This window comes from Prosopis cineraria, unplaced genomic scaffold (assembly GCF_029017545.1).
Source record: "Prosopis cineraria cultivar Desert tree isolate PC_DT_omini unplaced genomic scaffold, ASM2901754v1 PC7, whole genome shotgun sequence".
Taxonomy (NCBI): Eukaryota; Viridiplantae; Streptophyta; class Magnoliopsida; order Fabales; family Fabaceae; genus Prosopis; species Prosopis cineraria.
The window spans coordinates 27,143,071-27,265,513 of record NW_026555338.1 but is presented as its reverse complement, the minus strand read 5'-3'; the positions used below and the strand labels follow the sequence as shown (position 1 = coordinate 27,265,513).

The 122,443-nt window shown below is 29.8% G+C and overlaps 5 protein-coding genes, 1 long non-coding RNA gene and 3 pseudogenes across 13 annotated transcripts; all 9 read right to left on the bottom strand.

Annotated features, from left to right (window-relative positions):
* Nucleotides 1–1,154: 1,154 nt before the first annotated feature.
* On the bottom strand, nt 1,155–5,782 carry LOC129314852 (protein NRT1/ PTR FAMILY 5.4-like). The gene is given in 6 exon segments (XM_054958294.1): nt 1,155–1,452; nt 1,455–2,176; nt 3,772–4,049; nt 4,159–4,401; nt 5,252–5,469; nt 5,602–5,782. Coding segments are annotated over 6 exon segments (1,677 nt in total). The 5' UTR covers nt 5,690–5,782; the 3' UTR covers nt 1,155–1,324.
* Nucleotides 5,783–20,950: 15,168 nt separating this feature from the next.
* Nucleotides 20,951–31,857, bottom strand: LOC129314983 (uncharacterized). 7 transcript variants are annotated; one of them, XR_008594352.1, is made up of 9 exons: nt 31,447–31,857; nt 31,039–31,189; nt 28,678–30,685; nt 28,276–28,385; nt 27,482–27,609; nt 25,897–25,966; nt 25,627–25,767; nt 24,218–24,272; nt 20,951–21,885 (listed from the first exon to the last, which is right to left on the bottom strand). It is a non-coding gene; the product is annotated as an uncharacterized LOC129314983 (long non-coding RNA). The 7 variants fall into 7 exon arrangements; XR_008594351.1 differs by having other exon boundaries at nt 28,276–29,057; nt 29,188–30,685; XR_008594354.1 differs by having other exon boundaries at nt 29,188–30,685.
* Nucleotides 31,858–36,585: 4,728 nt separating this feature from the next.
* LOC129316665 (protein NRT1/ PTR FAMILY 5.4-like) lies at nt 36,586–40,499 on the bottom strand (annotated as a pseudogene).
* Nucleotides 40,500–41,917: 1,418 nt separating this feature from the next.
* LOC129316663 (protein NRT1/ PTR FAMILY 5.4-like) lies at nt 41,918–46,077 on the bottom strand (annotated as a pseudogene).
* A 2,895-nt stretch (nt 46,078–48,972) lies between these two features.
* Nucleotides 48,973–53,730, bottom strand: LOC129316662 (protein NRT1/ PTR FAMILY 5.4-like). The gene is made up of 5 exons (XM_054961064.1): nt 53,664–53,730; nt 52,216–52,433; nt 51,810–52,064; nt 50,617–50,888; nt 48,973–49,819 (listed from the first exon to the last, which is right to left on the bottom strand). Exons 2-5 carry the CDS (start codon nt 52,423–52,425, stop codon nt 48,973–48,975), a joined length of 1,584 nt encoding a protein of 527 aa, XP_054817039.1. The 5' UTR covers nt 52,426–52,433; nt 53,664–53,730.
* A 2,154-nt stretch (nt 53,731–55,884) lies between these two features.
* On the bottom strand, nt 55,885–60,854 carry LOC129316321 (protein NRT1/ PTR FAMILY 5.4-like). Of its 2 annotated transcripts, none has more exons than XM_054960677.1 (5): nt 60,688–60,854; nt 60,316–60,431; nt 59,277–59,528; nt 57,652–57,923; nt 55,885–56,951 (listed from the first exon to the last, which is right to left on the bottom strand). In XM_054960677.1, the coding sequence occupies exons 1-5, from the start codon at nt 60,779–60,781 to the stop codon at nt 56,054–56,056; spliced, it is 1,632 nt and encodes a 543-aa protein (XP_054816652.1). In that variant the 5' UTR covers nt 60,782–60,854; the 3' UTR covers nt 55,885–56,053. The 2 variants fall into 2 exon arrangements, with proteins under 2 accessions (XP_054816652.1, XP_054816651.1); XM_054960676.1 differs by having other exon boundaries at nt 60,214–60,431; nt 60,688–60,853.
* A 16,242-nt stretch (nt 60,855–77,096) lies between these two features.
* LOC129316661 (la-related protein 1B-like) lies at nt 77,097–92,356 on the bottom strand. The gene is made up of 8 exons (XM_054961063.1): nt 92,123–92,356; nt 91,561–92,032; nt 91,267–91,384; nt 91,033–91,123; nt 90,465–90,536; nt 80,021–80,030; nt 79,661–79,875; nt 77,097–77,117 (listed from the first exon to the last, which is right to left on the bottom strand). Exons 1-8 carry the CDS (start codon nt 92,354–92,356, stop codon nt 77,097–77,099), a joined length of 1,233 nt encoding a protein of 410 aa, XP_054817038.1.
* An 8,501-nt stretch (nt 92,357–100,857) lies between these two features.
* LOC129316660 (protein NRT1/ PTR FAMILY 5.4-like) lies at nt 100,858–105,956 on the bottom strand. Its single transcript, XM_054961062.1, has 5 exons — nt 105,863–105,956; nt 105,234–105,451; nt 102,959–103,213; nt 102,365–102,636; nt 100,858–101,686 (listed from the first exon to the last, which is right to left on the bottom strand). Exons 1-5 carry the CDS (start codon nt 105,954–105,956, stop codon nt 100,858–100,860), a joined length of 1,668 nt encoding a protein of 555 aa, XP_054817037.1.
* A 5,251-nt stretch (nt 105,957–111,207) lies between these two features.
* On the bottom strand, nt 111,208–117,705 carry LOC129316659 (protein NRT1/ PTR FAMILY 5.4-like; annotated as a pseudogene).
* Nucleotides 117,706–122,443: the final 4,738 nt, after the last annotated feature.

Here is a 122,443-nt window from a genome sequence, read left to right as displayed (position 1 = left end):
AAGGGATATACTCTCCCTCCAGTTTTTATTATACAGAATCTTCTAGGAAGATTCTTTGATTCTTATTAATATAAAATACTGGATTATATTTTTTTCAATATTACTCACATATAAACTCATTAACTAAGAGTGATTAATGTAATGCAAATTTAACACTTTTTTATTAAATTAGGAGTAGAATTGAAAGTTTATTCTATTTTAAGACAAAACTATTAACTTAACAATGGCTACTTAACTTTGGTGAAGTAATTAGAAGTGCCTTGAAATTTATATGTAAAAATGATGATTCTTTTTATAAGTTACTTTACACATAATTTTTCTCTCAAACTACTCATTTGGGTTTTAAATACAAGTCATATTTTTTTAAAAAAATGATGATTCTTTTTATAAGTCATTTTGCATGTATAAAAGATGGATCATTAATTACTTTATTTCAATTTTATCATTTTTACAATTTTCTATAAGTAGGGTAAGCGGTTACGCATGAGAACAATTTTAAAGATGATGTATTTAATAAAGAGCTAGATAAATTAAGAAATTCTCTTTTTAGACAATATCAATGATTTAATTATGGGTAGTTAGTTGAAACCGTACTAGCATGGATTTAAATTTGGCGACTATATTTAATACAGGTACTGAGTGTCTGTAGTATCTTAATAGTTAAAATTCAAATCAATTGTTCTGTAAAGTTACTTATTTATTAATTTTAAGTGGGGTATAAATTCAGAATCGTTGATTTGAATTTCAATATTTTTGATACTTCATGCATTAATGCTTGTATTAAGTACAGCTATTGAATTTAAATCCTATTGGCATAGTTACATCTGCCACGCTATGTGGTTACAAAAATACGCGTGCATGTTTCGCATTCCAAATGAAAAATTAGTCAGGCGGCTTGACACACATGTTCATTTGAATGAAGTCTAGCTCAATTTTGTGTTTTAATTTGTAAGTTAAAAAACTTATTGTTGGAAGAATTTTATGTCTATAATCTATATATTTATGGATCTGCAGCCAGATCAATTCAAATTAGTCATAACCCAAATGTAATTTTTAAAAATATGTTGATATATCAAAAGAAAAAAAAATTGAAACAAAGCTCCAAGATATAGTCAACCTCACATATACAAATTTTATTTATAAAGACAAAATAGTTAAATACAACCCTCAGGTGTTTATTATAAGTTTTTTCATCAAAAGCGTAGTAGTAACACATCTTTCATATATATTATGTAGGATGCTACATGCATGGTCTTTCAAAAATCTCCATCCTCAGACACACCCACACACACACATATATCAAGCACCACCTCCTAGCTAGATCTTAAACTTTCTGGTTTCTAGTATCATCAGTTACATCAATTTTTTTGTACACGAACCTCGTAGCCAACCAAATATAAATACAAAAACTCACAACACCTAAACCTGCCAAAACCCAATAGAAATAATCCAATGTGCCCTATTCAGATTGTTCCCTAACCATTTCTCACCAGTTCTTGAACTAATCTCTTCCACAACACTTATAACAACGTTACTCGCAAAGCTTCCAATCCCTATCAAGCTTATATACGCCGCAGCTCCGAGACTTCTCATCGTCTCCGGCACTTGATCGTAGAACAGTTCTTGAAACCCTACAACAGCCAGTGCATCAGAAAAACCATAGATGATATACTGAGGAAGCATCCACCATATGCTCATCGGTAATACAGCTTTGGGATTGTCCAGAAGATGATTCTCCGTAGCAACACTAATCCTTTTGGTTTCTATTAAAGCTGCTACGATCATGTTGAGGACAGATAAGAACAGGCCTGTTCCGATTCTCTGCAACACCGTGATACCAGATGGGTGGCCGGTGAGTTTTCTCGCGAAGGGGACAAAAAGGCGGTCGTAGATCGGGACGACGATGAGGATGATGAGCCCGACGAGGCCCTGAAGTGATGCAGGAGGGATTTGGAAGTGTGGTCCGATTGAACGAGCCATAGTGCTGCTTTGCTTGATGAGGAATGTGTGGAGCTGAGCTTGGACGACGAAGAACATTAAGAAAGTTAGCCAGATAGGGATGAGACGAAGAACTAGCTTGACTTCTTCGACTTGTGTTACTGAACTTAGTCTCCATGGGTTTTTGGTTTTGCTTGAAGCATCCAAATCGTCGATGATCATTGCCTTGTCTAGAAATCTGCAACAATACATAGTTTACTTGCTTTATACCATGGCGATTGGTAACTAATTGGATCTCTCCATTTACAAAACCCATCAGCATGAAGAGGGCATTTTGCTGGCTCGGTTTCATTTTCATTTTTTTTGTTTTTAAAAATTATTTTGTAAACTAATTTTTAAAAATTATTTTTTAAAATAAAATAAAATAAAAAGTTGTTTGATCATGTTAATTTCGGAAAAAAATGAGTTAAAAAATATTGATAGTGGTCGTCGTTCATGGTTAATGGTGATGATTTATCACAGTGATTGATTATAGTTGAATTAATGTTTGACAATAGTGGTATGTAGTATGTTTTAAAAATTAAAAAAGAAAAAAATAAAAATAGCCCTAAGATGTTTTTATTTTATAAAAAAATAAAAGATGAAAACAATTTTAAAAACATTTAAATAAAAAATACTTATCCAAAATATTTTTATTTTTATTTTTAAAATTAAAAAATAATATTTAAAAACAGAAATCAAACATGTCCTTAATTATTTATTTTATAATTTTGATTCAATTATAACTTTACATCTAAATTTTAACTTGATATAATTTAATTCTTATAATTTTAAATGAATTGAAATTTTAAATCAATTCAAAATCTTCTTAAAGTTTAATTCAATATTTAAAAATTGAATAATTAATTTTTTCAATAATATAGTTATATAAGAGGCCCACAGGCCACAACTCATAATTAAGTGTATGACTATGGTCACCACTTTATTTTTTCTCTCTCTTTCTCAAAAAGCACCTTCTAGTTGCTGTGACAGTATTGGCATTTGAACATTGATACAACTCATGCCATTGTCTCTATCATGGTAATCAAAATGTAGCTTCTATATTTATTTCTAAAAAATTATTTATTTATTTATTATAATTTTAACTAAATTATAAATAACTAAGTTTTTAAAATTTCACTCATTATCCAATACAATCCCTCAAGTTTCAACCACCCAATACTTTCGAAAAATCATTTGATCTCTCATAAATTGAGCTTTAATCAAATAAGAAAATGTAGAGACTACCAACAAATTAAATAACTAAAATTTAAAAAAATTGAGACTACAATAACTTAAACTTTAGAAATTAAATTGTAATCAAATCTAAATTATAGAAACTAAATGACTAATAGATGGAAAAATGACAGTAGAGTCTCATAATATTAAATTAATAACAATTAGATTCCTAATAAGATTTTTTTTAAAATAAGTTTAAAATATCAATTCAAATAATTGGAAATTCAAGAGTTTTAATTATAAATAAGTATTTAAGTATCAAATATAATTCTTATATTGTAAAAAAAAAATTTAACTGTTTGAATTGATATTTATAATTTATTTTTAAAATTTTTTTATTAAAATTTAACTATCATTAATTCAATATTTTGAGCTCTAACTATCATTTATTCATTTTTTTATAATAGTTATGTTATTTTATGATGGTAGAAAATTTGGTTAGACAATTGATAAAATAAAAAGTATACATGACAACCAACACAAATGAACATAATAATAAACTCCTTTTTACTTTTATATGATGGAAATGAAGCTTTTGTAAGAAATGAGAAGCACCTGAGTTGATTGGTGTGGGCCAAAGAATGAGACTTGGGTTGAATTTGGAGATGGGATATATGATCCTCTTCCTCGCCATACCAATATGTGCGAGGATCACGCGTGTTCGCCACACGCCATTTCCGAACTGAAGCCACGAAGACTTGGGCCATCCTCGTAAATGGGCTACCCAATGGGCCTTCCTTCCTGTACCTTTTTATACCCAACAAGAACAATGCTAATGCTAATGCCAACACAGCAACTAGTACTCCCAGGCCCGTGGCCCATCCAATATTATCCTATATTTTTAGCACATAATAATTATTACATGGATCATATTATACTATGTCTCCCCATAAGTTGGGAAAAAAAAATTTAAAAAAAATATGAACTCAATTAATTGATTACCTGAAGGTATATTACTAGGAAAGTGGCTATAGTTGAACCAGCCACTATCCCCAAGTACCACCAGTTGAAGAATGAGCTCTTGGCATTCTTTTCCTCCGGCGAGTCGTCATCGAACTGATCCGCCGCGAAAGTCTGGACACACGGCTTGTGACCACCGTCGCCGATGGACAGTATATAAAGGGAGACGAAGAATAAGGTGGTATTCTTCAGTCCTGAGACTGAGAGTGTCAAAAGTATCATGCCCTACATTTTTTTTGCAACGTGAAAATTTTTTCCCATCATACATGGTATACAAAATTCAGTTTAGAGTTTAGGGTTGAAAAGCATTAAAAAAAAAATTATGAGGTAGGTGTGATCAAGGTATTGAAAACTAACCTGATAGATATTGTATCAATCAAGACATTAATTCAAAAGCTAATAATTAAAATTAATATTAAATTGTGATCAAATCAATTATAAATAAAATATTTTATTAAATTGAATAAAATATTAATTTATTAATTTATTGGTTCAACTTGACTCAACTTTCCATAGCAAGAGTGTGTTATACTGTGGATGTTTCTGTAGAAAATGTGGCACTGGACGTCACGAAATGTTCGTACAAGGTTCTCTTAAAGTGAAAAATAGTAGACACAGTAGTGTGGGGTCCCTTATGTTCAGTGGGACTCACTGCTGGGTCTATTTCGAACTCATCTGACAAAGAGTTACAAATTAATTAATTGATTAATCAACTTATCAAGTACATGAAACAAAGCTATAATATAAGAGAGGAAAAACCTTATATCTCCCTCCTTTTTTGGAAAAAATGATAAAATTATAAATACATGGTGGTAGGCCCCACGTCTAAAATGGGATCCGCCGTTGATTTTTTTTTGTTGTTTAAAAAATTTTAAAAATAAACACACCTTCAAACAAAAATAGTTCCATAGATTTTTCTTGTGTTCAAAGTTGTGGGACCCAAAATATGCCGCCACTAAAATGCAAAACAAACTGTTGACCACAACGCAGGCATCGATCGCAAGATTGGATTCGAAGGCGAAATCTATCAACAACAAGAAGAATGCAGATGATAGCAGGAGAAAAAGTTACAGACCAAAAGATAGATGAGAGACGAGACGACTATGGTGTTGAAACGACCGAGATACGAGTCGGCGACGAACCCACCGATCAGAGGAAACAAAGACGAAACGCCGACCCAAGTGTTGACGTTTTTGGCCGCCGTCGTAATAGGCTCGTGAAGAGCATTCGTGAGGTACGTTATCAGGTTCCCCGACAATCCATAGTATGCGAATCTCTCTGCAAACTCCACACCTGTCAAGAGAATATTATCAAACCCATCACCAGGTTATCGAATCTATTCTAAATCTAATCGTCTTCTTCGAGATATATATATATATATAATAATATGTGTATATGTGAGTTGGATGGAACTGAAAGACGTACAGATGATGAAGATGGCGGCGTGCCAGCCACCCTTGTGGGAGGAAGGTTGGTTGAATAAGAAGGGGTTGCCGTGGCGGTTTTCGGCCATGGAAGACGGTGAAGGAATTAGAGAGAGAGAGAGAGAGGTGTTGAGAAGCGAAGGAGTAAGCGTTGGGTTGGAGGGACGGAGTGCGTTTGGAGGGTATTTATATGCAGAGATGGGTGACTATGAAAGTGAGAGAGTGTGTCACAGAATAAATAGATGAAGCTGGTCATCTTCAATATAGCAGTGGCTATATCAATTTCATAATATATAATATAAAATCTAATCAGATCATTCTTAGGGGAAGTGTGACTTTGTCACCAAATATATATATATATATATATAAACTAGTGGCACCTTAGTAAGACAAAGGCTCCTTTAATTGCTACCAATGAAAATGGAATGAATTTAAAAAATAAATAAATGATCAAAATATGAAGAACAAATAGCTCAATCATATGTTATGAGAGGGAATGACAATTTAATTTATAACGCTGACAGTCATAATTCATAAAGTATCCGAAGAATATAATAATTTTTACATTTATAATATATAGTATTAAATTTTATTATGCTTATATATTATGAGGGGGGTAATTTTTTTCATTTGTATTGATTCTTTAATCCATTACATTTCCATTATATTTTCTAGCAACAAAACTTACCCTTGAAATTGAATCATTAGTGAGATTCAGTTCCATAAATTTGCAAACGTGAGTGAATTCTATCCTTATCAATTAGACCATTTCAATGGGGCAAGCTCTTTCTTTCTTACTTTCTTCTTGGTTGGGTAAAATGGGCGGACTCTTGTTTAATTGAGAAAATTAACAAATCGTTTCTATAATTTTGAATCATTTAAAAGTCAAAGCACAATTACTAAATTTTGACTTAATGTAACTCATTACTTATAGTTTTGGTTGAAACCCATTCTTTGACCTTTCATTCAATGTAATTCAATTCCTATATTTCTAATTATTTAAAATATTAATCCTTATATTTTCAAAAAAAAAATTATAAGAATTGAAGTTATTTCTTGAAGTTTGGTAACTAATATTTTACATAGTTAAAATTATGAAGATTAAGTTATACTGTATTAGAATTTATGAATAAAGTTTCAATTAAGTCTAAAATATAATAAGTGAGTTGCATGAGATAAAGTTTCATGATTATTTCTTCCATCCTTATATATAAAGTATTTTTAACTAAATTATGCATACAAATAACAGTTTTTTATTTAATTGAAATCCCATTAAATCATAGTAATTAATCCAATTTTGCCTCACATAATGTCAATTAATATCATGCTGGTGGTGGATAAAGCATACAATTAATATCTTTTCTTTTTTCAAAACAAGGGTAAAATTATTTGATTACTCAAAAATATCATGACATCTTTTATATTTAAGGATAAAATAATTTTCTAGAAAATACTCTATATATAAAGACAAAGGGGATAAGTTATAATTAAATCAAAAGTATAGACACTAAATCTTTATTTTTTTTATTTTGCTAGGTTGAATATTATATGGAAAAAGTCTCCCTTTTTAGTGTTTTTATTAACTTTTTGCATAACAAAACAATTTGATTTTATTCTTACAATCAAAATAACTAAGTTGACATGAAATTTTAAAAAGGAACCAAAAATTACTTTTTCTCATAGAATATAATGCACATAATAATTAGTTAAACAATTGGAAGAAATTTATGTAGTTTAATATATCATACAGCACAACATTATGGATGTTTTTTCAATTATTAATCACTGTTTTATCTTTGAGAATTGCAATTTTGTCTTGAATCTTCTTTCCTGTCAAACTCAATGTTTCTTCTTTTTCTTTCGGCAAATAATGTTTCTTCTTTATTCATAGTACTGAGACACATAGTCCATACAAAATTGGAAAAAAGAGCAGGGATAGGAGACACTAAATCTATCTATGCTGATTTTTTAGAAATTGCATATCTCACTTTTTCTTGCCTTTATTTTTTGTTAATTATTTAACAAAGGATGAGACGATCAAGGATAAAAATTATAGGAAATCAATTCATAAACAAATTATTAATTCTTGATTGTGGTACTACAAGCCCCTAATCCCACTCAGTAATTAAAATGTCGTTATTCTTACTCCTTTTGGTCTTTACAAGGAAGAGGAAGAAGATTTATTTTGATCCTATTTATATATCACTTTATTAAATTTTTATCATAATTTTTTCTTTTCACCTTCACTAAATGTTGAAGAGAAAAAAAATATGTCGTTAAAGTATGTATATTTAATAAGAGTAAAGTTGATAACTTATTAAATTTTTAGACAGAAATAATGATTTTTAATATTTTCATTTGTTATGGTAAAATATGTTGAAAGTAATTTATAAATAGAGTTAAAAAATTTTTGTTTTGGATGAAAATAGAGGGCAAAGCCTAAGTCATGTTAATTTATTAACTACTCCATGACTCGTAAATGTGAGAGTTATTAAAGAAATTTGTTTTTTATAAGATTAAAGAAGTTTGTTTTCATCATACATATAAGATGTCTTCTTCGAACAAATAAAAAATGTCCATTTTCTGTCTTCCACATTGATTATTTTTTCTTCTAAACTTTCCCTGTTGATTGCACATGTATGCATGCATTTAAAAAGGGTAATCTCCAATAATGTAAATCATTTAAGAGAGGGATATTTTAGAACAATCAACAAACATTTTTATAAATTAATTACTAATTTAATTAAATTTATAATCGATTTAGTTATCTAGCTCTCCCAAATCAAGGAAGGATGTGTAGGAGTAACAATTCACTAAAATGGGGGGGGGGGGGCATTAATATCCGCACTATTCAACCAAGAATTAAGCACTCTGGGAGTATGTAAAACTGGATCGAACCAGTTGGTTGAACTGGCTATGTGACTTGGCACTAACTTGAATTAACATGCCTAACCCCACAGGTCAAGGAGGTTAAGAATGGAATGGAGAAAGACAAGTGAAAAAGAATTAGATCCCAAAATGAAAAGATAGAAGAAGAAGAAGAATGAAAACGAAAGGGAAAAAGAAAAGGAAAACAATAAATACCATGAAGAAGAGGATGATCATTGAACAAAGGTGCTGGAAAGTTAGAAAAAATGAAGATGAAGGGGAAGAAGCTCATTGCCTGAACGTTAACATTATTCTCTCGCGTTTTAAACCCAACCCGCAAACACTTATTGCCTTTGCTGCTGATTCTCTCCTCTTTCTCTACAACTTTTGACCTAAAGCTATTCCATTTTCCCATACCTCATGCTAACCTATACCACACTAACGTCTACCTTAGCCACTTTTACATCTTTTCACCGCCAATACGAGATTTTTTTTTTTTTTAAATAAGAGCTACATGCTTAAGCCTATTAGCCTATATCCTCATCCTGTTACAAATATAATTAACTTTTGGAATTATATTATTATTTCTTTACGTGGGTTGACATTAGAAAATTAAATAATATGTAAGATTTTATTTTTATCTCATTCTTAATTATATATTTATATTTATATTTTTAAATATTTAAATTTTATTATTTTTGTTCATAAACTAATTTATTATTGTTTTTAACTTTACCCTTATTATTATTTGAATTTTTATATTATTTTTATTTGAGATCATCTATATAAAACTAAAAATATATTAATTTATTTAAATATATTTTTAGTATTGATTATTATTAGTTTTAAACTTTTTGACTATGGCAGGATTGTAACAAAGAATATTTGGAATGCTATTGTGTTTTATTATTATTAGAATTATCATTGTGCTTTAACTTCAGTTTGATCCTTGTTTCAAACCTTAACCCCTGACCCTTCATTTTCAGCCGATTCATAGACAGATTTGATTTTTAGTACCTTGTCTAGGAGTCTCATTCATAATAATAAAAATTAATCTAGGCTTGCACGATATGTAAGAGTCCTATTGATTATTGAGCAGCTAGATTTAACATTTAGTATATGCATAATTAATAGAGAGAAGACAATTACGTTCTAAAATATTGAATTAATGACAAGTAGGTTCCAAACAAAATTAAAAAAAATAAATTATAAATATCAATTTAAATAGTTACAAATAGAAATTCCTATTATAATTTAAGAGTTATATCTAATATTTTAATACTTATTTGCAATTGAAATCCTTAAATTTATAATTATTCAGACCAATATTTTCAACTTGTTTTTCCAAAAAAAAAATGTTGGAAACTTAACTATTATTAATTCAATATTCTAGGACCTAACTATCATTCTTCCTAATTAATACTTGTGTTTTTTAAAATGAGTTAAAGTTTGTTTTTCTCCTAAATTTTTTTAAGAGCACTAAATATTTTGTACTGAAAGATGAGACGATATCCTTTGAAAAAAATTTTTGTATGAGCAAAATTGCTTTTCGATTAAAAACTTATTATCTTTTTCATTATCTGTTTATATAAAATAGTTGTGGGGAGCTCACACATAGTCAACAAAATACTCTAACTCATTTTGTTATTGTTTTATTGCTAAAATCAAGCTCTGTTCCAATCATTTTTAGCCCACTTGATCCATGTTAGATAGTCCAAATGAGTTATAATTTCTTGTTGTAGCATATGGGCTCTACAGCTATTCTATGATAATAAATAACAAAATGATGAGTCTTAAAAAATGATTTTATTCTTGAAAAAATTATTTAAACTCCCAAAAAAAAGTTTAGGAAAAAAATAATAATCTTTCGCCCTTTTAAAATAGGACCGTCGGCCGATCAAACTGCTAAACATACACCCAACGATTCAGTTTAATTCAAAGACTTGTTCTGATGGTGAAATCAAACCAGATTAAGCTAAGCTATTGAGCCAGAAACTGCTATTGGGTCATTAACCAGATCGGACGGGTTTTGGCTTCAAAAAACAAGAAGGCAGCGTCCAATACAGTTAATTTCATACTTCATTTTAATTCAGAACACTCGATGCCAGTCCTCTTATAGTGCTCGTAGTCAAAGGCGTGGCAACAAGAATCTAAGGGCTTCTCCTTCCTCTCGTCTTTTCTATGGGTTTGAAGGTAAAGAAGAGAGAAGCTTTTTCGCTTTCGTCTCGATTTCAGAAGGAGATGCAAGGAGAGATAAAGTGATGCGTTTTTTTTTTTTTTTGTGGGGGAGGCAACGACAGCAAAAAAAGTACAGATATTAAAAATATTCATTCAATTTTATTTATAAAGGAAATTGATAAAATTAACCTAATTGAAACCAAAATTGTGCCCAAGGACAAAGTAGCTCGAAGGATCAAACTTATTATTTTATTTATAAAATAATTTGATTAAATAATCAAAATGTCCCTTTATGTTAACTAAAAAGAAATTTAAAAAAATGCATAAAATTTGATAGCCAAAACTCCAGCGACCTTCGGCTACTCCTCCAATAGTTGACAGTGCACTTACTAGAGCTCCAACCGGTAGGTGAAGGGTCGCCGAAAAAATTCAACACCCCATGATTACATATAATCATCAAGGATTACATGTAAACTTAACAAACAAAGGGTATAAGACTTTTGGCTTGGAGTGCACGTGTTCTAACTCAGGGTGTAAGGTTTTTGACTTAGGATGTAAGGCTTTTGACTTAGACAATTACATGTAAATATATAATATCTTGTAGACAACTATGACAATTGAGATCGAATTGCTGGTATTGACAGGGATTGGACAACTACAACAATTGGGATTGAAGTGCTAGTGCTAACCAGGGCCCAACGATCAATGCTAACAAGGACTGAGATCAAATAGCCAACTTTCATTGGGATTGCACAGACGGCACGGACTGAGACTAGATGATTGGTGTAGTTAGGATCGAAGGTTTGGTGATCAAGATTTGACAATTGGCACCAATCGGGCCCAGAGGGTTGGCTTTGAGTTGGACTAAAGGGCCAAAGTTGATTAAGATAGGATTGTCGGTGCTAATTGGAACTCGATTGTTGGTGATGACTAGGATTGGACAATCAATTATGATTGGGACCAAATGGCTGGCTTTGACTAGTATTGGATCACCAGCTTTGATTGAGAGTAGAGGACCAGAGCCAATCAATACTAGACCATCGACCGTGACTGGGATCGTACAACTGACTTTGACTAGGATTGAATCACCCCTGTTATTAGGACTAAATTGCACAACTGTTGCAATTTGGGAATGGTTTATGATCATCATTTTTGATTTGTCCTCCTTCGTTGTTTAAGCCAAATGGTGCTGTTAATAGGGAATTGTATGGTGTCATCTCATCCAAGTCCAATCTACAGCCCTCATACTATTTTAATCATCACGTGCTAATTCTTAAGCATTGTTTGGGATAGAGCCACCAATGTCAATCGGGACTGGGCTGCCACTGTTGATCAAGTCTGGACTATTATAGTCATTCAAGTTTAGACAGTCGAAGTTGATTGAGATCAGGCTACCACCCTAATTTGGGTCGAACTATTGACGTTGTCCAAGTTGTCTTTAAATTTAAATATAGAATTTAAAATTTAAAATTTTATTTAAGAATCAAACGAAAGATTTTAATATTATAATTTAAAATTTTTTTTATTATCCAAATAAAGAATTTAAAATCTATGAATTTCATATATGAGATTTTAAATTTAAATTTTCAATTCAAATTCACTCATCCAAACCCAACTTCAATTTATTCAACACATAAATTAGCAGCAACCTTAAAAATATGATCAATTTTTTAATGTATTAATTGTATTTCTTAATTTGTGTGTCTAAATCTTAAAGATTTATATTTTGAATTGGAGAAGGAGTACGTAACTAGCTAAGTGCATTGAATTTAGATGAGATTCAAACATTTTATATTTAATCAATTTTCTCATTTTAATAATTTTTTAATTTAAAATATTTTAAAATTTTATTTGAGCAGCATAATTAAATTATTTAGTATTGGATGCACAAAATTGTAGATCCATAATAATTAATCGATTAATTATACACTTAGGTACTTATTTTTATATATCTAATAACTTTTTATCCAATTAAATTAAGATAAGTAGATTTTACTATATTAATAATATTAATAATAAAATTTTATTATAGAATAAATAATTTATAAAAAATTTACATTTCTTGATTTAACTAAAAATAAGTATTGTAAACAAATTAAGTTATGTATATAAATTTTTTCCATACATAAATATCAATAATATTAAATATTAAGGGATGGTGATAATAATAGAGTCTAGTGTTCATGAGTCATGACAATGAGTCTGCCCGTAATGATTTAAAAAAGTCGTTACCTTTTTGGAAATGGGACGTCGAGTTAATGCCTCATAGTTGAATTTGATTCGCTCATTTCCTTCGGTGAAACCTACCTAGTGCTTCACTAATCATAATTTATTTTAATATTTCACTAACTCGTGCTCACTTAATTAATTATTTTTAGATTTAATTGATTAAAAAATATGAAAATTAATAAATTAAAGTTAACATGAGTGGTAAGAGTTTTCATCACTTAAATAAATGATTGATATTTGAATTACAACTTTTGTATATGTAATAATTTAGATGAGAGAAGTCTATCATTTATTTTCAACATTGTCGGCAAAAGAACTATTTGTGCTTACAAATAAAATACCTAAACTATGGAGTTAACCTAAATAAAAGTAATCCATTATCTATTTTAATATGTGGATTAAGAATAGTAAAAAAAAAGCAGGCTAAAACAGTATTTCCCTTTTAGGTGGACCCGACTTGACTTGAAGAATGGCGATTAGACCTTTTGAAAATTAACTCAATGATGTTTGAGATTAATGGATGACAATATGATATGAGATAACAGTGATTGGAATTTTAAGCTAAATATTGCTTATGATTTTGATCTGTATTATGGTGATTTTAACTTTAATTTGGCCCACTTTTACATCGGTGTGATTTAGGGTTTTGCCGACGATCACTATGTGCATGAATGTGTAGAATTACTATGATGGTTTGTTTACTTTGTTATATATGGTATAGAGAATGACACTAAAAGAGAAAAGCAGCATTAAGCTAAGAAGATAACTATAATAAGATTGTTCCTAGATTTGCTGTCTTGTCAAACCTATTTTCATGAGTTTGGCCGACTGTCTCCATCCGCCTACATTTAGTGCTTCCCCGCGGAGCAAGGTGGAGCCGGCCGGCCGGCCACTTGATCACCACGGTTCTTTAATAGTAATATTAGAATAAGAGCTTTTAATTAATGAGAATTAGGTCTAAAAATAAAAAAGATTAGCTTCTTATAATATTTTGAATGAAATTTAATATTTAATTAATTAAAAAAACACTTGTGGAGAATCAAAAGAAATATTAAAAACTTCTGATCTAATGATAAAAAAAAGAAAATAATATATATTTTTATAAAAATAAAGATTTAATTAGTGCATATATTATTGTTAAAAGATGTTTATATTTTGAGTCCAAAGGAATAAATAGTTAGATGAAGAATACACACACCAAACTATTAAGGGAGAATTGCATTCAAGGCCCTTAAGAGTGAAATAATCACACTACAAGCCTTTTCAATTCTGAAATAATTGTCCAAACTTAAGGGTTCTCTTTGGAAATAAGTTTTTTGCTGAAAAATAGGAATGCCCCGATTTTCAAGGATGTATGTGTTCTCATATTTTCTACTAGACATTCACTTATTTAGAAGTAGAGGTTAACATATTTGCTAGCATGGGTTCACATTTTCACAATTATAGGTTCATATATTCACAATATGTTCACAATTACAAGTTTATATATTTACAATTATATATTCATATACTCATAAGTCAAGATTCACAATTATTTAACTTGTAAACTTGTTGTAAATATGTAAATATATACATGCTTTGTGAATTAATGAACGTTTGGTAGTAAATAAGCAAACATATACTTGTAGCAGGGGCATTTTTGTCTTTTCAGTGAAAATCTTAATTGCAAGTAGAGCTCTTGGGCATAAACAATTATTTAATAATTGAAAGGGATTGTAATGTAATTATTCTTCTTTTGAGGGTCCCAAAATGTGATTATCCCAACTATTAAAACAATAACGCCACACAAATTAATTATATTCATAACAAATAATGAAAAAGAATGATTACGAAGAACTTGAGGATGATATGTCTCCATCAAACTTTGTCAACTCCCACTGGTACATTGTGACCATCATCTCTCTGTGATACTGCCGTCTCTTTGTTGCCTGCTTGCCCATTCATGTTCTTCCCCTACAGGCACAAAATAAGATGGTGTTTCGGAGCCAATACCGCAATCCTGCTTAGCACATGATAAGAATTAATTAGAACACTCACAGGTAACTATCAAGGTGTCATGAATTTTATATAGGAGAGCCTTATAAATAGTGTGAGATTTATAAATTTAAGGGCTCTCTTACTTAATAGGCTAGTCTATTAGGTGGTGGTACTGCTTCCTTTAGACTTGTGGTCTTGAAAAAGATCTCCCATGGAGGGTTTCGATTGACAAAAGATCGAATGAAGTATGGTGAAATGAAGCTGCCTGGGACGTTAGCTCTTAATGGAGTGGCTGTAATATCTCAGTTTTTAATTCTCTAATTTATTAAGCTTAATCAGGATAATTAAGTAAATTGATATGATATGTGGTCAAAGGGAAATAATAAGTGTTTTTAGTTGGAATTTCATGTTAAATTAGGTCCAAAGTAAAATTGGGTCACTTAAGGACCAAAATGTGGAGAAAATAAGTTGAAAAGCCTCTATCTTCTCTATATCACATGCTGCGGCATGTAGAGATAGGCGTCGCGGCACATAATGTGAATTCTGCATAAATAAGTCACAAACTAATGCAAAAAAATAGAAAGGAAAGGAAAGAAAAATGGAGGAGCTCACATTTACTCTGATAGGGCACGACCTAAGCGAGCATTTGAGAAGGTTTGAAACTCCAAATCATCTAAGGTAAGATTCTTAAATCATTTTTTTCCTTTTCTCTTTAATTTTTTCAAGGATTTGAGTTAGGGTTTGATACTAGAAGTAGATTTTTGGTCCATATATATTATGGATCTGAATCTATTAGCTTAAATAGAGTTAATGAGAGTTGTTTAGAATATTTAAACCTAGTATTAATGATTTTGATGGTTGTTGGATGATGTGCTCTATTAATGTCCAAAAATGAACATTAAGTTTGTTGTTATTGTGGTTGTTGAGGTATTAATAACAATGTGGGTATTCAATGAAGCTATATGATGTTAAAGATAGTTAATAAATCCAGTGGGTAGGCCTAAATGTAGGTAATGTGGGTATTGGGTAATCTAAAAAGGAAAAATTAGAGTTGAAATTTGTGAGATTGCCAATATTAATGAAAGTTAACTTGGTAAATTGTAGATTGAGCTCTTGATCACCCATTTGACTTGAAAATTCAAGCTTGGAAACTATAACATTAAGGGGTAAACCTTTAACCTCTCAAAAGTTTGAGGTAATCGGATGAAACCTACTTTGGATAGTTATATGTTAATTGATTGTAAATTAATTTATAATTGTGAATGTCACATGCATGGATTGATTTTTCAATATAAAAGCATGTATTAGTTTCAATAAGTGTATGAAAATTTGAATATGCATAATGTTATTTTTGGTTTAAAATGAAAAATGTGAAATCAATATGGTTTTTGAGCTATGAACATGCATATGTCTTTGAAAAAATGAATGTGATGTTGTGTTAAGGTAAATGTGCGTTGATGAAGAAATGGATTAGTGTGGTAAGTAAGGAGAATATGGTGAAATATTATTAGATACTCATTTGGGTAGCGTATGATCATGAACTCAACGTGTGAATGTGTTAAACGATAAAGGAAAATGTGAAAAAGAGTGAGTATCGTTTACAGCATGATCAGTAGGTAAGAGTTTGTTGAGGGATTGGGAGTAGAGAAAAATTTATATGGTATTTAGGCTGCTCTCCGGTGCACAAGGGTATAGCCTTGTTCTACAGTTTGTTGAGGGACTATCCCATAATTTGTTGAGGAATTAGAACCTATCTTTCTTTATCAATTTAATGAGGAGAATAGTTTAGGGTATGAGATACCCCAAAGATTTGAGAATGGGGGAAGCCGTGGTTTGAGACTGACTCATATGATCTTTGGCCAGGTCACACCTCATGATCAGTGAGCTTGGATGGTCCAGTCACACAAACGAAGCCCTATTTAATGTTATAACCCACGGTTTCAGTATGAAAAAATAAGAAGGGTATAAGGTTGGTTGATCATTACCTATGTAAACTTATGACATGTCACATGCTTTGAATTGTGGCAAGTTATGTGATAAATCGAGTTATGATCACATGTGTGAGTGGATTGTGATTATGTACCTAGCACATATGAGATGAAAACATGTTAGTTGGATTTATAATTGATATATGTTAAAGTATGTTTTACGTACTTGGTTTCATATGTATGTATTTGGTTTATAATTGATATATAACTGCATGGTAAGTTTTTTTTTATTTACTGAGTGGTTAGACTCACCCCATTCATTTAATACTTTTTAGGCTCTAGCTCTGGTGTAAAGAGGAAAAAGGCTCAAGAGATTAGGAATTAATGCATTCATATTGTTTGCCTCTAGTTTAAATTTATTTTGTGTAATATTATATAATTGCTAATTCTAGTTTGCATGCTATCACACTTGCACTATTTTGTTGTTACAAATATCTGAGTTATATTTTAGGGCCCTAAATATTTTTGTATGATTATATATATATATATATATGTTGATAGGGTCAAAATACTAGTACAAGTATAGAAATGATAATTTAAACATATTATAATGATTTTTGATGCAATGCAATGGAAATTTTCCCCCCTCTGTTTTTGGTAAAAAGGGGTTGAGAAGTGAATCTATATTATACTGTTGTTTAAGTGTATGTGACGTGTTGTTCTGATAGTCCTAAGTCCAATAAATATGGTTCAGATATTAGGAAAGGCTTGTGGCATTTGTTGAGGGTTTTAGACACCCTTTTTGTGTGAAAATTGTGAAAAATGGTTAAAATGTGTTTGGATATTTAATTTCTTGGTGTGACTTATTTTTTTGGAAGTGAAACCCATGCCATTAGCTAGTTCATGTAAAAAGCTTTTCGTAAACACTTAGATCACGTCATTCAAACATCGGACAGATAATCGGGATGTGTTAGAAGTTCCCTAATTTTGCTATTAAATGACAGTAGAATTTGTTGATATTTTCATGCAACACGTTGTGGTGTATGGTGCCTGAGTCGTGGCATGTGGCACAAAGAGCAACGCGCTGCGGCGTAGCATGAATGATCTGTACTGTATTGCCCTGTTTCACAACACATGAATTATTTTTCTACTATTTTTGATTTCTTTCACTCCTTAGATGTATCCCATACTTTTTTAACTTATTTATACTTTGATATAAGAGTTTATAATTGTTTTAAACTCATTTTGATTATGAAAATTTGAGATCCCTTGACTTTGAACTAAAATTTGGTAATCACTTTTTTGTGTTAATCCCTTGATTACCATAAGTTTTATTAGTTAATTATGATTAGTAAAGTGAGATATTACAGTGGCATTGTCACAAGTTCCATATGAAGGAGTTTCATAATTGGTGTGGGGTTTATAAGTTTAAGAAGCTCTCCCATCTAACAGGCTAGTTTGTTGGGTGGTGGTATCACTCTCTTTGAGCTTGTGGTCTTAAAAAGGGTTGAGTGAAGTGTCGTGGAGCAGGAGTCACCGAGATTATAGATTGATTGTCACAAGTCCTATATTGAGGAGCCTCGCAAGTGGTGTGGGGTTTAGTTTATATGATTCTTACTCTTTAATGGGTTATCTTTTGAGATAAACTTTTTTTTTAAGCTTGTACTCATCACATTAAGGTAGACTATAGTAGAATAAACTAGTATGATGAATTAAAGTTTGAATCCGTATAATCATTCCCTGATAAGAAAAAACTCAAACACGAAAAAAGACACAGGAAAAAAAATCGTTATATTAGACTCTTGATTAATGCAAAATGAGTTAGATAAGACCAAAAACGTGGTCAATGAATTTTCAGCAGAATTATATATCCAGAACTTGAAACCGACATTACCATTAGGTCACTCTTTTGCCATGCCTAGAGCTTCTTGAATAACCATATAGCTTCAGCCGATAATCAGTGCAGATCATCAAAATTGTTTGAAGTTTGTTTGCAATTCAATCTGGGCATTACACTCCAGGCTTAATTGGTGGATATACAAAATTAACCTAGAGGGCTAGAGATATACTCCCTTCAATTTTATTTGTAAGACAAATTTTTTGATCTCATTTATGAGTTATGGTGTGACTATTTATGTAATGTTTAAAAAGTATTTTTAAAATTATCCTTAATGAAAGAAAAAAAATAACATGACATTATTTTTTAAATTTATTATATAAGAGTATATTTAAAATTCTACACACTTTTATTCTTTATATTTTTTTATATTGATATTGATGAGGTTGATAGAAATAATTTATAAAAAAAATTGAAATAATATTTTTTAAAAAATTGAATAATTAAAAAAAATTGTCTTACAGAGGAGGGGCATGATGACGATGAGTTAGGTGGATCTTTTAGTGGATATGGTGGGTCGACCCACTTGTCGATTTTACCATCATTAAAGAGTTAAAGAAATAGTCATTATCTATTTTGTTAAGTCTACACGTTTATAGGGTTGTAATTAAAAGTCATAATATTTTTTTTCAAAGGTAGAACCTTTTTTTTTTAAATTAGGTGAATTGAGTCCTGAGAATTTACTAGAATTAAGATATGTCTCTATAATTAAAAAAAGTATTTATAAAAATACTTACAAACTATTTGCCCGCAAAATTCTCACACCAACAACGATATTTAATTTCACAGCCTTACATATGAAGCCAAATCTGCATCAGTTGAACCGAATTTTGTTAACAGGGTTAGAACTTCTTAATAGCATGTGAAGAGTCCAAATATTTACGTGTACATATCCACACCCTTAAGTTTCTTATATATTTTGTCATGCTCGTTTATGAGGATTTGCAATAATAACCACCTTAAACAAAATAATCAATATCGGCAAGTAAAGTTAAAATTTATATTAAGAAAAACTATTCACAAATTATAAATAATGCAATTTACTTTAGACTCTGTAAATATATGGGAAAACATGTCCATATATTCACTTGACTTCAAATGATAAAATTTAATTTCAGATAAATTGATGTTTTAAGACATTAGAATGAGGTTCATGCTTGACACGAGATGTAATATAATTTGTATCAATCATGATTAGAATATTAGGTGCCTATAGTAGACCAAGAATATGAGGTGCCTATATGAATAATGGTATTTTTATAGATTATACACACACACACATATTATATAAGTCAATATTCCACCAAACCTAACCCAAAAAGCAGGTGATAGCACATTTCAGTGGTCATTCACAGAGATATTGAATTGAATTATCATAAAAAGCTATCAATTAAAATGTAGGATAGGTTGCTTGTTGGGCATGTTGATCTGAATTCTTAAGAGAGTTCTTACATATGAAAGAGAGCATCATAATTTTTCAATTCAATAGAATATCTTAGTGGCCTCGTGAATCAATCCACTCGTAAATATACTCCCTCCATTATCTATCATTCCAGCTATCTGTAATTTAAACCGTGTCTTAAAAAATTATAATTAATATCTCACAATTTATTTTATCTAGTCTAATATTATCATAATTATTTTTATATTTCATAATTAAATTTAATTAGTGGAAACATTTAGGGATGTAATTGAAATTATATAAATTAATATTATCTTGGAACTTTTAAAATTATAGATAAATAAAAAAATTCAAAAGTGACCATTAAAAAGAAATAAAGCAAGTAATTAAGTTACCTAGAAAATGAAAGTTGAGGTGAGTTGCATTGTTTATATATTTTATACATAATGATCCACTCCCTCTATATCTACTTACTATACTCCCATTTAAAAGAATTATTACTTTGAGGTTTTGATACAGATAAACATAATTAGTAAAATACATAGATTATGTATTGTTTTGTTAACATGCCTTGGAATATTGAGATATTAATTAAGGTTGAAACAATACGAAAATGATTAATGCTTCCTTTGAAATTCTAAAGCAACAAATATTTACGACATACAAAATCTCTAAAGTGACAAATTGACTTTTTTTATTATTTAATTATTTAATTATTAGTCATATTTCCCATGTGTTACAATCTGATGTGAGTCACACGTACTATCCATAACTTACCATATTTGATTTTTTTTTTATATAACGCATATAGTATAATGATCACAAGTTCGACTAAAAACATATCAATAAAATTATTATGAATCAATATGTGTACAATATTGAAAGAGAGAAAAGAAGGAACAATGTCCAACGCTAAAAAAAGTGCTTCATTCTAAATTATAAATTTTGCATGCTAAAGTATACTTAACCACATATTTAGATATAAATTCATTTATATTTAGTGGCGGGATTTATATTTGCCGTAAATAAAGGGACTGCATGGTTGCACGAAGCCTCACCACAGCCACAAGAACCCTACCAAATGGTGAAAGTGGCAAGTAATTAAGTAGCGAGGGAGCACATGACATGAACCAATTATATCTGCAGCAAAGGGTCCATCTTTCACATCATGCTGTGTCAACAACACACTCACAACACCAATTACATCACATGATGCATTTCACACACACACGCTCGTGTTAAACCCTTCAAATGAAATTCAACTTTGTTGCTTTCTTTCATAAGATCTAAGTGGTAAAATTAAATAGCACTATGAAATCTATGAGATATTGAGTTGATGCTATTTGTTCAGCATTAAAAAAAAAAGTGAGTTGGGCCTCGAGATTCACCAAAAATCAAGATATGTTTTTAGGTTTAATAAACATTTACAAAAATATTTACAAATTATCTATTAATAAATTTTCATATCAATAACAAAATTTAATCTCAACCTTATATATTATAAATTAAATTTTTATTAATTAGACTAACTTTATTGATAGTTAATGCTACTTGTTTGGCCGGCAAGGAATGCTTATTTGACTAAAATGGCATCTGAAAGTGGAAAAGCAGAGGCACTGCCAATAAGGAGGGAACTTTCTAGGCATCTCTACTGTTCCTGAAAATTGTGTCTTCTACATTCAATGACTCCACCCATAAATTTGGTGCTGGACAAATACATGATCTTCTTGTAGCACTATCAACACAGTGGAGCTTCCCTTCTTATAGCACTATCACCACAGACGATCTGAAATGTTTGTATGGAATCTAGAATTTGAGATGAGTCAGTATTGTTGATATGATCATGATTAATAAGTAACACTACTCATTGCATATATCAATTGATTTTTTTTTTGAAACTACATTAAACTGTAATTTGGATCGAGTCAAGATATAGCACACACGTAAAACTTTCGAAACAGCAAGAATTAAAACCTACGTCTTGCTTAAAAGGTACAAATACTGAACCACTTGAATTAATTGTTGGTTCCATACGTTTCTATATATGATGTGTCTGTCATGAATTGATATAGTTAATTATTTGAAATAACGATTAATCAAAATATATCTCAATATCAATATCTAACAATCAATGTAATTAAATGAACAGAATAAAATACAAATTTTATTACCTGCTATACTATACTATTGATTAAAATAGTGAACAATTCAGTTTATTCCTCATATTACATGCTAGAGTAATTGGTCCAATATATATTACAAAGCATTTACTTGCATAATTAATTGTTTGTCACTATCCTGACGAATAGTTTTGCTATAGAGTGGTTTCAAAGAAGCTACTTATTTGAAAATAGCGATTAGGTGGTGATATATAATAGTGGCTACAAGAGCTGCAGGTAAGGCTGCACGGTTGATGTCAAAAACTTTAAAAGAGCGAGCATGAATGAATCATATCTGGCAGGGAAGCAAGTTGAAAAGGATTTGAATTGAAATCAACAGTGTCTCACAGCTTCAATGGGCAGGGCCGCGGACACACAAATCTGCAGCTCTTTAGACGCTCACGAAAAAGCAAAAAATAGATTTCTCGTCAGCTCGTTGTTTTGAAACCGTGAGCGTTAGACAACAATTATATTGTCACTTCCCTCCTTTCAGCTTATCGTTATCACTGGGATGACATCTACACCATATAAACCTAATTAAAATTTAAAAGGTTTAAATTTTAAGTTTTCTAGCTAGTTATATTTTCTGAATAATATTTTTATACCAAATGATAATTAGAATGTCATTTTATTTTGAATTATGTACCTATTTAAATGAAAAACTATTAAAAATAAGGGACAATTATATTGAAGTCCTATATAAGAGAATTAACTACTATAAGATTTATTGACACCTAATTCTTCCTAGAAATAATAATAAATCTAAACCATCAGCATCCATTTTCTTTTGAGAACAAAGGGCAAGCTAAAAGCCTAAAACCATGCTATTCTTTAAAAGCTAGCTCTAACATGCTGGAATCATCCTAATTCCACTAGGCTATGGGTTGAGGTTCAGTGCTAGTGATAAGTATCACGGCATTCATCATTGTGAAAAAATGTGAGCCATTCAAAATTAATTTTAGTAGTTGAATAATTTTTTATTTAAAAATGTTTTTTGACAGAATGACAGTTATAAGATTATCATTATTTTAAATTATATATCTATTAAAATAATAATTTATCAAAAATATAAGAAATTATATTAAATGTGTCATTTTCAAATTAGTGCTCATCACTTAACTTGTTCGCCAGGCCGTAGGGCATTGGCATCCAAATTTGATACACCCAATCTTACTCTATCTTTAGTTCTTTACTTTTCTGCTGCTTTGATTTTTTTTTTCTTTTTTAAAACATTCTAGAGTCGACCTAGAAATAGGATGGCTTGTCGATTATTTTTCCTTTTTTTTTTTCCTAATCGTCAGTCATCTTTTGTTGGCTTAGCAAAGGAGCTAAGGAACAAAGAAGCAAAGCAAACAATTTGCTTCTCTACATGTCGCAGTTTTACATATAATCTAAATAAAACTAAAATGTTCTAATTTTATGTTATATATTTTAAAACTAGAATTTCATATCTCTATTTATATAGATGGACCATGTCCCCTTATTTCTCACACAGAGAGAGAGAGAGAGAGAGAGAGAGAGAGCGCAGCCATGTAGACCCAACTTCAGGCATGGGGCTCACATGGCTACATCTTTCATGTGTTTCTCTCGAAGTAGAAGAACCATATCTGCTAAAGAAGAAGTCAACCATTTAACACATAACCAGCGAAGAACAAATTGGAGGAATCTCACCAATATGATGGAAAAGAAGTGAACCTTATCCCCAAATGTTTATGCCTTTGATCTCTCGTATTTTCTAGACGTGACATGTTTTGTCAAAGTACTTTCCACTAACACTAAGAAAATTTATAGCTCATGAACATCAATAACATTTATATCATGCATAAATGTTGGCCCTCAAATCATATCTTTTTCTTTTCGAGAAAGAAAAAGGTAAATTGGAGAATAAAATCCTCACCAGCAAAGAAATAAAGAAATAGAGTATCTATTTACTGAAGTATAGTTCTTTTGAGAAAAAGAAATATTGAAAATTGAAGTACCTGGAAGCTGACAATAACACTGAAAAAGTTGCATTTATATTGTCTGTATGTTTAGCTGCAAAGGTAACAGGAATTCTACTATCAATGAAAGGGGGTGAGCGAGATTAATTACCACTAGACAATGGAAAGCAACCAAGCAAGGCTATACTTAAAAAAATAATCACACCGTTGCATTAAGTTCAGGTAATTTCATCACAATATAAACTGTAAACTAAATAAATCTAAGAAGGAAATTCAGGAGGCCCTTTATAAAAATCACAACATGGAATAGATGGTCTACGTGTTTTGAAAAGAGGATAAGAATTTAATTCTGTTATATTTTAACAGAGTCCTAAGTTTATAGATAAACTTTAGTGCAAATCCGACGTGAATGAGAATAAGCCTAACATTTCAGCAAAATACGAAAGGAGTGGCGTGTAAAAGAAAATCACGTCTCAACTTTCAAAAAATGATGCGTATGACACTGAAAATGCTTGTAACGTCAACTTGCTTTCTGGCAAGGCCAAGGAAACAGTTTTTTGGGCAGGCCTGCACTACTAATATATAAATTATTACTTTTTGTCGCTTAAAAATATAAAAAAAAAAAAAATACTTCACTCACGGGGACTAATCCATGTGTTGCTTGAAAATGATCCATCCAACAAACATCTTTTACCAGTTGGTCCAAAAGATTTTCCAAATCCCTAGCCATTGCATATCCCTTCCTTTAATTTTGGCAATATAAACATTCTCTCAAATTCTGGTTTCATTGTACTGTTTTCTAAACTAAACTAGCATGAATCTGGAATTCAAATTGAAATTCTAAATTTGCACATTTGTAATATTTGATAGTAATGTGCCCCACTTTTTTTTTGTTTATTTACCTTCCTCAATTGATTGTGATTAGTCAATAAAAACATTGCTATAAGATGATCTAAGTATCAATTATGGTATGTTTGGATAAATTTTAATTAAAATTTAAAATTTTAATATAAGAATTACATTGATAGCATATACTTATAGACGAATATCCTTTTAAAATAATTGTAATTTGAAATTATCTACACAAATTTAAACAAATATTATAAAACCTAGATTACAGCAAAATGTAGTCATTTTTAACTACATTGCTTTTATATTAGCATACTAAAATAAAATACTACAATATTTAAGCTTGACCTACTATATAGTTTTTTGTTAATAAAGGGTAACATAAGACTAAAAAAAAATTAATGCTTTATTAAAATCTTAAAACCACAATTTTTTTTTTGGTGAAAGTAAAACCACAATTATTTTGATATGCTAATGAAATTTACATTGTGCCTTAAAATTCATAATTTTTTTAAAAAAAATCCCTAAAAAATTATAGATTTAGCTTATGAATATAAAAGATCATATATTCATACCGAGTCGTGTAAAAAGGCACATACCATTTTAACTCGGAAAAAGTTGACTTGGACCATGAAAGCCAGCTCTTAGCCTCTCACATCATTCAGATTCGGAGTGATTCAAAGCGCAAAGTCTCCTTCTCTTGAGATAACAATTGCTTGCCCCACTCAACAGTGCCGAGTCTGACACACAAGACATAAGCCTCATAAGGCCCCAGTAAGTATCAAAAGCTATACTTCTGGATCATCCATTCGGCATATAATCATTCTCCTCATAATTAGAAAGAAGAACAAGCATGCATGAACAGGAACCTGAATATATACAGCCCCTGCAGGCATTGTTAGATGTGCATAATTCCATGTGGCTGCAAACAAATTCCTGCTGATATTCAAATTCAAAATGAATCCAATGGCAGTTAATTTGGTTGATTCAGCTTCTCTTTTAAGCAACAACTAAAAATCTGGGTTCTGGAAATGAAATATATTTACGTATATATATATATATTACCAAAGTTTCTATATCAACATGACTCAATTCAATTTGAATTAGTTAGTGTTCAATAAAATTTTTAGCAATTGATACATCAGAAAAGGAACCAAAGCTTCGAATCAACCACACCAGTTTTTTTTTTTTTTTTAACGGACATAAACATAAATACAGTTTTTAGGTCTTTGTTATCAGGCTTTTCAATAAAAAGACAAGATGTTTTTCATGGAGTAGAACTACATGGCCCTTGCTTTAAAAAATAAAAAACAACGAAGAAGAATTACATGGTCTTTCAAAAATTTAAATCTACATTACGGTTTTGCTTATAACAAACATCTAAAGAACTTTACCAAATTCCTACATTATTTATTTATTTATTTATTTATCAACAGGCAATTTTGCAGGCTAAACTAATCCTCTCAATTTTATGAATACAAGCAACAATACACATATGATATAGCGTCTACTTCAATGTTGCAGTTTGGGCAAAAATACAAACCAGTGACTTCATTTCCCCGTTTTCTTGTGAGGCACATTCTTATTCCGAAACTCCAAATTTTGATGGGAATGATGCATGATAATTTAATTGGCCAACAATTTATATGGTTTATGCAGATATTGGAACCCTAACTATGTGGGCGAGCTGGTAACTGACACATGCGTCTGTGTGTGAGAGAGATGGTCCGTTGGCTGGGTACATATTGGAGAGTGAGGTTCAATGACGGTTTAGGTAATAATTTGGTGTTGTGAGGAGAGTCTCTAGCCTCTTGGATGCTAGGAGAGTAATTTCAGATTTCATTTCGTAGGCAAAGGAAAGGGAAAGGCTTTCAGAAATTGAAGCACTTATGACTGAAACCCTTATTAACTATTATCTTATGCTTTGCTCTTGTTTGCTATTTTGTAATCACCAGAGTTGTATTTCTGTATTTCATAGAGAATTAGAGGGTGTAGCGCTGTTTTCTTCATATGAATAATACTAGATTTCAGAGGTTTCAATCAACAAAAAATTAGCTCCAATTACAAGATAAATGTTTAATTGGGTATATGGGATCATTGATCTGCTGGCAAACAATTTAAAATTCTTTGGCAAAGCTGAAAGCCAATCTACAGAATGGCATCAAGCAGTATGAAAAATTATACTAAAATGAAGGATTTATAGATAGCCGCATCTGAATACTTCAACAGTCTGCTCCTTCCACTTCATAAGAAACTGGTTCTTTTCTAAAATTCACATTCTCACATATACTAACTAGTAACAGCCGCAACATGCATGATGGCCCCAAAAAATTACGGCATTGTGTGTCAAGTGTAATTTGTTTATAAACCCAGGGGAAATAAAACCACTTCACTTTTAGCACTCTTTCATTGATTTCTAAGCAATTTCTTCAGCATAATGCATATGATACTCACCAGTGATCATGCAAAACTCCAGTTTCATTTGTTGCCTTCCCTCCCAAATGTTTGCTGATTTAATATCTTCATAAACATCTTCCAGAGGAGAATAACATCCAACCAAAGTCAATCCCAGCAGCGGCATGCTGCATTTATAAAGTGACAAAATATCAATTCACACCAAATCAAGAAGCAACAAATCTAAAAAACTCAGCACTTGAGCCATCCACAGCAGCACCACTGCGTTGCAGTATCAACAGCAAATCTAGATGGTCCAAACTCTCTATAATTTTTTGTTTTTTAAAATTTTAATTTTAAAATAAGCAAAACACAATAAAAATGATCTCTTCATTGCCTTTTTTTAAAAAAAAAAAAACAATGGTTAATAATAAAAATATAACAAAGCAGGACAGCCAGGATCTTTTGCCGTAAAACTGCTCCAGCGACGAAGAAACCAAGTCCAAGCCAGTGAGTGTGGACTGATGGTACACTGTCAATAGTTAGTAGGAAATCAAGGTTCCAGACCTTTTTTGCCCCAGTTATTTATCACCAAAAGAAGTCAGAAATGCCTGTATCTAAAACCTGGATTCTCAGCCGCTTCATCTCTCTCACCGAAGCCAGCAATTTGTTTAACCATTGTCGTATCAAGTTCAAAGTACAAGGCAGAGAACAGTGTCTAGATTAAGCAAAATTCAAGTTTTGGACCTAAACAACTGTTAGTTCTCACGAATTTGAAAAGCACAACTTTCATAGTTGAAAATTTCAAGACCAAAACAGCAAAAATGGCCAAGGAAACTAGAATTGAGGCAAACCAGTTTAAGATTTCAGCGCTCTCTATCGTGGTTCCATTCCCAAGCATTTATTATCAAGTTGTACTCCCATTCTAATCATGAGTGTCCCAGAAGAAAATGAGTTCAGAATCCTGAAAAGAACATAAAAACGATTAGAAAAACAGTTGTCAAATGGCAATACCAAGTTTATATTTTCAAATCCTGAGTTGGAAATTGTATCAAATCCTCAAACTTATAAACAAAGTGAAAATACCTTGCACAATATATAACATGTGCATGTGTGCAAAAACAAACTATAAGTCTAATGTTAAGTTACTTTGCAAGCAACATCCCAACCAATAATCTTTTGGCTTTCAATTTAGAAGGGGCATGATAAGTGATAGCAGCTGAAACACTCCAATGGAAAAAATTAAAAAATGTGACCTGCTGCACAAGCCCAAGACGAGAGAAGAATGAATTCCAAAATTGCACAATTCTTTGATTCTATCTGAAATTGCACCAATTTGTGCAGTTTCAACAATTCAAGCACAAGAAAGATTTGGCCATCTGTTTGTACCAGCTGTTGTATGCATCAGACCATATCATATGATTATTTCACAATACTGATCGCCATGATTAAAACATCTAAAAGAATTTATCCAACATAATGATAAGCTTCTGGACAGAGTCTTCAGCAAAAGGGCTGAAATGGTGACAAGGCTGATTCATCAAATAGAAGCATATTGTACAAATGGTCTGCAGAGATACATACCTAGAGCATCGGTCACTCATATGAACCAAAACCTGAGGTGTGCATTTTAAGTCTAACACAAAAACAAAAAACAAAGACTTTCATTCAAGCACCACTGCCCTTTTCAAAACTTGTAACTTCACAATTTCTAAAGCTATTAGCATAATACAGTAATAGTACAGATGACTGTATAATTTACTCACCACATAGTCCTGATAAAAGTTAAACACCATGACTGTTTCTTCTAGTTTGTGGTACTTGTAGAATCTGAACTGGAACATGATCACTCAATAAACTAGATTTCTGTATTTTGGCAAAGTCCTCTTTTGTTTCTTTTATTTTACTTCTCATGCAATGCCATCTAAGTAGTTGCTTAAATTGCAAGCAGCACCTATTAAAAAACTGAAAAAATCACATCAGGACAGAGTCCATTTAGAACCATCTCTTCTTCAGAGAGTAAGCATCATAAAAGTTTCCAAACTTCACTTGTGAATTAATTTATACATTCTAATTTCACTTGTGAATTAATTTATACATTCTAAGTAAAACATTGAGCCGAACGCCCGAAAACAAAGAGCCTGAATCATAGCTCCATTCTGAATGATAGTCCATGTAGTAGAGGCAATTAAAGTGGTATTCCTTCATCATCATCATCATTTAATATTTTTTCAAGGAGCATTTTAGCTTCCTTCAAAAAAAATTTATCCCATCCAATGAATGTACCACTGTGTCACATGTAACCCTGCTGGCTGAATACTAGCATGAGCCATGGTAGAAAACAGGTAGAGAGCTTTACCTACATTATCAACAAGGCAATAACCCTTTATAAAATATGTTGTAGGTGACACATTAAGGAGAGGAGCCCAGTTCTGACAACTGTTTAATAAGCCAGTCTGCCGTCTCCATTACACCCATTTTACACTGGCCATCAACAAGATTGTTGTGGGCAAATACGTCAGGAAGAAAACGTCCTGCACTATTTTGTCCCAATCCATTAATCTGCTCCCAACTTACCTCCTAAGCTCAAAAAGCTCATGATGGTTCTTTCATTGCCGTCATATTTGTATATCCTGCAAGATCTATCTATGCCAAAGATGTGCTTTTCCCGCAAAAATTCATGTAAGAAACAAGCAAGTAATTTATTTTGGCACTTACACCATCTTCTATCTAAATACTCACGCATACAGAGAATATGGGTATGATTATATACACGCCAGTATCCAATCAAGACGGTTGTCAGAAAACACTCCCTATTCTGTGGACCAAGGTGCACAACAGAGAAAAATCTAATAGGTACAAACCTTTGAAAAATAGTTACAGAAATGACACTCCTTAGATTGATATAAATTTATACTTCAATGTAAAAGCAAAAATGAGATTATGAAGTTCCAGGCAAAAAACAAAAAAAAAAAAAAAAAATCCACACAATATTCTTAGCACAAACCGCGAAACTACTGTGAAATTGACTAAGACCCATATCTATCAAATTCTTCAGAGTTTGCGATATCAAAGCTCACCTCATCATCTGCACATGCTCTAAACTGTCCTTTAGCATATCATCCAATGCAATGAAATCATCTTGACGGCGTTCTTATGACCAAAATTCCACCTTGACCATTCAGTATCTAAGTGACACTCTTTTCTCGTATTTGACATAAAATCTTTGCAGATGATGAAAGTATATCCGCTTCATAGAAAGTGCTACATGCAAAAAACGAAAACACCATGACAATATTGAGCCAGAAGTTGCATCTAAGATCGAAGTGTATGTAGTGTAAGAGGAGATAAATTTAAAAAGAAAAGGAAGGTCACAGGTGAGACAAATATACTTATATTTATTTCTATATTCTCTAGGTAATAAATCTATAGTTTAAATCTCTAGCCCATCCCCTTTTCTTCACTTATTAAGAAATCAGCTAGGAAAAATTGAATTCCAGGGCGAGTTTTTTTTTTTTTTTTGCATAAATTTTTCTGCAGCTAGAACCCTGTCCTTAACCTTACTTTCATTGGCAAGAAAACACCGTAAAAGAAAGAGTATAGGATTGATGAGATACCTGCCATGTCTATCCATTTTTGGTCGGGAGCAGAAAACGCTAGCCAAGATTAGACCAACATCACACTTGATGCAGTCAAAGCTCCGATTAAAAAATCTTCAGAAAGCAGTACGGACTAGCAAGATAGGGATTCTCCAAAGGCAACAAACAACTGAGACACGCAAAACAAATCAATGACAAAGCTATGCAAAATCAACTTGCAGGGGATACGGCATCCAAATATAAATTCAGGTTAAACGGCTGGTAAACAATAAATATAAACTTGATGAGCTAAATAAACAAATAATAGATAAAGAAAAATATATAAGAATATTCTATGCTTGTTGAATGAAAGATGCATAATGTTGTCCACACTCCACAAGGAAGGAAAAAAGAGTTGAGGGGAGCCAAACACGTTGTCATCTTCACCTTAATATATTGGATGTCAAGGGATGTTTCTGTTTGATACACGAAGATCCAAGATGCCTAGTGGCATTCAAAATACCGATTGGCATAGTTGAGAGGTGGTCTCACAAGCCACTTTAAAACCAATAATGTATCACATGCTTAAACAGCGAATCGTTAACCTTAATCGAGAAATGAAACCAAAAATCGCCATGGAGTTGAATTCATGGTTTTAAAAGCTTAATATGCAACGAGACTAAGCTACAACCCAGACAGCCTCCGGTTATTGGGCCTCTAGCCGGCTTTTCATACGTTACACCGTAGCAGGGGATATTTGGGATAGAAAACTGGAGAAGTTCATGTCTAACGTCTGAAATATTTGGAATGTAACGACTAACGAGGGAGATGAGAGGGGGCAAAAAACGAGGGAGATGAAAAAATTTTGAACAGAGAGGCGCGGTTTACGCAGCGTTTCATCCACGCTACAGGATACTGTCCGAGTTGGGTTCGGATTTACTTGGGTCCGGATCGGTTTTCTTTTTCAAAAACCAATTTCTTTAAGATAAGAAATTTTTTTGGATAGACCTGCAATATATCATTCATAGTTTTTTCAATAAAAAAATATAATATTCAACACTAGTTCAATTAAATAAAATTTTATATATTATTATTTTTAATGATTTTATTTTTATAATAAAATGTTTATTTGATTTCTTACATTTTTCCTCTCGTATAATATATAATCTTAATATCATATTTTATTAGATAAATCATAAATGAAACCGAATTCATATAATAATTTCTCTTAAAATAAAACGAATAGAATATATTCAAGACTCGTATTTAATATTTTAAAAGTGGATCTAATTAGTTGAATAAAGAAAGAAAAAATAATAATCCATGATCTCTGTATAAAATTTATATTATTTAAGAATTAATTGTTATTAAAATTTAAAAAATAAATATTTATTAATTTAAATTAATTTTTTATTAATAAGTATTTATTCAAATTTTAATAACAACTCATTTTAAATTAATAATAATTTATTTGAGTTATTGCTCATTTAAATTTTAACAATTATTAATTTTTAATTTATATAAATTTTATATAAAGCCATTTTTTCATAAGGAAGGTTGTAGGTTTTATCTCAAATAGATTGAGGAAAAATATTATTTGTTGTGTCCATTAGTGGTGTGATTGTGTACGGTGTGGATCGATGTGCAGCTTGTATGTGTGACTTGTGGACCTCCTTTTTATGGAGAGTGATTCTTTTTCTTTTCTTTTTTATCCAAATTGAATGGAGTCCATTCAAAACACGTATTCAATGTTGAGTTTGGGTATATAATATAAAATTTATAATGCATGACTGTTGCTTATCTGAACTTATCTAATCTAGTCTAATCTAATTGTTGTGCGTATTTAGATTAAAAAATTTGCAATTGGTATTAGAATTTAACTAAGATTAAAAAAATGTCTTTGACTTTAATGTGATTTTTGTTTGGATGCATTTTTTTAAAAAAAATTAATTAAATAAACTAAAATTATTTAGATAATTTGATTCAAAAATCAATTTAGAAGTATAATGATAAAAAAGAATATAAATTTTATTATATACTTTTTGTGATAATTTGATTTTTTAAAAAATATTAAACTTTGTGATTAACCAACATTCTATTTTAAAAAATTAAACTTTAAGTTATAATTTTATTTTAAAAAATAGAGTTAAGAAATATAAAATAAATTAATATATATTAAAAAGGTTAATTAATTAAAGATTATTCTTCAACCTCTCTCCTGCTTTTGTTAGTGAAAAACAAGAAAAAGCTCTTCCTCTCACGCTGAAGCTGAAGCAGAAATAAATAATAATAATAAATTTAAATGAATTAAATGCTCCCAACGCTCAACGCTAGAAGCCATGAAAATGAGCTTTGGAAAAAATTCATTTAAACCCTAACTGCAGTTAGAATTTTTTTCTCAATCCAAACCTGATTTTTATTTTATAATGAACTTTTAATCCTTCAACTGAAGTTTGGGTCATCCCAACCTCAGTTTGAAGCTAATCCAAACATAGTCGTAAATCTATTGTAACTACAATTTTTAGGAGATAAAGTATGTGTTTGGATTAAAAAATTTACAATTAAGGTTATGATTCAACTGAAGTTAGCAAACTGAGATTGGAAAAAAAAGTCAGTAATTTAACATGATTTATATTTGAATTTTTTTTAAAGTCAATTAGATAAATTGAAATTCGTGTGAATGATTTCATTTAAAAGTAAAATGAGATGTTTAATGGCAAAAATAAATATAAAAAATCTTAAGTATTCAAGATAGAAGAGAAGAGAGATAAAGCATAAACCAACGGATCAATGCAGAAGTCAATGTAAATACAAAAGCTAGAAATTATGACTTTAGTGAAAAAAGCTCATTCAAACCCTAATTGGAGTTGAAAAGTAATCCAAAAATTATCTTAATATATAGGAGAGCAAATACTTATGAGATGGATGTACGTAAAAATTTAGTTTAGTATACTCATTGTAATGTAATTATGTGGCCAAATTAAAAAAGCACTGTTTGATCACAGTTGTATTAAAAAAAGAAGAAGAGAGAACTCACTACCAAGTCCAATCCAATAAATTCCATTACACCAAAGTCCCATTAAATGTGAAAATAACCACCAAGTCCCAATGCTTGTGAAATTACAAAAATACGCCTACATTAATTACTTTCAAAAAAATATGTAATTCACCCATACCATCACCAGAGCTCCAGTTGGCCTCTATTGGAGCTCTATTGACCAGTGGTGGAATTTTTTTGGGAAGAGGTGGTCTTGGGATCGGATTATTAAAACTCAATATCAGATGGATCCCAAAAGCATATGAACCCAAAAATCCCACCATTTTCACTGGAGCTCCAATAAGCAGTGAAGGCTGATCGGGAGGTCTCTACCGGAGGCCGGCCAAAAATTCAGTGGCGATGGTGGATGAATTACATATTTTTTAAAAATATGTAATATAAGGGTATTCTTGTAATTGTATAAGCATTTGGAATTGGGTAGTTATTTGGGCATTTTATGAGACTTCGGTGTAATTGAATTTGTTGGGTGAGATTAGATGATGATTTTCCCTTAACACAAAATCATGATTAATTGCATGTAAAAAGTAGAAAATGTCAGGTGCTTATTTATATTAGGCTAAAATATATATTTAGTTATTTAAATTTACATAACAATATTTCTTTTAGTATTTTAACTTTATAAAGTGTTTTTTTAATCCCTTAATCATAATATTGTAGTTTTATTCTAAAAAATTTTTATATTAAACTTTCAAATGCTAACAAAACATTCTCAAATGTTGACATATTAAGTTTAATTTTTTAAAATAATAATGATCCACATAAAAAAAATATCATTTAAACTAACAATATAAGATTTAACGACTAAAAGATATTTTATAAAATTAAAAGACTAAATTAAAACCTTATATAAAGTTAGAGGATTAAAAATATACTTTAACCTTTGTATTAATATCTACTTCTTATGTGACCAATTTTTTCTTAAAATCAAAATTTATTTCAAGCGTTACTCAACGATGCATTTTCTTAATAATTTCCATTAGACTAGATTTTTTTTTGGAAAACAATTATTTTTGTAGTTTGAAAACTCTAAACAAATCTTGAGACAGAATTTCTCTCTTAGCTAGCTTTTGGATGAAGAAAAAAAGTTGTGCATGCTATCTTTAAGGTGGGGCAGCACTTTTCTCTAGACCTAATATACCCCCACCTATTTCAATCTTCAAAAGTTGGGTTGATGATAAATTTTCTTTAAAAAATAATGAAGACTCTTAAGTATAGTTTTCACTATGATCAAGACTCGAGCTAAGACAATAATATTTTTTCAAAGTGATAAATTTAATTTTATCTTTGGTGCAATTAAAGAATAAAAGCAATGAGTTTCAATAGATAGATATGTAAAATGAGTGATGGTAATAGATATTTATACCTTTTAAATAATAAAACTCTCTTTAAGAATTATAATTGATTCATAACCTTTACATTGTTCATGAAAATCTTATATTAATTCATGAATATTTTTATGTTAGTCTATGAACCTACATAGTTTAATAATTAATATTAACCAAGTGTGATTTGTAATAACTTTTTATGAAAAGAATAACATCCTTTTAATATATATTCTCTTCGTTAAAAAATATAAGGCATTTCTTGAGGAGTTGGATATTTAAAAATATAAAGCATTTTTAGTCTTTCAAGTGTAATCATTATCTTTTTTTTAAAAGTGTCCTATTGATAATGACTTTATATTTATTGTAAGGTTTTAATAGGGATAAAATAGAAAGATAGGGTTAGTTGAAAGTAGGTAACTACTTTATTGGAGGTGAGATTGGTTAAAAATACTTTACATTTTTGAACGGAATGAGTAAAATTTTTTTCTTTCACCAAGTGACACCTTTTAGTTTTATAACCATCCAAAGATATAGTATGTTAGAAATTAGAGAGACAAGACCTTGGTGACTATAACTCTCTATATAACTTTTCATAAAAAAATTTTAATTTATAAGTACATAACTTTCTAAAAGGACATGATTTTTCAAAAAAAAAATATCTCCATTTTGAAAATATTCTGACAAATCTCAATTTTAAATCCATGTATTTAAAATCATTTGTTTTAATAGTTTAAAAATTTTCACAGGAAAAAGAAATATGGTTATGATTCAAAGCAAAAAGGAAAAAATGAGAGTGATACATGAGCTTGCCTCTATTTTTCGGTCAACGAGAAATAAAAACAAGAGATGAGAGAAGACGGAGAATGATAAAGGCATTAGCAATAAAAACATGAAGATAACAACAGGTTTAATTGAAACTTCAAATGACTTGATTCTAGATAAAACATGATACACAAATTTATAATAAGAAATGAACTTGGATTTGAATTAAATCCATATCCTTAGAATTGTGTGTATACAAATGGGGGATTTGTAAATTCAAATCCAAATCCCCATTTTTCCAAACACAATAGTAAACATTAAACCCCATTTTTCCATAGAATTGTATGTATTATTAAATTAATGTTAAAATATTTGTGGAAAAAAAAACAAGAACATACAACCCCACCACATACTATATATGAGCACAATTGTGCTTTTCCGTTACACAGTTTGGCTGTGCCTGTGGCTTTGATGTCCATTAAAACCCCTCATCTTTTCCTCTTCATTCATTTCATAATTCCCTTCAACTTTTTTTGTAAACATATCTCTTAGCAACAACCACATAAGCCACCAAATTCAAACCCCAATTCCTGCAAGCAGAAAATAGTAGTAATCAAGATGTGACCTATTCAGATTATTCCCAAGCCACCTCCCTTTGCTTGCTCCTTCCACAATAGATATAAGGCCACTACTAATAAAGTTTGAAACCCCAGCATTTGCAAGATGAAATGCAGCCCCTATGCTTCTCATAGCCTCTGGCATCTGATCATAGAACAATTGTTGAAGCCCTACAATACAAAGAGCATCCACAAACCCAAGCAGAATATACTGAGGAATCAGCCACCAAACCCTAATTGGCACTATTGCTTTTGGACTGTCCAACAGGTTGTGATCACTTGCTGCTTTAATCCTTTTGACTTCTACTAGGGCAGCCACAAACATGGTCAGGACAGATATGAATATGCCTATTCCTAGTCTTTGAAGCATTGTGATTCCTGTGGATTTGCCAGTGAATTTTCTTATCAGAGGCACAAAGATTCTGTCATAGATTGGGAGGAAGGTAATGACGACGAAGCCAGCGACGCATTGGAGTGATGCTGGTGGGACAGTAAAGTTGTTATTAGGTCCTATGGATCTCACCATTGTACTGCCTTGTTTTGTGAAGAAGGTTGTCATTTGAGCATGAACTAAACCAAAGTACAAGCTTGCCAGCCACACTGGTACGAGGCCCATCACTAGCTTCATTTCCTTCCACTTGGTTTATTGGGCATAGCCTCCAAGGATTCTAGAGTTGCTTGATGCATCAATGTCATCAATTATCGTTGCTTGTCCAGAAATCTGAAACATGTGCCAAAAGTTTAAATTCATATGTTCTTCTCTACATGTTTCTGATAGAGAAATACAAGATTTAAATCCTCTAAAATTAAGAATATGTGAATTTCATGAAGTTTGTCTTTTAAGAAAGAGAAAGAAGATTTTATATTTTATAAAAAATAATAAAATGATTAAAAAAATACTAAAAAAGAAAAACTTCACATTAATTCATGAATCCTAACTTTAGATGATTTAAATTCTAAAATGCATTTCATATATATCACCTAAATTGCTGGGTGCGACCTAGGGTTTTTGATTGAGTCTCCACAACCATAGTTCCATTCATTACTTGATCTCCATAGAAAACACCTCTTCCATCACGCGCCTCATCAACGTGCCTCTTTCGAGCCGCAGCTACTAACACCTGCGCCACCATGGTGAAAGGACTTCCTAGTGGCCCTTGTTTTCTGTACTTGTTTATGCCAATCAGAAAAATACCAAATGCCACAGCCAAAGCTGCTGCTAATATTACAAACCCTGCAGCCCATCCAACATTATCCTGAATTCATCATATAAAATTAATCCAAATATCAGAAGATAATAAGTAAAGATTCAAACAAATAAAATTAACATAGATTTAAAGAGAAGAAATAAATAAAATCAAGGTTGAATTATATTACCTGGACATAAATAACAACCAAAAGGGAGGACACTGCCCCAACCATAATTCCAAGGTACCACCAGTTGAAGAAAGAGTTCTTAGCCATTCTCTCTTGTGGTGATCCTTCGTCAAACTGATCTGCAGCGAATGTTTGAACGCAAGGCTTGTGTCCTGCTTCTCCTATCACTAATATGTAAAGTGCTATGAAGAAGAATATCTCTCGACTGTGCGATGGAATCACTGACACTGATAGTGTCAGCAAAACCATCCCCTGTATGTGCATACACGTTTCATCGACCTCATTATCAAGAGGTACACACAGCTTCAAATTATGGCCAACTAAAGAGAAGGTATTGTCTCTAAACAAAGTGTAAGTATAAGTTCTTTCGAAAATAAATCATACCATCTTCCACTTATTCTCCTGTCCTAATTAGGTAACTTTCCATTTTATTCATCAATATTGGTTAGGTTAGTTACTTCTTTGCTACCTTATATGTTTGGTGCATTACCCGAAAAGGTTTAATTTCTAATATCTAACAATTATAGAGATATTTATAAATCACCCACTAATAAGATTCTCATATTGGTAATAGAATTTGAACTCGTAATCTTATGGGTTATGAGTCAAATTCTTATTAACTGAATTAATTTTGATAATTCCGATTCATATTTGTTTGAACATATTTGTAATTTTCTTTACCTGCAACTATAATTTGCGGGGATTCATTTGTTTTAATGACTATTTGAACATTCTCCTAAATTGGTCCATGAAAATGCCGAAAGTTATCCACGAGAGATTTCTTACAGATATTTCAGTGGTCGCATAAAAATCTGTGGGAAATGTTTAATTTGTTTTCCTTGGACAAAATCATTTTCTCAAAGTCTGCAAGAAAAACAGTCTCTTTATTTGTCTTATATTAAAAAATAATAATATAATACAAAGGGATTGTTTTTGTATTATATAATATCTCTATGTTTCAGCGGCAGAATCAAATAGGATGAAAGTGATGAGTGGTACGTTGTTAGGAAAATACCAAGAAATAGATGATGGAAGAGAAAATGATGGTGATGAAGCGACCAAGGTAGGAATCAGCAATGAAGGCTCCAAACAAAGGGAACAAGAAGGAGAGGCCAACCCATATATTGACATTTCTTGCAGCTGTGGCTGTCGGCTGTTGCAGAACGTTGGTGAGGTAAGTTATCAAATTCCCACTTAATCCATAAAACGCAAATCTCTCTGCCACCTCCACAACTGCATCGTCAATCAATTAATCAACTTATATTATAAAGTACAATAGACAATTACTCTAGTTCAACAGGTTTTTCAACAGTGTATTTACATTAACATCCTTTTCTATTGTATTTTCATAAATTGATATCCCTAAAAAATTTGTGAATTTTTAACAGTAGTAAAATTTTTATTTATATTTGTTTAAGAAAGCAATAATAAAAAATTTTGTCAGAAAAATGGTAGAAGTGAGACCCATAGTAAAGAAAAGTAGGTGTGAAACCTACCGTTAAAAAAATGTGAGATCAATCCGAGGTCTGTAATTTAATTAGACAAGGTTTAAAAGAAATAGAATTTTTTATATTTTGAAAATTCATGTCGAATTCATAATAAAAATTGGCATGGAAATTAAATTTTTAGTAAAAATAATAGATATTAGATATGCAGTGAAATTACAAATTTTATTTAGACAAAGTATAAAAAGTACAGAGGTGGCTTGGTGAATTTTATTTCAAAATTTAATTTACTCAAAATAATAAATTTTAAATAAAATAGTTTGTTACTTTTAAATTATATGTATAAGATAATAAATTATAGAATAAAATATAAAGCTAAGTGTTTTAAAAATAATTTAAAATATTTTATGAAAATTATAAAATTCAAATAAAAATAAGGTTAAAATTATATTGATTAATCAATCTCTTATTATATTAAATTCATGTTTCATTAATTTTTTGTATATACATCTTTGAAAAATTATTTTGGAAAACTTGTATATTTAATTTTTTAAAAAAATTAATACATAAATAATTTTGTATAAATATTAAATTTAAAATAAGAATAAAAATTTAATATTTATTTGTTTGCCAGGTTATGAGGAACTAGTTTTTTTCAACTAGACCCAACCCCTTTACATTGATGCCTTTTGTAAATTTTAATTATGTAGAAATTGGATTTCATGTCAATTTCATAACCAAAATGAAAATACGTAATTATACATTATTTATTTCTATGTCTTACATTAACAGACATGAAAATTTGGCCGATGTGAGAATTAGCATTTTGCACTGAAGAGGGATAAGAGGTTAGAAAGAGCTTACAAATGATGAAGATGGCAGCATTCCAGCCACCTCTAGAGGGTTTTTGATCCATGGCTGCTTATTAATTAGCTATGAAGAGCCACTGAGAATTAGAAGAAACTTGGTGGTGTTGTGTTTATATTACTCGAATATAATATAATATATGCAATAAATGTAAATACATGCAATAAATGTTAATGGGGAGAATGATAAAGAGGTCCTAAAATGATCAACTAATTTAAATTAGGTCCCAAGAGTTAAATTTCAAAAATTTACAACTCAATCTTTCAATTTTGCAATTGCATTGTGATGAATTTGTAACTTATTTTTTAAATTTTAACATGATTGAAGAATAAAAAATTATTGTTATGTTAAAATTTAAAATATAAGTTGCAAATTTATCATAATGAAGTTGTAAAATTGAAATATTAAATTGTAAATTTTTTAAATTTAACACTTGTAACCTTATTTAAATTAATTGGTCTTCTTGAGACCTTTCTATCATTCTCCCAATGTTAATGGCATTACTTTATTTGTTATTTCTGGTAACTCCAGAGCCAAATCAAGTAGAATATCAGTGTGAGAAAAAGAATTTGGAAAAGTTAATAGTTCATGAATATATCCTATATATATATAGGTAATAGAAATATAATTTGTTGGCGAACAAATAAAACGAATCTGAATTTTTTAGATTGAATTTTTAATAAAAAATGAAGTATTAAAATAAGAAAAAAATAACAAAATTGAATTATCTAAACTTTGATGATTTTAGCAAATGAACTTAGCTGTATTATGAATGTACATAAAATTCAAATGGGCCAAAAGTAATTATGCTAAATATATAAATGCAATTTCCTCATGGAAGTTTTTCATTCATGTATTTTTGTTTTGGTTTTTTTTTTATAGATTAGATAGGTTAATGATATACGGATGTATCTTATATGATGCATGTACCATACCTTTTTTTTTTAACCAACATGCATGTATCATACTCTTTTTTTTTTTTTGGCCGATGCATGTACCATATATACTTCACAGTACACATCTTAATGTTTGCATTATTTGTTTTGTTTTCTTTAAAATGTCCAAGATAATATATACTCATTCCGATCCGTTGGGCAATTCGAGAAGTCAAGTCAGAAAATCTTATCAAGATAAATACGCTACTACCTACTGGGCTACTATTTTTTCATATTTTATAAAGAAGCTAGCCCCACATATGATTGCACCATTATTAACAAATCATGAAAAATTATTTACGATTCGTAAATGATATAGCTTATTGAAAGAAATATACGAGTTGCAACTTGCAAATGTCATCTGGATGAGTCTTAATTTTATAAATATTTAAAATTTATTTTAAAAAAAAAATCACTCTTGGTGGGGAATCTTCTAAAGATCATCAATTGCACAATTTTAAAAACCAAAAAACTTTGTTTCTTCATTTGGGAAATAAGTCAATACCTAATTACCTTAAAATTGGAAAACATATTATTTCAAAATAATGGAATCTAATATCTCTTTCTGGTTTGCATCATCATGTTCTTCAACTTTCTTGTAAACATACCTCTTAGCAGCAGCAACATAAACAACCAAATTCAAAACCCCAATCCCTGCAAGCAAAAAGTAATAGTAATGAAGATGTGACCTATTCATATTATTCCCAAGCCATTTCTTTCTGCTTGCTCCTTCCACAATAGATATCATTGCACTACTGATAAAGTTTGCAACTCCAGCATTACTTATATATAATGCAGCTCCCAAGCTCCTCATTGTCTCTGGCATTTGATCATAGAACAAATGTTGAATCCCTACAATAGCAAAAACATCCACGAACCCTAGCAAAATGTACTGAGGAAGCAACCACCAAACACTAATTGGCACTATTATGTTCTTTGGATTGTCCAAGAGATTGTGATCACGTGCCACTTTAACCCTTTTGGACTCTACTAGGGCAGCCACAAGCGCGGCTACAAGAGATAGGACTTGGCCCAAGCCTATTCTTTGAAGTTTTGATATGCCTGTGGGTTTGCCTGTGAATTTTCTTGCTGTTGGCACGAAGAGTCTGTCATAGATCGGATGAAGACGATGACGACGAAGCCAGAGATGCATTGGAGTGAAGCCGGTGGGATAGTGAAGTGAAGTCCTAGTGATCTAACCATTGTGCTACCTTGTTTGGTGAAGAAAGTTGAGATTTGAGAGAATACTAAGTTAACATACAAGCTTGCTAGCCATATGGGAATGAGGCCAAGCACTAACTTCATTTCTTCCACTTGGTTCAATGAGCATAGCCTCCAAGGATCTCTAGTTTTGCTTGATGCATCAATTTCATCAATCATCATTGCCTTGTCCAAAAATCTGAACAAGAGTTCAAATCAAACGTGCAAAATAACTCACACATTTGTTGGGTGATAATTAATAAATAAATTGATGAATAATTAAGTTTAATTCATGTAAACAAAATAATTCTCCACAATTCACCTAAAATGCTGGGTGTGAACTAGAGTCCTGGTTCCAGTCTCTATAAAAATATCACTTCCATTTTTCATTTTCCACTTTCGAGCCGCCGCTACCAGAACTTGCGCTGCCGCAGTGTAAGGACTTCCAAGTGGCCCTTGTTTTATATACTTCTTTATGCCTAACAGGAAAATACCAAATGCAGCAGCCAAAGCTGCGGCTAATATGCCAAAGCCTACGGTCCACCCAATGTTCTCCTATATGAAAAATAAAATGTCCATACAAAGATGTAATTAAAGATTCTGTAATTGGTTAAAATATGGTAATACACATTTTAAATCATGAGATCAACAGGTTTCAAGACAGTTTATTGCCAAGCAAACAACTTCATTGGAATAATATTGTCGTTTGTGATTACATGCATTGATTTATCAACAAATTTATGATAAATAAGCAGCAAGAAGTAACTTTATTTAGTCAAAGGAAAAAGAAAACAAAACAATTTAATGACTCTTCAAAGAAATTTTTGTGCTTAGGAACATGTCAAGAATGGATAATGGACTCTCTAAACAAATGACTCTCTCAGTGATTTGAAACTTACAGTTTACTATTTAAATTGAAATTTGCAACTCATCTTTTAACAATTTTTTTGATCTATCTATCATTAACTTGATTTTTTTACCAAGCAATGTTAGTTTAATTGGTAAGAATTTGAAACATAACACTCAAGATCATGGATTCAAATTCTGCTATCAATATAATAACTTTGTTGGTAGGCAATAAGTAAGTACTTCTCTTTAAGCGATCTTTGAACGGTAAAAAAATTGAACTTTTTTGAACTCATTGAATCACTGTCATTCTTGCAATAAATAAATAAATAAAGGAAGTCTGTAATTTCAACAACCTCAGTTGCGTGTAATTTACTCAAAAACATGTCTAATGACTCAATTAGATTTTTTTTAAAAAAAAAAAGAAAAGGTAAGAATTTAGGATTTAAATTGAAACTGACAAAAAAGAAGAAGAAGAAAACAAACGCTTAATATTATAATTACCTGAACATAAGTACCAACCAACGTGGCAGAGATAACACCAGTTACTATTCCTAGGTTCCACCAATTGAAGAAAGAGATCTTGGCCATTCTCTCATGTGGTGAATCTTCATCAAACTGATCAGCTGCAAATGTTTGAACGCTTGGCTTGTGTCCTCCTTCTCCAATCGCCAATATGTAAAGTGCAATGAAAAACGCTGACTTTCTGCTACGCATAGGAATCACTGACACTGATAGTGTCAACAGAATCATTCCCTGCAGTCACTACTACAGAATTAGACATATATGACGGTCTATATATGACAATTAATTGAAGAACTGCTAAATGTGCATGTGCGAGATTACATATATTTGGCGGTTGCAATTTAAAACCGTCAAATTCAACATTTTTAAAAGCAATTTGTTGCTTTGGTCTGCAAACCGTGAAACTTATGGTCCTTGATGTAAGAATTTTTTCTCATGGTCCTTGACATATAACACTCCTGTTATTTTAAGCATAAAATTTTTCTTTGAATACGTTATTCGCTTTGATATTATTTAATTAACTAACTACAACCTCCTAAGTAAATAACATTTCCTTCTAATTAATTAATTTTAAATAAAATCTTTAATATATATATATATATATATAAGGGAAAGTGACAGTAAAGTCCCCAAAAATTATATTGATGATAGTTCTGTCCTAGATATATATATATATATATATAATTTTCTAAAAAATAAATTGCATATATTTATATAAACAACTAAAAATAAGAATCTGATCAGTTATAAATTCAGAGTCACATTTAAAATTATGTCATTTCAATTATTTAAATCAATATTTATAACTTTTTTTTAATTTTGTTAGCAACTTAACTGTTTTTTTTCTACTCTTTTTTGAGACTTAATTGTCATTCTCCTTATAGATAAAGTTATTAGTAGGTTAGGGAGTAATTAATTACCAAGAAATAGATGATGGAAGAGATGATGATGGTGTTGAAACGACCAAGGTATGAATCAGCTATGAAGGCTCCGACCAAAGGAAAGACAAAGGAGACACCTACCCAGATGTTCACATTCTTAGCTGCTGCTGATGTTGTCTCTTCTAGAACATCAGTGAGGTAAGTTATTAAATTCCCAGTTAATCCATAGAATGTAAATCTCTCTGCCATCTCCACAACTGCGTGGTCGTGAAAAAAAAAAAAAGATAGTCTCAAATGATGATGTTGATTTAAATTTGGGAATTTATGAGAAATTAATGAATATAATATTAGATTTGTGGATGAATATAATTCAATGTTTGAGCTGGTTATTTCCACAACCAAACGCTGAGATGCTTGAGGGAAGGTTAAATAATAACATGAGCATGTGTATGTGTATTTACAAAATGATAAGCATGACTATAATTTTTTTTTCTCTGCTTCTTATATAATGGGATTTGGATTGTCACAAATTCATTCATTCAAGAAGTGTCTCATCATGCACATGACATGATAATAATTGTTATTTTAAGTGAACGGTTGTTAGAGATTTTGTCATATAATACTTAAAAATATCAAACCTTAAATTTTTGAAGGGAATAATGTATGCTAAAGGTGTTTTAATCGTGAGGATTGTTTTAAAATTTTTGAAAGGAAATGTATTTTGATAGCTGTCAAGTAGTGTTTGATGAAATCCAAGTTACTACATTCATTGAATAAGAGAATTTAAATCGTACATAATATTACATGGGAACTTGAGCCAACATGCTGGAAAATGGATGACCAAGTCTCTTTCAATTTTGTCCTATTGAAAACTGTAGCTATCCATTTTATACGAGTAGTGCTTCATCACACTCCTTTGAGTTATATAAAATGGACAAATGAAATTTATATTTCTATATATAGACCTAACATAAAAAGTATAACAAGGCTTGTTTTTCAAACTCCGTACATGAAGGGGATTCATAGTTGTTGCAGACAAGACTGAAATGTTGTGCGATGGATTGTATAGGATTTAAAAGCAATTGTTAAAACTTAAAACCCAATTTGCAAAGTGAAATCAATTGAGGTTGAAATCTAGAAGGGGAGGATAATAGGGCAACTTACAGATGACGAAGATGGCAGCATTCCAACCTCCACTAGAGGCTTTGTGGTCACTTGAAGGATCAGTGGTGGAATCCATGGCTGACTCAGTTATAAGAGAAGAAGCAGAAGAAGAAGAAGAAGAAGCAGCTTGTGATGTTGTGTGGTGTGTGGTGAGCTAGGTATATATATATATACATATGCTAATACAAATATGTTAGCGTTTTGATCTTTGACTGTTATTATTAGATTTCAATGCATATGTGTGGACATGAAATGTCATGAATACTTGATATAATCAATAAATTTAAATAATATAAATTTCATGACAAATTACTCTATTTATATTAGTTATAAACAATTAATAGATATGTGGCCAAAAAACAATTAATAGATATAATGCAAGAAAACTACTCCCTCCATCCCTATATATAAGGTGTTTTTAACTGAATCACTTATGTCAATAAAGATTTGTTATTTAGTTGAACTCATATAAAAATACAATGTTTTTCAGTTTTATTCCTAATAATATCATAATAATGATAAGGAAACATACAGTTAATAATCTATTTTATTTTTTAAAATAAGGGTAAAATTGTCTAATTACTTTAAAATATCTTTATCACCTTTTATAATTAGGGATAAAATAAATTTCTAAAAAAATACTTAATATTTAGTGATGGAGGGAGTATTCTCCAAGGATGTATTGCGGATAAGTATTTAAACAGATGTAAATGTTTTTGTCGATAGATGCGTCTCATATTTACTTAGTGTTATAAATGAGTCTCATAAATGTTTTTGTCGAAAGATGTGTATTGTATGTCTGCTTTTATGACTGAGGCTCTTGCTATTAAAAGAGCTTCTGCTTGTCAATTGCATTGCCTCTTATTGTCCTGATCAGTTTGATTGGAGGTGCTGTGAGATTATACTGGAAACCCTCAACCTTATATATGGCTTCTATGATGGGAGTCTCTCTTGTCTTTTCTCCATGTAGGGGAAATCATGACCCCCCCCCCCCAAAAAAAAACAAAGAAGAAGCAATGAATGGAAAGTGACCATTCAGAAATGAGGGGTGAGAATAAATTTGGTAAGAACATTTGAATGACATCATATCTTAATTCAAACTACTTCAAAGATAAATTTTATTTGATATTAATTATTAAATTTAACTTTACTTAATGTGAGACTTTCACATCAGTTGAAATTAATTTATACCTGAACATTCTAACAATCTTTTTCTCATGTGTGAACTCACAAGTTCCTCATATTAAAGATGTTAAAAACACCAACTTCTACTCCTACAATTAGGGCAACCCAATTTTCGAGTTTCAAATGATGTGGAACACATAAATCTTTGCTACAATTGTGATCAGTTTCATTTTGAGCTTTAAACATATGCGCAAAATGAATTTCTAGATCTTGGGTAGAACCTTGTTCTATACCCCTTGTTAATAATTGTGTGAGTGACCACCTATAAATGGAGGAGAAAACAGGTGGACATGCATAAGTAGTGAAAGGTTGTCATCTTAACTCACAAAACTGAAATTTATTGATCATTTATCTTTATTTTATATTTATTATTAAACCTATCATTTTATCCAACGAGAGACTTCCATATCAATTCAAATCCATCCATGTTTCGACATCCTAACATTTACAAATATCTAAATCAATATTTTCAATTCACTGTTTCACAATATTGTCATTGACTTATCTTTTATCTCATTAGACTTTGGGACCTAATTCAAAAAAAAAAAAGCAAATTAAAGTACCAGCAGCTTGATATTGATGGGTAACATGTCAGACAATGTAAGGCAGTAGGATAATGTTTACCAAAGTGTCAGGCACAGTGTTAGTGTTTTTATAGGTATAAATAGTACTTACAATTGTTATGTACGTATTTCCCTAATATTTGAATGATAAGTTATTCATTCAATGATTCCATAAACATTTTTTTTGGCAATATTTAACCATGAAACCTTAAATCTAAATTGAATATCCATATGTTTATATATAATATAAGATCTACAAAACTCATCATTACGGTTCATTTTAAACTTTTCCAAGCATGAGCGCACGTTTTAAATGGTAATTATATATATATATATATATATATTTTGATTCTTGATATGTTGGCCAAAAAAATTTATATTGATTGTTAATTGAGAAGAAACGTGACGTACCTTTTTTTCGTTTAAATGGCACACTATTCAAAAGGATGAGACATATACCCGTGCGACACCGATTAACAAAAATTGGATTTTTTCTTTTTCTTTTTACTGATAAATTGGATTTTTTCTAAGTCGGTTTTTCTTGTCCATGAGTTCTGTATATATGCCACCGAAACATTAAGGAATCACACCGAAGTACAAATAGTTTGGCTCACTAGGCAGGACATGGTTTCAGAGTCAGAGCGCGCTCAGCAGCAAAATTTGATTCCCGACTTTAGTGAACCAAATCTTTAATAATTAGACTAATCTTTGTTGGACTAACATGACAAGTTTTTTTTTTTTTTGTGTAACACAAATATAGGGAATGAACTTCATAATTTATAACTGATCATTGATGTGGCTTGCTATAAAGTTTATATTAATGCACATTTTTGTGTACTACTTGAATATAAGGAAAAAATGAATTATTTATACTTTTATGAATATTGTAATTTTCTATGAATTTTACATTTATATATGATATATTAACTAGCATATTTAATTTTGCGTGTGTTTTCATGTGTGAGAATGTCTTATTATTTTATGTCACGATTTATAAATAATATGACTTAATTACTAGTTTTTGTGCAATACTAAGAAAAATGTGCCTACTTCTTTATATACGAATATTTATGCGATAATCAGATCAATTTTTTATTAAAATTAAAACAAAAAATAAAATAGTTTATAAAAATTTTTAAAATATTAACTTTGTAATTTTCAATAAGTTACACAAAAGGTGACCTTATACACTCACACATATATAAAAAAAAAGATTATATATATCATGAGAACGAGTTAGTGGAAATTTGGGGGGCTTTTCGATACACATACTGCTTAGCAACAACAACAAAAAGACCTAAATCCAAAAGCCCTAATCCTGCAAGAAGAAAATAGAACAAATCAAGATGTGACCTATTTAGGTAATTATCTCCAAGCCATCTTCCTTTGCTTGCAACCTCTACAACATATATAAGCCCATTACTAATAAAATTCCCAATCCCCACATTACAAATAAAAAACACTGCCCCCAAGCTTCTCTTAGCCTCTGGCAATTGATCATACAAAAAATGTTGTAGCCCCACAATCCCAAATGCTTCAGAAACCCCACAAAAAACATATTGAGCCACCAGCCACCAAACCCTAATTGGCACTATTGCCTTCGGATCGTCCATGACATAATGATCTCTCGCTACTCTTACCCTTTTGTTCTCTACTAGGGCAGACACAAGCATGGTTACAAGAGATAAGAACAAACCTACACCTATTCTTTGAAGCATCGTGATGCCAGTGATCGGCGTGCCAATGAATTTTCTGGCAAGAGGGACAAGGAGTAAGTCATAGATCGGGATTATGAGGATGATGGTGAAACCAGTGATGCATTGGAGTGATGCTGGTGGGATGGTGAAGTGTTGGGGACCGATGGTTCGGACCATTGTGCTGCCTTGTTTGGTGAAGAAGGTTGAGAGCTGAGCCAGGATTATACTATTGTACAAGCAGGTTAACCATATTGGGGTCAAGCCAAGGACTTGCTTCGTTTCTTCCACTTGGTTTAATGGGCATAGCCTCCAAGGATCTCTAGTGTTTCTTAATGCATCAATCTCGTCAATTATCATTGCTTTGTCCAGAAATCTGAATCAAGTTAGAAGTTGTAAGGTCACTTTTAATATATTTTTCAAGACGTGATATATAGATCAATTAATTAGTTAACGTGGAGATTTACTCTAAGGAAATTTTTTAATGAAATTTAGTAATACACATGCAAAAGATGCGGATGCGTATGTGGCGGATTACTGAAGAATGAGTATATTTTTAATGTTGGGATATATAATACTCATTATTTTTTCTCTATTAGGAGATGGTGAGCTTTTGATAAAGTATTTAATTTTTTTTGTTACTCAAAAAATAAATTAATTTGACCCCTACAATATAATGTATTGTATTCTTGTTGCTTGTTAGCCATATGAGGCTCTTGTAGTCAATCAGATAGACCAATATGGAGAGTGACCCAAAACAAGGTTTAAATCCTCAATTCTATAGAAGAAAACAATTATGTAGGAATAGTTAATAAATGTTTTGTTTTTTGTAAGACTCACAAGTATACCGTATGTAAATTAATAAAATGAATGATCTTATCATACCAGCTAAATGCATATTTTTTATGCATGACGAGATTTTGGGTTAGGCTTACAATTGAAGTCAGCTTTGGATAACCAAGTTAAAACTATATTTAATACTTATAATTAACAGATAAGTAACAATTGATAGATATATTATTAGAGTATTGTAGCTAAATACTTAAATGAAATATTATGCCTATCTCAATATATGTTTACTTTTATTATTGAAGAAAAGGTAGTATGCATTTCAAAAGAAATAGTTAAAATAAAATAATCGTTTCACAAAAGATAAGAATATTATATAAATACCTAAATTTTTTGGTCCGAGCTAAAGTCATACATTGAGGCTCCAAAAGCAAATGGCCATTGACAGTATCTCCATGACAAACACCTCTTCCAGGGAGCGTCTCATCCACGCGCCACTTGCGAGCCGCCGCTACGACCACCTGAGCCAGCGAAGTGAAAGGACTTCCCAGAGGCAGTTGTGGACGATACTTGTTCATGCCGCTCAGGAAAATAGCAAATGCAACCGCCGAAGCTCCTGCCAATATGCTGAACCCTGTTGCCCACCCCACGTTATCCTATTTGCATAAAAAAAGAAAATAAATTCTAACGAAAGGAGTAAAAAAATTCTATATATTATAATTAGTATATATGTGTGTGTCATTTAACTAAATATATACTAGTACTTTTTTTAGTTTTATTTATAAGTCACTTACAGCATTTTCATTAAAGTTAAGGAAAATTATAAACTCTATTAGCTGTGTCAAAAAATTCAACCAGTTTTTAAAATTATCCTTATTAAATATACATATTTTAAAACTAAAATACTCTAACATGGTTTAATAACCTTTCTAACATTTAATAGGAATAAAAAAGTAAAGATAAAAATAGTATAATAATCATTGAGGTGCCTTAATAGGGCAAAATAAATACTCTCTCTACTTCATAAATAGGACTAAATTGAAGCATCCTATTTGCCAAATGAGTGTTGATTGAATTGAGAAGAACATGACTCTTCCCACATGAACATAAGTTCAAAACCCACTAATAAGGGCTTCTAATTATATCCCACCTTCCTAATGTCCCAATCTCTCAATTTTTTCTCTTTTTTTTTCTTTTGATAATTAGATTCTAGAAAAAATAAGAAACATTTTGATTCTAATATCGTTCTAGGTTTTTTCCCCACATTTTTTCATAGAAAGTAAAACAAATCAAATCTACACAATTTGAGGATATTTTTCTTTAAAAAATCACAAAAAGTTGCATCATTTCATCATTAGATAATATTAAAATGTCTCTCATTTTATATAAAATCTAATAATTCCAAATGAAAAAAAAAAATTGGAAGGTTGGAGTATTACAAGAGACATCGTGCCCATCCACTCTTGAGAAATAAATAAGTATTATAAGTGGGTCTTGTTAATTAAACTCCATGATGTTGTGTAGTTAAGACTGTATGTCCTGAGAGAATATGATGTACGAAGGAGGAGGAAATATACCTGGACATAGATAACAATGGAAAGAGCAGACACTTGACCAATTACAGTTGCAAAGTACCACCAATTGAAGAAGGAGCTCTTATCCATTCTCTCTTGCATCGATGAAGAATCTTCAAATTGATTCACTGCAAATGTTTGAATGATTGGCTTTTGTCCTCCTTCTCCTATCGCCAGTACGTAAAGTGCTACCAAAAACACTGCCTTTCGACTGTTCAAAGGAATAACTGATACTGATACTGTCAACAAAAGCATTCCCTGCGTTTACATGTCAAAATTAATTAACACTGTTGAGGATCAGCTGGGGAAAATCATCAATCTATAAGTCATGAAGAGTAGTGTAGCTTATTTCTCAGACTTTGTGTAAAGTAGAGTCGATCATCGGTTCTAAGAAGGTGCATGGGTGTACCGAGAAATAGATGATGGAAGAGAAGATGATGGCCTTGGAACGACCAAGGTAGGAATCAGCTATGAAAGCTCCAAGCAGAGGAAACATGAAGGAGACACCAGCCCAAGTGTTGACGATCTTAGCAGCTGACGATGTTGTCTCTTCCAAAACATCGGTGAGGAAACTTATCAAGTTTCCAGTTAAGCCATAGAACGCAAATCTCCCTGCCATCTCCACAACTGCGTTTCATGATTTATGTAGGTTTTAAGATTTGGACTGGTACAAGACTATAATATGAGATAAATACGAGGAAGCCATGTTCAAGCATTATTATGTTTTAAAAGTAAGTAGGCTCCGTCGACAACAAATGATATCTCCTTGTAATTAAGGCAAATGATAGACTTCTCTAAACTAAATTATTACATATACAAGAGTTAAGATTTAAACTTTCAACCACTTACACAAGTAACGAGGGTATTTAAGTATCGGTTTTACTTTGTTCATGTTTAATATTCAAGTATCACATGCCAAATTAAATATGTGTGGAGAGGCATTTAAGTTTTTTTTTTAAACTCAAGCATTGATTCACTCAAAATTAAATTTATTCCTTGAATTTTCTAGTCTCACAATACACACAGATTTTTTTTTTGTGGGAAAATATAAGAAAAACATACAGCTGTGTAAATTAGCATAGCAAAATTTATGCAAAAAAATGTATAATTCACTCAAAAAAATATAAACATGCTTTTAAATTTTTTTGTCAATTTGTATTCCTTATTATCGAGCTTTCAACTTAATTAGGCCAAACAAAGAACAAAGAAAGAAAAAGATAAAAGCATCAAGTATGATGATATATATATATATATATATATATGTATTTGAGAAAAGGGTGGAAAGAGAGGTTACATATGAGAAAGAAGAAGAAAAAAATTGTAGAATTCCTCAAAAAAAAATGTAAACATGCCTTCAATTTCTTTCTTAATAGATATTCCTTAAATCTCAGTAGAATAAATTTTAATAGGCACTACTCTCTCCGTTAAAAAATGTAAGGCATTTTTAATCGAATCTCACCCCCCAATAAAGTAGTTACCTACTTTTTAACTAATCCTATCTTTTTATATTTACCCCTATTAAACACCCTACAGTAAATATAAATTCATTATCAATAAGGGTACTTTTGGAAAAAAAAAAAGCAATGATTATACCTTAAAAGGCTAAAAATGTCTTATATTTTTGAACATCTAATTTTTTAACAAATGTCTTACATTTTTGAAAGAGAGTATATATTAATAGAATAAATCTCTATCTCAACACTTTTTATTTTTATTTTTTAACCTTTTCAACTTATAAGGAAAAAAAGAAAAGAACAGAGAAAGAAAAAGATAAAAGCATACATTAAGTATGATGATATTGATACGTGCGTGCGTGAGAGAGAGAGAGAGAGATAGAGAGAGAGAGAGAGAGGTTACATATGAGAAAGATGACAGCATTCCAGCCACCTCTTGGGGGTCTGTGATCATCACTTGAAGAGTTGGCTTTCCTTGAAGCTGCATTTGTTGTATCCATTGATGCATCTATATGAAGTTGCTTAATTAGCTCTGAGAATGGGAAAGAACTCGTTGTCAACATGTCATCTATATATATTAAAGTAAGTCATATCATGATATATATATATATATATATATGTATATATATAAGTTGATGGCTTTAATTCAACGTTATGTACTACTGTCTAGCTGTTAATTACTTAGCTTGTATTCATGGCTACGTCTGCTTGGATATATGAGAATTAGAAGAAACTTGCTTCCTTAATGTTGTGCTATCGTTTTTTTCTCTAATTTGCCAAACAAAATCATCCATTATCCGGTATTACTAAATAATAATCACTCCTTTAATTTACTCTTATCATAACAACAGTTCTCATGATATATTCATATAAAACCTTTTGTATGAAAGTATTAATTTTTTTTCCTTAAATGTCTTGTGATTCGATATTTCGGCACTTCTAACTAGCTAAACAACTCTATTGGAGGAGTAATTTTCTATCTCTTCATGCTTGATTGAGCAGGAGAAAATAAAGAGAATAGAAAAGTGATTAATTTCATACGAATAACAAAAATAACCTGACTATTTTTAGAAAAAACATTTATATATAATAAAATTTAGGGAGAATTAATGTACAAGTCTTTATAGTTTACTTCAATGTTGAATTAAATTCTTACAGTTTATTTTGTTTTAATCACTTATAATATGAGCAGTCTAATTTATTAATCTCTCAAGATTAAAATTGTTAATTTTTTTATTTTTAAAAATATTAAATTTTCATTAAAAGATTATATAATTTTAGAATTAATTACATAATTTTCATAAATCAAAATTTATATAATTTTCATAAAAAATTAACATGCCTTTCGTGAAAAATTAATAATAACAGTGGCCAAAATAATAATAATAATAACAATAATAACTTTAACATTGTATTAAATTAAATTTTCTTTTTCCTTTTTTTGAAAAAAATATTAAATTAAATTTTCATCAAAAGTAATCAATATTCCTTTCCCATTCCCCCCCCTTTTTCCCCATTATATTTATTATTTCAATTTTTTCTTTGAACTGTTAAATGTATATTAATATATACTAGAATAATGCCACAAACAATAATTGGATCGAGTAGAAAAAATGTCTGTGTTCTTTAAGCAAGGTTGGTAATTTAAGCCATATGAATAAAAAATTAAATAAAAATTAGTAGTTGCAGAAATCAAGTAGAAAAAAAGAAAAGAAAGAAAATCTCTTCACAAATCACAACCCAATTGGAGAAGAAGGTGATGCCTTTGCGTCTAAGTTGTTTAAACAAGACGCAATCCGCGAGTAGCCTAAGCCGGCACGTATCAATACAATTAGAGCTCTTTAAGCGAACAATTTGATTAAATTAATAAGACATTTGACCAAAGTTTAGAATTTATTTGTACTTACAATGAAAATACGTGATTTTCTTAATAATACAAAATTAGAGCAGACTCATTAATTCTTTAGAGATAAAGATGACTGACACTTTTTTTAAGACTTGGGAAATATATTAACGTTGCACTATGGCAGAGGACGACGACATTTTTTAATATATGGAAAATTAGTATTTCATTGAAAATGTCTTAGTATTTGCAACTAATTAAATGTGTCAAAATAATCCTTTAAAAAAAGAACATTTCTTCAACGCAACGTGATCTTGATTATGTGTTATTGCCTTATGAACCATCTTTGGATCTTCTACTATGTACTTGTTTGATTTTAATTTTCATATAATTAGTAACAATTAAATAATTTTTATAACTTTAATTTTATATAATTCGGTTATGTCTTCTAAATAATTTTTTATACACACAAAATTTTCATGAAAAATTGAATAAAAATGTAAGCATTGTATTAAATCAAATTTTATTTTTTAAATTTTGGCCCAAATATTAAATCCAATTTTTTATAAATTTTCAAAATGTTTTGTTTTTGGAAAAGTTAGTCATTCATTGTTAATTTTAATATTCAAAGATTAATATATTTAATCAATTAAATTATAAAAGCTTGATTAAAACAAAATAAATTATAAGAATCTAATTTAAAATTAAAAAAATTAGAAGAACCTACATATTAATTTTTTCTATATTAATATATAAAACAATAAAACTTATTGGACACCCACCTAGCTAATTTTCATATTCATATAGCGTGCCTTGCAATCTGGACTCTAAGTAACGAGCAGAGCCCGATACCTTAATTAACCAAAAATACAAAATTTATAACAAATAATACTATTTGTTGCACTAATTATTTTTAGAAACAATCAATGCCTAATCCATTAGAAAAAAACTTAACCACGAGCATTTTCTTCATCATGCTCATTGTGACGTTCATTAGAACCCCTTATAATCATTTCCTCTTTCCTTTCATCATATTCTTCAACTTTCTCGTAAACATACCTCTTAGCAACAACAACATAAACACTCAAATTCAAAACCCCAATTCCTGCAAGCAAAAAATAATAGTAATGAAGGTGTGATCTATTCAGATTATTCCCAAGCCATTTCTTTCTGCTTGCTCCTTCCACAATAGATATCATAGCACTACTTATGAAGTTTGCAACACCAGCATTACTGATATAAAATGCAGCTCCCAAGCTTCTCAATGCCTCGGGCATTTGATCATAGCACAAGTGTTGAAGCCCTACAATGGATAAAGCATCCACAAACCCTAGCAACATGTACTGAGGAAGCATCCACCAAACCCTAATTGGCACTATTGCCTTTGGACTGTCCAAGAGAGTATGATCACTTGCTACTTTAAGCCTTTTGAACTCTGCTAGGGCAGCCACAAACATGGTTAGAGCAGATAGGAACAAGCCAATGCCAATTCTTTGAAGCATTGTGATGCCTGTGGGTTTGCCTGTGAATTTTCTTGCTATGGGCACAAGGAATCGGTCGTAGATTGGGATGAAGATGATGACAACGAAGCCGGAGATGCACTGGAGCGAAGCCGGTGGGATAGTGAAGTGAGGTCCTAGAGATCTAATCATTGTGCTACCTTGTTTGGTGAAGAAGGTTGATGATTGAGCTTGCACTAAATTGAAGTACAAGCATGTTAGCCATATGGGTATGAGGCCTAGAACTAGCTTCATTTCTTCCACTTGGTTTAATGAGCATAGCCTCCAAGGATTTGTTGTGTTGCTTGATGCATCAACTTCATCAATTATCATTGCCTTGTCCAAAAATCTGAAACTCGTCAAAAAGTGTAAATTTTATAATTTAGTATTCACATAGAGTAGAGGATTAAATCTAATAATCATATTTTTTTGAAAGAGAAGATAACTTATGATAGGAAAAATATTGCATAAAACCAAATGGGTGAAAATTTTGTAATGAAGTACCAAATATGAAATATCCTTCTTCAAGAATTATTAATGTAGATACTGGAGGAGCCAAGACCAAAACATTAAGAGGTGCAAGATAAATTAATTTAAAAATTAATATTTTTTTAAAAATAATTACACTAGGATTACAATTTATAAGTAAATTTATTATCATTTTTTAAAATTATAGTGAAAAATTTAATATGATCTTTCTTGTAAATATGTTTTTCATAGTTTATATTTGATTGTTAAAATATGACACACATAACTAACTTTCGAGCCCAAATATATTTTATTTAGTCAAGAAAATGTAAAATATTATAAGTAGGAGATAGAAAATTGCAAAATTTACATACCTTACTTATAATTTTTTTTTAAAGATTGGGATACATTTATATACCGTCATTCTAACGTGGCTCCACCACTAAATGTAGATTCTTAAAGACCTTTTTAAAATTCGATAGCAAATAATAGAATCTGTAATGTTCTTCAAGTATTGGTCGACTTTCCTCCCAAATTTTTCACCCATCTAATGCACAATTTCGCCTTTATAATTAACATACCTGAAATGTTTGGTACGAGCCAAAACTCTAGTTTTTGTGTCCACAATAACACCATGCATTGTGAGTTTTCCATGATAGACACCTCTTCCGGTGCGCGTCTCATCCACGTGCCGCTTCTGAAAAGCTGCTACTAACACTTGAGCCACCATAGTGAAGGGACTTCCTAGTGGCCCTTGTTTTCTGTACTTGTTTATACCAAGCAAGAAAATACCAAAAGCCACCGCTATAGCCGCCGCCAATATGCCAAACCCAACGGTCCACCCAACATTATCCTAAATTCATAAATTGTCAACAAAGGAAAAAAGAGCAAAATGAGGGTCAAAGAAAAATTAGAACTCATATTTTTCAAAGGATTAGATTTAATGATTTTAAAAATCCTAAATATTTTTAAAGAATAAAATTATTATAATTTTTAAAAAAATGATAGAAAAATTATTTCTAAATTTTAAAACGGTAAACTTACTAATATTTAGTGGTAATTTTCTAGTTAAATTTTATATTAAATTTAGTCCTTAAAAATAATTACCATGTCTAAAATTATTTTACTTAATTTTATGTATGTCCTTAAATATATGTTGAATAGGCTCGTCCGCAAGGGTGGGTTACGTTAACTAGGCTTAATGTTGGGCCCTACCAAATGCTACTTCCATGCCTGCTGGGCTAGGTAGACTTATACTGGGCCCAACAGAGGATTTAAGAATAAGTCTGGCCCAATTTTGATGAGCCAGTCCACTTGATTGGGCCACTATTTACCCATATTCATAAGACCAAAGGAATTCAGGCCCGGGGGGGGGGTGGGGAGGACAAGGATCTTTTCTTGTTCTGGGATACTAGATGTCTGTGCTTTAAACGATAACCCTATATTTATTGATGAAAACAAGATTTGTATAATTAAAAAAAATTAAAACTTGATATAGATCCGATATAAGTTCTAGATTAGGTCATATATCTTACTCAATCTTGATCACAATATAAGACTTTTTCTAAAAGTCTCACTTGGTCAAAAACATTGGACATTAGGTGGGTTACATACATACATACATATTATTTATACTTTTATTATATTCTACTCAAGTGATTAATTAAATTATTTTAAATAAATTAAATATTATATTTATTATATTTAAATATATATATATATATATATTCACACACACACAATTAGAAACATACAAAAATTTTCAAAAAAAAAATTAACGTTTTAACCAATTTTTTTTTTTAAAAAAATATGAATTAGGTAACAATGACTTACATGGTAGGGAAAGAGTATATATATATTTTTTTAACTTGTCTCCGCTAAAGCTATTTCTTGTTTGCCTTCCTAGCTTAAGTAATGATGCTGGTCATGTAGCATTCCTAGCCTTTGCGTGTTATCGTTATGCTTACGATAATATTTGACTTTTATGTCAAAAAAAAAAAAATTGAAACAAGGTCCATCAACGTAATTTATTTAAAAAAGAAAATGTAAACACATGGTTAAGTATGTGGAAAGTATGAAGTCTGGAACTCATGTAAGTGCAAGAAATATTTTTGGAAAGCTGCTTTGAATTGAGTGTAATAATACTTGAATCTGAGACAGTCAAATAACCATATAAAAAAGAGATATTAAATGTAAAATGAATTACCTGAAGATAAACAACAACCAAAATGGCAGAAACAGCACCAGTGATAAGTCCAAAGTACCACCAATTGAAGAAAGAGATCTTGGCCATTCTCTCATGTGGCGAGTCTTCGTCAAACTGATCAGCTGCAAATGTCTGAACGCTTGGCTTGTGTCCTCCTTCTCCTATAGCCAATATGTAAAGTGCCATGAAGAACACTAATTTTCTGCTATGCATTGGAATCACTGCTACTGATAGTGTCAACAAAATCATTCCCTGCATCGTCCATCAATTTTACCAAACTCAAACTTGTTGTCAAGAAAAGGCTCCTCTCAAGTTTAATAATATTACTTATATAGTTCTTAAACTTTTTTTAATTATTGACTTAGTACTTAAACTTTGATTCAATATAACCTAGTCCTTGCAATTTATTGGGTCAAAGAATCATAGGGATTGGTTTTCATCAAGTCAAAAAACTATAAGGAACGAGCGGTTTCAAATAAAAAAACTATAGGTATTGAATCAATAATTGAAAAAAAACTGGGGCAAAAATTTTATATTTTCTTTATTTATATACTTTCTCCATATTTCCAATAAAGAATGCCCAATAAAATCTGCCCAGCGTTTAGCAGAAGTTCAGGACCAAATTCACTACCATTTCTCTCTGTTCTTTTTTAAAATAAGGGATAATATACCTTTTGGTTCATAAACTTTGCTTTAATTATGGATTTATTTTTTAAAATTTGACTTACTACAACTCAATCCTTGTTATTTATTGATTTAAAAAATTATAGGGAGTGAGTTCTACTTAATAAAAAAACTATAAGGATTGAATTATTTTAAGTCAATTAAGTATTGAATCAATATAATTGCAAAAAAAAAAAAACAAAAGTTCAAGCACGAAAGTTATATTTTTCAAATAATAATAACAAGAAATGATTTGGGAAAGTAGGTGAAATACCAAGAAATAGATGATGGAAGAGAAGATGATAGTCTTGAAACGACCAAGATATGAATCAGCAACAAAAGCTCCGATCAAAGGGAAGATGAAGGAGACACCAACCCAAGTGTTGACATTCTTAGCAGCTTCTGGTGTTGTCTCTCCCAAAACATTCGTCAGGTAACTCACCAAGTTTCCGCTCAATCCATAAAATGCAAATCTCTCTGCCATCTCCACAACTGTACACACACATCATCAATATATATATAATATATTCCTCATGTCATTATCATTCAAATTAAAGTGTTCATAGACAAGGTATATTACAGAGCCTAGATCAGATCATCAACTCAGAACAACTCATTTGCTTGTAATAATTTCAGAAGAGAAACTCAGTTTATCCAAATTCAACTTTCTGTGAAGTGTCTATGAAAAAATAGATGATGATGATGATGAGATAAAGGAGATCTCGAAGAAGATTGAAAGAGAGCTTACAGATGATGAACATGGCAGCATGCCAGCCACCTCTAGAGGGTCTATCATGATCACTTGAAGAGCTTTGGATTGGAGCTGAAGTGGTCTCAACCATGGCTCTGTTAAATTAGATATGGAACAACATTTGAATGATGATGATGAAGGGAAAAATATATATTAATATTGGATTTAGTCAACTCTATTTGGTAGCTTTGGTTCATGAATTGAATACCTGTTAGGTGTATATAAATTCTTTTCTTTAATTTTCATTTATGAATTTATTGGGAGTAACATGACAAAATATGCTTCTATATACATTGGGACCACTAAAATAAGAAAATGACATTAAAGCACCATGAATTTTGGAAGCTTTTTGAAAAGCTTAGTTACAAATATTGGAAAAAGTTGTAGAAGATTAATTAATTGTAAATGGGTTATAAATCGCATGCATCGAACTTTTGGAATTCGCAGCTAAACTTTTAGAGTTTGCAAATGAAATTCTGAGATTCACAAACTTCAACAATTTACAGTTCGTTTACAAGCATATTTATATAATCCCTCCAATCCTATTTATAAAATATTTTTTATTAAATTACAAGAATTAAGAAAAGGAGTTAAAATTAGTTAAGAGTCTTGATTTTTTTAAAAAATATATAAAAATCCCAAATTACCTTTAATCAAAATTATTAGCACTTTTAAATCTTAAAGTCAAACATGTCACTCAAATGAACCAATTATATTTGTGGGCATTTTTGGAAATAATTCATTAATTATCATCAAGTATTACAAGATGTCTTGTATTAAGAACTAAGCAGAACTTCTAAAAAGTGTTTTATATGAAGGACTGGAGGAACTAAATTATTATAACTGAACTTTTTTGAAGATCGCAATTAAACTTTTGGAATTTGCTTCTTCTTTTTAATTAAAGGGTCAATTTATATTAAAAGGAGATTAAAAAAATTACAGTCTAAAAGTTCCCAGAAATAAATCGCAAACAGGACGGGAAAAGAAATATTTACTTTTACATTTTTAGAATTTACATATGACCTGTATAACTGCCGTATGAATAAGGGCTTTTTCATATATTTACTTCTTTTTTTTTTTTTGTTACCTTGGTCTTTCTATGACGTTTCACAAGTTCATGGGCTTTCACTGCTATTTATTCTATCTGTAGGTGGTCATATTTTGGCATTTTGGCTTTTTCTGGAAAATGATATTTTTATACATTCAAAATTATATTCATGCATTTTTCCCTGTTTCTCTGGATATATGTACTATGTATAATACATATGAATATAGAGGATTCGGACAGTATATGTAGATCAATATAAATACATCTGGATCTGCTATAAATGCCAACGACTTTATGATTTATGAATTATTATGGGTGAAGAATCAAAGTGAATCTGAAACAATAATCAAGCATGAAATATCAACCAACATGTTAAAAATCAGAAGTCGATGAAAGTCAATATATGATGGCTGTAAATAGAAAAAACTCCAAAATCATTATGCAAAAGTATCTATCTAGAATACATAAGATATATTTTTGTAACGAAAGTGACTCACCCACATGATTATAATAATATTTGAGGATCTTGAAATCAAAATTTCTTTAAAGGATATGCTTTTCACAGTTAGTTTACTGCTTGCGTTTTCAAAATGATTAAGTTTATGTATATTATTGTTACATTTAGAATTAAGTACTACCATAATCTTAAAAGTATAAGTTGGGCTATCCACATCACCCAAAAATTTGGTCAACCCAAACTTGCTTGAGCTATTCAGATACATCAGATTGAGAACCGGGTAAGATTCAAACCCTCCCTTGCCTGGCCTAAACATATGTTTTTTTAATAACATTTTTTGTAAATAATATTTAATTTATGATATTTTTTTTGTTTTGAGAGTTATATTATTTTTATGATCTTTTTATATTTCTTATCGTTATAATTTTTTAACCCCTTTCAAAATTTAAAAGGTGTTATTAGTTAATATTATGTAAAAATAATAGGCAACTATTGATCATATATAATTTTAAAAAAATACTTTTAATTCTATTATTAGTTTTATAAAAAATATATTCAATGAGGCCAACCTCAACCTAATACACTCGACCACAAAACGGGCCCAAACTACACGCCAGGCTGGACACGAATAGGGGTAATGCCCTGCCGTGACCCTATCCATGTTACACGTAGCATATTTCAATCTATTTAAAAAAATAATTTTTATAGGTCAAACTCATGTGATTGGTTTCAAATTAAATATTCTATATTTTAGCTGTGTTGAAATTAAAGGATTTATAGTCAATAGGATGGAAGGCTCTGTCACGAGTATTATATAATATATATATATATATATATATATTCCCTGGTTGAAAAATGGGAGAATTCCAAAAATCAGTTTTAAAATATTTGGCCAAAAATACTTAAAACATTATGATATATTCCTTGATCTGATTCTATTTATAAGTTAAAAAGAGAAAAAAAAATTAATCATATTTATAGAGTATTTGCCAATTTTAAATGCTCATCTTTACATTTTTGCCTTTATTAAATATTTTAAATAAAAATATCAGTAAAAAATTAAAATATTTATTAGAGGTAAAGGTGAAAACTTGTTAAATTTTAAAATAAAATTAATGAGGTTTAAAATTTTTTTTAATTCTGATGAAACATGCTAAAAGTAACTTATAAATAAGATCAAAAAGAGTATTGCATATCAAAATTAGATGTGAGAAAATGGGATGATCTAGTCCTATCTAAAAAGCTCATTTATAAAAAATGCATCATATGCTAACAAAGCTCGACCATTGAAGTTGCTCGGGCTTTATGTCCCTTTGGCATATTTTCAATATTTTTTAATTTTAAAAATATACACAACATTAATTGCTTATTTTGGCACTAATAGGCTCCAACAAACTAATATAATTACAAATGACATTTTTTTTTAGCAACTGAATTCATAAATTATTTTGGCTTCAATAGTGCAATACTTGATATTGAAAGAAGCTACGAGCTCCGAGACTAGAGTGGGAGAAAGAACAAGAGGCTGATAGTTGCGTGAGCTGAGGGAAGCCCTCCTCGCACCCCCCTAGCGCATATATAGGTCATTCAGATTTAATTTAGACAGTTAAGATTTATTAATTTTATATAAAAATGTATATGAATTATAAAAAAATTTAATAAATTTATTTAAAAATCTGGACAATTTAATTTTAATATGAACAGTTCTGTAAATTTTTTATTTTAATAAATTTAAAATAAAAAATATTAAATTTAAACATTTAGATTTAATCCTATCAGTTTAGATCGGTATGGGAGAGGTGCAGAGGTGGGGGAAGCCAGCTCCATAGCTGTGACACTGAGATCTAACATTAAGAGCCAGAGCTAACCACTATTCTGTATTCCCTCCATTTAAAAATGTAAGACATTTTTAATTGAATCTTACCTCAATAAAATAGTTATTTATTTTTTAACTAATTTTATTTTTTCATATTTACCCATATTAAATAACTTATAATAAATATAAAGTCATTATCAATAGGGTACTTTTAAAAAAAGGTAATGATGACACCTTAAAAGATTAAAAATATATTACATTTTTAAATAACACCTCAAAAAATGCCTTACATTTTTGAACAGAGAGAATATCAAATCAAGTAAGATTTTTTAAAAATGTCTTACATCATACACAGTTGAGGGTGAAAGATAAGGATTTTGGTAGGGAATTAATAAGTACCCTTCTCAAAATTAAAAACTTCCAGATACTAGTAGAACATATAGTCTTAGCATGTGAAGCATGAGAATCTTTTTTAAATTAATTCACAACCCTTTCTAATTGATCGATTTTGTTAGAGTGAATTAACACACAAAGAAAGAAAAAGAAAAAGAAACTGATGCGGAAATAGAAATTAGAAATGCATCACTTTTGAAGAGTCCTTTAGGTCGGTACTGACTGTGACGCTATGACGTGATCAGCATCACGATACTTATTGTTATGAAAAAAATTTGAACTAGTCAATTTTATTTTAAATAATTTAAATTTGAAGTTACAAATCTGGATAATTATAAGATTATTTTTATTAAAAATTATATATCTATTAAGATAATTTTTTTAAAAATAAAAAGTAAAAAAAGTTAAATCTGGATTATAATTAAAAATTTAACCTGAAGGGTTCATACTTTAGTGTTGAAATAGGAGTGTTCTTTGGATGAGATATGATTGGTCATCACTATCCACTATCTCATCTTAAAAAAATAAAAATTAAATTAAATTTTTATCTCATGTTCCATTTCATATTTTTTGGAATTGAGATGGGATAAGACGAGACGAGGATATCCCAACAAAACAAAATAAAATGTAAAAGAGAGGCCTATATAATGATATTTATTAAATTAAATAATGAAAAATTATAATTTTTGATCTCTGTACTTTACTTACATTTTTCTATTAGTCCCTATACTTTTTTAGACGTTTTAGGTATTTGTATTTTATTTTTTATTATTGTTTTAGGGAGGAACCTAAAATAATAAAAAATAAAAGTATAAGAACCTAAAATATTAAAAAAAATGCATAGGCCTAAAGCAAAACACAAGTAAAGTGTACGAACCTAAAGTTATATTTTTCCTTATATAATTTACTAAGTTCAAAACCAAAACAATATAAATACATGAATTCAATAATTAAGTCACAATAACTATGATTTAAAGTAAAAGAACACAATTATAACAATCATAATTTAAAATCAATTACACAATAACTGCAAAGGACCTGCATGCTATAGATACTATAACAGTATAATCATTGACTAACGTAAGTGATTAGACATAATATGTAAAAAGAAAAGAAAATAAACAAACAAAAATATATACTCAAAAATAAATATTAAATATTAATAAAAGAAAACAAAAAAAATATAATAATATATCCAGGACGAAACAAGACATCTCAATGATGACTCCATGTCCTCTCTCATTTTGAACATATTTTTGTTATATCCCATAAAGTCTGGTCCCAACATCATTAAAAATGAATCGAGACGATTAGGGCAAAGGACAATCGTGAACACTTCTAGCTGAAACCAAATCCGTGACGGGTTAGGTGATGGATTGTGATTGTGTCGTGAGACACAAAACGCAACACATTCATTCAATTCAGCTCATGATGCCTCTCTGAGTCTCTGGCTTAGGTTTTGGAACTGTGAATGAGACGCCTCTAAAATTAAGATTTATCATGTAATAAATACACTGACCAAGCAAGTCCGACATGCAGTGATCATCACCATGTGAAATCAAAAAATACGTCTCAACTTCAATACCTATAGAGGATCAATTCCCTCTATATATCTTTTCAACGTGTGTGTGTCTCCTCGACGTGTTTGTAAACGAAACATAGCAAAAAAAATATTATTTTTCTGTTTAGATGTTTATTTGTTTTTCGAAAAATTAATCTACAATTCTTTATAGTTTTTTTTAATTTTAAATTAAAATCTGTAGTTTATTTTATTTTAATTGAACATTTCTAGTTTAATCCATTAAATTTATTCATCCTTAGAGATTAAAATTCTTGAATTTTCTCACTTAGACAATGAAATTAAGAATTTTTATGTTTTTATTAATAGATTAAATAATTAAATATTTTTGTAACTTAAAATTTGTATAATTCGATTATGTCTTTTTTTTTTTATAGTGTACAAGTATCTTCCTATAAAAGACAATCCTATTTAAAGTACTATTGCGCACATCTCCTAATATAATTTTTAACATTGATTCACTATATTATGAAAGACTAGTCTCCTTGGTTAACCCCAAGCCTGTTGATATAATTATATTACTGTGTCTTCTAAATAATTTTTATACATTTATAATTTTCATTAAAAAATAAAAATGTAAGCATTGTTTTAAAATAAAATTTAATTTTTTTTACTGATAGTAAAAAGTTTAGTTAAGTCATGTCGTCAGAGCTCAACAAGTCATTAGGATCAGAGCATGCTTCTAAATTCAAAGAGCGCTAACAAGGGTACATACTCATAGACTGTCCACTAATAAGAGTTTCACATTTGTAGTGAGATTGAGTAATGGGTCAAATCCTTCCTAGCTGGATCAACATTTATTATTTGACCAAAAGTATTAAATCAAATTTTCTATAAACTTCAAAACTTACTTTGCTTTGGAAATGTTAATCATTTATTAATAATTTTAATATTTAAGGATTAATATATCTAATAGATTAAAATATAATGACTTGATTAAAACAAAATAAAATATAAGAACCGAATTTAAAATTAATTAAGAAAAACTAAAAGCTGTGAATTAATTTTCGCTTTGTCTTTTACAAGTTTGCTGGGCGTGGCTTAATTTTCTGTTATTATGAGGCTTTTATTATTATTATTATTATTATTATTATTATTATTATTATTTTGTCGTTATATTAGGATTTAATGTTTCACTTTTTCATAGGTAACATCTACTTGAGCACATGGAAAAATCGGTGCTTTGAGGGACCACCACTCGTGATGTCTTTATCCTAAATAATCTCATGTATTGTATGTTTAATTTGATCTCATCAAATATAATAAAATATGCAAGTCAATTAAATAATTAACGCAACAATAAAGTAATATTCAAATATAGAGGTTATAAGGTTATATATATAAAAGAAAACACAATTATTGATCATATTGTTTTAATGTGTTTTGATATAAGTCCTTGTAGTTGTTTCATTGTTTCATATCTATCTAGTTCAACCCATGCACAATATTAGTCCCTCTATTTTTGTAATACGTCCAAAAGAATGAGAGGTAGCATTAATAATGTTAAATATGCAAACATGTGATTGACGTCATCAATCTTTGTACTGAGATAGAACTATACTTTAACATATTGAAATTTGAAACATGAAAGAAAACAGGGTATTGATGCTGTTAATTTGCTAAATCATAATTTCATCATTCAGTTCAGCTTAATAGTATTAGTCATGAGTCAATTTATTTAACACTATTAATGTCATCTCATCTTCTTTTTGGACATATTCAAAAAAATAAATGGGCTAAGATTGCAAATGGGATAGACTAGAGCGAACTAGCTAGAGCAACTAAAAAAAATTATAAGAACCTATACCAAAACATGTTAAAACTATAAAAGATTAATAGTTATATATATATATATATATATATCAAATATACAATGCTCAAAGAAGCAACGGTATTCATTAATATCAAACTAGTTCAGAAAGTGTTCCTTGACAATGGCCAACACACGCTCATTAAAAGCACACAAAAAGGAAAAATAGTGCGTCCAAAACAGACCAGTGCCCACAAACACGGGCTTGGAGCTTCTAATGTATAAATATTCCTTGTTAATTATACTTCGCCTTCTCAATTTTAGTTTTCTTTTTTTATTATTAGCTTAATATAAAATGATAAATATTTTGACATCGTGCAATCATGAAATAATGCAATTTTTTGTACTTTTTTTAAAGGTATTACGTTTTTAAGATATTTTAAAAAAATCATAAAAAATACAAAAAGTATACCACCATTTCACGATTATTATATATCAATATGTTTTTTTATTTTATATAAAATTTATTAATAAAAAGAGAAAATTGAGAAAATAAAGCATTACAAAGAGTAGTAGAGATTGATTAAATTCTTCAAGCCGATCAGATTTTACGTCAAGGATAGTGACTGATGTTTCCATGCACCACTCAATAATAATAGAGCACAGGCATATATAAATCTCCCCAAACTATTATTTCTTTGAAACCACTTGTTTAATTTGAAGAAGCTATATTGTTTGAAAGCAATTGCCATTTTCTTTAAAAAATATATAAATAATGTCTTCTTGCTATTCAACATTCATCTTCATATATTTATCTTTAGGACCTCTTTGATTACTTGCTACACACACAGATACACGAAGAGGCCTTTATTGTTCACTTTCAACCGTATGAGCAATAATAAGATCTTGGCTTCCAGCTCGATAACTTTTCCTCGGTCAACTTCGAAATTTTTTTAGACCAAGGTTGACATTTGGCTTTTTGTTAAATGTTTATTTTTAATTTACTTTTGGGATGATAAAATTTTTAGTCCCTCAAATTTATTTTAATTATCAATTTAATCCCTTAAGTTTAATTTTTATCAATTTGATCCCATATGTTTTCTTAAATTATCATGTGAGTCTTTTAAGTTCTAAAATACAAATTGATTATTAAAAAAAATCTAATGTGTAGTAAAGTATATTAATGATTTGGTGTGTGTATATATAGCTAAATGAGAACAAAATAAACACTCAAGTGAGTTTATTTTTTATCAATATAATTCCTTATAATGTGTTTTGTTATCTTATTTTTCTTTTAAAATTTTAGTATATGCTTTTTTCCTACCTAAATAATTATACTCATTTTCATTAATCTATATGATTACCATCAATATTCTATTATTAAAATAAAAATTTTTTAACAATGTAATCTCTTTTGTAAACAATAAGAATTAAATTGATAATTGAAATAAACTTAAAGGATTAAATTGATAGAAATAAAATTTAAGGAGCTAAATTAATAATTGAAATAAATTTGAGAGGTTAAAAGTTTCGTTACTCTTTTACTTTTTATTTTTATCCTTTTTCATGTCTACTGTACGGACTTTTTGCTTGATCCTTTAATATAAATCATTCTATTTTTAATAACGAAGACTAGAGAGATAATAACTTAATATCAATCAATAAGAAAAATATTTTAATAAACAAATAAATTATGTATTCTATTTCTATTTATATATATATAGATTTGGCAGTCGGATGGGTGATAATAAAGAGCCTTCGTTATCGTGTGTATATATATTGCCAATCAATTTTTTGATATGATATAAGCAGAATATCATCGTGAGCTGGTGAATGATCGACGCAAAAATATGCCACATCTATGAGTTATTACTATCAAGATATTTAGATTATCTTTTTAAATAAATTTAGTTGGATTAAGCTTTATAAAGATTCATTCTATATCTCATGCAATCGTCTTGTCTCATCTAGAATGCAGTTTACTTTAAGATTTGCAATCTGACTTAGAGATTTCCACCTTATTCCTAAAACAAAAAGTATGAATAAACATTATTAATTCTCATTTTTATTTTTAAAAATTGAGCTTTAAATTAAATTTTAAAAATTATTTTCTGAAACGAAACAGAATGAAAAAATATTACTTATGGATGTGTGTAATCATGAACCTCATTTAACTAAACTGATTGGGGCGGGGGGAGCGAGGAGCGTAATCATATTAATATTAATACTATCACAATCAAGCCTAGCAAAAGCTCATTGATGAAAAAAGAACATATCATGTATTTTATATGGATGTGTGCCTATGACTGTGCCCATTAGACCTTCACATACATCACGCAACAGGATGACATGAAGCTTGATGAACAAGCCCATATGCATCATGCACGCATGATATTTCTTAGGGAAATTGATGATTAAGAACCCCATGAGATTACTAACTATAATTAGGGACTTTGAATTATTGAAATCCCAATAATGGATCATAGCATTTGTTTGGGATTAAAAAAGGAGAATGACAAATAAAGACCTTGTAAGTATATAATGTCAAATTAGGATTTTTCAACATTGATGTTCTCAAATTTCCATATTCCTTTTACCATGTTTTAGTATTAAAGTTTCTAATTTAGCATTAATGTTCTTACAAGATATTTACTTGTCATTCTCCCAATTAAAAACATATATAAGTTTACAAAATTGTCTTGAGCATTGAAATTACTATTATGCATTAAGAATATTGTTAATCTCAATTGAAAAAAGTTAGAATCCACACTTAGGAAAGATATTAACAATAGTCCCAACTCATAATAGTAATTTCAGTAATCCCAACCCATAACATTTGGTATTCAGGATTTTTCAACTAACATTAACAATAATCTTAACCATGATAGTAATTTTAGTAATGTCTTTAATTTCTTGATATTTTCAAGTGGTTTACCTCTATATTGACAAGCATAAAAATTTAAAGGTAATTGGTTTTATATTTATAAATGATTTTGATAAATTTTCAAGTGATTATCTTATATTGACAAGTGCCTTTTGAAAGTTTCATAAGTGAGTTTTAGTTTCATACAAGGAAACAACCTATTCCTAAATATGGATCTTAGTTTTTTCGGTTGAAATTAACAATAATCCCAATTTATCATAATAATTTTAGTGGTGCCTTTTGGGATAATTTTGTAAACTCATATTTGATTTTAATCTCAAGTAAGGACCATGATTCATTATTAGAACTTTAATAATTTAAGGTCCCTAATTGTAGTTATTGATCTTATGAAGTCCTTAATTGTCATTTTCCCTATTTCTTATATTATATATAAGAATAATATAACTTCTAATCTCTAAAATTTCTTTTCATTATTGATTTAGCTATTAAACTTTACTCAGTACAATTCAATCCTTATAATTTATTGAGTTAATTAAGGAATTATAGAGACTTAGTAATATTGAATTAAAAAAAAACCTATTGAATTGAGTTAAAAAATTATACGAACTGAGAGAACCTTAATTGTTTAGTTAATAAAGCATGCTCAAAAGAATTGTGACAAGTAGTTTTGTTAATATGCTTAGTAAGTGAGAAATGATGAAAATGACCAATTAGAGGACTCCTATATGATATAATCTCTTTTGATTTCTATGATCTTTTTTAATAAAAAAAGAAAAATATGCTCGTTAAGTGAGAAATGAATACAAGCAATAATTTAAATTATGGCTTTATGCATGAAGTGACCTTGACTAAAGAAAACTAATTATTAGATACAAATTTCTCCTTTAATTAATATATCTTGCAACAAAGAAGCGAATATGAATTTAATTTTGACGAAAAACAAGCATTGCTATAATACTAAAAAAAGATTACAAGGAAAAAACAAAAAAAAATCATAGTTACCCTTCATCACGTCAGAACCAATTTTTCTCCCTGAATAAGAAAGGATTTTAATACTAACTTCACTCATATCTCACTACGTACACTTATCACCTGATAACCTTCATGGCTTTGCAGTACCAAATTTAACTACAATAGCTCAAACCATCTAGTACATGTGAAATTCTCAAAAATAATTTCAAATTGACACTCTTATTTCCCCACAATCAAAAAACAAGTTTTTTTGGCACTTGACGGGTTTCGTTAATTTTCTTTTGGAAAATTACATATAAGTCAACACAATATAATTAAATACCACAAGATATCCATTGACAACTTAACATAATAAAGTGACAATTAAAATATTTTTAATGACAAATTTTTATGTTAAGTTATTGATGGACCTTGTGGTATATTTAATTGTGTTGTAGAGAACCTCAATGTAATTCTCCTTTTTTTTCAAAAAAAAAATTCCCTAAAAATGATAATTTTTTTTGACCAAACTAAAAATGATAATTAAGAACATAAAAAATAAAAGAAACAACTAAAGTCCATCTTCAACTAATTCTTCCATATTCTAAAGTAGAGTGATGATTTGAGCCTCTGTAATCAGCAATTTTTTTTTTTGTGTGCAAATGAATGCTTTGAAAGATTAGGAAAGTTGAAATGAGTGAGGCAGGATCCATCTTTCCTAATTTGAACGTAGCCTTATTTTGTCACCCTATATAAGAGGAGAAAATAATTCGTTAATTAACAAAATTATAATATAGGTAATTATAATGATGGAAAGTTGAAACACATGTTTAATCACATGTTAATTCTATAAGCTAATTATTAATTATATAAACAATTACTTTTTACTATTTTTAATATATATGAAGAATGCTATTTGATCATCTTTCCAGCTAATGTAAAATGTATAATGTGAGCATTGACCTAATGTAACCTACAGCTTAGAGGGGTTTTTATAGATTTGTATAATTAAAGTGGAAATGATGTGGGTTTGGGATTGAGCCAAATGGAGTTGGCTGATATTGCCAAGTATTTAATTTGGCCTTTATTAAAAAGAATTCTCTTGCGGACGATATTACAAAAAGTCGAGAGATTATTATGAGGCAAATGGAGCAGGCTGACATTGCCAAGTGTCTAATTTAGCCTTTATCAAAAGAAAAATTAAGCTATTAGAAAGAATGACATTGAAATCTTAAACTGAAAATTTATGATAGTTAAGTCCTCAATAAAAATTTTTAAGAAATAAATTATGAATATTGATTTAAATAATTGTAAACAGTCATCTCAACTACAAACAAAGAGTTATGCTTAAAATTTAAGTTTCTTATGTGTAGTTAAAACTTGTTAATTTATGACTATCTGAATCAAAATTTGCAACCCATTTTTTTAAAAAATTTGTCAAAAACCTCACTGTCATAAATTTATTATTTTGAGACTTTAATGTTATTCTCCCTTTTTATTTAGAACTCAGTCATTTTTTTAATAATATAGGAAATAATGTTGTAGATGAATGAAACTACAACGATTGAGAACAATGAAAAAAATTACAGGGATTAATATCAAAACAGATTAGATGGATAGGGATCAACGGCTATACTTTCTCATGCAAAATTATAGCTAATGACTTGCGAATTTTAAAAATATTATTTTGAATCGGTTATGATGAATTTTGAATTCTAATATGGTAGCTGTAAAATTCATTCACAATTATCTTATTAAAATTCATATATATTATTTTGGAACTTTCTAGTGATTTGAAAAATTGAAGATAATTTTTTATGAAAATAATTAATCCTTTTTTGAAAAAGTAATCGTAACTTCATTATGATGAAATCGTGAATTTTAATAGGGTAATTGTAAGTGAGGTTATGAATTTTAATAAATGGATCTTCATTTACAACTATCCTGTTAAAATCCACAATTTTAATTAATATAAGGCTAAAATATATATATTTAATCTTTTAATTTTACACAAGTTTTATTTTTAACCCCTTAACTTTATAAAGTATTTTTTTAATTTTTTAATTCTAACACTGTTAATTTTATTCCAATAAATTTTTATATTAAACTTTCAAATATTAAAAAAATATTCTTAAATATTGGTATATTAAGTTTAATTTTTTTAAAATAACAATGATTGACACAAAAATAATCATTTAAAATTAATGATGTTAGGGTTAAATGATTAAAAATATATTTTACAAAATCAAAGGACCAAATTAAAATCTTATATAAAATTAAAGGACTAAAAATATATTTTAGCTTTAATATAATAAATTTGTAACTCTCTTTTTGAAATTTAGAATTTTTTCCAAAAAATTTACAATTTGTTGAATAATTTAGATTTTACAAATTAGATATTTATATAAATGAGAACAAAATTTTGGATTTGGATTAATGTTCTCCTACTTGGAGATCAGAGAGTGGATGAAACTATAGTAGATCTGCAGAAATTTCTACACACACACATTTTTTACATTGATCACACTAATAAGTTGGACAACAAATTAAATATAAGAATTTAAATTGTCAAATAAAACTTTGATATTTATTTTTTAAGAAAGGACCAAAGTTATACATTTTTAATTTTTTTTTGGATTTATATCCCCACAGGTTAAAATTGTTTTTTTAATTTATTATAGAAAAGCTTCATCCCAAAATAGAAAAGAGTATGATTAAATTATATCTTACAAAAGTAAAAGAGATTAATAAATTGTATTAAATCAAAAAGGGTTAAAGTGCAATCCCATCTTGAATTTTTTTTTTTGTCTAGAGCAATATTATCTTTAAGATTTAAAAAGTGCAATGTTTTCTTTATATTTTTAAAAGCAGTGCAATATCGCTTAAAATTGATAGTTCTCCAATGTTGACTGTTAATGGGCATTCTTTTTTTTTTTTTAACCATCCTATGCTTTTTTGGCCGGCCTTGTGGGATTGAATAATGCTTAGGTGGTCATCTATGTAACATTTTCTATTTATTAAAACACATTCATAACCAAAAAACAAATTTCTACAAAAATGATAGGACGAACATCGAACACCATGGACAAATCCGCAAGAAATAAATACCCACCGAAGCAAATACTTGACTCACAAGGATCTGGTTCTCAAAATCCTCTTTCCAACCTTCACAATTTTTCATAATCAAAGCTCACACTACAGCTAGGTGTTAATGACGAAGTTCATTATTCAACTAGGGTCACCCTCCCTCCGTCCCTCAAATTTGACAAAATTGCAGAAGAAAATAAGCATAACTTGATCTCTCTGCACCAGGGCCCTCTCTAATGTGCCCTTTTCTAAGGTCTCAACTTCCCAATTTTATTTTTTTATTTTTTAATCATTAGCTTCTACATAAAATAAGAGACATTCTAATATCCTAATGTTTCAAAAAGGTGAAAATTTATTTTTTAATGATTTTTCTAAAATAAAAGGGTGTATTTGTGATTTTAAAATAATTGTAAAAAATACAAAGTGATCGACATCCTTCTAAAGACGTTATCGAACAAGCCCACTGGCTTCTTTATAGGAATTGTAATGTTTCAATTAATCTTATGTTTAGAGGCACATTTCTGTGCCCATTTTCTTGCTCAGTATGCTGCTAATTGGTGGGGTTATTTTAATAATTTTGATCAACCGGCCTCACCCTTGTGTTTTTGAGGTGGTGAATGATGAGAGGAATGCCTCTCCTTGAATCTCCCTGTCATTAGTGTCTGTACTGTGTAATTTGTACTTTGTTTCATCTTATTAATCCCAACAAAAAGGAAAAAAAAAAAAAAAGAAAAGCAAGCTGATGAAGCTGTAAGAAAAACTTGCAATTATTTGGACTTGGCAATGTATTTTGTAAATTAGATTTAGATGGCCTGAACTTTCAGACGTCAGTTTAATTGCATATGTTTTTCTGCTGCAGCCCGACACAATTGTAGGAGACATTGTTTTCATCTTACAAATCTTAATGTATATGGATGGGAGGCAACTCCCGATCAAATCAAACCAAGGGGAAGTCGTTAAGCCAGGTACTAATCAATTGATCTTATGAATATGGTTTGCTGTACTTTATTCACGTAATATATTCTTTACTGGTCAATGTTACATTTATTTATTAGATTTATTGGTCACTGTCTTTATTTAAATTTTCTGTTATAATCTAAATTAAAATATGCATGATTTATTTGGTATTTTTTTATTTCTTAGAAAATTTCTTGTGTTTATATTTATATATCTAATGTCAAATAATTCATCCTCATTGTTCTAATTGAAATTGTTGCTGATTTATGAAATTATTTATCATCCGCACAATGCGCGTAATTTGAATTTTTTTTAAGTTTTGAATAATGTCAAAATTGATGAAGAACTACTTATTACCAATGTCTTCTTTTTTAATAAATACAAATAATTTAAAATTAAAGACAAATTCTCGTGTTATTTACCATCTTACTATATGGCATTATTATTAATTACAAACCGATTACTAATAATACAAATTTTAAAATAGACACCAAAAATATAATGTCCAATTGTTCAACCATTATTTAATCAATGTTTGAAGTTATTAAAAATTCAAATAATATACATGGTTCATGATCATTGAAAATAATTTAAATCTATGTAGTCTTTAATTTTATAATCTACAATCAAGAATACTTATACGTGACATATTTTAGTTTATATTAGCTTTTAATGAATAAAATATTTTGTTAAAATTTTATTTCATCTATCTTATAGTTTTTACCTACTCTAATATATATGTTTGACATTTTATTTATTATAATTGATACTGTAATCTGGTTTGATTACCCTTGCTTGGGGTTTGAGTTTATTTATTATAAATTTTAGTATATCCATCTATGATGACAATGATACTCCCTCCATTCAAAAATATAAGATATTTTTTGAGGAGTTTTATATTAAAAAATATAAGGCATTTTTAGTCTTTTGATATGTAATCATTGCCTTTTTTCAAAAGTGCCCCTATTGATAATAAATTTATATTTATTATAGGGTGTTTAATAGGAGTAAATATAAAAAGATAGGGTTAGTTTGAAAGTAAGTAACTACCTTATTGAAGGATAAAATTCGGTTAAAAATACTTTACATTTTTTAATAAAAAATATATATTTTTATAGCATTTATTAACTGATGATATTTTTATTTTTCTTACTTTTCTCTCAGGTCAAACAATTGACTGGCAGTGTCCAGATTATAGCATATGCTCCTAAAGTGTCTTCAGCAATTGAAATTTTGGTACTTTTTTTCCTTGCATTTAAATTGTTATAGAGTTATATATACCTACCTGCATTGTTTAAATAATTAATAATTAGCTTATAGAATTAATATGTGATTAAACATGTGTTTCAACTTTCCATCATTATAATTACCTATATTATAATTTTGTTAATTAATGAATTATTTTCTCCTCTTATATAGAGTGACAAAATCAAGCTACGTTCAAATTGGCAAAGATGGATCCTACCTCACTCATTTCAACTTTCTTAATCTTTCAAAGCATTCATCTGCACACCCAAAAAAAAAATATTGATTATCAGAGGCTCAAATCATCACTCTACTTGAAAATATGGAAAAATTAGTTGAAGATGTGCTTTAGTTATTTCTTTTATTTTAATTGTCATTTTATTATGTTAAGTTATTAACAGATATCTTGTGGTATTTAATTATATTATGTTAGACTTATATGTAATAACTAATTCAAAATTCATCATAACCAATTCAAAATAATATTTTTAAAATTTGCAGGTCATTAGCTATATTTTTGCAATGAGGAAATATAGTCATTTATCCCTATCCATTTAATTTATTTTGATATTAATCCCGTAATTTTTTTTTCGTTGTTCTCAATCGCTTTATTTTCATCCATCTACAATTTTATTCCCTATATTATTAAAAACTGATTGAGTTCTAAATAAAAAGGGGGAATAACTTTAAAGTCTCAAAATAATAAATTTATGACAGTTAGGTTTCTAATGAAATTTTTTAAAAAATCAATTGCAAATTTTGATTTAGATAGTCATAAATTAACAAGTTTTAACTACAAATAAGACACTTTAATTTTAAGTATAACTATTAGTTTGTAGTTCAGATTCCTGTTTACAACTATGTAAATCAATATTCATAATTTATTTTTTTAAAATTTTTATCAAGGATTTAACTATCGTAAATTTTCAGTTTTAGGATTTTAATGTCCTTCTTTCTAATAGCTTAATTTTTTTTTTATAAAGGCCAAATTAGACACTTGGCAATGTCAGCCTACTCCATTTGCCTCACAATCTCTCGACTTTTTGTAATATGGTCTGCAAGAGAATTCTTTTTAATAGAGGCCAAATTAAATACTTGGCAATATCAGCCAACTCCATTTGGCTCAATCCCAAATCCACATCATTTCCACTTTAATTATACAAATCTATAAAAACCCCTCTAAGCTGTAGGTTACATTAGGCTACTTAGAATATACAAGAAGGAAAGATGGATCCTACCTCACTCATTTCAACTTTCCTAATCTTCCAGAGCATTCATTTGCACACAAAAAAATTGCTGATTATCAGAGGCTCAAATCATCACTCAACTGTAGAATGTAGAAGAATTAGTTGAAGATGTACTTTGGTTGTTTCTTTTATTTTTTATGTTCTTAATTATCATTTTTAGGGGATTTTTTTTTTTGAAAAAAAAGGATAATTACATTGAGGTTCTCTACAACACAATTAAATATACCACAAGGTCCATCAATAACTTAACATAAAAAATTATCATTAAAAATATTTTAATTGTCACTTTATTATGTTAAGTTGTCAATGGATATCTTGTGGTATTTAATTATGTTGTGTTGACTTATATGTAATTTTCCAAAAAAAAAATAGCAAAACCTATCAAGTGCCAAAAACTTGTTTTTTGATTGTGGGGAAATAAGAGTGTCAATTTGAAATTATTTTTGAGAATTTCACATGTAATAGATGGTTTGAGCTATTGTAGTTAAATTTGGTATTGCAAAGCCATGAAGGTTATCAGGTGATAAGTGTACGTAGTGAGATATGAGTGAAGTTAGTATTAAAATCCTTTCTTATTCAGGGAAAAAAATTGGTTCTGGAGTGATGAAGGGTAACTAGGCTGTTTTTATTTTTGTTTTTCCTTGTAATCTTTTTTTTAGTATTATAGCAATGCTTGTTTTTTGTCAAAATTTAATTCGTATTCGCTTCTTTGTTGCAAGATATATTAATTAAAGGAGAAATTTGTATCTAATAATTATTTTCTTTAGTCAAGATCACTCCATGCATAAAGCCATAATTTAAATTATTGCTTGTATTCATTTCTCACTTAATGAGCATATTTTTCTTTTTTTTTAAAACAGATCATAGAAATCAAAAGAGATTATATCATATAGGAGTCTTCTAATTGGTCGTTTTTATCATTTCTCACTTACTAAGCATATTACCAAAACTACTTGTCACAATTTTTTTGAGCATCCTTTATTAACTAAACAATTAAGGTTCTCTCAGTTCTTATAATTTTTTAACTCAATTCAATAAGTTTTTTTTTTAAATTTAGTATAACTAAGTCTCTATAATTCCTTAATTAACTCAATAAATTATAACGATTGAGTTGTACTGAGCAAAGTTTAATAACTAAATCGATAATGAAAAGAAAGTTTAGAGATTAGAAGTTATATTATTCTTATATATAATATAAGAAATAGGAAAAATGACAATTAAGGACCTCATAAGATCAATAACTACAATTAAGTATTGCTTATAGGGGAATTTTTTTTAAGAAAAGGAGAATTACTTTGAGGTTCTCTATGACACAATTAAACATACCATAAGGTCTATTAATAACTTAAAATATAAAAATTATGATTAAAAATATTTTAATTATCATTTTAATCATAGAGTGAGTTATATGAGTAAAGAAACTATACGAATTGAATTATTTTAAATCAAAATTCAACTATTGAATCAATATAATTGCAAAAAGAAAATTCAAGTGAAAAAATTATATTTTTTAAATAATAATAACAAGAAATGATTTGGGAAAGTAGGTAAAATACCAAGAAATAGATGATGGAAGAGAAGATGATAGTCTTGAAACGACCAAGATATGAACCAGCAACGAAAGCTGCAATCAAAGGGAAGACGAAGGAGACATCAACCCAGGCAACAATTTTAGCAGCTTCCGGTGTTGTCTCTCCCAAAACATTTGTCAGGTAACTCACCAAGTTCCCACTCAATCCACAAAATGCAAATCTCTCTGCCATCTCCACAACTGCATACACATATGATGATACACAAAAAGGAAGACATTCATTCAATTCAGCTCATGATGCCTCTCTGAATCTCTGGCTTGGGTTTTGGACCTGTGAATCTGACGCCTCTAAAATTAAGATTTATCATGTAATAAATACACTGACCGAGCAATTCCTACATGCAGTGATCATCACCATGTGAAATCAAAAAATACATCTCAACTTCAATACCTATAGAGGATCAATTCCCTCTATAAACATTTCCAATGTGTGTGTCTCCTCGACGTGCTGGTAAACGAAAATGGCAAAAAAAAAAAAAATTTCTGTTTCGATGTTTATTTGTTTTTCAAAAAATTAATCTACAAGTCTTTATAGTTTTTTTTTAATTTTAAATTAGAATCTATAGTTTATTTTATTTTGATTGAACCTTTCTAGTTTAATCCATTAAATTTATTCATCCTTAAAGATTAAAATTCTTGAATTTTCTCATTTAGAAAATGAAATTAAGAATTTTTATATTTTTATTAAAAGATTATATAATTAAATTATTTTTGTAACTTAAAATTTGTATAATTAGATTATGTCTTTTTTTTATAGTGCACAAGTTTCCTCCTGTAAAAGACAATCCTATTTGAAGCACGATCATGCACATCTATTAATAGGATTTTTAACATTGATTCACTATATTATGAAGAACTAGTATTTTTTGTTAACCCCAACCCCATTGATATAATTATATTATTGTGCCTTTTAAATAATTTTTATACATTTAGAATTTTCATTAATAAATAAATAAAAATGTAAGCAAAGTTTTAACATAAATTTTAATATTTTCCTAATAGTAAAAAATTTAGTTAAATTAGGTCCCAAGAGCTCAACAAGTCACTAGGATCAAAGCATGCTTCTAAATTCAAAGAGCACTAATAGAGGTACATACTTATAGATTGTCTAGTAATAAGAATTTTCCATTGGTGGCGAGATTGAATAATGGGTCAAATCCTTATCAATTAGATCAACTTTTATTGTTTGATGTCAAATTTTCTATAAACTTCAAAGCTTACTTTGGTTTGGAAATGCTAATCATTTATTAATAATTTTAATATTTAGGGATTAACATATCCAATAGATTAAAATATAATGACTCGATTAAAACAAAATAAACGATAAGAACCGATCGAATTTAAAATTAATTAAGAAAAACTAAAAGATCTGCATTAATTTGTGCTTTGTCTTTTACAAGTTTGATGGCGTGGTTAGTTTTCTTTTATTATGAGGCTTTTATTTATTTATTTTTGTCGTTATATTAGGATTTAATGTTTCACTTTTTCATATAGGTAACATCCTCTTGAGCACATGGAAAAATCGGTGCTTAGAGGAACCACCACTTGTTATGTCTTTATCCTAAATAATCTCATGTACTGTATGTTTAATTTGACCTCATCAAATGTAATAAAATATGCAAGTCAATTAAATAATTAAAGCAACAAAAAAGTAATATTCAATGATACTGGTTATAAGGTTATATATATATATATATATAAAAGAAAACACAACTATTGATCCTATTGTTTTAATGTGTTTTGACATAAGTCCTTGTAGTTTTTTCATTGTTTCGTATCCATCTAGTTTAACCCATGTACAATATTAGTCTCTCTATTTTTTTAGTATGTCTAAAAGAATAAGAGGTAACATTAATAATGTTAAATATGCTAACATGTGACTGAGGTTATTAATCTTTGCACTGAGATAGAATTATACTTTAACCTAATGAAATTTGAACCATGAAAAGAAAAACAGGGTAATGATGCTGTTAATATGCTAAATCATAACTTCATCATTCAGTACAGCTTAATATAGTATTAGTCATAAGTCATAAGTCAATATATTTAATACTATTAGTGTTCTTTTTGGACATATTCAAAAAATAAATGGATTAATATTGCAAATGGGCTAGACTAGAGCGAACTAGAGCAACTAAAAAAAAAAAAATATAAGAACCTATACCAAAACATGTTAAAACTATACAAGATTAGTAGTTATGTTTTCCTTAAATATATATATATATATATATATTTAAATATACAATGCTCAAAGAAGCAACAGTATTCATTAATATCAAACTAGTTCAAAAAGTGTTCCTTGACAATGGCCAACACGTGTTCATTAAAAACACACAAAAAGAAAAAATAGTGCATCCAAAATACACCAGTGCCCATAAACACGGGCTTGGAGTTTCTAATGTATAAATATTCCTTGTTAATTATGCTTCGCCTTCTCAATTTTAGTTTTCTTTTTTATTATTAGCTTTATATAAATGATAAATATTTTGATATCGTGCAATCATGAAATAATGCATTTTTTGTACTTTTTTAAAGGTATTACGATTTTAAGATATTTTAAAAAAATCATAAAAAATACAAAAGTATACCACCATTTCATGATTATTATATATCAAAATGTTTTTTACTTTATATAAAATTTATTAATAAAAAGAGAAAATTGAGAAAATAAAGCATTTCAAAAAGTAGTAGAGATTGATTAGATTCTTCAAGCCGATCAGATTTTACGTCAAGGATAGTGACTGATGTTTCCATGCACCCACTCAATAATAATAGAGCCCAGGCATATAAAATCTCCCCAGACTATTACTTCTTTGAAACCACTAGTTTAATTTGAAGAAGCTATATTGTTTGAAAGCAATTGCCACTTTCTTTAAAAAAATATATAAATAATGTCTTCTTGCTACTCAACATTCATCTTCATATATTTATCTTTAGAACCTCTTTGATTACTTGCTACACATACAGATACACGTAGAGGCTTTTATTGCTTACTTTCAACCGTATGAGCAATAATAAGATCTTGGCTTCCAGCTCGATAACTTTTTCCGGTCAACTTCGAAATTTTTTTAGACCATGGTTGACATTTGGCGTTTCGTTAAAGTGTTTCTTTTTAATTTACTTTTGGATGATAAAACTTTTAGTCTCTCAAATTTATTTTAATTATAAATTTATCTTTTAAATTTAATTTTTATCAATTTGATCCCTCACGTTTTCTTAAATTATCATGCAAGTCTTTTGAGTTTTAAAATACAAATTGATTATAAAAAAAAAATCTAATGTGTAGTAAAGTATATTAATGATTTGGTGTGTAGATATAGCTAAACGAGAACAAAATAAACACTCAGGTGAGTTTTTTTTTATCAATATAATTCCTCATAAGTTGTTTTGTTATCTTATTCTTTTTAAAATTTTAGAGTATGCTTTTTTTCTACCTAAATAATTATACTCATTTTCATTAACATGCATGATTGCCATCAATATTTTATTATTCAAGTCAATAAATTTTAACAATGTAACCTCTTTTGTAAACAATAAGAATCAAATTGATAATTAAAATAAACTTAAAGGACTAAATTGATAGAAATAAAATTAAGGAACTAGATTGATAATTGAGATAAATTTGAGGGATTAAAAGTTTCGTTATTCTTTTACTTTTTATTTTTAGTTCACCTCTTTTAGTACGGAACTTTTGCTTGATCCTTTAATATAAATCATTCTCTTTTTAATAACGAAGACTAGAGAGATAATAACTTAATATCAATCAATAATAAAAATATTTTAATAAAAAAATAAATTATATATTCTATTTCCATACATATACATATATATATACACACACATATATAGACTTGGGAGTCGGATGGGTGATGATAAAGCTTGAAGAGCCTTCCTTATCATGTGTATATATATTGCCATTCAATTTTTTTATATTATATAATTAGAATAATATCGTGAGCTGGTGAAAGATCGACGCAAAATATGCCACATATATCAGTTATTACTATCAAGATATTTAGATTATCTTTTTAAATAAATTTAGTTGGATTAAGCTTTATAAAGATTCATTCTATATCTCATGCAATCGTCTTGTCTTATCTAGAATGCAGTTTACTTTAAGATTTGAAATCTGACTTAGAGATTTCCACCTCATTCCTTAAAAAAAGCATGAATAAACATTATTAATTCTCATTTTTATTTTAAATTAAATTTTAAAAATTATTTTTCAAAAAGAAAAAAAATGAAAAAAATTACTTATGATTTAGATAAACCAAACGGATAAAAATGCCATTAATCATGAGCCTCATTTAACTAAACTGATTGGGCCGGGGGGAGCGTAATCATATTAATAATAATATTATCACAATCAAGCCTAGCAAAAGGTCATTGATTAAAACAGAACATAATTATGTATTTTATATGGATATGTGTCTAAGACTGTGCCCATTAGACCTTCACATAGATCATACAACAGGGTGACATGAAGCTTGGTGAACAAGCCCATATGCATCATGCATGCATGATATTTCTTAGGGAAAATGACGATTAAGAATCCAATAAGGTTATTAATTACAATTAGGGACTTTGAATTATTGAAGGGTGCATTTGGGTGGCTCGCGTTTCACATCCCAAATGTGATTTTTAACTTTTGGGATGTAAAATATTGTTTGGGGTGTATTTTTTAGATGGAATGTGCTTTACAAAAGGATTTTTAAATGGGTTTGAAACTGAAAAAAAAAATATAAAGCTCCTTTTTTTGAAACACAAATAAGGAATGTGAGCATTTAATGATTGGTACCTAATATTATAAAAGACCATGATACCCTCATATTTCTCCTTCTTCATGTGCAACCAACGCTGGCCTCTCTCTCATTTTGCTGCTTCTCACTCATCATCCATCACTCGTCCGTCGCTCATCCTTCTCTCCTCTGTCTCTCCTCTGCCATCTAGTCACAAATCCCGAACTCCTCATCTCTTCCCTTACTCGAGCTCCTCGTCTCTTCCTTTGTTATCAGTCTCCGCCATTACCCTGCCTCATTTCTTCATTTCCACCTTCAATCATTCATGAATCAAGCTCGTTTTGGGACTCAGATGACATTGTGAAGCTAAGAGAACTCAAGACACTAGGATTTGCAACCTGTGGAGTGTAAAATTAAACCTTCAGACTAGCTCTGCGAACTCTAGCCTGCTTCTCCGATCTGTAAGGTATGATGGCCTCCAAATGTTTTTTTTGTCAGATCTAGAAATGATGGTCCTCTGTTTTGTGTTAATAGACAAAAATGAAGCATAATATGGTGGATTTGATGTGTATTTTTGATCTGCTCTATTCAGTGGTAACCATGTTCTTCGTAGACCTAGTGTTTTTTTTTTTTGCCTTCTTTTGATTGCTATCTTCACAGAACAAGAATGTAGGAGTTAGCAGCAAGCATGTTCTTCCAGCGCAAGCTACAATGATGTTTAGTTCTCTTATTTTTGACTTATAGTATGAAATTTCTATTTCCTTTTTCCAAAACTTTAGCATGTTTTTTTTTGAAATATCATATAAATGTAACATAAAGGAATGAACTGTGTCAATTTGATGGCCTAGCCATGTGATTTGTGATATCAAATAAGCAAAACTACTGTGGTTCACAGATTAATGGAAACCTATGCAATAATTGTTGTTGAGTTGCTTACTAATATGAATTGTCTGCATGGATACCTGATCATAAGATACAATAAAATGGTTGATTTGGACTAAATAATCAGTAACTTCACATAGGGATGATTCAGCCAATTGGTTGGTGAATTTTAGGTTATCTATGAACTGAAATGTCGGAGGAAACTAATCAGCAATGAAAGATGAGATTATATAAATGTCTTTTTCACTTTCTTTACTTGTTCCTACAATATATACATTGCCTTTACATTGCAAATAAGGTGTCTTTTATTCATAACTTGTGTTTCCAATTTTATTTCATACATTGATGTCTCCATATGTTGTACTTAAATCTAGAAATGAGCTCATTCCTTAAATGGTAAGTGGGCTCTCTGTAAATTAATACAATGCCAATTTTATTTCATAGTGTATATTAGGTATAAATATTTTAACTCTTCCAACTTGATCATTGAGAATATGATATTTTGATAGTAAAAATGAGTAAAGAAAAGCACTATGGAATACATAAGAGACTAAATTGTTTATTAAATTAGCTCTTCAGCAAGTTAGAAAAAAAATGAGCGTAAAGGCTCTACCTTATCAAAGGAAGGTTGGGAGGCACTAATGCAATAATTTAATGCATTGAGCTTTAGAAGCTATGAAAAGAAGCAGCTAAAGAACAAATGGGACAATTTGAGGAAAGACTAGAATATATGAGACAAACTGTTGAACAAAGAGATTGCTTTGGGATAGGATAGTGAAAAGAATACTGTATTAACACCGGAGGAATGGTGGAATCAAAAGATTAAGGTATACAATTATATATGGCATGCTATATATTTGATGTTTTATTTTGTAAATATATTGGACTCAGTTCTTGTAAATGTGCAGGAGAATCCCGAGTATAAGAAATTTAGGCATAGACTACTTCCATATGTACAAGAATTGACACAGTTGTTTCAGCCAGTTGCAGCACAGGGCACTTACATGTGGACACCTGTGATTGATGATCTGCAAGATGTGTATAGGCCTCAATTGGATTTGACTAAAAGATCAAGAGGCAGTGATTATGTAAGAAACATTAGTGGAGGAGCTCTCCTAAAAATTAGGCATGTTAACTTGAATAATAAATATAGTGGTGGTACTAATTCAGGGAGCAAATGAAAGAGAGGTGAAAGTGGTCAAAACAAGAAGGGAAAATGTCTTGCAATTGTGATGGTTGATTCAGTGAGTTGATTGGTGTCCACACAAGAGGATAGGGTTTCAAAACTGAAATCAATTCTTATTTCCATTGAGGGTGAAACAAAACTAGTTGATCAACATATGGTGGATGTTGTAAAGGAAATTTATGAAATCGAGGAGATTGCTTGTGATGAGGTACTTCTTGCAGTATGCTGTGGCCTTGCTAGATAAAACCGTAAGGGACATGCATATTAGGCTTAGGGATAATAGAAGAGCATTAGTGGCCTATTTAAAGTACTTGGGCATAAAAGCAGATTAGATCAATCCTAGCTTGCCTTCTCAATGTTTGCTGTTTATGTTGTTAACTTTGTTTTGAAACTGTCTGTGTTATTTGACTCTTGTTTTATGTACTTTTAATGTCAAGTCATGAACAATAGCGTAATGGTTGTTTAATTATGCTATGCAGTTTTTATTGATGAGAGTACGCAATCTCGCTTATGACAATTACTTGTACATGTGGAAGATGATGAGGTTGAGGCTATTACTGCAATAGTATCTAATTACTCAATAACTTTATTGAAAGAGCCTTGTAGAACCAATTCACAATCAAGTCATACATTGGTGCAAGAAATTTTATAAGGGTATCCTTAGCGTTGTTATGACATGTTTTACATGGAAAAAGATATTTTTCTTCAACTTTGTGATGAACTAGTGTAACATGGTTTGCGTCCAACTAAAAGAATAGGGATTCATAAAATGGTTGGTATGTTCTTAAATATTGTTAAACATAGGGTAGGGAATAGGATGACGCAAGAATGATTTCAACACTCAGCAAAGACTATTCACAGACATTTTAGAAATGTATTCCATGCTTGTGAGAAGCTAGCAAAGGAATATATCTAACTAAAAGATCACACTTTTCAAGATATTCATCCAAAAATTGTTGGTGATTTGCGATATTGGCCATTTTTTAAAGATGCCATAGGAGCAATTGATGGAACATATATCCCGTGCATGGTTGGTGTTAAAGAGCAAGGGAAATATATTGGAAAGAAAGGTCTTCAACACAAAATAAAATGGCCATATGTGATTGTGATATGTGCTTCACTTATGTCATGGCTAGATGGGAAGGGACTGCCTATGATACTCGTTTGTTTGACTATGCACTCACAAGACTGAACTTGAAATTTTCACATCCACCCTAAGGTATATTTCATATTTATCTAATTTAAAATAATTTTTTCAATATTTTTTGAGATCTTACAATTTCTATTTTTTTATTAGTAAGTAAATATTATTTATTAGATGCTGGTTATCCAACACCATGTGGATATTTAAGTCCTTATAGATCTCATAGATATCACCTCCTAGATTTCAAGCGTTCATTTGCAAACAATAATAAGGTTTTCAATTATTATCATTCAAGCTTAAGGACCACAATTGAAAGGACTTTCGGGGTTTGGAAAAATGTATTCACAATCTTATGACACATGCCTAGCTATCCATTTGTGACACAAGTTTCTATGGTTGGTGCAATAATGGCTGTACATAATTTTATCAGAAGAAAATTTGCAACTGATGATTTTGATTTTAGGCATTTTGAGGATGAAAATATAGTTAATACTAACAATGATAATGACAAGCATGTATTTTCATCAACAATTTCAAGTGCAATTTCAAGCATAACTTCTATTACAGAGATGAATGGGATTTGATATTCTATTAGAGATCATATTGTATATTATAGATCGAACCGTTAATCATGTAACTATTCAATATTAATGAATGTTTAACTATTTATTACATAATTTTTTTTCCAAAATTAAATTTTATATTTTTTCTTATTATTTAACATTTTAAATTTTATGTTATTTTAAATTTGTTTCACATTTTTAAACATTGCTAATATATAATGTTTATATAATAAAAATTATAACTTATCATAAATCAATGTCCTTTTTGGTCATTATATATTAAAAAGTACATTTCAAAAGCACAAATTTTTATTAATCCAAACAACTATCAGTTTACCAAACTGACTTTTAAAAAAATGCATTCAAATACAAATATCGTTACAACAACTGACTTTCACCAAACTGATTTTTGCCAAATGAACTTTTATGAAATTGATTTTTGACAAACTAAAAATCAAACACACACAAAATCTCAATAATGGATCATAGTTGTTATTTGGAATTAAAAACATATATGAGTTTACAAAATTGTCTTGAGTATTAAAATTACTATTATGCATTGAGAATATAGTTAATCTCAATTGAAAAAACTTGAATCCATACTTGGGTATGATATTAATAGTAGACCCAACCCATAATAATAATTTCAATAGTCCCAACTCATACTATTTGATATTCTAGTTTTTTTTTCCAGTTGAGGTTAGTAATAGTCTCAGATAGTAATTTTAGTAATGTCTTTTCTTAATTTTTTTCAAGTGGTTTACCTCTATATTGACGAGCATAAAAATTTAAAAGTGATTGATTTTATATTTAAAATGATTTTGGTAAACTTTTAAGTGATTATCTTATACTGACAACTATCTTTCAAAAGTTTCATTAGCGAGTTTTAGTTTCATACTAGGAAACAACCTATTCCAAGTATGGATCTTGATTTTTTTTTTAATTGAGATTAACAATAGTCCTAATTCATCATAATAATTTTACCGGTGCCTTTTATAGTTTACTCAAGGATAATTTTGTAAACTCATATATATTTTTAATTTCAAGTAAAGACCATGATCCATTATTAGAACTTCAATAATTTAGGGTCCCTAATTGTAATTATTGATCTTATGGGGTCCTTAATTGTCCTTTTCCCTATTTCTTATATTATGTATAGGAATAATATAACTTCTAATCTCTAAAATTTCTTTTCATTATCCATTTAGTTATTAAACTTTGACTCATTATAATTAAATTCTTATAGTTTAGCAAGTTAATTAAGGAATTATAGAGACTTAGTTATACTGAATTAAAAAAAAACTATTGAATTGAGTTATTTTGGGTTAAAAAATTGTAAGAACTGAGATAACCTTAATTATTTAAAAGCATGCTCAAAAAAATTGTGATGAATAGTTTTGTTAATATGCTCATTGAGAGAGAAATGATGAAAGCAACCAATTAAGGGACACCTATATGATGTAATCTCTTTTGATTTGTATGATCCTTTTTAATAAAAAAAGCTCATTATGCGAGAAATGAATACAAGTAATAATTTAAGTTATGGCCTTGTGCATGGAATGATCTTGACTAAAGAAAAATAATTATTGGATACAAATTTCTTTCTCCTTTAATTAATATATCTTGCAACAGAGAATCCAATACGAATTTAATTTTAATGGAAAATGAGCATTACTATGAAATTCCCTAGGTAACTAGGCTCGTTCCCTTGTAATCGTTTTCCATTAAAAAAAAAAAAGATTACAAGGGAAAACAAAAGAACAAAAAACAGCCTAGTTACCTTTCATCTCTCAGGAACCAATTTTTTTCCCTTAATAAGAAAGGATCTTAATGCTAACTTCCACTCGTATCTCACTATGTACGCTCATCACCTCATAGCCTTCATGGCTTTGCAGTACCAAATTTAACTACAATATAGCTCAAACCATCTATTACATATGAAATTCTCAAAAATAATTTCAAATTTGACACTGTTATTTCCCCACAATCAGAAAACAAATTGAAATGAGGGAGGCAGAATCCATCTTTGCCAGTTTGAACGTAACCTGATTTTGTCATCCTATATAAGAGGAAAAAATAATTAGTTAATTAACAAAATTATAATATATGTAATTATAATGATGGAAATTTGAAACACATGTTTAATCACATATTAATTCTATAAGCTAATTGTTAATTATTTAAACAATGCATGTAGGTATATATATATATATATATATAACTCTATAACAATTTAAATGCAAGGAAAAAAATACCAAAATTTCAATTACTGAAGACGCTTTAAGAGCATCTGCTATAATCTGGACATTGCCAGTCAATTGTTTGACCTGAGAGAAAAGGTAAGAAAAATAAAAATATCGTCAGTTAATAAATGCTACAAAAATATATACAATATTTATAAGGCACACACATATATACACAAGGAGGGAGGGGAACAAATGAAAGAAATCATAGTTACTTATTAGTGTTTTTTTTAACTTAATTAGGTTAATTTTATTAGGATATTCAGATTATCTGTGATATAAATATATAGTTAAATAATTAGGATTTATAGGATCTATCCATATCTTAAGATTTAGTTTATTTTAAATTTAATTCTGAATTTAAGATTTCTTCTATATTAAAAAAATGACACTATCTATAAAAATGCCTAAAGCATTTAGTAAAATGTATATAAATGCAAAAAAAAAAATCCAGTACAGTTAAGTTTTAAGATTGAACTCAACGAGAAAAGATGAAACAAAAAACATTATTTCTTCATAACAAGAAAAATTGGAAAAAGCAATGTATAATATATAAAAGGCAAGCAAATAAAGATATTACCTTTGGAAAAGATGCTATAATTCCTATTGGAACCCAACCTTGATCATCCATCTGCTTCCGCAGATAAATATCCTTAACCAGGTTATTAAAACTGCAAAAGATCACAAATTAAGTATATATGTTATATGACAGTTAGAATAGTTAAAACGATGAAAAGAAAAATAAAAATAAAAATAAAAGACTAATGCTAAGTAAATTCATGTATATATATAATTATATATATTGAAGGCCTACCTAAAATAGAAATCAACCTGGTCTACAATTTTATCATACAGGTCCGCGGGATTTGGTGCTTGAACACAAATAGGAGGTCGTCGAACAGCACCATATGGAAAATGATGAGGACCCAATCCTGTAAATAAATAGGACACATGGTTAGCAATTAGCATGCAAAATTATAATTTTGATTACCAAGAAAACTAGAAATATACAATTTGACTTTTATTAGCATCCTGAGTAGTCACTCTTCATTTATAAAAATTAACTTTTAAAGGCATTCACATATTATTAGAAGGAGATTACATATACCTGCAGAGAATCCATAGGGGCCTTTATTATAAGGTGGCGGCGGCACCGGTGCCAACATCGGTGATGGGTGCAAATGGTTATAAGGACAAGAAGTCAGTAATGGCGGACGTGGTAGTGGTGGTGGAGGCTGCAGAGGTGGCCTTGCATATATTATAGGGCCTCTAGGTGGCATATGGATGCCTCCTCTTATTCCATGAAAACTCCTACGAGTGTTCCAATTTTGATTGATCCTACCATGATGTTGTGGAGGAAGGTTAGCATTACGAATCTTTGATCCATATCCAGTAGTTATTCCAGCAAACCTTTGTGTATTATTGTGGGGCCCTGTCACTGTCATGGGACCTTGAGTTGTAGACTGTGCCTGGCTGTTGAACGACACATCGTCCTTTAGGCTTTCTTGCTTCTGATCAGTGTCATCAACAGTGATGGCATCTTTCTCTGCGGTGGAAGTTTGACTTTGACTTTGAGAATCCTACGTATAATTGAAAATTAAAATATTAAAATATGTTGAAATTGATCTAACATCAGGTAACAAGATATGCCAAAAGAAAATAAAACAAACCTGCACAAGCACAGGCGAGGATTCTTCGGCCAAACCTTCGGATGATGACTCTGACCCCTCACCCTTAAGGTTCTTAGAAAGAGAAGATGCAACATCAGATGCCGCTTCAGCCACCATCGCTGGCGGATGCAATGACTTAGAAAGAACAGCAGCATACGTAGGTCTGGCCGAAGAAGTAGAAGCACAAGAATCATCACGTAAAGTACGATGAATAGAGATAATCTGATGTTCCATTCGAGTAGCTAGGACAGAATTTTTTATGGCTGAGTGCAGCTAGGACGGAATTTTTTATGGCTGAGTGTGTGGGATTCTTCTACACACACTCACACACATATGTATATATACATAGTGATTTGAGGGGATTCGCAATTTAAAATTTGCAGATAAACGATGTTTATCTATTTTTTGTTCGTTTGAAGATAATGATATCTGATTATCTTTGTTTGAATAATTTTAATATTAATCAAAAAATATTCTAATGAACAATATTTAAGCTCAATAAAATATATATCACCTATATATTACTCGTTCAAATATGTATCTTGTAAAATGAATTAATTTCTTGAATAAGTTAACTGCTAACCTAACTTAACATGACACGTTGATTTACAGTTTTTCATGCTAGTTCAACAAATTAAAAAATACTACTTAATCTTAACTATCATTATTATTGATCAGTTTATCTTTTTTTAGCATCTTTTTAAACTATTAAAATTATTCATCATAATCATAAAAAAATAATTATCATTATTTATTGATTAATTTATCTTGCTTTTAGATTTTTTTTAAACTATTAAAATTATTCATCATAATCTTAAAAAAATTAAACTAGATTTGCTATAATAAAATTTTAAATTTAATTTTTTAGATGGTTATCTAATAAAGGCTATCTTTATATAAACAGAGAAAAATCAAAGAAAAATACACTTTTACTTATTGGTCTTGAAAAAAAAAAATCGAACATGCTTTTGAAAATTTTATTATGAAATTAAAGTTTTTATTTTTTATTTTTAAATATTAAATTTAATGGTATAAGATATTTCTTGATAATCTTTTTGGAGTGATTTAATTTGAGAAATTTGTATAAGAATTAATTTTGATACAATTAATACTTAATATATTAATAGGCCAATATATCATTATCATCACAGATGGATATACTAAAATTTATGACTAATAGACTCAAAGCCCGCGCAAGGGTACTAATCAAACCAGATTACAGTATCAATTATAATAAATAAGATGTCAAACATATATATTTGAGTAGGTACAACAGATGAAATAAAATTTTAACAAAATATTTTATTCATTCAGAGCTAATATAAAATTAAATTTACCATGCATAAGCATTTTTGCTTATAGATTATAAAATTAAAGACTACATAGATTTAAATTATTTTCAATGATAATGAACCATTTATGTTATTTGAATTTTTAACAACTTCAAACATTGATTAAATAATGCTTGAACAATTGGAAATTATATTTTAGGTGTCTATTCTTAAAATTTGTATTATTAGTAATAGTTTTGTAATTAATAATAATACCATATAGTAAGACGGTAAAGAACACGAGAATTTGTCTTAATTTCAAATTATTTGTATTTATTAATGTAGCTGAAAATATTTACTCCTCTAGTCCTATTTATAGAGCACTTCAATAATTATTATATCTATTTTTACTCTTTTACCCTTATTCAATGTTAGGAAAGTTATTAAATACTGGAGTATTTTATTTTTAGAGTAGGTATATTTAACAAAGGTAAAGTTTAAAAATAGTTGAATTTTTATACAAATTAATGAGTTTAAGGTATTCCTTGATTTTGATAAAAATATTAAAGTGATTTATAAATAAGATCACATGAAGTATTGTTTTTAAAAAGAAGACATTGGTAATAAGTAGCCTAACTCTTCATCAATTTTGACATTATTCAAACCTTTAAAAAAAATAGACAACATTATTCAAACCCTGTACATTGCACCGATGATAAATAATTTGATAAATCTAATGAAGCCCACCCTTGGTCTTTTCCAACTATTGAGAGGTTTATTTGGCTTTTTGCGCAGACTATATGAAGCTAGAGATAAACTCAGATCTGTTTTAGCTTTCTGAAGAGTAGCAAAACCAAACCCCATTTTCTCAACTCCTTTATTAGCAAAAGCTCCTTGACATCTATCAAACCATATATCCCAGCAAACACGTCAAAGCAAAATATCCCAAGTTACATGCTTGGTGAAATCTTTTGCTTAGCTTTCTTGAAGTTCCAAGAGATCCAATCTTCACGATTAGGCCCCTTGAAATGGCTCCAATGTTCCTATTTGACCAGCCACTTCCATCTTTCCTCTGCATGTGGATAGCCTCCTGAACAAATGTAGCTCATCTTTTGTACAATTGCAACCAAGTGGCCACTTGTTGATAAAAGCAAACCATGCTTGGCTCTTAACTCTGCCATGTGGACCTTGTTATTCTCGAATAGCCACAGGAGTGTCTTGATCTTTTTTGGACCCTTCCATCTCCAAATTCTACACCAATTGTTACCCGAGATCAAGTTGGTGCTTGCAATAAGAAACTCATAGGCAGATCGAACATTAAAGGAACCATCGTTAGATGGTTTCCAAACAAATGAATCCTATCCACACTCAACTCTCAGGAATTGAATGCAAACAATCTAGTGAGCAACATGACTAGGCAACCAAATCTTCATCTTTGCTATATCCTACCGTCCCTCCTTATCAAGGAAATTAGCCACTTGATCATCAACTTGCCTTTCAAACACAATCTTTTGAACCTATTGCATCCCTTTCTCAACATGCATCTCTAGTACCTTCTTTTCCTGAGTGACTTTGTTTCACTTGCATTGAGGGTGTTTGTCTCTCTTACTGTTGACCTCACTTGCAACAATGAAGATGAGATGTAGAAGTTGAAATACCAAAAAGCAACTTAAGAAAGGTGAGGTTTTAAGTTTCAATGACCAGTTCCTTTGCTATTAGGACAGACATGTTGCATTTGTTGAATCATACCCAATCCAATCTATTGCAAGTTAAAAATGACATCAGTTAGTTAAAAAAATATGCTTATTTGATATAGTCATCATGGCCCCTTGCTTCATTAGCTCCATTGCAAGTTTTACAAAGATGACAAAAATATTAGTATATATCCCATTCAACTCTAGAATGTAGGAGTACTAATTGTGCTACTATTTGTGTTACACCCCAAAAATTCAAGGTGTGGCCGGCAGAAATACAAGGAAGAAAAAACTTACATTCTATAAGCCTAAGCCCATAGAACACCTAATATAATAGTTATAAATTATCATACTAGCATGATTCATATCCATAACCATAAGCTAGTAGTTAGAAAATATTTAATCTATTGTAAAAATTTTAACAGAGTCTTCCTTGCAAATTGAACTTCTTGAAATCCCTACAATTGGCAAAAATATATCCAGATAGCATACAAAGTTCTACTCCATATCAGTATATATACATATATGCCAAAATACTTAAAACAAGAATGTCGTCTATATAATTCGTGAAGCGACTCTAGAGCAAAATAGAATGCTTTAATATTTGCATTAATCCACAAGGTAACTAGAGTAATAAAATGCTTCTTGCCTCAAGGAGTCACACGAGGTCTATTGAAAATAAGGTCTAATTCTATTATTTGTATACCAAAAATTATTTCAATAAATAATATCCTCAAATAATAATAATAATAATAATATAAACAATAACCATGAACATCTAAAACTTGAAAGAAATAACTAGTTTAGTTATTGATGGTGCTAGATAGATAATAGTACAATTTATTTTCAATCTCTTAAAATTTATAAAAAAAATACAAATTCATCATTTTGAAAGTGAAAGTATAACTTGGAAAACTATGCTCTTTGTTAAGACCTAAACAGAACAAATAATAGGCATAGACACACAATTTATAAGAGTAAATAATATCTGGTGTGGCAAGAAATCATGAAAAACAGGTATAAACATAAAGCTCATGAATAATAAGCATAGATTATATTCACAAAGTTGCATCCTCTATTCCAAGTGTGTTGGTAGACAGATGAAACTAGTATCTCTAATGCATTTTACTAGCTAAGTGTACTATAATATGTCAAGGGCCAAAACTGTTATTAGCAATTAGTGTTTTGTATTCAGTCTTATAAAATATTTTTGACAAGCATGGAATTTAAATATCCTTACAGTTCAAATTGTTCATAAATTCATAATGGCTACTTATCCTTTCATTTGTAGATTGTTCAATCCATGCATGAATAATATATTCTGGAAAGAAAAATATTATATGAAAATATATATATATATATATATCAATAATTTCAGATCTTGTAAAACCTACACTCTTCAACTTGAATTTTCCAAGGCTCCATATTATATATAAACATAAAAAAAATTAAGGAAAAATTCTATTTATGCAATCAAGCTCAAATAAATAATAATAATAATAATAATAATAATAATAATAATAAGATCATCACCTTTAATTCATATAGAACTAAATGTTATTTACTTACTTAATATATATTATCAAGTTATAAAATTTTCTTCTTATAACTTCAATCAAGCTTTCTTTTTTTCTTTTTGAAAACCTATCAAGTATATATAAAATTTTGCAATAGACTTGCTATAAAATTAAGTAAACTCCTTCCCAACATCGTCATTATCTTATATATCTCAAAATTTTCATATTTGATTTTAATCATAGATAATTACGCAATTGGAATATAATTTTCACTTAGGCCTTATTTCAAACACCTTATGTGCTTGAATTTTCAAACCATTTAATAGAGCTTTTCTCTTAACCTTTAGTCTCCTGCCCAACAGATTAAATTCCAAACATCCATAATCAAATTCATCTTGTTTTTCAAATTTAACTTTCCCACCAAAGATCAATTAAGTTTAAAGGAAGTTCAAACCCACCTGCCCATCTTGCTCTTTAGATTAATATTTCAACTAGACTCAAAACTCCCTTTCCGTTCTTAACCATGCATAGTAATAGCAAACAAAAAGAATTGTAACCCCAACCATTCAAGCACACATACACACCTACAGATCCAACAAGAAAGAGTATTCAAAACTCCTCATATTAGTTCAGCCATAACCGAGCAAGGAGAAAGAGAGAGAACCTAGTGGTGCGGAAAAATGAAGGAGGAAATGGATCCAAACATATCAACGAGATAGCATAGGAGTGAACAGAAGAGTTTTCGAGCTTCCCTCCTCTTGATCGTCGACGACAGCACTTAAAGAAGAGGAAGATGGTGATGACACAGAACATGAGTAGGAAATTGAAATGCCACATAATCCACCACAGCAAAGAACGGCTGATACGATTTGTTTTTTTATTTTAGAGCATTGGGTTATTTTTGTCTTTTTATTAATTGCTGACGTTATATTTCTTGTTGTAATTCATTATAGAATTATCGATATTGTTAATGAGATTACCTATTCCCGAATTTCTCTCTTCCCCTTCGCCTTCTTCATCTCCTTATGCCTTCTATCTTCTGCTCTGCTCGTTCTTTTGCTCTGCTCTGTATTTCTAATCCTATCAATGGTATCAAAGCAGGTCGCTTCAATGGCCAACAATAATTCTTCTTCATCCACATTCGATGATGAGTGGGTTCAGAAGACTACCTTCACCAATTTCAACTCAAATCGAGACGAGGATCTGATGAGGGAGCTTGTGCAAATGAAACAAATGGGAATGCTGGTTGAGTTTCAGGTTTGGTTTGACAAACTCATTGGTAAGGTAGTCTTACCTGAGAATCTGCAATTGAACTGTTATTTAAGGCCTCTTGAGCCTGAAGTAGCTAGTGGAGTTAAGCTTTAAAGACGGTAAAATCTATGGGAAGCTAAGAAACTTGCTCAATCTGTTAACCGAGGCCTCCAACTCTCACTGAGTGGCCACAATGTCAATTATTCACCGCCAACAACAGCTAATAAAAAAAAAAAAAAATCTGAGTGTGTAGAAGTCATTGGTCACTAATCCATCTGAACCTTGTGATAAGGGTACTCCTGATTTAAAGCAATCATTAGTCGTTACAGTGCAAGTCGAGGGTAATCATCCTACCGAATCAACCATGCTGCCAACCAATGACGATAATGATGAAGAGATGGTTTTCGTCATTTTTAGTGATTCACAATCTCACCATTAAGGGTTCAAGTTTGATGCAGCCCAGCGATGATATGGAATCCATTTTCCTTCTTCCATCCCCAACTTTCTTCCTTGGTGTTATGACTGACCTTATGTATTTTATTCTTCCTTAGATAAAACATTGCTGGTTTGATTCTGTTCAAGGAGAAGAACTTATGGATTATGCCCTTAGGCTCAATTTCCTTTCACACTTTTTTTGTTTCTTCTTTTCAAGGGTCAGTACTGGCACTGATAGGGTGTATTCGAGGATTTCCTGGTAGATGATCTTCAATCCGGGTATTTCACTTTTTATTTCTAGCTGGATTTACCAAATAATAGAGTTTGAGGTTTGGGCTCTAAAGCGTTTCCCTGCATTCATTTTCTCCATTTGAGCTTGTTACTTGGAGTTTGCCATATTATATTTGCCCCAGACCAAGTTTCTTAAATTAGTGGATGCACCACCTCAATCCTTCATGTTGCTGTCAATTATCTCTCAATAAATTGCTTATTGTTGTAGCTTGCGGGCCTTGCAACCATTGAATATTGGGTTTCTTCATTTAACTACTATACTTCATCATGTTTATAGTGATAATAGGATGCCTTATTTCTCTACTGTGAATCTGTGACATTTGGTTTTGGAAATGACAAGAGATATTGGGATTGGAAATCAAAGGCTGCCATTCAATCCTCATTTGTTATTGCTCCACTATCAACTTTGACATTGCTGGGTGTTGGACCTTTGCTTGTGATATCACTACCCCACAACCAAGAGAAAGAAAATGGTGCAAATTTCAAGATTGGAGGAGGGAGATCTTGAAGCATGACAAACATGGACGAGAGCTGGGCTTAAAAATTAAAAGACTTTTAAAACCATCACTTATAAGCTGGATAAAAAAGACTAGCAGCTTCGGCTTACCCTTACACTCATCTGAGGAAGGAGGATTCGAAGCTGAAGGCATAAATGAAGAAAACTAGGGAATGTGTGTGTATGAAGCTGAGTTTAATTCAGAATAAATTTGAATTATCTGCCCTTGAGGGAAGAGAAAAGTTTGGGAAAAAAATAAAATCCCCGAAAGAGACACAATATTCCGTCTCAAATACCAACTGATCTGGTCATTTCTATTAGATTAATATTTAACTTTGAACAATCTTTCGAAACAAATGTGATAGAAAAGTGGTTGGGAGGTTTTTTGTTTTCTTATATCTTATTTATTTATCCGATATTTTTGTGTGATATTCAAGAATCAAGATTGATGTTTTCATTAAAAAGAAGAAGAAGAAAGATTGATGTTTTCATACTTGGAGATCAGAGAGACTCGATGAGACTAGAGTACTACTACTCGTCATTATTGTCAAATTCACGAGTTCAATCTTTGAGTTTATTAATTTTACATTTAGTTTATAAAATTGCATCAATTTATTCATAAACTCAGACTATATATAAACTTGGTTATAACTCATAAGTTGACTTTTTAAATTTATCATTTTTACATTTCTAACATACAAAAATGTGTCAACTTGCTCTTAAATTTGGACTAGATATAAACACAATTAAACTTATTAAACTCATTGATCTTTTCACTGAGTTGAGCAAGTTAAGTATATGCTGTGTAAAACTCAATTCATGACCTGGTTCAAATAAAAATAAAACTAAAAAAAGCTAAAACTAATATCAATAAAAATGAAAATAAGAAATACCAAAAATAAGTTGCCATATTTCAAAACTCCTATGTTGAGTTTGATAATTTATCAATATATATGAATTTAATTTCAATGATTTATATTTGAGACATTTAAATCAAAGTTGGTTATATTTTATATTTTAATTATTTAATTATATATTTTTAATAGCTATTATGATTAGTCTAGGCTGGAGTGATAATATCCCAAAGTTTTTAGGACAGCTAGTGATGGACTAAAAAATAAAGATTAATTCTTATGAGTTTAAAATTTGAATTTGCATTCCCATTATAAGTTTACTTGTACTCACGAGTTTGATAAGCTCAGTATCTATTACCCATAAATATAATACCTCTATAGAAATTTCTAAACACGCACCCCATTTTTTTTACATTGATCATAGTAATAAATTTGATAAAAAAATTAAATGTATATAAAAATTATTTGGATTCTCAAATATTGTTAGGAATGAAAAGTGATGGCTGAAATGGATAGAAGTTAATATTGTTAGGAATGAAGAGCGATAGCTGAAACGGACAAAAAGTAATGGAAGAGCACTACTTAATTTAAACTTCAAATCTTAAATTTATATATACTTTTTCTTCATTTTATATTAGTTATCAAGTTTAATTTTATCTAATGTTAGATTTTTTACACCGACTCAAGTTTACTCAAACTTGGACAACTTTACAAATATCCATTATACTTTCAATATGAAATTTGCTTGTATATTGAGATAATTGGCATGAGCAAAAAGCATTACATGGACAAGAGATTAGGCATCTATACATAGATTGATTAGTAATTTAAATCAACACCAAGTATAAGATTTATATTTCAAATTGTGAATATTCTTTACATTATTGAAGGCATGAAAATGAGCCCACCACCATCTATATCATAGTTTATAGATTGCAATTTTCAGATGCTTTTTGGTACACATACCGCTTAGCAGCAGCAACATAAGCACCTAAATTCAAAACCCCTAAACCTGCAAGAAGATAATAATAATAATCAAGGCGTGAGCTATTCAGATTATTCCCCAGCCATCTTCCTCTGCTTGCTTTTTCCACAATAGATATAATACCACTACTAACAAAGCTTCCAATCCCAAAATTACCAAGATAAAATGCAGCTCCTATGCTTCTCATAGACTCTGGCATTTGATCGTAAAACAAATGTTGAAGCCCTATGATTCCAAAAACATCAGCAACCCCACATATGATATATTGAGGAAGCAACCACCAAACCCTAATTGGCACGATTGCTTCAGAGTCGTCCAAGAGATTGTGATCTCTTACTACTTTAAGCCTTTTGGCCTCAACTAGGGCGGCCACAAGTATGTTTAAAATAGAAATGAATAGTCCAATGCCTATTCTTTGAAGTATTGTAATTCCTGTGGGTTTGCCCGTGAATTTTCTGATCGGAGGCACTAAGAATCTGTCATAGATTGGGATTATGATAATGGTGGCGAGGTTAGGGAAGGCTAAGAGTGATGCTGGAGGAATGTTGAAGTGGGGTCCAATGGATCGATTCATTGTACTGCCTTGTTTGGTGAAGAAGGTGCCCACTTGAGATCCAATTATACTATTGTACAAGCATGTTATCCATATGGGTATGAGGCCAAACACTAGCTTCATCTCTTCTACTTGGTTTAATGTGCATAGCCTCCAAGGGTTTCTTCTATTGCTTGATGCGTCCGTATCATCAATTACCATCGCCTTGTCCAAATAGCTGAAGCATTTCAAAAGTGCAAGACTCAGTATATTTTATTCGATTCATGTAATATGCAGATAAAATGACTAAGTAACTTAATACAACAAAAAAAAATGCTACATATTAATCATTGAGAATTGGGAATATAGATCAACCATCAAGCTACTTGCTTAAGCCTATATATATGTTTTTGGACTTGAGCTTTGAAAATTGAGATATTTTAGTACAAAAGAACTTGTGTTCAACGCATTTAATTTAAACCTGAAAAAATAGACTCGAGCTATCTATTTAAGCTCATACTTGTTTTCGTAAAAGAAACTGTGATTATATTTTCTTAGGTAAAAGTACAAATTTAACCATAAATTACTTTTAATGAAGTACCTGATATCCTATATCATGAGCTGGTGTAAAATAAATTATTAACTAAGAAAAACTAAACACCCAACATCTTCAGTTAAATTTGACCGTCCATGACTTTACTCTAAGTTGTGGGTCCACATTTCTTTACATTTCTTTTACCCTCTCCTCCACGTCCGCGTTGCCATGGGAGAAGCTTATGTGTAGTTGTAGTTAGAGTGGTTAGCTTGAACTAACCTATTTTTATTTATAGGCTAGCCTGCTGGTCACCCAACTCTAATTCAAGTCTAAAATGAATTAATTTAAATGACAATTATATATGAGACTTCGTCAGAGTACCTAAGATGTTCCGTGCGAACATGAGTCAGAGATTGAGGCTCCATAAGTATATCACCACTGGCAGTATCTCCATAGCAAATACCTCTTCCATGGCGCGTCTCATCGACGTGCCTCTTCCGAACCGCTGCTACTACCACTTGTGCCATCGTCGTGAAAGGGCTTCCCATAGGCCCTTGTTTTTTGTACCTCCTTATCCCTAACAAGAAAATACCAAATGCCACCGCCATAGCCACTGCTGCTATGCCAAACCCTACGTCCCATCCAATATTATCCTAAATTTACAAAATACCAACCAAAAAATTTATAACTAAGATTAATAAAAAAGAGAAGCACAGAAAAATATCCGTTCTAGTCATTTTTCTAAGAAAAAAGTAGTAATTAATTTTTTCTTGCTGGACTTCACAAATTAAAAAAAATTGATAATCCATATTTTAGTTATTTCACCGAAAAAACAAGTCATTTTTCAAAAGAAAATAATATCTAACTTTTTATTGTTGGACTTTACTCATAAATTTTAAAATAAGGATAAATTTTGCAAAAAATAAAAATGACGCAAGTCCCTAAAAAAATAGTAATTGAATGAAGAATAAATACCTGGACATAAGTAACACCAACGGCGGCAACTAAAGCACCAATGACAATGCCTAAGAACCACCAATTGAAGAAGGAGGTCTTAGCTATTCTCTCTTCAGGCGATGAATCGTCGAACTGATCTGCTGCAAATGTTTGAATGCATGGCTTGTGCCCTCCTTCCCCAATCGACAATACGTAAAGTGCTAAGTACAACATTAATCTTCGACTGTGCACAGGAATCAATGACGACGCTGATATTGTCAACAAAACCGTTCCCTGCGCGTGCATACGTTTTCTCCAACTTAAATCAATACACGCATATATATAGGGAAAATATAAAAATATGTCCTTGTACTTAATTGATTGCGTTTTGCTTTCTATAGTTTTATTTTGTTTAGTTTGGTCTATATCAGCAACGTTAGTCTCTTCACTTGGAATATGAAATTTTAGACTTTGCATCCATTCTTTTTAATATTTTGAATATTAAATTTATTTCATTCTTTTTCTAAACTTTGTTGGAATATTAGAGGTGATTATGTGTTAATCACTTGGTTGTTAGTGACCATAGTGTATATATAAAGACACAACTTTGGATTAGAAATTAGGAAGGTTAACTTAGTCCTCATCATCTCACCTTAAAGTATAGGGTTTAATGTTTCATCCTGTAGTTTGGGATTGTTCTACAATCCTTCAAGTGAAGGATTCCCTTTCTTTGTAATGTCGTATTGTGTTCGTCAATGAAATATGTTCGGTCTCTTCTTAATCTCCCTAACAGACTTACATCTAAATTTTTCAACTTTTTAACTCAAAGCAGTTTTTTAATGATTAAATTATGTTTAAAATTATTTTTTAAAAAAATTACCCCTAACCAAAGAATTTTGCTCCTCCAGGACTCTAATTTTAAAAATGCACATAAAGATCATGAGTTAGCATTAACAGAGTTAGTTTTGTTAACATGTATTTAACTCTATTAACCCATTTACTAACATATATTTAATCCTGCCTTCATCTCCCATATTCTGTTTAAGCCAAATGTAAAAGAAATTTTTTTCCTATTTACATTTTATTTTTAATCATGTCTTTGGTCAATTTATTTATATGTTATTAGCATCTTTTTATCATGTTAACAAAAGATATTAGCAGAATTACAATGAAATTACCTCTATCAGTACCAACTTATGGTCACTATGTGAATTTTTAAAATTATGACTAACCTTACAAACTGATCAAACTAAAGAGATTGAAAATAACAAAATAAAACTATAAAGACTAAAAAAAACACAATTAAAGTACAAGAACTTAATTATAGAGTCGGGAATAAGGGTCGACCTTGGAGACATTGTTTAAATAAGGGTTCAGATTTTAAAAATTATTTCTTTAAAGTAACCGGGCTTTAGGCGTAACCCTAATAAACCCTGTAAAAAAAAGCTCAGGCCTGGGCGGCCCTTCAGGCCTTGTCATATTTTTTTAATGGAACAACAAACGCACGCTTGAACTTTGAAATCACAGACTTGTTGCCTGAAGCCCTCCCTAGTCCTAATTTTTGAATCGTGCATGAACCCTAATCACTCCTCACCTTGAACCTAAGGTCGCTTTTCCCTCAGCCTCATGCAATTGCCCTTGCCCCTTCGTCTCACGCCACTTGTTCTTACGATATATCTAAATATTTTGTCTTGTGATATATGTGAGTGCGTATATTTAATAATGACACAATTTTGTTAATATTTATTGTAGGTGAGAAAGAAGTGATTGAAGAGTATATTGACATTGAAGTTCCTCCACCTTCAATAAGTGAACCTACTTTTGAGGGTTCTAATGTTTTATTTATAGATGAGGAGGATTTAAGTTTTGATTGATGAATGGTATAATTAATTTAGATTTCTAAATATGTGTTGTTCAATTTCTAAAAAATTATGAGGATTTTATTTTTTTTAAATTTTAAAATATTTTAATTAATATATAGTGGTTAATTTTATTTAAATTTTTTGAAATAGGGCTTAAGAGCTCGACCCTGAGCCCTTCAAATAAGAGCTAAGCCTCAAAAATGGGATTAAAATTGGAGAACTGGGCTTAAGGGCTCAAGCCCATAAGGGTCGAGCCCGCCTATTTTTTCAGCTCTACTTAATTGTCATGTTTTTCCTATCACATACTAGCCAAACAAAATAGTTTACATATATATATATATATTATTTAAACGTGAAATTTTAAATTCAAATTTAAATTTATCAATCTAAATGCTACCATACCATTGTTGACATTTGGGATGAAAGTAATTAGTGGGTATAGATGTAAATACCGAGAGATAGATGATGGAGGCGAAGATAATGGTCATGAAACGACCGAGATATGAATCAGCAATGAAGGCTCCGACCAAAGGAAACACAAAGGAGACACCACCCCATATGTTGACATTCTGTGCAGCTGTCACTATTGGCTCTTTCAAAACATTTGTGAGGTAACTTATCAAGTTTCCAACTAAACCATAGTACGCTAGCCTCTCTGCCATCTCCACAACTGCATATATGCATACATTTCAACAAAATTAATTATTTTATTTTTAATTAAAGTCAAGTTTTGAGCTTCAATTTAGAATGAGAAAAGAAGAAGAATTTAGGGGCTATTCGGTCGTTGCTGAAATTTAAGGATGAGAATAGAATGGAATAAAAAAAATAGAGGAAAAAATAAACTAAATTACCCTCTTTATCATGAGAAGCATAACAAAATTTAATATCATATAGAATCACCACAACTGCTACAGACATCATGAATCATGAACATGGTTGAACTATCTCCCCTCCATATTATGATCATTTTATTTTTGCATTTTATTTCTTTATTTCACTTCATTCTCATCCTTTCCAGCAAAATAAACGGGTTCTTAAATATGAGATATGTGAGCAAGAAAGTTAGAAAGAGAGAATATACATATGATGAAGATGGCAGAATTCCAGCCACCTTTGGAGGGTTTGTTATCATCACTTGAACAGTTGACTTTTACCGGAGATTTGTTGCTATTCATAGCCACTTAATTAGCTACGAAACGCAACCTAAAATCTGAAGAAACCTTGTGAGGTTGTGTTTGATCTCAACTAGATATGTTTTAGCTAGCTTTGATAGTTTGTGTGTGCGTGTAGATGTGAGTGTTAGACATACGATATACTTCAGGGTTATGTATATATACACCAATAAATAAATTGGCAGGGGTCAATCAAATTAGGCTTTAAAAGTTAACAAAGGGTTAGTATTTTTACTAGTCACATCTTAAAATGGCATGCTATAATTAGCAGACATCAATGCTTTGATTTGATTAAGAATTATTATTTCAAGTCTTTAAAGGTACAAATAGCCAAGATTCCTTTGTCTTTCTTTTTCTTTTTTTTTCTTTTTTAAATTCCAAGTTCTTACTCTTGCTATTGAAAGGATACGAGAGATTTTCTACCAATCACATATTTTTTAGTCGCCTCTCTCCAAATATATTAATACATGTAATTTAAATTTATAGGAAGCTGTACAATATAATATAGACCAGAAACTCAAGCGAACAAAATATCATGCATGTCAATTTATCAACGAATTTACTCTTCATGAGAAGCCTATGAAGACTTAATTTGGAGGCCCCAAGTTCAAGTACCAATCAGAAATAAAATATCAGTTGATTAATTAACATCGTTAATTATTCTTGCGAGAAGGGGATCATTGATCATTCTCTTACTTAACGTCAACAAATAATTAAATCACCCCGAACACCTACTCGAATTGTATTAATCATCATCACATCTTAAAATGGTTTGAATTTATTACCATTGAATACTAAGTTTTTTTTTTAAAAAAAAAGATTAAAATAAGAGGCAAAAGAACTTAGAGAAAGAATATATTAGCTAGACAGGCATTGTCAAATGTGGTTGGTTTTCATCCTGTCTTTTACCCTAACCCTTGATTTAGTTCTTGTACTTCAGCAGGATATCAATGCTACTTAGCGTCTGTCCCTTGTTATTAAAAAAAAAAAAACGCTTAGAGACAGAAACAACAATGATCAACTAAGAACCAGTTCTGGTGCTCATCATATAGATGAGCACTAAGATTTTTTCATTTCTAGAACGTTAAGATTTTGTCTTTATTTTTAATTCTGTGTCCAGTTAAAAAAAAAAGGTGATAAGCTCTCAATTCTCATATGTATGATAAATACTAAAATTGATTCATCATGAATCCTACACCAGGAAACCTTCAAAGTGAGGTGGAGGTTATAAGTGTTAAGAGATTTTCTTACTTAATATGCTAGTTTTTTAGTATGAGCTCTTTCTTTAAACTTGTGCTTATAATAAACATTTGTTTTGTGATTAGAAAAATAAGCAAAAGACGTTAATTAGCTTCCCTTAAAATTTGAAGAATTTGACAAGATAGAATATTAAATATCCTACGAGGGACAAGAAGATTTGTTATCTTATCCTTATCTTCTATATATATAATCACCATTATTGCGTAACAAATTTTGATAGAGTTATGTTTATATTATCCTTCACAGATTATTTAGCATTAATTCATATATGTATATATAGCTGATCAATCCTACAAGTGTACACAGTTGTAGGGAAGAGATGGGCACAAAATTTGAAACTCAATGATAGGGAGTGCAAAATATTAAATTTCAAGAGTAAAATAAGTCAAAGTTTCAATGACATAATTACAAAATATTACAAGTGAGAGGGTGCACTTATATCTAGTTTAATTTTCAGGTATAAATTCTAGTTTAATTTTCAGAGGCTTTCTGGCGCACACAGCGCTTAGCAGCAGCAACATAAAGGCCTCAATTCAAAACACCGAAACCAGCAAGCATGAAAAAACAATAATAATCAAGGTGGGACCTATTCAGATTATTCCCAAGCCATCTTCCTCTGCTTTCTTTCTCCACAATAGATAAATACCGCTACTAAGAAAACGTCCAATCCCAGGATTACCATTATAAAGTGCACCCCTATGCTTCTCATAGACTCAGGCATTGATCGTAGAGCAAATGTTGAAGCCCTACCAATCCAAAAACATCAGAAACTACCCCAACCATGATGTACTGAGGAAGCAAACACCAAACCCTAATTGTTGGCACTATTGCTTCTGAATCGTCCAAGAGATTGTGCTCACTTGCTACTTTAAGCCTTTTAGCCTCAACCAGGGCAGCCACAAGCATGATTAGAACATAAAGGAAAATGCTGAAACCTAGTCTTTGAAGCATTGTGATGCCTGTTGCAATTCCTGTGAATTTTCTTATTAGAGGCACCAAGAGTCTGTGATAGATTGGGATTGTGATAATTGTGGTGATGAAAGTGAAGCCTCAGAGTGATTCTGGTGTGATGCTGAAGTGGGGTCCAACAGTGGATCGAACCATTGTGCTGCCTTGTTTGGTGAAGAAGGTTGTGACTTGAGCTATAACTAAACCATTGTACAGGCTTGCTAGCCATAAGGGTATGAGGCTAAACCGCTAAAAACTAGCTTTATTTCTTTCACTTGTTGGCATGGGGATGGGGGGACTAGTTAGGGGGTCACAGCCTCATAACCTTTTTTATCTTTTCTCAATAAAATACAGGGGCTATATATTTTCAATCTCCTAAAGTTGGCATATTATAGAAACCTTGACACACTAGATGACACACTAGATGACATTGTCATTTCGATTATATACGTTGTCTTTAAGCATATATAGTATAACTATTTTAATAGCTTGAAGATATAGTTATCATAAAATCTATTAATTTTTAAAGAGATAATATTACTACACATGCTCTTAATTAGAGCATTGGTGATATCATTTAATTTTGTTTTCATTTGATATTTGATGAAATAAATTATAAGAATTATATCTAAGCTTTGTCAAGAGCTGCAACAAAAAGATATAATTGACCTAAAGATTTTGTGACAATTAAGTATTTTTATTGTGTTGATATATTTATTTACTATGATTATCAATTGAAAAAATTAAATAGTAAATTCAACAAATAAGTAATAGAGTATCTTAAATTGAACAAAACTTAAATCTCAATGATGTATTTAAATCATTCAGTATTCATAGCTAGGAAAGATGATAGTTTATTTTTAATGATAGTTTATTTTTAAAAATAAATTGTTAAAAAGTTTATCAATCCCAAATATGATAATTGGTTGTTTTTCCATGAAAAATTGAGTGCAAAACTTAAAAAATGAAGGTATATATTTATTTTTATTATATATTTGTAAAATTGAATTTAAATATATATGTTGAAATATTTATATTATGTTAGTTACATGTATAAATTTAACTTTTCTTCGATTATCATATATATTTTGTCATCCCTCGACTCCTAATAAAAATTCATGCCTCCACCCCTATCCACTTGGTTTAATGAACATAGCCTCCAAGGCTTTCTATCATTGCCTGATGCATCAACGTCGTCAATGATCATTGCCTTGTCCAAAAATCTGTAGCATGTCAAAAGTACAAATTAAACTTGGTATATTTTATCATGTTATACAAGTGATAGAAATCATGCAAAGATATCAAATAGATAGACCTTATTATTTGTTTTCTCAGGTAAACTCATATCTAATGCACCCTCCTTTCCAAATTATAAGACAACTTTGGAAAAATTTTGTTATTTCAAAATATAAAATAATTTGAGAAAAATAAGGTTTCATTAATAATACCTTTTTAATATTATCCTTCAAGTGGAGAGAAAATTAAAATAAAATTGTAGTGTAATGATTAAGTGCGTAGGAGTATTTTTAAAAGTTTATAACTTTTTTAAAAAAGTAAGTTTATAAAATGTCATTATTGAGTTTATTTAATACCCATTTTTTTTAATTATTCACGGAAATTCGATTTCCTACCACTAGAACCAATACATACAGTTGGCTTTCGATGAGCATAAGGAGTAGGATCCTCCAACAAGTTGGCTTTTATTATATTTAATGTTCCAAAACATCTATATAAATGTAAAATGTGTTCTAATTTGTTGAAAATATGTCAAATAATTTTTTTTCAAAACATAATTAACACTTGTTTCATATAAGTAACTACGATTGAACTTTAGTTCTTTTTAAATTTAAATGTAATAATATAAATATCGAATGCAGAAAAGGGAAAATGATATTTAATTTGAATCCCTTAAGAGAATTAGTAGCACGTTGATTCCTGTGACAAAAAGTTATTTATATATATATATATATATAGAGAGAGAGAGAGAGAGAGGGAGTATATCATTCAAATTGAGTCAGTATTGACGGGATCAAAGTGTCTCTCCTATTTCTGTTTTTACTGTTAAGTTTTAAACCTTGGGACAATTATATTAAAATCTCATGCAATTTAGTTCAGTTGTCAATGAACCTTACAGTAATTAATTCATTTATGTGAGACCTAACTGTAATTCTCCCTTAAACCTTTGAATTTATATTTCTGTTTTATTTGATAATATAATTGCTATTTTATAAAGGAAAAAAAGATCTTGCCGGCCAAAAAAAAAAAGGATCAATGTGTCAATAATTATTTTTTAAGGAATCTAACTGTTATTAATTTTCTATCTATATAGGAGAAGCCACACTCCCTAGTCCCTCCATTAAAAAATATAAAGAATTTTTAACCACTTACATTTCACTATAATTTAACTAATTAAATCAAAGGTGCTAGGACGCTATTTATGAATTTAGCTTTAACCCTCAAAGTCAAAGCGTTAAATATGAGATATTCTAAGAATTTAAGTAATTAAATGTAACTATTCAAATAAAATCCTAATCCAAATCTAAGAGAAATCATTTTGATAAAACAAAAATTCTAAATCTAATTAATTTTCTATCCCATCACCTACCCATTGTTTAAGCCTTTGCCCTTAAAATTATTTTAGGATATTATTTATATTCTAATTAACAAGACACAATATTCATAAATAGTGTGGCTCATTTTCCAGATAAGTCATGCTAGTTAGATCAATAGATTATGGAGAACATCTATAATATTTCACCTACTTTAACATGTAACACTTTGTCCCTTGAAATTATCATTAAAAAGGTAAAATTATCATAAATTAATCAAGATCAAATACAAGTTTTATATCAAACTAGACAATTGTCAAGTTGTTAACAATGTAGCTTGTTCATTACATATCCGGGCTCAAAGAACTTCTATAGAAATACTTATATATTACTCATCAATAAAGTCCTCCTCACATCTGTAATGGGGTTTGAAATTAACTTGTAAGTTTTGAATCAAATTCTTACAAATAGACGACAATTGTTGACAAAATACACACCTAATCATTGCTTATAGATTGTAGATTGTAGATTTTAGAGGCTTTTTGGTACATATACCGCTTAGAAACAACAAAAACAGCCAAATTCAAAGCCCCTAAACCAGCAAGCAACAAATAATAATAGTCAAGGTGTGACCTATTCAGATTATTCCCAAGCTGTCTTCTTTTGCTTGTTGTCTCTACAATCCATATAATACCACTACTTATAAAGTTTCCAATCCCAACATTACTAACATAAAATGCAGCACCAATGCTTCTCATAGCCTCTGGCATTTGATCGTAGCACAAATGCTGAAGCCCTACCAATGCAAAAGCATCAACAAACCCAACTAGAATATACTGAGGAAGCAACCACCAAACCCTAATTGGCACTATTGTCTTTGGATCGTCCAAGAGATTGTGCTCGCTTGCTGCTTTAACCCTTTTGGCCTCAACTAGTGCAGCCACAAGCATATTTAGAATAGAACAGATTAAGCCAATGCCTGTTCTTTGGAGTATTGTGATGCCTGTGGGTTTGCCTGTGAATTTTCTTACCATAGGCACGAAGAATCTGTCATAGATTGGGATTATGATAATAATGGTGATGCAAGTGAAGCCAAAGAGTGCAGCTGGTGGAATCTTGAAGTGGGATCCATTAATGGATCGAACCATTGTACTGCCTTGTTTGATGTAGAAGGTTGTCGCTTGAGAAAAAACTACACTACTGTACAGGCATGTTAGCCATATGGGCATGAGGCCAAGCACTAGCTTCATCTCTTCCACTTGGTTTAATGAGAATAGTCTCCAAGGATTTCTTGTATTGCTTGACAAATCAGTGTCATCAATTATCATTGCCTTGTCCAAAAATCTGAGACACGCCCGTCTAAGTGTGAAACTTTGTTTATTATCAGTGTACAAGTGATGTGATACAAATGGGATAAAAATACTACTATGACATCACCGATAGTTGATTGTTAGTGAAGCAGACAAATTTTTTGGGAAATAACATGTAAGTCCCCTATAAAAAAATTAATTACTTACAGGTCCCAATCACTTGTAAATATTGAAATTTGGCAAGTAAATATTGAAGTTTGACTTATAAATTAGCTGAAAAAAATATTAATTTTTTATTTAGAATTAATTTGATTGTAATTTTCCTATTTTTCCCCTAATGAATACCTAGTTCGAAGGGCAAGGCCATGTCTTAAAGATAATGCTAATTGTTCTGGTAAACAAAGGGGCTAGTGACCATGGCTACATATTATTGAACTTTAGAGTGTCCATATTGCTCTAGTCCTACTAAGCTTCCAAAATCTAACTCAACTAAAACTTTTGTTTATAAAAAATAAAAGAGTGTTCGTTGCTCTTCTATAAATACATTTGGAACAAAAAATAATGCTATATATGTAAGCCAAAGATTTTTTTTTTTTCAACAGAGGCATGCTACATGTCAATTATAGATTCTCTCTCTATAAAATTAATGGCCAATGTCTATAAACCCAAAGGCTATCAACATTGGAATAATTTTGACATTTAAAGAATGATATTGTTCTAATGTGTACTTTAGGACAACCAACACTTCTAAAAAAATAGATCAGGGATGAAAATATATACTTTCTCTTGTCCTATTTATAGGGCAAAAAAAGAATAATTTTTTTAGTTATATTTATAAGTCACATCATTAAATTTTTATCATAATTTTTTTTTACCTTCCATTGAATGTTGAAAAAGAAAATATGTTATTGATGAAGTGTATATATTTAATAGAGGTAAAGTTGAAAACTTATTAAATTTTAAGACAGAGTTGATAAGTTTTAAGGTTTTTTTATACTAATAAAACATGTTAAAAGTGACTTATAAAAAGAATCAGATAAGTACTTTAAAGAAAACCCTTTTGTTCAAATGATAAGGTTATTCAAAGTACCAGAAATGTTTGGTGCGAGCATAAGTTTTAGATTGAGGGTCCATAAGAATACCACCGCTGGGTGTATCTCCATGGCAAACACCTCTTCCATCGCGCATCTCGTCCACTCGCCACTTCAAAATCGCGGCCGCCGCCACCCGTGTCGTGGTAGTAAAAGGACTTCCCAGTGGCCCTTGTTTTTTATACCTTCTTATGCCTAACAAGAAAATGCCAAATCCAACTGCCATAACCGCTGCTAATATGCTAAACCCTATGTCCCATCCAACATTATCCTAAAATGCCAATAAAAAAAATAATTAAGATGAATCACAAAAAATAATATGAAAAAATAAATAATAATTATGTTAAAAAACATACTTTTAGTTATTTAACTTTGAATAAGATTTTATTTTAGTTCCTTAATTTTATTAAATGACTTTTTAGTCATTTACCTCTATATCAAACTTTTAAATATTAATAAAAAAATATTTTTCAAATTTTTTCATATTAAATTTAATTTTTTTAAAATGATAATAATTTTCATAAAAAATAATCATTTGAAATTTAAAAATAATCCTTTTTTGAAATGCATGATTAAAGGTCATTATAAATTTTTGTATTATTGGGAAAGAAGCATATTTGTATTCTCTGAATATTACTCATGTTTAATTTCAGTTTGACGATCATTTACCTTTATTAATTGTTTATTAAAAAGTTCTATCAATTCCAGTATATTTTGCAACATTTTGCAAAAATAAAATTGCTTGGTGTGGTTGTTAATTGGTGTATCATGCTAACAAAAATAAAAAAAAATGCATTTTTACCTCCACCTTCTCTTGATTAACTCTAAGATGTCATGTAACTAGAAAATTAAGTCCAAGGTTAAATTGAAACTTAGGATAAATAAAAATAAACAACCAATCAAAATTATATTATATATTATAGATATACTTGTTATTGTTAGATTTGAATTATTTTAATTTTCTAGTATTGAAATGGGACAAAGTAATTAAAAAAATAAGAAAAATGAAATTAATTAATACCTGAATGTAAGTAACACCAAATATGGCAGATAAAACACCAACGGCAAGTCCAAAGTACCACCAATTGAAGAAGGAGGTCTTAGCTATTATCTCTTGTGGCGATGACTCGTCGAATTGATCAGCAGCAAATGTTTGAATGCATGGCTTGTGCCCTCCTTCTCCGATTGCCACTATGTAAAGTCCTATCAACAACATTAACTTTCGACTTTGCAGAGTTGGAATCGCCGATGATGCCGATAGTATCAACAAAAGAGTTCCCTGCATGACGCACGCATCTTGTCATAACTCATTTCAATGAAGTGATTATGACAATCTGCTTGCGTGATGTCATTGTATGCTCTCTGTTTTAGCAGCTCTTTTAATAGTAAGGGAAAGATCACAACTCATGGCTTCCTTTATATGTACTTGGTCCCTCTCTACCATTTTGCACCATCTATTTTTAATATTTTGCACTTTATGAACTAAACAAAAAATATTTGAGCTCAAAAATTTATTAGATATGTAATATTGTAATGAGTAAGATAGGATATATGAAGAGACAGTTTATAGGATATATGAAGAGACAGTGTATTTTCGTAAAAGACCCTACAAACATGTTCAATATAATTTTCAAAAAAGAAAAATTTGTTTATACATGTTATTACAATTTTAATCCTAATATAATTATTATTTTAAATTTTCAAATTATTATTTTTTAAAGGAATTATTAATTTTAAAATTAAATTATATTTCATTTCCTAGGTCATCAGGGTCCTGACTTTGCCACTATCTATGAGATTGAAGATTATCTGCTTACCAGCCTCCTTACAGTACCTCCATTGATTTTCTTTTGCACATGACCAGATCATCTTAATTTTTTTTTTTGTTATTATTTTCTTTTTCAATAGAAACCATGCCAATGTACAGTCAATATAATAAGGACCTCGTATTTTCTTGTTATATGACTCTACGTGCAGGACGAGTGAGTTATTTCACCTCAAAACATTTAAGGCCACTTTTTTCCTCTTATTTCAATTATAAAACTCTAAATAATATTCCCTTCAGTAGTTCTATATATTCATAATATCCTATATATTTTTTCTCAATACAAGACTCTATAAAATTTAATAAAACATTTTTTCTCTGATTAAAAAAAATGCTTGTCTCTTTATAAGTCTTTTTGACATTTTAACTTTCTTAAATAATCCTAAAAATATAATCCCCCCAGTCCTATTTACAGAGCAAAGAGAAGAAGATTTTTTTGTCATATTTATAAGTCACATAATTAAATTTTCATCACAAATTTCTTTTTTTACCCTCCATTGAATGTTGGACAGAGAAAATATATTATTAAAGCATGTATATTTAATAGGAGTAAAGTTGAGAACTTATTAAATTTTAAGACAAAGTTAATAAGTTTTAAAATTTTTCTTGGTATTAATAAAACATGTTAGAAGTGACTTATAAATAGGACTAAAAAAGTAGTTAGCAAGGCCTTATAACAACATAGGTAATAAAGACCAAATTGAAAATTGAGAAATATTTATTTTAGGTATATGTATACATAAAAATTAAATAACATGACGGTTTTTTTTTTTGCAATATAATTGGGAAGTTAATTAATAGGTATATATAAACATACCAAGAAATAGATGATAGAAGCGACGATGATGGTGTTGAAACGACCAAGGTACGAATCAGCTATGAAGGCTCCGGCGAAAGAAAAGACAAAGGACACACCCATCCATGTGTTGACATTCTTAGCAGCTGTCAATGTTGTCTCTTCCATAACATTCGTGAGGTAACTTATCAAGTTTCCAGCTAAACCATAGAATGTAAATCTCTCTGCCATCTCCACAACTGCATGCATTTCAAACAAAATTAATGCATACATACATACATGTATGTGTGTATCCTCTAGACCACAATATATGTCATTAGTAATTAATTTATGTTTCATGAAAAATGTTGGTTGAACCCTTATTTTACTAAAAAATGCCTAATATCTTTACATTTACACCCTTGAGTTTTCCTATTAACAGTTGCATGGTCTTTAAATATGGAGCATTCAAAAGACAAGGCATGTAAAAAAAGCATGGGCATAAATGATAAAAGGACATAAAATTTACCTAGTACTCTACACTTTGGAGTTTGGACCAAATTAAAGGGTGCTTCTAAAAGGTGAGCTGTATTGTGGTCTAGAGGTACAACTATTGGTTCCCATATTTTTAATGTGTCTTAGTATTAAATCCTATATTTTTTTGTTGCTCCAAGTTCCTCATGGTTCCTATATTTTTATTGTTGCTCCAAGTCTCTCGAGTTTCATATGTTTACCATGTAGGCCCTTATAATTTTAAATATGACCATTAAGAGCTTAACGATGGCTAAGCTTGTACGAAGCAAAAAAAAAAAAAAAAGGCTAGTGGCCATTGTGTACTAACAAAAAAAAAAGGCAAGACATTGGATTAGAATTCTTAAATATGCAATAGATGAAACTAATACTAGGGTAGACAAGCAGCAAGGCTAGTGGCAATTTCGTCCATATAATGTTTGACTCTTCATAATTTTACTAACTCAGCAATTGAATTACCAAAGTGATAAATATTAGCAGATGTTATTGATGATAAGAATTAACGTTGCAAACTGATGAAATTTAAAGGACTTGGAGCAATAGAAAAAAAAAATATAGGAACCAATACCTAAACATGCTAAAAATACATGAACTAACAGTTACATTTTCTAAAAAAGCATAATATATACATGTTTTTTCTTGTTAATTTAATTTTAGGGTAAACATAACTTTTGGTCCATATACTTTACTCGTGTTTTGCTTTTGATCCCTATATTTTTTTTTTGTGTTTTAGATCCCTACACTTTTGTTTTTCATTATTTTTGATTTCTGTATGAGCAAAGTATAGGGACCTTGGAAGGACCCAAAACAATAAAAAAATATAAAAGAGTAGAGACCTAAAACACTGAAAAAAAAAAGTATAGGGACCAAAAGCAAAATACGAGTAAAATACAGGAATCAAAAGTTACATTTACTTGTCATTTTATTAGTAAGTTTGACATACAAGATTTAATTGCATGATTTACAATCAAGACCTTTCATAATGGCAATTGTTCAAATCAATGTAGATGATCATCTTTCACGAAATAATTGAGACCTAAATGTCAACAAATTGATCGATTTTTGGGGTCATCCACGTGTGTCATACAGGAGGGAGTGCTAAAAAAACATTTCCGTCAAATATGATGTGAGAAGATATTATTAGAACTAACAAAAGTTAGTCCAATTAGTAAATATTTAACCTATAACTTACAAGGTCATGGGTTCAAATTTTATTGTCATTGTAAAGACCTTATTAGTGGGGAATCTATACACATCTCTTTAAACATTCTTTAAATTGAGAAGCATACCCTAGCTTTAATAAATCTCCAAAACCCAACTCATTTAAATTTTTTCATGAAAAAAAAATGTTTTCAGAAAGAGAGCATACAGATGATGAAGATAGCAGCACTCCAGCCAGCTTTGGAGGCCTTGCGATCACTTGAACAGTTATTACCTTTTACTGCAGATTTGTTGTTTTCCATTGGTTCTACTAATTAAGCAATGAAATCACTCAAAATGTGAATGAACTTTGTAGGCTTGCCTTTGATCAACTTGATATATATATATATATATATATTGTTAGCCATGAGGTATGTTTGGGAGTTAAGGATCATTTTTGTCCTCAATCTCACCCTAAATTTGACTATGGGTTAATTATGTTCCTTAAAGTTAAAGATTCCTTCTCTCATTATCTTGCCGTTAACTCACCATCTATTCAAAGTTAGTAGCCTTACATTCAATTTTTAAATATTTTTATCCCCAGAGTGTCAGTGGACATCCTAAATCCAAATATTTTATAATAAATAAATATTATAAAAAATTGAATGTGGGCTCTGACTAATGTTAAAAAAACGATGAGCTAATAACAGGATAATAATGGAGGGAATCTATAACATTGAGTGGGTATTTGGTGACCTTCGGATAAAGTTGAGGGAAAAAATGAGCTTTAACCCTATATTTAATGGTTATTATTATGTACGCATCTATAAAGAAATCAGCAGGGGTCAACGTAAAATTTGGCTGTAAACGTTAGCAAAACGATAATATTTGCAGAAGCCATGTATATTTGTTAAAAATGGCATTTTCGCAAACACAAACATATGTAATCTTTTTTTTTAATTATTTTTTTAATCAGAATTATTACAAGTCTTTACAAAGTATGGATAGCCAAGATTCCTTTGTCTTTTTTTATTTTTCCTTTTTTTAATATATTTTGCGAAGTTCCTATTTCTGTTGAATGGATACAGGAGACGTAGAAGAATTTTATGCACTCGATCAAAGGCAAGGTTACATTTTCATCATTGGGCTACTCAAGCTGGCGCTCAGAATCTATGTATTTATAAATTAGGGTTCCATTAAATTTATATGATCAAGTAAAAAAAATAAATAAATAAATCAGGCCAAGCCCATTCTAGTTCAGGCCAGCCCGAAAAGTCTAAACATGAATTTTAAAAAAAATTAAATTAAAAATTATTAATATAAGCACTCTGGTACGATATGTCTTATAGTCCCAGAACGCTTCTACATCACAACATTCTGAAAAATTATATTAAAAAATTAAATATTAATAAAGAATCTTTTTAGAAAGCGCTCCAGAAGGTTATATGTTTCTAGAGTGATTCTATAAATTTATAAAATTATTTAATGATAAGTTATTATAAATAAAATTATTTAATATTAGTAATTGAATTTTTAATTTACCTTATTATTAATATATTTTTATTTCATTATTAGTATCAAATAATTGTTATTATATATTTAATGTTAGTATTTTGATGTCTAATTTATTTTATTATTAATATATTTATTATTTCATTTATTTTTTACTATTAGTATATGTAATATAAGTTTTTTAAATTTTTGAAAAAATTTTATTTTAAATTAATTTATTGTTTATAATAAATTTTAATGTATTATAATTAATAATTATATTTATGAAAATAATTTATTAAATATTAGTCAGTAAGAATAATTAGTAATTTTATTTATAAAAATAATTTGTAAAGGGAGAATGAATATGTGATCGTTATAGTTTTTCTTGATTTGAAGTTAGGTTTCTGTAAATAATTGAATCCTTATAATTTGATCCATTTGCTATGTTAATTTCTAAGGACTAAAGTTATTAATGAATGATTAACTTTTTTAATGGAGAACATGAGGTCCTTGAGTGTTCCTTAAGTGCGAGATTGCAAGTTCAAACGTTCATGAATGTAATGTGTGCGTAAGTTACTTTCATTGAGTGAAAGATAAAGAAGTGATTTCTCAACCAATAAAAATTAGTTCAATTGGTCAAGATTTAATTCATAATTTATAAAGTTATGAATTTAAATCTTGTGTTCTTTGAGTTTAAAGGTATATCTTGAATTTAGTGAACTTTCGGGATCCATACTACACAATACCAATAATTGATTGGTTAAAAATAAATAGTGCATGAAGAAGTGAAGTTAAATATCTAATTAAATGATGTAGACCTAAAAATATTAATCAATGGAGGTTGATATTACAGCCAGAGTCTCTAATTATGGAATTGATAATTGGGAAAATTACTATATAAAGTTTCCTCTAAACATTCTAACTAATCAAAAATTCCACTAAATACATAAATGGTGAGAAATTCTTAGGTATACCAAGTCTATTACGTCATTTGTTGTCTATCCAGTAAATAAAAATATTACATTTAAATGGCATTAAATATAAATTAATTCTAACATTAATGATAGTATAAAGAGAAAATGTAATAAATTAAATATACATTTTATTATAAGAATAAAATTAATTAAAATAATATCACATAAAATTTTATTTAGATGACTTGAAGTAATCCAATTGGACCACAAATGACGAGGCGAATCCAATCTACTTAAGAATTTCTCCATAAATGGTTGTGAGGTGTCAGAAAACTAGGTTATAAATAAATTTTTTGTTAATTGACTAAAATGCCCATGCTCATTGGCTCCTCTGATTCCCCTAAACTCACACTTTTAGTTCCCTTCCTCCCCCTCCTGCCAAGAAGTTCTCTATCCTGTTGAAGAAGATAATGACCATGGCTTTAAGATCTATATTAATTTTAACTTGTTTATTTTTTTCCCTAAATATCATGTTTGATTTTTTTCCCAACATATCATTTTTGAATTTTAGTTAAAAAAAAATCTTTTGTCATCATAGTTTGTCTAGATTATAGGGATATATGTAATTAAAACCATATGATAATTTAATTACTGTGTCACTTCGTCCAATTTAGCTGAACCAATCAATCTTAATTAAACCAATATTTTATGGAATTAATAATTACTAGCCTAACTTTAAAAACATTAAAAACGAGATAATCTTTATCCTTTTAAACTAGAAAAGGAGACATCATTCTTATCTTTATTTTTAACAAAATAGTGTAATTCTTATCTTTATGAGATGGCCTGGCACGTACAATAACACAAAACATCAATGGCTACAATATGCTGTATGTTCAATCGGGCATTCCATTGATAACTCAACCTCACTAAATGTTAATTATATACGAATTTGATATTTGCACGTAATTAATGAGTCTAGTTTTAGCAATGAGTCTGCTAGAATAAATAAAATATTATTGCATATTTAGTAGTTTGTATCCTAATTAATTAGGGAACAGGAGGGAATCATCACTTTTCGTAAATTAATAAAAAGTGGTATTTGCATATAATTAAATCATGACCATTTATATATTTGTATATAAAGATATTGTGCGTGACAAGTCATTGTTTAATGTGTGTATTAATCATGATATTAAAACCCAATTCAGGATACTAGTGAATTAATCCCGGACAAGTGTTTTGGTTGGGTTGTTTGAGTTGAATTTATATATATATATATATATATATAATTCTTTCCAACGGCATTGTTTTAAGTTAAAAACAATAAAAAGAATAATATGTGTGGTTTACATAGGAATGTTCCATTTACTTGTATATTAAATATTTTCATTTTTTTTATAACATTAAAGATTTTTATTTAAATATTATTCTTTTTAAGGTTATATATGAATATTTTTATATACTTTAATTAAATTATATATTTTTAGTCATGTTTGGGTTGACTCCAATTCAACCAATGTGGGATCATTGAACTTTGAATCTCTTTCTTGACCGATCAATAATTGGTTCAATTTATCACTGTTCCAACTTCCATGCTCATCACCTTGGTAAGCAACTCGATGTGATGTGAATCATCTAGATTTTAATATTAATAGCCCATATTTAATGTATTTATTTTTTATTTATTAAAATAAATTTTATAAAAATATAAAATATTCTAATAATATTGTCAATATGTATAGTATATATTTAATACAGATGATCTAATTTAATATTTTTTTATAATTTTTATATATTAATTATTCAGATATATTTTGAATAGTTTTTAACCTATATTTAATGTTAATATTTTTAATAAATTTTATTTTAGTAAAAACTATAAAAAAATAAAAATAATATCCTAACTAGAACTTTCCAAAAAAATTATAAGTAAACAATTTAAAATTTGAACCATTCAGAGGAAATCTACATAGCCAATGTATAAAAAAAATTAATATTAAATTTGGACCATTCAAATTAAGTCTAGATTAGATTAGTGATAAACATATATTTTACTAATTTTTTATATTTAATAAAATTTATTTAACTAAATATAAAATAAATACTTTAAATCTAGATAATCCAAATCTTATTACCTTGAGGAGCACCGTGATGATGAGTTGCTATATATAATACATATATGTACATATATATACACACACACATACGTAGAACTTGACAAAGTATATTTGAAGATTCACAAAAAAGTCGTTTCCTCTTTCCTCAACCATTGCAAAGAAATTTCTGCTTGCGGCTATGGTGATTATGCTCCTCTTCTCATCGGTTTGTCCTAAATACTTTGTTATAGTAATTAACTGCATAATTTTTTAGCGGTAACTAGTTTAAGAGTGGTTTAAGTAATAATAATACATAGTTTCGTCAAGCAAGATCTCGTATTCAAATGTTGTCAACAATTTTAAAAAAAAAAAAAACTGTTGTTATTATATAAGGCAAGGGCTTCAGATTCCTAACTGATTTAATCTGGCTTATATTTCAACTTTTTACCTTCATCAAAACCCAAAGATTGGTTTCCAAAAAAAAAAAACTAAATGATATTAGGGTTAGAGCGGGTTAATCTCACGGTTGATAGTTGTGGGAATATCTTGGGCAA

What these genes read in the sequence shown, in the direction of transcription:
- LOC129316662 (XM_054961064.1), bottom strand. Translation starts at nt 52,425, where the DNA reads ATGGCAGGGAGATTTGCGTTCTATGGCTTAACTGGAAACTTGATAAGT. An exon ending in CTTCCATCATCTATTTCTCG is followed by an intron (nt 52,065 to 52,215) that starts GTACACCCATGC and finishes ATGTAAACGCAG; the next exon opens with GGAATGCTTTTGTTGACAGT. An exon ending in CCATTGTTATCTATGTCCAG is followed by an intron (nt 50,889 to 51,809) that starts GTATATTTCCTC and finishes TTATGCAAATAG; the next exon opens with GATAACGTGGGGTGGGCAAC.
- LOC129316321 (XM_054960676.1), bottom strand. Translation starts at nt 60,781, where the DNA reads ATGGTTGAGACCACTTCAGCTCCAATCCAAAGCTCTTCAAGTGATCAT. An exon ending in CTTCCATCATCTATTTCTTG is followed by an intron (nt 59,529 to 60,213) that starts GTATTTCACCTA and finishes TGGACGATGCAG; the next exon opens with GGAATGATTTTGTTGACACT. An exon ending in GCTCGTACCAAACATTTCAG is followed by an intron (nt 56,952 to 57,651) that starts GTATGTTAATTA and finishes GACGAGTTTCAG; the next exon opens with ATTTTTGGACAAGGCAATGA.
- LOC129316661 (XM_054961063.1), bottom strand. Translation starts at nt 92,356, where the DNA reads ATGGAACATCAGATTATCTCTATTCATCGTACTTTACGTGATGATTCT. An exon ending in CCTCGCCTGTGCTTGTGCAG is followed by an intron (nt 92,033 to 92,122) that starts GTTTGTTTTATT and finishes AATTATACGTAG; the next exon opens with GATTCTCAAAGTCAAAGTCA. An exon ending in CTTCCATCATCTATTTCTTG is followed by an intron (nt 77,118 to 79,660) that starts GTATTTTACCTA and finishes TTGGGTGTGCAG; the next exon opens with ATGAATGCTTTGAAAGATTA.
- LOC129316660 (XM_054961062.1), bottom strand. Translation starts at nt 105,956, where the DNA reads ATGAATAGCAACAAATCTCCGGTAAAAGTCAACTGTTCAAGTGATGAT. An exon ending in CCTCCATCATCTATCTCTCG is followed by an intron (nt 103,214 to 105,233) that starts GTATTTACATCT and finishes ATGCACGCGCAG; the next exon opens with GGAACGGTTTTGTTGACAAT. An exon ending in GTTCGCACGGAACATCTTAG is followed by an intron (nt 101,687 to 102,364) that starts GTACTCTGACGA and finishes GAAATGCTTCAG; the next exon opens with CTATTTGGACAAGGCGATGG.